This window comes from Cryptomeria japonica, chromosome 1 (assembly GCF_030272615.1).
Source record: "Cryptomeria japonica chromosome 1, Sugi_1.0, whole genome shotgun sequence".
NCBI lineage: Eukaryota > Viridiplantae > Streptophyta > Pinopsida > Cupressales > Cupressaceae > Cryptomeria > Cryptomeria japonica.
In genome coordinates this window covers 73,654,545-73,798,723 of record NC_081405.1, presented here as the reverse complement: position 1 = coordinate 73,798,723, position 144,179 = coordinate 73,654,545, and the positions used below count along the sequence as shown (strand labels likewise).

At 36.5% G+C, this 144,179-nt stretch overlaps 1 protein-coding gene across 1 annotated transcript; it reads left to right on the top strand.

Moving 5' to 3' along the window:
• The first annotated feature begins 36,466 nt into the window (after window positions 1-36,466).
• Window positions 36,467-120,063, top strand: LOC131041877 (ATP-dependent zinc metalloprotease FTSH 3, mitochondrial). Its single transcript, XM_057975102.2, has 9 exons — window positions 36,467-36,596; window positions 36,711-36,832; window positions 38,363-38,678; window positions 40,015-40,092; window positions 50,994-51,133; window positions 66,160-66,624; window positions 106,816-107,580; window positions 118,937-119,164; window positions 119,284-120,063. Exons 2-9 carry the CDS (start codon window positions 36,776-36,778, stop codon window positions 119,743-119,745), a joined length of 2,511 nt encoding a protein of 836 aa, XP_057831085.2. The 5' UTR covers window positions 36,467-36,596; window positions 36,711-36,775; the 3' UTR covers window positions 119,746-120,063.
• The last annotated feature ends 24,116 nt before the right edge of the window (window positions 120,064-144,179 follow it).

Sequence of the window (144,179 nt, the reverse complement as noted above, 5' to 3'; positions counted from 1 at the left end):
AGGTTCCAGAATATTCTTGATAATACCATTGTTTGGTTGAATCTGCATAGTGTTCAGTTGAAGCCTTTCCAAATCAGATCCGAGAATGACACTACAAGGCTTGTAGGAAAGACTTCAGAATTAAGGACCAAGAACAGACAAGATCATATGGCTTATAAAGGTCCCAAATTCAACTTTACAGTTGGAAAGGGTGAGAATCAAGGCGAGTCTTCAACTCAAGGTGAGACTCAAGAAAGTCAAGAAGCTCAAATTCATGATGAAGAAGATGAAGACAATGAAGGCAAGTAGGAAGAAGAATGTGAACCTAAAAAGGAACAGGAACAAGATGAAGAAGAATTTGATGAGGAGGGATTACCTGAAATTCCAAGTACTTCCCAACCTCAAGAGATGCAAGAAGGTATTCCTCCTGCATCATGTGATGTCACAAGTACTACTTCAGTCTTAGTTACTGATATTATTCCTTTACGTTCCACTATTTCATTTTCATCATAAGTTCCTAAAATTCATGTTATTCCTTCCACTTCCGCAAGTGAATCTACCCTTGATACACCTCATGACAACCTTGATACTGTTTTCCTTACCAATTTGTCTGAGGTTACTTCTTCCATGTTGGAAGATTTTGATACATTTATGTCAGAAACCCAAGTTCCTCCTAAGGTTTCTATTGCTCCAAATCCACCTATCATCGTTACCTCAACTCCACCCATTGTTACTACAAGTGTTGACTACTGGAATGGATGATGATGCACCTTTGCCATCCTGGCTAGTATCCAACACTCCTAAGAGAAAGAAACAAGCCATCTCTCTAGATGACTTTATTTCAGTCAGTTGGTGCATATTAAGCTCAAGGTTACAAAGAAGGCCAACAGATTAAGAATAGATCACGTAGACACCTAAAATTATTTTATCTAATTAAATAAATATTTTTATTTATTTAATTATTTTATCCTAAGTCTTCTATCAATTAAATATATTATTATTTGTTTAATTAATTAATTAGTCCTCTTCTAAGTCTCTCCTCATTTAAATAAATAATTTTATTTATTTAAATAATCATTTTCCTAAATTAAATAAATATTTTGTTTATTTAATTGATCCCACTTCCTCTATTAATTAAATAAATCTTTATTTATTTAATTAATTCATTAGCTTTTTCTACCCATGACACATGTCATTCATCTCTTAATTCTTCTCTTACCTACCCCCTTTATCATTTAATTATTTCCTCTACCTACCCTTTATTCCTAGCCAACCATTTATCTTTACACGTCTTAATCTCATTCCTCCATTTCCTAAAGTGTCTTCTATATAAGAGGATATTTCCTTCATTATCAACCCTATTTGTCTAATCCCGCAATCAATCTTATGCAATCAAGCCTTCTTGTGATCAAGCTATCAACCACAATTTGTTCTTTGTTGAGCTCTTGTGCACACATAAAATCTAAGAGCAAATATATCAAACAAGATCAATGGAGATAGGAAGAAATGGAGATTGAAACCCTACTAGACATGTGAATGGTATATTCGATTTATTTTGTTTATTTGCATGGTCTTAGGTATCTTCATTTGTGTATGGTGGATTGTTTTCATTGTTAGGCTAGGATTTTGTGGTTGGATCTTTGTTAGTCTTTCAATATTGTTGTTTTTACTATCCATTTTCACCATATACATTTCAGCACGCCAGGTGGGACTCTTGTCCCTTTTATTTTGACATCTTGTTTGCAGATTTTGTTTTTTTAAAAGTTGCAGGTTTGACATTGCGACGATTCTGCGTTTTTTAGCATCTACGACGAATCTGACCGTGTCTGTGTTTTATTTTCACATTTGCGATTCCTATTTTTGCGTTTTTTATTTTTTGTTGTTTTTGCAGATTTGTCATTCTAAAATTGTGGTTGCATCTTATCAAGTTTTTGTTCTCTTTTCACATCTAAGTTGCATATTGTTGCGGTTTTTTTTTGCAGGTTTATTGCTTAGTTTTGTTGTTGCGGGTTACTGGATTCGCGTATGTGAGTTGTATTGTTGCATATGTGTCCAGAAATTGCATCTGTGCAGGTTTCTATCGCGTTTGTGTTTTGTTGTTTGTTTTGCAGGTCTCAGATCTGGAAACTGTGTCTTTGTTTTGTCTTTTTGCATCTGTGATTTGTCTTTGTGTTTGCATCTAGTATAGCTACGTCTACGTTTTTAGTTTTGCATTTTCGCTTTCATTTAGGGTTTTCATATTTGGTTTTTAGGGCTAACCTCTTTTGATCTGACTAACGAAGTGGTGTAGCTGTTTAAAAAGGAGAAAAATGTCTTGTCAAAGGCCCCTATTTCACAAAGTCTTTCGGATCTTAAAATTTACCTAACTTGTGTGCTTGCAGAAGGGATATCATTTCAAAACTACTAACAAATTTGGTGCAGGACCTTTGGCAAAGATTTGATTTTGAAATTTCTTTCTTTGTCTTCTTTAGTTTAGCAAACACTTCATTTTGGGCTCTAAAATTAACACGTGTCTTTTGTGTTTTGAGCAATAGGCTCTTTGTGTTTTATCTTTTAGAGGGCCTGCCTCGCGAGTAGCCCATAAAGCCAAGTGATAGGGAACGACCCAAGTGGTAACGAGCTAAAGCCAAGCTCTTCCAAGCCACTATAAATAAAAGTGTTTGTGACGAAAATTTCAAGCAACAGGTGTTACATGCTGCTATAACGGCATTATGTCTCCCCATAAACACTATAGAGTGCAACCTCTATATAGGTTGGGAGGCCTTCCATTTAATAGAGCATAACACGTTGTTGATTATAGCCACTCAAACGGATGCCCTTACTAGACACCATTTTGTGTTAGAAGCCAAAAACCTTATAGTTGTTGGTGCAGGAGGTCGAACCTCCAAAGTGGCTCACATTCTTACGGTTCTTTGTAGAGACGCAAAGTTCACTGTGGGGAGTTTTCATGGGGATTTGTGCTTGGCTTCCCCGGAGAAGTGAGTACCGAGGGTGGAGCCAGTGGGGTCAAGCATATAAGTATCCACTCGGAATTGTGTAGCCTCGAGGTAACCCCCCAAGTGAGATTCAACAACTATTGTCCCAGCCAGCCCTAGGATTTGTGCTTAAATGATCAAAACACTCAAACATTTTCAAGTAAAACAAAGAAACATTGTGTCTACCATGTTTTCAAGTGTATGCAAAAACATTTCACATTATACTTCACATTTGGAAACATTTTTGATCCCTTGGACAAAAACACTTTCAAACATTGAGTTTTCACTGTTACTGTGTCCTCTTGCCACGAAAAGAGTCAAAACATAGAGATTTGGTCACATTAAACAACTTCACAATTGGACAGAATTGCACAAAATATCAGAAAATGCGTCTGTGACTGTTAAAACCACGCATGTGTTGAGAAATTGCGCATGTGCAATACAGAATTGCATCTATGCCCTACAACAAGAAATTGTCACATTTTTTTTATAAATTACGTCCCTATTAGTTCAAACCACATTTGGGATCATAAACCACATTTGTGCATAGCAGAATTGCGTCTTTGACTTTCAAGCTAAAATTGTCATTATCACCAAAAAACTGTGTATGTGCTTACTATAACTGCATCTGGGATCAGAAATCACGTTTGGGTTGGTTAAAACTGTGTCTGTGTTCACAGTTGAAAGATTACTGAAAATTCTTGAGAACAAAAGGGACTTAAGTTTTCAGATTCAAAGAGCTTTTAAGGCTGCTTCCTATAGGGCTTCATTTTTCAGTCAACCTATCTTGGTCACATATAGTCAATCATTTTCTTCTATTTGCATTGCCTTCGTACATATTTTCCACATTTGAGTCAAAAGGTTACTTTGCTTGTCCTCACCAAAATTTGAAAACATACTACAACACAACACTAGGTGATTCCCGTATCAAGATCTATCATCTTAGGGTCTCATTTGATCTTCTTGAGTCAAGGTCAACTTACCTCATCATGAGATCCATCATCTCTTTGGAAGCCACACCTTACTCTCACACATACATACTTTGGTATTACACTCTTGGACATTGCAAGTTTACCCTAGATTCATCTACAATTCATACACCTCTTGGTCTTCCATAGTCTTTGCATTTTCATCTTACCTTTCATTTTGGTCAAGACTTTAGTCTATGGTTGAATCTCATTCCCAAAGGCCTAGACGGGAAATTGAAAAATCTTTAAGGTCTTTAAACATGAGTACCTATGAGTTTGATGGAGATGAATTTTACAATCCATTTGACAACCGCAGTAATACACCAGACAATGATAACAATGACAACAACAATGGAAATGATAATGTATCCGTGGATTTTGCATAAGTTGAGGAAACTATCATGGATCCCCATTTTAATAAATTGGTTCAATAAATCATGAAGAGTGATAGACAATATTTCCTACAAGTCATGGCACAAAATGGAACAAGATTACCCTGTGATTTTGATATGTCACGGATTTTGGAGGATGATACAAACCAAATAAATCAAGTTAATACAAGACAAAGGAGGCTTGATAATGGTGGTAATAGAAGAGAGTGTCTCGTTCTCGAGTCACCTTCCTCCCTATTTCAAAAACATCAAATTTCAAACACATACACTCATTCTCATGTCAGTTATGATAGAACCTCTCATGAACAACCCCGCAGTCATGCTTTCCCATGGAGAAGAACTACCACCACACATGTTCATGATGATATTCAGGATCATAACAATGCATACAATTACACTTAAGTGAATATTCAAAATCATGACATGAGGAGACCCCATGTCATATTTGGGCGAAATACTCAAGATCACTCTTATGATACCTGCCATCTTCATGGTCATGACATGTATCGACCTAGACCTAGTGCTCCTCGTTACAACACCATACCAAGTGGTCCATATGAAAACTACAACTATGTCCCTCCTCCATATGAACACATCTGTGATCAATACCATCCATATATGCATTATATCCCTCCTCCTCCTCCCGGTGGCTCAGGCAAGGGACTAGCTCAAAGAGAAAAGACACCACCCAAGAATGACTTGCAACAACAGATTAAGGACTTACAAAAGCAAATGGGAGACATGAATACACCAAAGCAACAATACACAATGAAAGATATATGTCCTTACCCATTTGATAGAAGCATTCCAATGCCTCCATCCCCTCCACATTTTGTGACACCAAAGTTTGATAAGTACAAAGGCAAAGGGGATCCTAACACACACAAAAGACAATTTTTCACAACTTGCATTGAGGTAGCACGAGAAGAAACATACTTGATGAGATTGTTTCCACAAATCTTAGGCAAACAAGCAATGGAATGGCTCTCCCAACTTCCACTGGTAATTAAGTCATGGAGTGATCTAGTCGAGGCTTTCATACAACATTTCATATACAACATTGAAACAGATGTGTCAGTGGCTACCTTGTGCATACTAGGCAAAAAAAGGGGAATCCTTCTCTTCATTTTTACAATGATGGAGAGGTCTTGCTAGTCGATGCTCTTGTGATATACCACAAAAATAGATGGTAGAAATGTTCACTCAAAATGTCAACAAGAATATTAGATATGAGCTAAGAAAATCTTGTTTGTCTACCTTCAAGGAGGTCATTGAGAAAGGAATGGTGACAGAGAAAGTCCTTATTGAACAAGGTATCATTAAGATATTCAAAAAAAACAAAGAGGAATCAAATGGGAAAGACAAACCCCGCTTTTGGAACAAGAATAAGAACACAATCAATGATGGGGTAGTAGATGCAAATGTTGTGAAACCTAAGATAACTTTCCCTAGTGCAAGCTCATCCAATACAAACGATCAAGTGAACAATCAAAGGCAATCAAAACCCTGAAGAAAGTACACTCAGTTGGGAGAAATGATTGAAACAACATTCAAGAAGTTAGTGGCAAACAAGCTCATAACACTACCAGATAATCCACCATATGAGCTGAAAGTAAAACCAAATTGGTGGAATGATGACGAATATTGTGAATATCACAAGAGTAAAGGGCATCTTACTAGTAATTGTCACAAATTGAAGAATATCATATAGGATCTCATTGATAGAGGCGACATAGAAGTTGATGGTCACACCTCCAATGAAGAGAATGCGATGTTTAAGGAACCATTTCCTAAACATGGCAAGGGAAAAGCAAAAACTATAGATAATCAAGCTAATTATACTAAAATGCCCTGTAATTATGATTCCACTATTAACCACATTTCAATGGATAATCATGTTTCTGCCATCATCGTAAAGGACAAAACTCCCAAAGGATCTACCCAAAGGAGTAAGGTTGTTTTAAAAAGCATTGGACCATCTTCCTCATCTTCTAAAGACAAAACCTCTGAATGTAATGTCACAAACCATCAAGGTAAAGTCACCTTGCAAGGCATTCCATCCAAGACCACAACTTCATCATCCACCAAGAATGAGTATGACCTTTTAGATTAGTTAGGGAAGACACCCCCCCTCGTTTTCATCCTTGAGATTTTATGCATATCCCCTTCACATAAGGCTATCCTTGATAAAGTATTAAGAGAAACTTATGTACCCATTGATCTGAACGTTGACCAGTTTCAAGCCATGGTGGGATACCTTTCTGTTCTGCATAGCCTCACATTCATAGAAGCCGATGATGCATCTATAACCCAACCTCATAATGCACCTCTACATATTGAAGCCTTTCTCCATAAAAACCAAATAAAACGAGTCTTAATAGATGGAGGAGTAGTCTGGACGTGTGTACATTGAATACTATTAAGCAATTGGGATATTCTAAAAAGGTTGTGAATTCTACACATACAATCACCATTAAGGCATATGATGACAAAGAGCGCTCATCCAAGGGCACAATCACCTTACCTCTTAGAGTTGGGACAATTACGAAGGATGTGGTATGTCAAGTCTTTGATTTAGAGCTCACATACAATATACTCTTGGGACACCCATGGATTCATGAAATGAGAGTTATGCCTTCTACATATCATCAATGTATTAAGTTTCCACACAATGGAGTTGAAGTTACCATTAATGGTGATCTAAATCCGTTCATAAATTGCAACAACCTGTGATCAAAATTGGAAAAAATAATACCAATCAACAGAGAAGCAATTCCATCATTCGCATATGTCGATTCGGAACCACTAAAACCTTCAACATCAAAATAGGGCGAGCTTAAAGGGAAATACCAGGATAAAGGCATGGGCGAGTATACTCTAAATCAAACTATGTACCTAAGACAAGTAATGGATTCTCCAAAAGAATATGGACAACTATATCCTTCTAAAAGGGTATATATCATTACACTAAAATGGGATCCTACTATATTCCAAAAGTGGGGTGAGATGGAAAAAGAGGACTTATATAAAATGCTTTATAAAGAACCTGAAGAGGATACACAAGATCACATCAAGATACCATGTGAAAAGTATGGCAAAGGGTTCAAGATCTTGCAAAAATTTAGATACGATGGTAAGAGCCCTCTTGGCTTAAGAAAAGAAGGTATCACTCAACCTTTTTAACCAGAATTGACATTCAAGAATCAACGCTCCAAAGGACTTGGTTTCATACCTTTCAGGTTAGATACTCATAAATCTAAAGAAGCATTGCAAATCATAGACTCTAATGATCAACAAGAGAAATGCTATCTACCGATTCCAATGAATGGGAATGGGGTTCAAATAAATCATCTAGTGATTATGAGCTCACTGAAACATTTAGAGAACTAGGTGAACCCACAGAAGAAGAAGAAGAGTTCAATAGAAAATTTAGGGTCGGTCAAACTACTTCAGAGTCTACAACACAAAAAGAGGATAATAAAGGAAAAATTCTTGGGGATCCCAAGCAGTCTTTGTTTGTAGGTTCTAGGTCGAAATCATGAAGAGTGAGGACTCTCATTGTTGAATACGCTTCTAGTGATGCCAATTTGGATTCATTTACAATTGAGACAGACGAGGAGAGTGCTAACAATGACCTCGACAATTACCTTGATATACCTAAAGACAATTGTGTCTTCACCCTTACTCTCGCGGACTTTGAAAACATTGATGGCCTTCCCCTTGTTCACCCACAACTCATTGATTGGGACCACAAAGGACCTTTACAACTAGACACATTTGAGAATGATGATGCTTTCATAGACTACTTGGGCATACGAGATGATCTTCCGCTTGGGGACCATAAAGCAGGGTACACAATAGAACTCTATATTGTGGCATACTTCGGTGAGGGTGTTGGGCCTTCTAGTCACAAAAATATAAAAAATAAAAACAAATCATGGGTCTTATGGTGGAAACCACACTGTGGTGCTATTTGACTCTAAAAAGGTAAAAAGAAAGGATGTATCTGAGGGTGAAAACCTCTCTGAGGCACCTGAAGATGGAAGACTCGACATCATCCCAATGACATCATATGAGGAGAAATCATCCATGTTGGTGGAGGAAACTATCAAAACAAATATTGGCCCAGAAGAGATCCCGCATAACATATTCTTAGCACAGTCCCTGACAGAAAAAGAAAGGTCGAAGTTCATTAGTTTCTTCACATAACGAAAAATCAATTTTGCATGGTCATATGCGGATATGCCTAGACCCTCATATAGTAATGCATCATTTGACAGTTACACCAGGAGCAAAGCCAATGAAACAAAAATTAAGGAAAATGCATCCACAAGTGGCACTATTAGTAAAGGTAGAACTTGGGAAACTACTAGATGTTGGATTCATAAAACCAATTGAGTACCTCAAGTGGATCTCTAACTCTAAGCATGTCAGCAAGCCAGATCATGGCATCAAAATATGTACAAATTTCAAATACATCAATAAAGCTTGTCCTAAAGATGACTTTATGTTGCCAAATATTGACTTGATAGTGGATCTTACAGCTGGTCATGCAATGTTATCTTTGATGGATGGAATTTCGGGCTACAACCAGATAAAAATCGCACCTAAAGATCAACACAAATAGCATTTACTTGTCCTTGGGGAACTTTCTACTGGAATGTCATGCCCTTCAAACTAAAGAACGCAGGTGCCGCATACCAAAGAGCTATGACTACCATCTTCCATGATCTTATGCATGTTACCATGGAAGATTATGTTCACGACCTCCTAGGAAAATCAATAGAAAGAGAAACACGTTTGGATATCCTTTCAGTGGTCTTCAATCGACTAGAGAAATATGAAGGAAGATTAAATCCTAAGAAGTGTGTCTTTGTAGTAACCTCCGGGAAACTCCTTGGATACACTATCTCAAAGAGAGGAATTGAAGTCGATCCAACAAAAGTCGGAGCTATATTAGAAATGCCACCACCAAATAATATCAGTCAACTTTGGTCTTTACAGGGAAGACTCCAGTCTATATGAAGATTCATTGCTCAACTTACGGATAAATGTCATCTTTTTCAGTATTTACTCCACAAAAATATCAAATTCAAATGGGACGATAAATGTCAGCAGGAATTTCAAACACTCAAAGATTATCTCCTAAATCCACCAGTTTTGATGCCGCCAATTCCAGGAAAACCCCTATTACTATACATATCAGCTACACAAACAACATTGGGGGCACTCTTGGCACAACAGGATAATGAAGGCAAATAAAGAGCAGTATATTACAGATCGGTCACACTATGGTTGGCTATGAGATTAATTACACACTGATTGAGCGTGCATGTCTTGTTGTGGTTTTTGCCTCATAGGAATTACGACATTACATGCTAAGTCATAAAACCTTCTCAATAAGGCAACACTCGCTAGCAGATTAGCTAAATGGGTTATGATCCTAAGTGAATTCGACATCGGATATGTGGATAGAAAAGCAATTAAAGGACAAGCTATTGCAGATCAATTGGCAGATGCACCCATGGTTGATGATACTCCTATGACTTCAGAGTTTCCACATGAATCCATTTTGACGATGACACACACAAAGCCTTGGCAATTATACTTTGATGGTTCATACACACAGCATGATGCAGGAGTTGGCATCCTTTTTATCACACCTCAAGGTAATTACATTCCTAAATCCTATCAATTTTCATTTCCTTGCACTAATAACATAGCAGAATATGAGGGATTAACAATAGGTTTACGAACTACAGTTCAGTGGAAGATCCAAGAACTTCATGTTTTTGGGGACTCTGAACTTGTAATTCGTCAAGCAAATTATGACTACCAAACAAAAGACGAAAAATTATTGCCTTATAAGAAAATGGTAGATGATTTCAAACAATACTTCACAGAGATAATCTTTGAGCAGATTCCAAGGGAAAACAATCGAGCTGCAGACACCATGGCTACTATTGCTTCATTGATTGATCTACCGCAAAATGAAACCCACTATGAGTTCTTGGTGGAAAACCTTTTGGTCCCCTCGTATGATATCACTCCTGTCGAGATGATATGTGTTGTTGGTCCTAATTCCCCTTGGTACGGTGCCATTTTTACATACCTTCACAACAATACCCTTCCCCTTGACCTATCCAACAAGCAGCGTCGTACTTTCATCCACCAATCTCCTCGCTATGTCATTTTAGCCGATACCCTTTACCATCAAGGTCTAGATGGCACTCTTCTTAGATGTTTAGAGAGTGACGAAGCTCAGATTGTGTTACAAGAGGTTCATGAAGGTATATGTGGTGCCCACTCTAGTGGCCCGACCTTAGCCAAGAAACTTATCAGGACTGGATACTACTGGCCCACTATGAAAAAATATTCATATCAGTTTGTCAAGAAATGTAAGCAATGTCAAATTCATGGAGACCTCATTCATGCACTATCTCAAGAACTTCAATTGATCGTGACTCCTTGGCCCTTTTGTCAGTTGGGACTCGATCTCATAGGCAAGATTCACCCTCCCTCTTCCAATGGTCATTAATTCATTATCACTGCTACAAAATATTTCACAAAATGGATTGAAGTCATTCCACTCGCCCAAGTCGCTAGAAAATAGATTGCCACATTCATCCTTAACTATATTATCTGTCGTTACGATGTTCCTCTTTCAATTATCACACATAACGAACATCCCTTCAAGAACTAGGATATATGTGAACTTTGTGATCTCTTACATATTAACCACTGCTTCTCCACTCCATACTACCCCCAAGGTAATGGTCAAGTTGAGGTGTCTAATAAAACTATTCTCAAAATCCTTAAAAAGATAGTTGATGATGTTGGCCGAAATTGGCGCATCCAACTCAACCCCGCACTTTGGGCTTATGGCACAAGTGTTTGCACACCTACCAGAGCTACACCTTATTCACTTGTCTATGGTGTCGAATCTATCTTGCCTATTAAGGTCGAGTTACCATCCTTACAAATCTCTTTGTGCAATATAATTAGTGACGAAGACTACAAGGTCTCCCATTTACAAGAACTAGAACTATTGGATGAGCGACAACAAACTGCTTTTAATCATCTCAAGGTTTATCGATAGAGGATGAGTCGCAGCTACAATCACAAGGTAAAGCCTCACACATTTGAGGTGGGTGACTTAGTATTGAGAGAGAATCCTAAGAATCAGCAGGGCCAAGAAAAGAGAGGAAAATTTGAGCCCAATTGGCTTGGTCCTTATGTCATCACAACAGTATATGGATTAGGTGCATATCAGCTCTCAACACCAAATGGAGAACCTTTGGAAGGTCCTATCAACAACATGCACCTTTGCAGGTTTTACACATAACTTTTTAGAACATCTTAATATTAAAAAAAAAAAGTCAAAATGTATCTAAAATACAAAAATTGAAAAATAAAAAAAAGTAAAGAGAAATAAATCCATCCAACGGTGAAAACCACTTCGATGGTGCCTTGGGAAAGTACTATGGTGAAAATTGGGTTATTGACGCCATGTGTAGAGACATTGCTCCTCTCTCCTTCAGGATTCAATCTCATCCTTTCACTTTGTACACACTCACAACCTACGCCTCCATAATAAATTTACTCATTCTCATCATGGCTTGTTATTGATCTACCTAAGATTGGTTAGCCATTCATAATATGTTGGTATTTTGGATATGTTGATATATTTTTGTCATTGATGTCAACACCTATTAACACTTATCAACTCTGGCACTTGGAGAATTGGCAATGTTCACCGGCAAGCAAGTGACTTATGCACAGTCACCGGTATCTGATACACCGGTAGGACATATTGTTCATCGACACTTGGAATGATATGGAAAACACTTGGTTATGTTGAAGATATTGTTTGGACACTTTGTCTTGGAGATTTGTTCATTGGTATATTCGTGTTTGCATATTTGTTGTTACCGACAAATAGGTCCAGGATAAGCACCAGTAGGATTATCTATTCCAGATCAGCACGACACGCTATGGAGATTATTTTGTTGTTATTGTAAATGAATTGAGTCAACATCATGCATCGGATATTGTTTTATTTGTAATTAATTTTATTGTAATATCTTTTGTTGAGCCGACCTACTCAATTGGTCTTAGGCTTTGGTATATATGTAAGATCTTATTTGTAAGATCAATATGCGAAGGTGAAAAAGGATATTAATTCGGTATATGCGAATATAAGCAGAGCTATACATGCAGACATCATTTGAAGGTTGAAGGAAGGTTTCTGTGAAGACATATTAGAACTAAACCGGTACTGAATCCAGCATATGAAGATGCTATTTTGAGCAGTACATCATTATTGGATTTAACCATCCAATTGTAGTTGATGTGACTCCTATTTGTGTTTGAGCAGTGAGCTCTAGGCTCTTGGCCTTTCGGCATGTGTAGACCACATTTGTATACACATACTATCTGCAGTAGTATCATCTGATTGTGGGTAAGGTTTCCCACCGTGGTTTTTCCCCTTACAGGGTTTCAATGTACAAATATTGGTGTTATGTGTTCTGGATGTTATTGTCTTTCTGTTTCATGCATTAATCTTTACCGGTACTGCAATTAACCGATAAACTGTCTACCGACATAAAGTTTGGTTTATCGATATTAAGCATTAAGGTTGGTTAAGTAGTTTTTGGTTTGAATTTATTTGACAACTGTTTCACCCCTCCCCCCCCCTCCCTCTCAGTTGTCTCTGGGACCTAACATAATAAACCTTCATTTTCTCCCTTTCCTTCCATAATAAATCAGGTCCAATCTACAATTGAGGCAAATTCTAAATCTAGTGATGAAAGTGGTACCCTGAGCATCGCATGTTTTAAGGAGCGTCATCTTTTCGTTCCTCCTTTTCGTGCACAATCCACAATAAGAAGTCACTTGCACCACCAATCTACAATAAAGTATTAGTTTCATGGATTCAGTCAGTTTCAGATGAGACACAAGCAGCAGTGGGCTTTCAATAAATCAAATCTTTCAGCAGACTTTGGCAACAACATGGTTTTCAACATTATCCGTCCTTTATCAAGATAACAACATTGTGACCAAATCAAACATGTTAACATATGTGGCAAGAAACACAAATAACTTGAGGATTTCATTGTGTTGGTGTCAAGTCTTGGTTTTCTTTTGATTTTATCTTTTAAGGTGACATGTCTTTTAGCTTTTCCGGGATGTTTCTGACTAGAGATTATATCTCTAGGATGTCTTTGACTAGAAAGGCGAGTATGGGATATGTTTACCTATTATTTTGTTGTATGTGGATTATCTCTTAGTAATGCTATGACTTGTCCAAGGATATGAGGACACTGTGAGTCTAGTGTGAATTGGGGCATTCCTTGTTTGCGATTGTCTGATCTCCATGCAAATGGGTACAATGACTTTCTGGATCGAACCTGTAGTCACATAAATCTGTCCAATTTAATTAAATGAATATTTGATATTTATTTGATTAAAAATCCACTAGCCATCAATTAATTAAATTAATATTTAATTAATCTTCAAACATTCTCTTATTAATTAAATAAACTATTCAATTTATTTTAATTAATTCATTAAACCAAAATCACAAATCAATTAAATGAATAAATTCTATTTATTTCATTTATTCCCTTTTCCTCTTTTAAATAAATTAAATAAAACATTTATTTAAATCATTAAATCCCCCCCCACTTGCATTCTCCTAAAAATGCAACTTGCACCTATTTGTTGAGATAAATGAATTTTATTTCAATAAAAATCCTATTTTCTCTCACCCACCAAACCCACTTGCAATCCTAATCCCCTTCTAGATTCTTCTAACCCCTTCCTAATCAACATAATCCATCCCCTAAATATTGTCACATTCCTAAGCAACTTGGAGTCACTTCTCAAAGACTTCAAAGTCTTTGAAAAACATTTAATGCTTTGTGTGTTCAACAATTTAACCTCTAAAGTCTTCCAAACCACTAATGGCTCTTACATGACCATTTATGGTTAACCCCTAACTCAACCCTCATGTGACCCATGTGTCTTCTCAAGCATTTATTGCTTTGACCATGGTTATCCCTCTAACTCTTGCACGAGAGTTTATCCATTGGATAAAAGCATTATTCTTTGAATAAAGAATTTATTCACTCAACCCAACCTTGACCTTAACTCCCAAGTTAACTCTCAGGTCATGTCAAGCATTTAATACTTCTTCCCTCTCCTCTCAACCTATCTCACATTGACACTTGTCATCCTGGGATTGGGTTGAAAGTCCTCACATGGATTGAATACCATTCAATCCCGACCCTTGTTGAGATTACTCAATCTCAACCATCCATTGCTCCATTTTTCCTATAAATAGAGCCCATTTCTTCATAATCCAAATCTTGAAAACTTGTATGCATTTAATCTATACTCAATTTTAGAGAGCATTTTAGCATAAAATCACTTCAATATTGTCATTTTGGACTAAAATAAATCTTAGTTCATTTCATAGCATCTCATATTTAGCTTATTTTTACACTTGCATAGCATAAGTTTAAAAGCATTTTCAATCTTGAATCTCCATAAGACATCCATAGTGCAAAAAGCTGTTGAGAGCTACACTAATTTGGAACTTGGAGAGGAGAGGAACAAGGGAGAAGGAGCTAAGAGCATGGTAGAAGGCATTTGGAGATGCCTTGTTGTATTTGCTTTCATAGTTAAATATTTCGTCATGTTTTTAGTGTCTCTTTTGTTATGCCTACTTAGACTTGTTTTTGGTTGATTAACACTAACGTTTGTCTTTGTTTCTTGTGTTTTTGTGTGTTATACGACCACATTTTTTAGTCTAACATTGTCTCATTTTGCAGAGCATCAGAACTTATATCTCGATTTTCATAACCTATGTGCCATAATAAAGCTCAATGATGATAAAGCACAAGAAGCTATTTCACTTCCATATCTTCTATCTTCCACCTCCCTTTTCTTTTTGACCTCCATTGTCCTTCCCTAGTCCATGTAGCCCACTATCGCATGACTGAGTATAATGACACACCAAAAAAATCTACATTTCATGTAGTTTGCACCTACATTGTCACATGTTAGCATATCTCATTTCATGCATACATATATCATAATCACATCACATCCTGCACACACCATTGATTAGTATATCATATACACATCATACATTCTCATAATGTAAATAATCATAGCATGTTAATTATCATACATTCATCTACATTTAGTACATTCACATTTGCATCAAAGAAAAATAGAAAAGAATAAAAACATATTGCATATCATCATGTACATATTTTGCATCCATATCATAAACATCATAAGCATCATAGAATCATTATAAGAACATGCATACATAAACTGCATCATCGTCAACATATAGAAACACCACAAAGGAACACATGCATATAGCTATCGCAAGGACGAGTCATCTCATATATATATATCAAAAAACAATATTGTGTCATGATACAATGATGTCAATATCATATAAGGCTACAAAATCACCCGAAGGTGTCTACATCATCATATAAAATTTGATACAAAAAATGGATCTAAGAGAGTTATGATAAACTCCCTCCCTCAGAGCTAGCTGGCCTCAAAGGAATCAGAGCTCTCGAAGTCCCTGCTCCAGGATCACCTCCTTTGTCTCCTCCTCCTGGTGGTGCCGGTGGACCCATAACTCTACCACTAGATGTCTATCGTCTGTCTCTCCCTCTAGTGGTAGTAGTCCTAGAAGCTCTCCTAAAGCTCATATCCCTCAGTTCTGGAGGAACAACTGCGTGGTACAGATCTCTCCAATAGGTTATCTCCTCTCCTACCCGTAGGACATATGCGTATCCAGCCATTGCGTCCTCAGTTGCTCTCTTGCCTGCCCTCAATGCCTCCTCAACCTTAGTGGTCCTCAGGATGGCCTGATCCCTCTCCCTCTGCATCTCTGCTAATTCCTACCTCAATCGAGTCATGTCTCTCTCGAGATCCTCAATCTCATCGATCTGTCTTGCTGTAATCTCTCGCAACACTAGTAGCTCATCCTCCTCATCACCACCCTAGGCACCCTCCTCCTATCTAGCCTGTCTTTGTACCTGTCCATGTGCATCCCTCCCTGACACTTGTCCCTGTACCTGTCTGTTGAAATGTGGCGACTGATCAACAAAGTACTGTACACTCAGCACGTATCCCTCCCTGACACTTGTCCCTGTACCTGTTTGTTGAAAAAAAATATATCATTTTTTCGTTGATGAAAACCGACATTGTAATAAAACCCTAAAAGGCCGACTTTGTTTGTTGCCCTAAAAATGCATGTTATAAGCGGTTGGGATGCTTAAGGCATTGTAAGGTTGATGTACTATTTTTGTTGGATAATAAGAAATATTGGACGACTGTGTATGGTGGACGTAACCCATTCTGGGTGAACCACGTTAAATCTCTGTGTTATCTGTGTCCTGTTTTATTTCTTTATCTTTTGTATTTAAATCTGCATATAATTATTAGTTCATATTTGCTTCGGATTTGCTTGAAACCCTAACACTGTCCACCAACATGTAGCACCTGTCCTCCTCTACCCCTCGGTGGTCTCGGTGGTCTCCCTACCTGTGGATCCCATCTCTCCTCAACCCTCTCTCTGGCATCCCTCTCTCTATAATCTCTCTATCCACCCTTGTCCCTCACCACCCTCCTTGCTACTCCTCTCCTCAGTCTCCCTCCACCCCTATCCTTCTGCCACAGGCTCATCTGGATCTGTCAACCTCGGTATCGGATGTGCTGCAAAATAAGTATCATACTCTGCATCCATACCTCTATCAACTACATCCCTTAGTAGATGCCAAGGCATCAGAACCATCTCCTCAAATTGTGTCACTGCAACATCATAGGAAAAAATTGACCCCGAGTGAGTCTGCTCCCACACTGTCCATGAAAACTCTCCTGATCCCCGAGGCATCCTCTACTGCTGCCCAAACTGGCTGCATACCTTGTCAATCAAATGCCTGTCAAGTATATAAGGCATCCGCTCGATCAGATACCTGCTCCTGAAAACATAAGGTAGCTTTGTGGCATCCTCCTCCCAATCCTCACAGTCAAGATAGGGTCTCCATATGACACTATCTATGTCATCTATAACCTGACTCCAATAGTCCACCTTCGCAATCTGTGGCTGGGAAGTGATCATACTGTACAAGTATGTGTAGGACTATCCATGCCCTCTCCCTCCGAAGTGCACTGGCCTCGTCACTACAACGTGCTCATATGACCACACCTGTAGTAGAGTCACCCCACAACCTAACCCGCAACCACCGAGATACACAAACTGGTGCAGCTCATGATACAAATGTACTAATACACATAGACCCCATGCATACCTCATGTATTATGTCACTAATATCTCTAGAGTCCTCCCCAACCAACAGCCATACCCCATGTCACCCTATTTGGACAAAGGTGTTAGACACAATGCACCACTGAGAAGGGGGTGAATCAGTGGTTCTTCAAACTTTTCTTATTAACTATCCTATGTGAGCATGTCGATTAACACATTTGGCTGAATGCAAACTTACCGGTTAGAGAGGAGACTAAACACAAATGCATTCATGCAGAGGGACATCACATAACATCAGGATGTATGAGGAAAACCCAAGATGGGAAAAACCTCGGTGAGCAATGCTGCTAGAGTCTACTACTCCAATCCAGACTCACAATAAAAACTTTGTTACAATGTTTAGGGCACCAACCCAAGGAGCTACAACCCCTTATTTAGGGCACCAACCCCTAACTTGTTTATGGGCTACAACCCAAAGGAGCTACAACCCTTGCACCAAGCTACAACTCAGTGTTCACAATAAAACATCAATTACAAAAGTAGTTGTCTTGTTACAAGTGAATCTTGTAACCATTTCATTATACCTTACTTTGCGAGTGAGATACCTTTTCTGCTACACCGACTCACTCTTTTGCTGCTCTCATCCGCTGCTTTGCTAGCCGATAAACTCTACCGATTCACCTCTCTTTTGTTCTACTCTTACTAAATCTCCTCCTTACGGCTCTTCTCTTCACCGGTACTACACTCTACCGGATCAATATTTGCCTACTCTGCAGCTTCCTTCACCTCTGCTCTGCCGGTATGGACACTACCGATTCTTCTCTTCTACTGGTTGAACACTTCAACCAGGTTCTTCCTCGCACTTACTCTCTTCTCAGATACTCATTGAGCACTTGGTTGATTTGCTCTCACATGCAGAAGTATTATACTTCACAGCAACACAATATATTTCTATTCAACAACAACACTAACAATGTCTTTTGCCCGCATATTTATAGCCTGGTTTTCTTGCCAAAAGCTAATTCAAAATCTAGGCAGTTAGGGTTTCCTCATCATCCTCAAGGCAAACCAAATCCAATCAGATCTTTGCCCGATCTGATATCCCTGATAGTCAACTGTACAACTCCGCCATTAACACACCTTCTTGGTCATGCCTTCTATCTTTGGCAATTTGTTTCCAGTATGTCGGCACATCTTAGTCAATCGCCATAAATGGCTCAGTTGTTTCCTTCGCTAGCTCTGATCTACACAATCAATCTGTCCTGGATCTCGAGCCGCACACCTCTACAACTCTACCTTGACCTTTGCAGTCACCATTGATGTTGGACCAATCACAACTACCTCTTTGACACTAGACATCATCGTCCTCTGCACATTCACCACCTCACCTCTGCATGGCATCACAGTCGGTATCCTCCTCATCACACTACTCTGTCGATTTATCTTGGTCACCAACCACACACATAAACGGTACACCCATACTGGTTTACTAACCCTATTAGCAGCAAGCACCTTGTCGGTTATCCTTTGTCTGCACTACACCGCTCTACCGGTGTCTCACACTCTACCGGTTACCTCACCATGTCTGCATTGTGCCGAACTGCTGGAGGAACACTCAAACCGGTCATCAGACATGCCAATCCAAAACATGCACATTCTTAACACGTAGGAGTCTTCTGCACCTGCACCTTGTCCATATTACCGGTGGACTTTCATACTGGTAACCACTCTTGATGACACCATGTCATCAACCTTCAACAAACTCCATCTTTATCAGGTGAGAACCTTATCTTACTTGTCTCTTCTCTGATGTTCCACCGATTGACATAACATGTCAACTATCACCAATGCAGAATCTGGTAAATGTGTCTGTCAGTGGGCAACATACTTTCCTTCAGTATCCCATGTATATTCCTGCAGACACACCAACATTCTTCTCCATCAAACTGGTTCTACTCTCATCTAGTTTATCAAGATGACAAACACACCATCTCAACTACTCATTCTTCCTTCACTGTCCTAGCAACACACCTTGCTTATTCGGTGTGTATTTCTGATCTCATACTCTGGAGGCTTCCTCATCTTCCACTTGTACAACCGGTCTCTGCATACAATCACCTGCCTATCTCAGGGAATCATTTTGTCGGTACAAGTGTGACTATACTAAGGGGATGATACATCATCCACATGACATATGTCATCCGGCACACAGAGGGAACATACTTTGTCAACCTATCACCTAGCCTGGGAAAGCTTCTTCATCCGATGGGAGATCTGCTAGTAATCCTTACGCTAGCAATCTGGTGGACTGCTCATACTTCAACTTCTCCTCCGGTGTTGATGTGAACCAAACAGTATTCTACCACTTCAGCATAACCAATGCTCATCATATAATCTCTTCATCCCGGTTGTATGCAACACCATATCAATCAGCCCTTTTTTAGAGTGGTCACATTACTGCACATCAATCATACCGGTACATGCTGGTTCTTCCTTCTGCATGAAGATGGTCACCGATGATAACACATCAACTCTTCTCCCATACCGGTCCATCTTCTAATTTGGTTGTCATCAGACTCTAATGCCAACAACCTCTTGTTCACTAGTTGACATCATTGTCAGTGATATCGGTAACATCCTATACCGGTTGACATCAATGACAATACAATGCCAACAAAAGGTAACCACTAATCACTCCTCCAACTACTATCGGTAGTCTACGTCCAGTAGCTAGCATGGCATCCCATTTGACGTGACCTGATCTCATCTCCAGCTCTAGGTCTCCAAAGACTCCTCTCTGTGCATCCATGTCTCCCTCTCGGTCATATGGCACTAACTTGTCGTGGATCTGTATCCTCAGAATCCTGTAAACATCCTCTAAAGTGACTGACATCTCGCCAGTTGGCAAATGAAACAAACAGGTCTAAGAGTATCATCTCTATGCTAGAGCAGTTTGTAATTCAATGTTCGCCTGAAGCTCACGCAGATACATGATATGTCTTAATCCCATACCCTCGATAGTTGTCTGCTCCTCAAAGGTCAACTTTGGTCACAACCTCTGTGTCATAGAGAATCTCTTTCGCGACCCTATCTGGGGCAAGTACTCCTGCATCCAAGTAAACCAATCATACCAATCTTAGTGGTACTCATGTCTATCACATAGTGTTGATCCTATCCTAGTGCTTATGTCTATCACATGGCGCTACATTCTAGTGTATATGTTCATCACATTGCAGTTGATCCTATTTTAGAGGTCCTGCTTGAGTGAATCCTCTCAGCAGCTTATCCAATTGACAACGTATGTTCATCACATAATTGTCAATTCTAGCCTATCTCTCAGTTTTTCTCTCTGCGACACCTGCTTGAGTGAATCCTCTTAGCAACTTATCCAATCGATAGCGTATGTTCATCACAGAACTGCCAACTTGTGCCCATTTAGACACAAATGCATTTTTACAACGTAGACGTGGGTTTTTATCAACCCAAATGTGCTTTCTTGCCCTAGATGTGCCTTAACATCATAGACATGCCACTATCCTACATAAACGTGCCTTTGTGACACAGACGTGCCTTTCGCACATAGACGTGTCCTTAGTGAACATAGACATGATTACATTCATAAACGCGACCATACCTAACCTAAATGCAACTATCCTACCTAGATGTGCCTGACACTGACCTAGATGTGTTTCTAGTGCAAACACTGATTTTCCATTTTTCTTTATCTACCCTAAATGCATTAATGATAACAACAAATGCATAATTGTACAAAGTGGCTTTGAGGTACTTACAGGCTCACCCATGTCGTCTGGTCTTTGATATCGCCAGACTTGATCGAATCTATGAACTCTATCCATCGTCGTTGACTGCTCTAACTACTCTAAGCTCTTTCTCTGCATTGTGATCTCTTAGGTGTGTGGATGCAAATGAGGATGTTTTCAAACATTTTTAGATTTTCTTCCTTTTGAGTCAGTCTTCTTCCTGCATGACCTTGTCACCCTATCTTGTCAGTCCTTTCTAGCCTTTCTTTCTTATCGAGAGATTGTTTGCGATCTTTTCAAACATTTTCATCCAATCTCTCGAGGGGGCATATCATTCCCATCTTGGGGCAACTTTGTATCAATTTATCTTCTTTGAGCCAACACGACAAGTTGCATTGTCTCAAAGAGGGGCAAAATGTAGACACCTAATATTGTCCCATCTAACTAAATAAATATTTTTATTTATTTAATTATTTTATCCTAAGTCTTCTATTAATTAAATAAATTCTTATTTATTTAATTAATTCATTAATCCTCTTCTATGTCTTTCCTCATTTAAATAAATACTTTTATTTATTTAAATAATCCTTTTCCTAAATTAAATAAATAATTTATTTATTTAATTGATCCCACTTTCTCTATTAATTAAATAAATATTTTATTTATTTAATTGATCCCACTTCCTCTATTAATTAAATAAATATTTATTTTTTTAATTAATTCACTAGCCTTTTCTACCCACGACACATGTCATTCATCTCTTAATTCTTCTCTTACCCACCCCCTTTGTCATTTAATTATTTCCTCTACTTACCCTTTAATCCTGGCCGACCATTTATCTTTACACCTCTTAATCTTATTCCCCCATTTCCTTAAGTGTCTTCTATACAAGAGGATATTTTCTTCATTATCAACCCTAATCGTTTAATCCCCTAATCGATCTTATGCAATCAAGACTTCTTGCGATCAAGTTATCAACCACACTTCGTTCTTTGTTGAGCTCTTGTGCACACATAAAATCTAAGAGCAAATATATCAAACAAGATCAATGGAGATAGGAAGAAATGGAGAATAAAACCCTACTAGACATGTGAATGGTATATCTGATTTATTTTGTTTATTTGCATGGTCTTAGGTATCTTCATTTGTGTATGGTGGATTGTTTTCATTGTTAGGCTAGGGTTTTGTGGTTGGATATTTATTAGTCTTTAAATATTGTTGCTTTCACTATCCATTTTCATCGTATACAGATCAATCAAAGAACAAGTATGTGGATATGGCAATTCCTCCTCCAGACATAGATTTAGATAAAGTGAAGTCTACAAATTATGTCATCGATAGAATTGACTTGGGTAAATAAACACATGAAGGTGTAGTTGAGGATGCTCAAACTTCTTTCCAACATCTTGTGGCAATGTTTAATGAATAGAAGGTAAAGAAAGATAAGTTAAAGAAACAAGTTGATCAGCTCACAAAGGTCTTGATCAAAATTACCAAATCATCAGAGGTGTTTGAGCTTGTCACTTCTTTAGTGGATGAGCAAATCATTAAATAAGCTGAACAAATCAATTCTCGTGGGAGAACAGTTAGTGAATGGATGGACAAATTATTGAGATAAGGAATTCATATTCTATATTCAGCAGTTACTCTTGTGAACAACTTGGAGCAAGTAAAAATTGAAATTGATAAAACTTTGGATTTGTTTTCAAAGGAATAGGAAACATATTAGAAGGACTTCGACTCTTGGTTGAAGTTGGAGGATTTCCAATTAGATGTTTTGGTTGATAATGGAGTGCTCCCTTCAAGGGATATATACATTGAGAAAAGAGAAATATTGGAACACCAAATAAACACAATAGAGGTGCTTATCAAAGATTTGAGGAAAGCATAGAGGGAATGCAATTATAAAGAGAAAGACATCATCGAGAAGATATCAGCTCTTTCTTGCACTTTCCTCATGAGAACCTAAAACCCCTTCATGAGGATGCTATTGTCAAAGAATTCGGTGTGTTAATTGGTGAAGAGGTCGACAAACAAGCTTTCTCATTATCCTCAATTGATAAGTTGATAGATATCCAAGTAAATCTTGATGATCTAGCCTCTCTTCTTAAAAGTATAAGAAATACTACATGAGCCTCGGAGATTCTATCACTCGGGTCAAGGTCATCACAAGTCATACTAAAGGACCTGATTAGGAACAATGAAAGTAGTTCTACAAAAGTTCAAGGAGTTTATGAAGCAGGATCGAAATGGAGTGTCTGGCGACACTTATAATTTTCATAGTTTAGAATTTGTAGATGCATTTTTTAATAAGACTTTCACACTTCAAGTGTCATTTTGTATTTACATTTTTGCACTTAGGCAATGCACGAGTCCAAAGTAAAATTGGACTCTACTTTGATTTAGTCATAGTTTTTCCTATATTTTCTCAACGCACCTCTCTTATATATATATATATATGAGGTTTCTTATTGTAATTGTCATCTAGAATCTTTAATCTATATGCCAAAACTTTGTCGAAGTAAAGCACAAAAAGTGAAACTTTGTGTTCCTATTGTGATTTTACAAATTTGATCAAATAAGAAGAAAGATTTGGCATCCAATCTTTGTGTTGGATTCATTTCTGGTTTATGGTGAGAGTGTTCTTATGTCATTGTTATTTTTCTTAAGTAAATGTGTTGTGGTGGAAATATTGTTAAAGAGTAGAAGCAATTGTTGGCTTGTGAACTTTGTGTCATATTTCAGCTATTGTTAAGAGAATTAGGAATTGGTGAGTATAATATCATTTTGAAGACTTTGAGATTCATATTGGCATTTTCAAGATAAAGTATGCTAAAATATAGTAAGATAATACTTTGAAGACTTTGTGCTTTATTGTGTTAACTTGGAAAAAGGAATATTAATTTGGAGACTTTGAGCTTCATTTTATTATTTGGAAAAACATTGTTAGAAGTTGTAACAGGATATCAGGATAAAGACTTTTTTCTTTACCTTGGATATCTAATTTGAATACCGTGGGTTACAGAAGTATTTGTACAAAGGTTGATATGATAGCAGTGAATTTTAACTTTGAGCTTAAGCACTATTTCCCGCCCCAGGGAAGCAACGAAGGACTTTGGGCCTTTGTAGAAACTTTGCTTCTTTACTTATCCATATTTTAATCATTCTTGCATTTTGAGTTAATTTTTAGCATTGAAATTGTAAGAATCATCGCTCCTCTATATTGTAAATGCTTTCCTAAAGAAAGAGGAGAGAATAACATCTATTCTAAAAAAGAGGACAAGACGATGCATCACCCAAGCTTAGATTAGAAATTGAAAGTTGTATCTTATTTTAGTAAAGTAGAGTAGTAAGTTAAAGGAGGAGCCTCCCCATAGAAGAATAGGAGAGATTCAATCTCAAGTGTTGTGGCTAAAACTACAATTTTGTAAATTCACCTAGTTTACAAAATTTTCAACCAACACATTGGATGTTGGCACAATCTTATTAGGATGGGTGGATTATGCAAAGGAATGGATTAGATGGTCTTGATGTGGGATATGTGGAGTAAGGGATGAGGTGTTGAAAAGTGTTTGGATGGGATAATGGAAGGTGAGTGTGTCAGGGGATGTTGTCAAGACCAACATTGACACATGTGATAGGTTTTGAATTATTGGAGGAGAAATTGATGGAGGATATGGATACGATGAATGACTTAGGATATGGATTTTTGGGACATAGGAACCCAAAATTAATTTATGGGATGAGGGAGAGGGATGTTTATATTGTTAATTAGAAACTTTGGATGACATGTTGGATTTTTATTTTGGATGTGTTGCTTCTTTCTACTTTAGGATTCACGTGACTTTAATTTTTACATTAGTGGGCCTTTGTGGCGTTTGGAATGCATTGCATTTTTGGATCAAATGTTGCTTTGTTTGAGCATGTCTTTATGAGGAAACACAATGATCTTTATATTTTGGTGGATGTATGTCTTAGCACATTTTTTATTTGGCTTCTGAATTTCTTCTCATATCAATAGTATGGGTATGAGAAGATGAAGGATGTAGAGGGATTATGAATCAAGTGATGGAAGTAGGATGTTAGATAAGATGCATGGGTGTGTGCCTTTTTTGTGCTTGAATTGGAATTAAAGGAGTAGGATGTTTATGATGAATGAAGGGATGAGTAGGGTAAGATGAAGGATGTAATTTTGTGATACAAGGGCCCAAAATGGATGTAGTAGGCAGAGGATATATCATGGTGGATTTAGGGATATAGGAACCTTAATTAGATTTAGAGGATGGAGGAGGAATAGGGATATAGGGACCCAAAGTTTATTTCCTCCAGATAGATTAGATTTTGATTTTCAACAAGATTAGAAAAACTTCATTATTTCAAGTGTGCATTTTGATTTAAGTAAGGGTGATCAACTGAATGAATAGTTTTATTTAACTTGGCTTAAGTTAATATAACAATAGAATCGATAGTTAATCCATAGGTTAGTTTAAACATTAGTTTTAAGAGTCGTTTCAAGAAACTACGATCCAAGAATTCTAAAAAGAAAAACCAATTGAATAAACCACCCCAAACAATTTTCTTACCACAGATAGCCTTGGACACACCCCATATCAATAATTAAAGTAAATGATGCAGAAATTGTGACATGCAGTGAACCTGTCCATCAAAATGTAGTTAGAGATTTGTTGAAGATTACCAAGCCTAAAAACACATTAGGTAAGGAATGCCAGATGGGAAAATAGACAAAGAAAAGATTCAAGAACAAGGAGTTTTTTACTCCAAAATCTCTGGAGCTGATATATACTGATGTATGTGGACCTACCAGGAGAAGGGCACTTATTGGTAAAAGGTACTTCACATGTGATGGTAGGCACTCTTTACTCCATACTGTACATTTTAAGCTAATGAGTCATATTTGTCATGATAGATTAGTCAATGTGCCAAACTACTTCCATCATATGTTGACAACCATGGCCATTGAGTACAAAAAGAATATGAAACCCTCTTCCTTGTCTCATCATTATTTAATTGTTCTAATGATGAAAAGAAGCTTGTCCTCCCAATTTTGAAATGTTAGCTGGAAAGAGTTTAAAGAATGAGATGATATTTGTAATAGGATTTTAAGACATGATTCGGAAAATATAAATGATATGACTGAAAAGTCTAGAACATTTGAGAGGGAAGAAGAATAAACAAGAGGGGTAGAAGAAACTAAAACCCTCATAGGAGAAACATCAAGAGTTAATAATGGTAACATAACATCTTCTTTCTCACCTACCCAAAACCCTAGAAAGTCCAAGAGGAAGGAATCGGAACATGAAATTCATAGTAACAGTGAACCAACAACTTCACCCATAGCATCAGTGAAAACACTTGTAGCCTTTAGAAAATCCCCCACTTCATCCTTAAAAAAAATTCCTAGACCTTCCACCTCACTAGCAAATAAGAAAAGAAAGTAATTTACCTCCTCTACGACATCGAAATGTAAGAAGAAAAAGAATGAAGTAAGGACTGAAAAGTAGGTGTCAAAGAGGTAGAGAGTTGTAGATGAAGCTAGGAGGATATCAAAAAGAGAGTCTAAAAAGGGGAAATTTAAAGAAAATTTTGAAAACCCAAAAGTTGAGAGGCAATCTTAGCATAAGAAGCCAAAAGAAAAAGGATCTCATGAGTCATAGAGACCGAAGAGATGTTTTGATTGTCTCTCAAAAAAAGGAGATTTCATCTAAAACAGAACCTCCCACACAAGATATTGTACACATTGACATTGACTCAGAAAGGGAGTACTTGTTTAAGGATCATGAGACTGCTAATGAGGATACCAGATGAGGAATCCATTGGAGAAAAGGTATAAGGAGAGAAAGAATGGTATGATTTTGATAATGGGATTGATGATGGAATCCCCTTTGATATAAGGAAAAATACCACCAAGACACTAAGCCCAAAACAACAGGGGATAATACCCCCAATGGAGGATTATGGTGACAATACTGAGTTTGATGTAAGGTTTGATATATCTATTGGTCCTAAATACACCCTAGAAGGAAAGAAAAAGAGTGATGAGATGCAGATGCAAGCAACTCTTAAAAGGATAAATTATTTGGAGCAATAGTTAGCAATTCCCAAAGAGAGGTAGATGGGATTAAAAGGAAGAGTGAGAGAGTTGGAAACACAATTGACTCTCTAGCAACAAGAAGGAGTAGGATTGGATAAGTTAGCTAGTCTGGCTATTGTATAACTACAAAATAAAGGATATCCTATTGTAAAGGAGAAAAATACATGAGTAACACTCACTGCACCCACTCTTGGTATTATCCTATGGGAAACACACATGAAATTTGAGTGGCGCAAGAGTTAGTGGAAGAAGGAAAAGTAAGCACTTGAGGCTGAATATGAGGTAGAATTGGGAGAGAAAGACAAAGAGGTCAATAAATTGACTATCAACCTAGAAAAGATGGCTAATTTGGCTAATCAACTTAGAAGTTATCGACCCCCTACTAGGTCTATGCCTTGTATTTATCAAAGAAATTATTGTGCTTCCAAATTAGCCAACTGCTTAGCAACGCACCCATCTTTATCATTTTACCGAGGTCATTCCCTATTGCCTACTCTAAAGCAAACCCAAACACACAAGACCAAATATGTGAATTATACTTACACAATCTAGCAGCTCCCTACGACACTACTTGGAATCCCTTACTTTATGTAGGGTATGTGCAATTAAAAGCATTGAAATGTTGCTTAAGGAATGAGTAGAAGCAAGGGGAACTATATTACCTCTATTAATAAAGAGAAAAGTCAAATCCATTAATGATCAAAATTGGGTGTCATGAGCCAAAAAAATTATAGTTGAATGGTTTAGGATGACCAAAACGCTAGAGGTTGTAATGAAAATCCATGAATGCAAGGAACAAGACTATCATAGGTTTAGAATTCTTATACAAGAGATAGCAAAGGAAAAGTCCCTATCACATTGTCAACATAGGTGGTCAGAGTTGTCCCAATAACTCAAACAAAGAGAACCACATTCTCTTCATAATTTGATTGCCTTGGAGTCGAAAGAATGCAAATATATGAAGGCCTTAGAGTATACAAAAATATCCTGGATTCCACTTAGATTTCATCCTCCTCTTCTTTACTACCAAGTACCCCATTGGACAGGAAGACAAATGTTTGATGTGACAAAGGAAAGGGACTGTTGGGAGTGGATCACATAAGATAAAGCCTTGTACTTACAAAAACTTTTAGGAGTTATAAAGTTCATAGGTTATATGCTAAATGTCCTAGGATTTAATCTTAAGAACTGGTTTTCTCGAGGACAAGTGAAGGGAAAAGTTGGGGGGTGTGATGAGTCTTGAGATTGTCCTGGTTTTTACTTATTTCTTGCTACTTTTATCAAACTTATTAGACTTATTATATGTTTTAATTATCCTTTGAACCATATTATCACCTAGTTTATGGTATATACATGACATGTTAATATGAAATATGCTATGTGTTTTTATAATTGGAATATTGTCAATATATTGTAGATGATAATTTATGTGGATGAATGCTTGTTGTAAAGGACTAACATCCAACTTGAAGGAACTACGACTACCCTGCATCTTGTGAGGTTATTGTTCACCCACAGGCAAATGAGGTTCACTCTGTCAACTCATGTGGAACTGATCAAAGGTTACAAAAGGAGGCATGGTTGTGTTGAGTCTTTGATTGACTCTATCTACCCAACAAAGATGGATAATTTGTAGCATCACAGAGAATGATGAGGTTGTCCCTCATAAATTTAGTTTAATGCACTTATGCATGTTTCTAGTTTTGTGTTACTGCCCAATAAATGAGTCTGTTTCGGAATAAGAATCTTGTTAATGTAGTCGTTATTATAGTTTGGATGAGTCATCCTCAGTAGTAGGGAGGAATGGCACATGTTTAGGACTAGTTGAAGAGCGTAAATGCTCCACTCTCTCATAGATTGTTTAAAAGGGAGAGTTTTGTTCAAGTTTAGTCTACTGTCATCACAATAGACAATTTCTTTTAATGAATTAATCGTTAATCAACATGATATTGTAAACCAGACTTTCAGAATCTTTGTGAATACCATTGATATTGTTGAAGTTATAAATAAGAATGGAAAATGATTATACAATGATTATACACTTTTGAGTTAGCATATTGTTGCTTTCTAGAGATTGCATTCCTCAAGATGACCACTTGAGTTAGTGCGACTCTCCTTTACTTTCTTTTAGTTAGATTAGTTTCATTTATTTATGCATTCATCAAATTACTATTACTTTCTTAACGATTGTTAGTTTACAAATTTTGTTAATGCAATCATTTAAATAGACTTTTGGTTCCAACTAAATTAATATAAGTGTTACCCACAGTCACTACTAAGTAATTCTTCAAGTAATTTGTAGGAACTGTTGTATAATATAATTTTCACTTGTTGCATTGTTATGCTTTCTTCATTAGTATTTCTTTCATGCAATGACAAAAGGCTTGAGAAACCTTTATTGAACATATAGTGCCAACATCATCCTAGAGTTATGTCCCTAATCAATAATTAGATGAGCCTCCACTGGGACATTCAATTACCCCATTGGGTACTCTGATTAGGTTTAATGCATGACATTCTACACCAACCATATGTATGTAGTTGAGACCAATCAACTTCCTTGAAGATGTTTGATTGCTTTGTTGAATTGGAGTGTGATGACTTGAAAATAGAAGATATGATATGTTCAAATGTGGGGGGAATGACATTTATACACTACTTCTAATGTTTCATGTTAAAATTTTGGAAAGGGACAAAATCAAGAAGCACTTTCCTGCTCAACGACTTTTTGATTGTTAGAGGTTCAAATTTGGGCTTGAAATGGCTGGAATATGGTGACTAACACCATAGCCATAATCATGGCATTTTGGGCTAATTTTGGGTTAGTGAGCATATGATTATATTGATCTTCCATATTTGACCATGGAACAAGTACAATAAGTCATGAATAAGAGGCATGAGGGAAAACCGCCAAAGAGCCCTAAATGAGTGTGAATTGTATGAGGATATAATTTAAAACACTTCATTTGGCCCCAACTTAGCAAGAGTACGACCTTATGCTTATACTCTTGGTAAAGTACATGATAACATCAAAAGACTTCCACCAAGACATCAAAGAGACAAGATAACACCAAACACGCAAGACTTAGGATTTTATTGGTCTAAAATATCAAGATAAAAGAAGCAACATGATCAACAAAGGTTACACACACGTGGAGCATGAAATAACAAATAAGGGATATGGAATTTAGGTCTAGTAAGGTTTTTTTACTAAGAGCCATAAGAGAAAAGACATGACTTCTAGGTCTAGTAAGGGTTGATAACTATGAGTTGTGCTAGTTGACTCTTACTAAAGATTACAAAGCAAAACATCCATTTGCTAGATAATTTGAAAAAAAAAGTGACTACAAAATGGGCACTATAGTGTACATAAAACACAAAGATTAAAAAATAAAACCTTTGTTTTCTATGTAATCCAAAAAATGCGACTACAAAATGGCTGTTGCGGTGTGCACCAAACATATCATGATGTGCGATTAAAGTGTACAAACCAAACTTGGGTTGTGTGCACTAAGTGTAACATATAGTGGAGTGTTTAACTCCATGTTAAAGCAATTAATTACATCTTACTGGGAGCAATTTATTTAAGGTATCAAACATATATCTAGAAACAAGCATGTCACAACAATGAAATGCCCCCAAACATTGGAAAATTGAAGGAGATGGTCACAAGACATGAAAAGAGCATATAAGGTATCCACTATTTGGGATCAATATGCATGTCAAATAAATTATGTATATCAAGTGTGATTGTTTTGAATTGACCTTGTCTCCCAAAGGCAATGGAACTATAAATACAATGAAAGGAGAGCACACAAGATGAACAACAAAAGTATTTTTTGTCAACACAGAAGCGACTGAAAAGATCTCAATGCTTTGCATCATCCCAAAGGAAACAACACAAAACTACACTAACAACATAACATGTATGCAACACATAGAATAATTATGATACACATAGAGGAATGTTATGATAGGGTTGGTCCCTTTGTAGCCTTGTGCCAATGAGGCAACAAGTGTCATCCAAAGAGAGATTAACAAACACAAACACAAGCCAAGCATCACAATATGGGGATCACATTACATGCAAGCAAACAAACAAAAAAATCTACCGCATGAGTGAGCTCATCTAGCAAATCATCGACCTCCTAATCTTGCTCAACATCATTTAGAGACGGTGGACAAAATTTCAAAGGAGTTACAACTAGTATAGTAGATGAAGCTATCTCTAATGCTAAACAAGGATCATGCTCTAATGATGGATCACTATGTGTGTCACTACAAGCTAGAGTTAAAGCTTCGAAAAAGATAAAAGATAGATCATCATTAGTATCCTCAATTGTCTCGAAATTATCATCAAAATTATAATGCAAATTAATCACAATATGAGATATAATGTGAGGAGGAGAAGAAAAAGCATCATTAGGCATCGAGAACTTCAACTTTTAATGAGGTTGGTTAAGGTAAATCTCCTCTCTAGGATTAAGAAAAGTCTAGGAAGACAAGATCAAATCAACATTCAACTACTTAGGAAAATAATCACTTTTGGAAGAAAGGTCATGAGCCTTGGCACAATGTCTTCATCGACATTCTCTCACATTACGATTGATTTGGTTGCAACTCAAAGTTTGTGTAGAAGAATATTGGGGATCACTCAATATTGATTCCTTTTCTTCTTTTGTTGTAGGAACGAAAGGAGGAACAAAAGGAATTGTTGGAGGTTGAGAGATAGAAAATGTTGGGCATTTTTCTCTTTGTGTTTTATAGGGATTTAGAGGTGGTACCACAACATATATAAGAGAAATGGTAGGAGTAGGAAGGAGTCCCAATCTAGGATGTGGAGTAGGATGAGTTTCTTCCATATCCTTAGATGACAAAAGGATTTTTAGGGAGAACAAACGAAGTGGACCCCAAAGGATTACCTAGGGAGATTCTATTGGCTTTGAACTTTTGGTAGGAAAGAAATAGGGTACCTTGACAAGGTTTATGAGGCTAAAAGTAGTCAAGGATAAAGTTTCTATGTTTAGTTAAGGGCTTAAAAAGACAACGATGTATAGTTATGAATTGCTCAGTGTGAGGAAAAATTAAGCACCTACAAATAGTAGAAGGAACTGCTTTCATGATTGTGAGCCAACGATGACCCAACTTCATAGAAATTGGTCTGAGGTAGGGATAATGGTAAAGGTAACATCTAAGCACTTAGAGGCAACTTCTATGGGAAGGGTGATGGTACCTATGATGGGACAAGTGAAACCATCATGTACCTTAATCAAGACTTTCAATTTATCATATGTGTCTTGGTGTAATTGTTGTGTGTAGAGATGTTCTTATGTAATAACATTCACCATACATACCGGATCAATAAGCATTCCTCTTGATAGTTTATATTTTATTTTTGTAGTAATGTATAAAGGACCGTCAAGTACATTTATGATATCACTTGAGGTAAAGGTGACATTAGGTTCATGCTTAGGCTCAGGTTTCTCTCGGTTAATCAAGTTCACAAAATTGCTGGCTTCATTAGATATATCATTAGTACCTATATAGCCATTATTGTTATACTCAACAACATTGGTAGAATGAGAAGGAAAAAGGATTGGTAAAAATTTGCAAGTTTTGATTAGGAGGTGTTATGGATTAATTCCCTCTATCATTCACACCATCCAACACTGTAGCATTAGAATCAACGAAGTCTTGAATTTCATGCTTTAGACACATACATTTCTTTGTGTCATGCCCAAGTTGATGATGGTATTGACAAAAAGGCTTTTGAGTCAAATGTTTAGAGGTATTTATATGATGGATAAGAGGATTCTTCATCAAATTTTTATTAATTAATTGAGGCATAATGTTATGCAATAACTTACGAAGGGATGCTAAGTTGTGAAAATTTAGAAGAAAAGTGAGCTACAAAAGGGGTTGTTGTGGTTGCAACTTGGGTATTAATATGGTTGGAAGATTTTTTGCTATTGATCTTAATGAATTTTTTACTTTGTTTTCTAAAGTATTGAAATGTTTAATGAGCATCTTTGGTCCTTCAACTGGAGTCAAGGATGAAGAGGCTTCATATTGAGTAACTTGAAGTTGATAATTGCGAAGTGTTGTACACAGTTATGTAAAAAAGATGTGAATTCACAAAATAAAAGCTTTTCTCTAATGTTTTTTTTTTGTAAATTATCATTAAAAATCATTTAAACATCAACATGAGGGATAAGATAAGTAATTCGTGTATACAAATGTTTTTATCTACCAATAAAATCGGTCACTTTTTCCTTACAACCTTGTTTGCAATATAATAAATCAGTCAAAGTATCTTGTGGCCGAATATTGTTTCGAAAACGTTGAATGAATGCATCTACAAATTACTAAACATTAACAATTGAATAACTAGGCAAGGAGCAAAACCATTCCAAAGATGTATCTTTTAAAGAACGAGGGAAGAGTTTTGCAAGGAGTTTGTCATCATAGAAGAAGTCATTACATAAAATGGAAAATCTTTTCACATGAGTGTGGGGGTCACCTTTTCCATGGTGTTTCTCCAATGAGGGATCTCAACGTGTTGTGGAAGTGTAGTGCGAAGGATCTCAATGGATAGTGGGCTACTTGCAGAATATGTAGGGATACTATCCAATTATTGTGTTATTTTGGCCAATTGTTGTTGTAAAGATGAAACATTTTTACAACAAATGGTTTATGGTAGCTTCATTGAATTAATTAGATTGGGGAAATTTTGATTGTGATGAAGGATTCAAAGGCGTGGCATGATGGGTAGGTGGAACATTATGGTAGGTGGGTGGAGGAGATGGTTGATGCATATTCTAAGAAACAAAATGGAGATTGGTTGTGTGTGGAAAATAAGCATGTTGATTAATTGGATTCCCCCCACTACTTACATGGATAATGTTACCATTTTGTGCAACTATAGCCACGATAGAAGATGTGTATGTAGGAACATTGTCTATAAATGTAGGTACGTGCATGGATATCTGAACTTGGGTTGGAGGAGTGGGATGTCCAACACTTCTGCACAACTAGCCAAATTCATAGTGTTATCATCCACTATGTGATCTATATCATGTTGAACGCCCATACCATGTTAATTATTGTGACTCAACTTCCTTAAACCTTCAATCAAGGGGATTGCCTCTCTAGCTAATTTCTCTTGAATCATAAATTGTTGAAGATCTTCTAATCGCTTGCACATATTCCCCAATTGTTTATTAGAAATTTGTGTTGAAGAGTCATCCTCATCATGAGAAGAATGGACGGAAGAATTCTGAACAATGTTAGGCAAGGTAGGTGCTAGATTAAGAGAAGAGGATTTACCCAAGCTCCTTGGTGGGAATAATTCAATACCCAACTCAGGCTCAACACTTTTAGTGTTTAAACCTTAGCAAGTCATGGGTCTATAAATTTTTATCATAGGGATATTGGATTTAGAATAATGGGTTATGAAACTCATACATGAGCACAAGATCCAACAAAACACAATTTCTCCTATGAAATAAAGAAGGAAGGCTAGAGGATAAGGAAAACGAATTGATTTGTGCTCTCAATGCCTTTTATACAATTGCGAATAAAAATGCAAGCAATTAACAAATGATATGCGATTATAGCAATGATACAAGGGATTAAACAATGCAATATAGTATTAAAATGATCATTTAACCACCTATTTAAGCAATATGAGCTAAAGAAAAGATGATTAAAGCACATAAAAGATGAATTTCAACAATTAATGTCTATAAATTTAAAAGTTTTATGCAATTAAACTTGCATCTGAACATTCAAATTGGGAATTATGCAAGCTATGTCGGGTCACCAAAATGAAAATGAGGGATTTTAGTGTTCAGTAGTCTAAACATGCAAACTATGAATCGTTTACAATCAATCTCAAATTCATTGGAGAACAACCAATTAGGCCCAACTTTAGTTCCTCAGGAGAGCTATGCATTGTGGTTGATTGTTCTCTTTTGAGATTGATATGATTGAATATGATGAAGACAAGAAATGATGCAAAAACTAGGTAAAATACTAGGAATTTGATAAGAATTTGCATAAATAGAAATATACAGAACTGAAATACAAAGTATGAGCTCAAATTTGGAAATGAGATGCAAGAAGGAACCTCTCACTAAATTATGGGCCTAAAAGTGTTGATCTATGGAGTGAGGCACCCTAGACCTGGGGTTGTCTTTATTAGCTTTAAGGTTTAGATTTTGGACTAGGATGCCCTTTAGATCGTTCTCCCGAATTTTTGGCAAAAAAATGTCGGTCATTAGAGTGATGCTCCTTAGGCCAAGAATTTTCACCTATTCAAAATCTAGAATTGTATGTCTTAATTTGCTCTCTGCCATTGGATCTGGAACCCGCAAATAGAAAAAAAAGGGAAAAGTGTTGTGGACAAAGTAGATTAGATGAAAGAGAAAACATTATGTTAGAAAATTCAATCCCACATGATCACAATCTTCAAACATTTATAGAGAGAAAATAAAATAAAAAAAGTGAAAATGTTGATAGCTTAGCTAGGACTCACTCACAAACTAGAATGTGGCCAATACCCAAAGAAGATTGGGTAGATAAAACATGCCATTTTTACATTTTGGATTTAGTGGAAATAAAATGGTACTAAATTATGGAATGTTTGCTTACAAGAATATTTTGATACAATATATTGATATCTTGGAAGTTGACTCCTTGATTACTCTCTAGAGAAGAGAGGCTGTTGCAAATGACAACCATATTAACCGAGATTTATAATAAAAAATCTAAAATAACAAAAATGAATGACTATCAATCATACATAGGTGAAATAACACCCATCCAAAGTGTTTATATCCCAAGACAAAATTATTTAATCTATAAATTAAATTAAAAAAATTGATATAAGTTAAATTGGACAAGCACTTTATTCTTGAATATGAAGTTTATAAGAATATTTGATTGATTAAATAAATATTTTAAAAGTTACTTCACTGTAGATTTAAAATAAGATAAGATGGGAAAAATTGGGAAACTCATAAACATTTTTAAAAAGAGGGAAGAAAGTACTGTTCAACGCCCACCCATCGGATTGCCAATAACTATGGGCCGTGACTAAGTCCTGGTAATGATTACAGATAACATCAATACTATCAAATTTGGTGGCGAAGACCTGCAATAATTCTTTTCTTGTTACGCAAGTATTTGACATCTCAAATTGTCCTCTCAAACTACTCAGGTGATGCTCTGTTTATTGAAAGAAGTAAGATCGAAGGGAAATCGATTGATTGATCAATCTGAATAATGTTTTCTCGTAAGCAATCGTCCGCTTTATTTAACTCACAGTCATGGCGACGACTGGTATGCGATTAAATTCTAAATTTTTCTGTTCTATATTTCTATACCTTTTACGCATATTTAGCTCAGGAAACTGAAAAAAAAAGCCCTAAAAATTGTCCATTATTTTCGCCTAAAACATAGGGTTTTATTTTATTAGTGTAGGCTCTTTGGCAAACCAGTAGTTTAAACATTCTTTTATTTTGATGCCAGTATCGTTAACATTGCACAAAATTTTTCTAGGTTATTCTGTCGTCTTTTGGTTCTTTTTAAAATGGAATCTCTCAGGTTAATTTTTTTGAAAGTAATGTTTTATTATGTTTTAGCACATAAACATCTTTGTGGGAAGAGTAGTAGCATGTTTTCCACGAAGAGTAAAATTTAGCGCAGTCAGAGTAATTTTTCAACAGAATAAGCGTTCAGGTAGCACATTGATAACTATGAGAGATGCATTTATGGTATGCTTTATTTGAAAAGTGAAATTTAGCCTATACTGGCTGATCTTTGTTGAAATCAACGTTTAGATCATGTTTAAGGATAAACCACAGCACGCCTTATTTCATTAGGGAAAATTAGTGTAGGCACAGTAATTTTTGAACGAAATTTGTAAAGAAAGAAGCTGCACTGACTCTAACTGAGGCCTGCTGTTTCTGAACAATTCTTGGTGTACCACAATGCTGTTGATGCTTCGTGGTCCCTTCTGGTATTGTCTATCTTACTCTAGTGGGTAGGATGAAAATATTTCTTCGTCTTCTCCTCATCCAGACATTGCATGATGGTTATGTTGGTCATATACAGAAGTTCTGCAGAAAGCGGTTGACTGATCAAAAGTCCAACCAGGGAGGGTCTCAGCAGAGCGTTTTGAAGAGGAGTCAGCCTTCTATGTATTCGTGGCCAAATTACCTGCAGATTATGTCAAGTTCTTTGTAGGGCAGTTAGTGGAATGACCATTAAGGGAGGGTATTAAAGTTATCTTGTAATGTTTCTATAATGGTCATTCAGTTAGTTAGTTTAGGGTCTTTCCTCTTCGTAATTAGTTCTTATTTAGAATGTTACTTTTGTGTTTCTATTCTTGATCATTGCTGTTATGGACAGATCCTCTTGTAATTATCTATTTAAGGGGCCTTCCTCTCCTTTGAAATTAATATACAATGAATTATCATATCAGAAACTTGTATATACATTTATATGTGCAAACATGATGAGTGGGGATATATTGCTAATATACTTTACATTTGTAAAATGTAGCATTGTTAAATTTATTTAAGGAGAAAAAACTCTTTTTTAATCGAAACAGCGAACACATTTCGTGATTGATATTTAGACAGCTCTGTTGCATGTTTGAAACATAAAGATCTTGTAAGAGCTGTTTACTTTTGGTTTTGAACAAGTGAAGGGATTATTGTATTTTTATACATTAATTCCTGTTTGATTTTGAGTGTCAATTACTTTTTTTGAGATTTAATTAGTCAAAACCTATATGAGGCTTCAGTATTCTAATTTACAGCTGTTTTTTAATTCTTATTATTCTTGGATTTGACTTTCCTTGTGCAGGGATATGCATTTAATACACTGAGCAGGTCGTTACTGGTGGAGAACACTAGACTGGCTGGTCAAGTTGTGAAAGAATCAGTCATCTATGTTGAAACCTTTGTTACAAAACACTCTTCATTGCAAAATACTTCTCAGGAAATTGGTTTGCTGAATTTTGCTCGGTGCAATCATACCCTTCCTGCTATTAGCTCGATCTACACAAGAAATTTATGCCACAGCAGCGGGCTTTACAAAAGCTCCATAGAAAATATATTTTTTCTAAAACAAAGACCCATTCTTCGCAGATTCTTCTCGAGCAAGTCTTCAGGGAAAAGAAGTAATGCTTTCTTTTAAACATTATAAATTTTCTTAAACATGTTTTCCAGTTAGATTAGTATTGAGATAAAGCTATTTGCATGGGTCAGGTGATTGCGTAAATTCAAAGTTTGGAGAGATAAAGAGCTTGTTGATGCTAAACTAAATTCCATTTGAGACAGATGGTCAATTTCTTCTCTCACTCTGCACAGATGTGAGAACCTTTAAATACAGTACACGCTATTCTGGATTGTTGCAACTACCTTAATACTGAGGGATGTTAGTATCCTGCAAGTTTCAGAACCATGATAGATTCAATTATAGAGCTAATGAGAAACATATTGCCAATCCTCTTACAAGATTGAGTCTCAGAGCTCCCTTAAATCACTTGGATGAAATTTTGATGGATGGCCAGATACGTCTCTTTAACTTCCTCATCATCATCCTGGCCAAGAAGAACATGTTTCTAGATAATGATTTTTTTTGTTATTGGCTGTTTTCCCCTTTTTTTCGCTTAGCACACCAACAACCATTATCCAATTTGCCTGTTGGTCTTGTTTCTCTCTCCTCTAAAATATGCATCAAACTTTTATCAAATCTGCCCATCGTAATTGATGGTAGGAGGTTCCTTCCTTCAGACAGTTGAAAAGCTAGTTGCACTTTTCTTGCTTTTAAATATGAAATTGGGCTTTTATTAGGAGCATCGAGCATGCCAGTGACACTCCTCTCCAATTGTTTGACTGAACAGTGAAGGGTAATACAGTGGTTGCAATTATTTACAGGACTGGGTTTTGGGACCAGGTACTTCAATTTCAAGAGACTTAATATTGTGGAATCAAAGGTGCATATGTGTGGTATTCTGATGGCTACAGAGATTCCCCTTTCTGGTTCCTGAGAAGGGATTGCCTTACAATTGTGAAGGATTGCTATGTGGTATTCCTTTCTTTTGGTACAAACCATCTTGTTTTCATCCAAAAGGTCTTGCAATTTGCAATTGTTATTTGTCTAATCAATGGCCATTAGGTTGTTTCTTAAAGCAGATATGTCCTTGATATCTTCATTCTTTAGCTTCATGTGAATATGGATTTTTTAGCCTTCAGATGAGAGCAATAAACTCAGCTTTGTTGCTGGTTGAGAAATCAATTCCTTCTGCATATGTGAGAATGATGCTCTTATTACAATCTAATGATCCCTTGACTGCCCCCTCATACTTAGGTTTATTTTAGTATCATTATGGAATCGGAGTATAATACAGGGATACAATGCAAGAGGATGAAATTTTCCTAAACTTCTGTGAATATGCTTGCTAGGCATTTTTGTGTGCTTTTATTTTGCATTAATGTTATTGTGTTCTGCAGGCTATGAAAATTTTCATCCAAAAGGAAAGAAGGAGATTCCAAAGGCACGAGAGGAGCAAAAAGTAGAGTCAAGAACTGGTATGTAATGGTAAAATAAAATGGTGCAATGCTTATGGGAGTTGTTTCTTTCCTTTCTTTATGGATTTTTTGTCTTGTGCTGTTGTAGTTTGTGTCCGCCCTTTCAGAAAAAAGTTTAGCAGTTGCTTAATGACTAGAAACATTCTTAACTACAAATTGAACAGACATTATATGCTCTTTTTTCTCAGTGCACCGTTTTTTGCTGTCAAGTTCTCTGTCTTGTGCAACATTTGCTGGTTGATGCTGTTATAACTTCTGAACTTGTTATCTGATGCTCTTTGCAGGTTCATTTTTTGCTTTAAGTTTCAAGTGTTCATTTGTTGCTTTCTCAACCATTTAATATATTATTATACATGCTTATGTCTTTGATTTCAGTTGATCATATAACTTGCCTGTTTAATTCATTTTGATCAAGTCAGTAAATTTGAGGCTACTCACATGTTTTTATGGACAAGTATAATAGCATTTGTGGATGCCACTGCTTCAAGAGCTTATGCAATGTCAAAAGTTGGTTCAACTTAGCAGCAAAAAAATCTTTTGGGGGAAAAATCGGCAAACTAGAAGTACAAGATCTTTCGAAAAAATTGGGAATTCAAATGGGAAAAAAATAGATTTGAAAAAAGCGTAAAAAATTAAAAAAGAGACAAACTACTTGTTTTCTAAAATCGAAAGCATTTTCCATAGCATAGAGATATAGAGAGAAAATAAAATAGAGAGTTTAGCTCATGAATTCTTCAAATGAAAAGTTTGTCTCAAATAGCAAAATGCAGTGTAGCATATGAGCTTTGCTAGTAAATGATTCTTTGGTAAGTTCTGTATGAAGTTGATAAATTTATTTCTAAGTTAACAATAAATTATTTCACTGAATGATATGCGAGTAAACTTCTAGTCTTGTATGATGTGAGTGGATGGTAAAATGCTACTAACAACCCTACATTCCAAATTATTACTAATATCAAAAGAATGTCTAATCATAGAGACTGCACTATTGTAACAAACTTTGAAACCCTTGAAAACTTAGTGAGACCTAAAACAACTACAATAAACATGTTTGCATCAAAAAGTGTTTTATCACTAAAAAACTTTCAAGTAGGAAATTCAAAGAATATATCATTCAAATAAATATCCAATCAATTGATAGAAGAGAAACCATTTCTCATAACACGCAGAGTCATAAGAATGAATTATGCATTTTCAAAGATTCAAGATACAAAACCAAGTTACATTCAAAAGCTTTGTTAATTAAACCAAACCTTCAAATTTAGTCAAAGCACTGACTCATATAAAGTAGAAGTAGAAGATAGACACAAAACACATTTTTGGATAGATATGCATAATATCAAAATAAACATTCAGAATCTCAATGGCCAAGATTTTGATTAACATTCGATGTAGATAAGAAGGCACAAAACTAAACTGTTTGTGGCAATGCATTGAGAATATTGACAGAAATGCTGGCATCTAAATATAGATGAAATTAAACCATGACAAAGTAGACACAAGATATGAAGTATGAACAGCATGCTAAAATATAACTTCGGAATATAGACCATTCACTTGTCATAAAAGTAAAATACTATCACTTTGGATGGAAGACCCACTAAAATAAAAAGATTAAACATTTTTTATTTTGGGTATTTAAATTGAAAGGTCCTTGTGATGTGCACATTGAAAATTTGATTTAACAAATTATTCACCTATTTGTATACACTAGTTGAATTTTGTGTAAATACTATTATATGGCATGAAATTATAGATTGTAAAATTACCTCCTTTTGATTCAAATGTACTGCCTCACGACTCCCTGCAAGTTTGCAATCAGTTGTGCTTTCTGTTGTTGTGTTTTTTAGGCACATGCGAACACAGAATAAAATACCATAGGTATCTTATCCTCTCTTGAACAAAATCTCTTGGATGTTGAAGATTAGCTTAAGGATCACCCAAGAAGACTCCAAGGTTCATATATGTAGGATCACTACGTGTGGATAAGTTTAGTTGGTCGTTGTGATTGCTGTTTCATCAAGGGGCATTTATGGTTCGAAAAGAGTGCATGAAGTGATTGGCAGATGGCATGCGATGGGATTTCCTCCTAAGACTACTAAATGATTATCAAAAAATGGCAAAAGATGAGGGTTTAGAGGAATTCTAAGCTATTCTAAAATGAATGGATGAAGAAATGACACAAGTGAAACTCAACGAGTTATAGCATCGCCATACATGAACAACTCCACCAAAACTAGTGCAATCTTCTAAGGATGTTCAAAGATTTTCAAATCACTACTAATCATAGACACCATTAATTGAATGCATATCGATGATCGAGCAATAATCAAACTTAAACAATTTTTAAGAGTTCCAGTTGACCGCACAAAGCTTGCTTACAATCAACAAGAAAGCTAGTGGTATGGATAACGAGTTTCACAATATCAAATGCAACATTCCATCATTTAATCTAAACACTAAAACTAACATAAAAGATTGACTTGAGATGACAAAAGAACCATTCAATAATCTTCAAGGATTGAGCAAAAACACCATAACTTCAATGTTTTATTGATCCAATAGCCAGATAACAACAATTCTTCAAATCTTTCTCTAGCCACTATTCTCTCTTCTATTCTCTTCTAGTCTATTACTATTGCTATCACTATTGCTATTAACATTACTATTAACCTTTTCAAATGAAATGAGTGGAGCTTATATAGGACTCCTGAATACAACGAAGGGCCGAGATCGAATGAAGATCAAGGGCCAAGATCTTGGCACCTAAACCCTAATTAGGGTTTAATACAAATGAAAACCCTGTCGAGATAATCATCATCATGAATCAACCAATAAGAAGACAACATGTGCACATGGAAATCGAGGAAACATCCTCCAATAGGGAAATGAAATACCAAGTGGAATCATAACAAACTTTCTTCTAAAATTTTGTTTCCTTTCTCCTCCTTGGCATATTCAATGAATCTGGACGTCATACTTTCAACTTCAAAAATTGGAATCTCAGGTAGATTCTTCATACGTTCTTCTAGGTGGATTACTTCATCGAAGGCTGCAAGAAGTGTTATCTCCCATCCATGGTCAAGTTCTTGTCTTATAAATAAGGAACATAGTGGCATGCATAAGATCTAACTGCTTTTCTGCGATCGGTCCACCACCTCCCTAAACAATAACTTTTATCTTGCCCTCCAGTTCATGAATGTCCACATCTGTTTCAATTTGTGCCCTTTTGTCAAGAATGATGCACATCACCTCAATTATCTTGTCATGAATAGGATGGACGGTATCTTCGACTTGACTACATCTGTTACTCACATCTTCAAAAAGGAGTTTCTTCATTTGAAGCAAGGTCGACCACTGTAACAGATTAGGAGTTGATTCTTTTCTAATTACCCCTTCTTGTGCCGGTATCTATCTAGGTGCTTTCCTTATTGCTTGCAATACTAGAATGGTGACGTCCTTAGCATGAGTGAAGGCATCAACTGTCACCATGAGGTTATGAACTATCTCAAGAACTCGAATGGCTCTACCAAGTATTTTCATCATATTTTTTACAAACTCATTAGCCATTGTGAAGGATTGCTGATCCATGCCTCTAGAAGTTGTGTTGAGTTCCTCATTTTCTCCATATGATCAACTGACTCTACGGGAAGCAAGGGAGGTGGTGTGGCTGCTGGACTTTGATGTGTCAATGGTTGCTGAAATTGTTGAACATAGTTCCTCCATGCATTCACCTCCTTTTCTAACCTTTTGTTCTTCTCTAATTCGGCCTTTAGTTTGTCATTGACCGCCTTCACTGAGTCGGTTGCTTCATCCATGGCTTGCTCAGAAGTGAGTGGACCTAAATCAAATGTTTGTTCTTCTTCTTCCTCTATTACCTCTTTGGCGAGTCTTTCTTTGAGCCATTCGGGGATAGAAGATTTTCCTTCTTTTACTTGCACTTCTTCGGGCAGTAGTTCATTCATGGGAGGGGAAGATACTTCATTATCGTCTCCTTGTTCTTCATCATCACAAATCTGGATATGAAGGGCTGGATTTGATAATTCTTGAGGCATTTTTCCTTTGCCTTGCCTATCATTCTTGTCATTTTGTATTGTAGACTCTATTGATTCATCTACTTCATGGATCATGCCTTCATCTATTCTTTGGTCTTTGCCTTGATTTTCTTTCTCGTGTCTAGAAAAAGCGGTAGGAGACTGATCGGAATTTGTCTATTGCTTCTTCTTGGATGCTTCTTTCTTTCCTTGTTCATTCTTCTTTTTTGATCCTTTGGAATGAGAGGTGTTTTCATTGACACTTGCCCTTTCTTCTTCTTCTGTCCTTGTCTCCAAATTGAATGTCATTGTCACATCTTGCTCTTTCAGTTTCTGATGTTGAATATCTACCCATCTTCGTGTCAAGTTAAAACTTGATTCATTAATTCCCTCATATCTGTGACTTCCTTTTTATCCCAATCAATCTTTATTTCTTTATCTTCCTTCTCATAGGTAGATTGGATATATCGACCACTATCTTGTGCTTGATCAGCCACTCTATAGATTTTGCATTTCTTGATGATATCAAGAGGCAGCCATGAGTGCATCATCTTCTTTATCTCGAAGTCATCTTGTGCGTTCATCCAAAAATCTTCTACTTGAGACACATGTCTATGCTTCCTTCCAGCCATTTCTTCTACATTACCATAGGGATCAAAGTTATCTCTAGAAGCAAATGGTGTAAACAAATAGAGAGATAACTCTGGCTCGACACTTTTAGCTATTTGAAGGGAAGGGCAAACTTCTATTGAATTCCCAAGTGAAATGGAATTAGTGATGACAACTCCATGTTTGTACCTCAAGGACTTGGTACATGCTAACAATTGTCTTGCCACTTCGAGAAATACTATCCTGTCTATGGGATAACGTGGCAACATATAAGGAGGAGAAGGACATCCTTGGATCCTTATATATGTGAATTTGGGAAATTGAATAAACCACACACCATATTGTTTGACAAGTTCTTGTGCCTCCAGAGACAATCTTTGATGGATCCCACCTTGTAGAGTCCTAGTGATGTGCATTGTGAAAGCACCATTGATTGCTCTATAGTGTTGTTTAGGTGGGTGGTGCGATATTTCATAAGAATCACAAACCCTTATCTCTCCGGACCCTCTTCCAACTCTACCTCTGTGTGGTAGCCCCGCATATTCATAACTCCTTGCTAGAGAATATATGACATATGAGCTCATGTGGAATGACTTGGTAGGAATCTACCTTCTCAATTGTACATCTAGGCAATTACTAATAATTCTTGCCCAATTAATCATTCCTTTCCCTTGAATAATTATTTGAATGAAAAAGAACATCCATTTTTCAAAACAAAAGGCTTGAGGAGCACCTATAACTCGACCAAGCAAGGTGATTAAATCCCTAAACTCCTCTTGAAGGTCAATTCAGTGTGGCCCATTAGGTATCTTGTTTAGATGGGGTCTACTCTTTTGCAACCAATCCCTATTGATGATTGATAGGCATGCATTAGGATCATCTTCATAAATCGATTTGGCTCCTTCTAAATTTCTATAGATCATGTCCCTCTGTTCTAGTAGATGGAAGGCTTCACTTATGGTCTTTTCTGATAGGTAGGCAAGAGCGGTTCCATCCTCGGCCACAATTGTCCTTGAATGTGAATCATAGTGCTTGGCGCATTCAATCATTAGTTCAAGACATCTAACTGCAGGAGGGAAGCCAGCTGCCTTGATGATGCTGCTCTCTATTATCCTCTTGGCTATAGGTGATGGTTTGCCAATGTATGGTGCCTCACGAAACTTCTTTACATTGAAGTTCCCAAGATTTGTATCTCCAATGTTGCTCCACCGAGACGTAATCTTGGTCTCCAAGTCATCGCTTTTCTGATCTTCTTTGATGAGGGCCTGCCTTGAGGATGATCCGCTTGTCTTGGGCGCTGCCATCGTTTACCTATGAGAGATGCTCAAGTTAGGGTCTTGACAAGGTAATAAAAATTAATAACTTTGAGCTTGCAAATCCTTAAATGAAGATGAAGTACTGATTTAAACCAGTCCTATATTCTAATGATTCTAATTGAATGTTTCATAAGACTGTCCTAACTTATGCATGCATCCTAACTTGAATGAATTATGATTTTCTGCCTTTAATCAGACCTGATTTTAGTCTTAAATGCAGTTCTTACCTCTGATTTTGATGTTTTCCTATCAATTAAATGACTGACACTACTAAATGAAATCACTGCAGGTCTGATGCCTAATACAAATCTGGGCTGTCCAAGGTGAGTTTGCTGTGTGATAGGCTCCCAGCTGAGTGCAATTCGCTTCCTCTTTGATCTTCAAATGACAAAATTCGCCTTCTCCAAAAGACTAACCCTGCAATCAATGATGAAATTTGCCCTTTATAACTGCTAATGTTTGATGAAGTTCGCTGTTGAGTTGAAGAGATTTGCTGACCTGGTGACAAAATTTGCTTTTGGAGAGAAATTATGTTTTGATTTGATGTTAAAATGATCATTCAACCTCTCTTATATATGCGACTTAGGGTAGAGATGTGTCTTTTGGGATGCAAGGCCGACTTGGTTTAATGCAAAAAAATATGTAAATTGTCTTCCTTGATGTTGGCCGACTTGATAGATCAGACTCTCCCTTCTTAGCAGTTCGAATTTTGAATAAGTTTGGGTGCCAAAAAATGCTTGTCTTGTTGAATTTTGCTTTAGGTCTCTTGCAAGGTACACATAATTCGCTCTAGGACCTTAAGGAGGAGAAGGCCGAGGTGATAATTTCGCTCTATGTCCTTTCCAAGGACAAGACCTATATCAAAAAATCGCTTGATGACCTTTGGGAGGTACACCATTTTCACATCAGTTCGCTTTATGTCCTTTGTAAGGACAAGGTCAAGGTAGGCATTTCGCTCTATGTCCTTTCCAAGGATAGGCCCTATATGACAATTTCGCTCTACGACCTTAAGAAGGACAAGACTCAAAATGAGGTTCACTCTCTGTCCTTTGCGAGGACAAGTCCTAAGACAAAACTTGCCCTCTGTCCTTTGGAAGGACAGGCCCTAAATCAAAAATTCGCTCTTTGTCCTTGACAAGGACATGGTCTATAATGCTGTTCACTCAATGTCCCTTGGAAGGACAGCTTCAAATGATAAAGTTTACTCTTGGACAATGGCAAGGTACGCTCATAATTCTAAACAAAGTTTGCTTCAAGACTTCTCCAAGATACATATTCAAGTTCTCTCTGGACCCTCAGCAAGGACAAGGCATGGTGATATTTTCGCTCCACGTCCTTTGGAAGGACAAGACCTATATGACAATTTTTGCTCGAAGACCTTTCTAAGGACAACTTCAAAATGGAATTCGCTCTATGTCCCTTGGAAGGACAGGCCCTATAACAAAACTCGCTTTATGCTCTCTCTAAGGACAAGGTCTAAAAGATTCGTTCCAAGTTGAGGCAAGGTACATGGTTAAGTGAAAAAGTTTGCTCAATGTCCTTTGGAAGGACAAGGTCAAGATAGGTATTTCGCTCCAAGACCTTGGTAAGGACAAGACTTACTAGTTCACCTTAGGATCTTTACAAGGACAAACTCACCACTTCCTTTTACCTCATCGATTTGAGCCTTAAGTTTTCCAATTTCTTCACATGAAAGCATCATCAATTCGGCCCCTAAGAACACCTATATAGGAAATCCACTTTGCGACCTTCGGAAGGACGGGACCTAAAACAAAATCTCGCTCTAGGACGGGTCAAGGCATTTTTGCAAATTTCGCTCCAATGACGGTTTTTGATGAAAACTTTGTTCTCAAATTGGGGCAAGGTAGGCAACCTTATGAATGACTCATCTTTATCTCTTTCACTTAACTTTGCTTAGCTTATTGAATCGTGAGTCCTTCATCTACGAATCAATTCTTTGCAACGCTTGATAATCTAATCTACTCCACTCACTAGAAAAGAGCATAGAGAGAGAGACTGCTCCTAGAGAGGGCAAAACCTTAAAAAAAGGGGGGTCCCCATCTTGATGGGGCGATGTGTGATGTGGTCACAACACTTTCTATGTGCATCTTGGTGAGCTCCCATTTGTTGACATGCCCCAAAAATATCATGCGATTGCATTATTCATAAAATATTTCACCATTTCGTAGGTTTCAAGGGTTAAGTTGGCAGGAGATTTATTACGGTTTTAGACACAATTTAAATGCGAAAAAATTGTTGAAAATTGCAATCAATATTTTTTTAAAAAGACAGGTTTTTTTAGGGGATAAATCATCCATGAGACTGGTTTGCAAAAAATGGGGATTTTTTGGGGTAAAAGATGGTCCACGGGACTGATTCGCAAAAAAACGGGTATAATTGGGTTTTTTGCTTCTATGGTTCAAAGGCATTCAACCTGGTACAAACATAATATTAAAGAATGAGGACTTTCTTAGTTTTTAATTCAGTACTTTGTATTATGGGGGTTTGGCTGAATTGTTTCTGGAATGTGTTTAGTGTTTCCTTGGGTGGAGTGCTTGTTACGGACTTGCAGTTTTGACTTTTTCTTAGGATGAATTCGACAGTCACAGAGAAGCTCTAGTGTAGGGTAGGGACATGGACCATTTCCACATTCCCGTGCTAATGTCTTCTGCTGACTATAATTATATATAATATAGCCAACCTTTACTCATCTACCTGTGTAATCTGATTTGAATATGTAACCCTACCCTGTATCAGTATCAGTACCATCACAGCTCCAGGTGACTATAGAATGAAATGATATACTGTTAGAACATAGTGGTGTTTGTTAATCAGAACTTTATGTACTGTATTCTGCTTGTGGAAGCTAGACCATATTGTTCTTGTGTGTTTGCAGTTCATGGCAAATTCATTTTTGATGATACAATAAATCCAGAGTTTGCATTTTGAGGAACAGTTACAAACCCATATGATATTTGGGAATTTAGAAGTTTGTTTTTGAGGAATCATACTTGATAAAGAAAATGAAATTGTCCTGGAAGAACAAGGGATTTGTCTGGATTGCTCTGTCTAATACTTTATGATACCAGGGTTTGAGTTTTTGCTAAAGATAAACGTCTTACAAATATGTTTATTGTCTGTTTCAGTAAAGTAGCTGTTACTCTCCATTTTCAGGTACAAATTTTCTTTAAGAAAATGTCTGGCTATACAAATTGAAAATTTGCTGTCATTCAGATCAATGTCCTATATAACATATGAGTGCTTTGGAGTCTTGGACCCTTGCTCAAATATGGTGAATAACCTTTCCTTTGTAGTGTGAAGTAGTGTGCAGTGTGCACCTTGAATTTAGTCCACATGGTCATGAATGAAAGGTAGAGGATGCATTCCTTTTGTTGTGATCTTCTTGAGAGCATGTTAGTCAATGTAGAGAGTCATCTGGGGCTGTATGATATATCTAGAAATGTAAATAGTCGTCTGATGGAGGATTCCTAAACAAATCAAGAGATAGTGGCCATAGGATAATGCCTAGGGCTAAAGGTGGGCAAAGTGGGATGGTTCCAAGCTAATTAACCGGATTCTTCTAGTTTAGCTCAGGTCCTGGTACTGGTACAGTTTGGGTTCTTCCTAGGTACGGCTTGGGTTCTTCCTGGGTTCTCTATGGGTTCTTTTCACAGAGAACCAGGCATCCAGAAAGTACCAAAGGGCCGTACCCAAGCATAGTTTCATAAACTAAAACCTCAGTTTCACTCCCACAACTTTGTGACAGCATTTTTTATCAGATTATGCCAGCAAGCAAGCAATTAAATATCATTTCAGTTGCATTTGCGAGCTATACATATGAACACAGAGTTAATAAACTTTATATCAGCAATACTGAGATTGATTTCAGTTGATTTACATTATGCATACGTGGCAGCTGTTTTCTTAGGTTTTGTGAAATCACTTTCCTTGTGTTGTTAATGATTTGGCATTTTGTCAAATGTTTGAAAAATGAAATTGAACCAGCTTCTGCACTTGACACAGCTAGTGGTAGTGGCAATCCAATTGATTGTGGTTCAAATGAAATTGAAACAAATGTTGATATTGACCTTGACTCTTCTGATGAAGCACATGATATTGAAATCAATTATAATTTGAATTTTCATTGTGTAATGACATTTTGAAACTTGAGTATTTTCATTTTTGCATTTTATGAATGAGGTATCAAAATATTGTATTTTTTGATATTTATTGGCAATTATGGATTTATAAGTATCACTCTTCTTGTAGTTATACAATGATATAGTCTATAATGTTTGAACATACATATATATGTATGTATGTACGGACGTACCTGTACCCGTACCAGTACCTAGGGATTTTTTTTTTTTTTTCGCCGTACTCGCGAATCCATACTTGTATCTGTATCCATACCCATACCCGAATTGGTAACTTAGAACTTCCAAGAAGTGGTAGGTCAAAGAAAGCTTACTTAGAAGGTCAAGCAGAGTCTCTTTGATTGAGACTTCCAAGTGTAACACAAAGATAATTACAAAATAAAGTGATACGTGATTTTAAATTCTTCAGTCACATTCAAGTGCCTAAACCGAGATCGTTGACATGGATCTCTACATGACTACTAACTTATCCTGTATTACACACATATCTATTAGTATTATCTATACAGAATGCTAGATTACTTTCCCTTGTAGTAACCAAATTAATATTCTCAAAATAGAAATCAGGAATGGGAATTCCATTTACAACTTTTCCCATGATAATTTAGTAATATATGCTTTACAAAATCTTAATATGCTTTGAATAATATTCAAGGATGCAAAATGTAATGCCTCAATTCAAATTCTGGGAAATGGTATGGTGTATGTACTTTTTGTGAAATCTTTTCATGAATTTAACAAAGAAGCTGTTGTTTTATTTAACAATGTTAATGTTGCTGCTGCAGAAAACTCAAAACATGAAGAACCTAAAACGTTTTTTCAATATAAAGCACCTGCGAATCAACTTCAGAATTATTTGTATTTAATAGTGGGCATTGCTGCAGTTTCTGCGTATATGAATTTCAATGGTCGTGATCAGCAAGAGGTAACAATGTGAATTGTCATTTATTTGTATTTTATATCTTGACTGGCATTATGATAAAGCTGTAAACTCATAACAGTCGGTTTGATTTCATACATTCTGTTTTGAGCCTTTCAGACTTATGTTAATTTTTTGAGATATTGCATGGACATTTCAATTTCTGTTTTGTTACCTTGCAAAACATGATTTGGTTTTTATACTATCTTATAGCTTTTGCACTGAATGTATATACTATATACTACATTAAAATTGTCTTTGAAATCGTTATCATAGTTGCTTTGCCAGATATGCTATTTTAAATTTTAAGTGTGGTTGAATTTTGGAATTGATGTGCAGCCTTGAATTACTTATTTAAATTTTCAATTCTCAAATAGCCTATGGCTATAAAGTTTCTGGCTGATTAGTCATAATTCTCAGGGAGCTTAATGTACCAGTGAAGTTCAAACATTGCTGTGAATGTTTTCCTGTTATAAATCTCTTGCTTTGTTCCACAGTGCTGGATACTTGGTGTCAAAGTTGAGACAGCTGGATCTCCATTTTCACTTATCAAGATTTCAAGCAGATTTACAACTATCTTTTGCAATCTGTCCCAGAATATTACCATTTTTACAAGTTGTTTAACTGGCATGGACATTTGTTTCTGCAATCTGGTGCACTGTGCAGATGGCTTCTATGGGAGCCACAATAGTCATAATCAGCTGGACATTTTGGCATGAGTAAGAAGTTGAACATGCATTGCGATATAGAGATGCACATCAAATCATGATATTCCATGCAACATTGCAAGCCTGCAAATTGAAACTTGATATGCACAATCCATTGGCGGCACCTGTGAGTCCTTGGAAATATATCAGCGTGGACTATCTAACTTGTCTTCTTACAACAAGACGTGTGAATGACAGTGTCTATGTTGTCAATCAGTTATGGAAGATGGTCATCATGGAGCTTGCTTGAATACCATTGGCACATTTAATAACTGAACTTTTCTTTACTCGTGTATGATTGTTAGAAAATACATTAGGGAAGCAGGGTAATGCCTTTTACAGTTGATTCGTTGATTTAATTCTGCAATTTGTGGAGCTTGTAAGAATACCATTTGTACATTTAAGTTAACCAAACTTTTCTTCACTCATGTCTGATTGCTTGAAGATAAATTAGGGAAGCAGGGTAATGCCTTTTACTGTTGATTCAGTTATTTAAGTCTGCAGTTAGAACCTCCTGCATCCATAACTTAATGGCCAAAGCTTCTGTTTCTAGGTCCTTATGCTGTTAAAGTTCATTTAATAGTGAAATTCCAAAGAATGATTGGTGCAGAAAAAAGGGATAGTTGGATGTGGATGTTGGAATTATAACTCCCAGTTTACTGCTTCACACGAGGAGAAAATCACATTTGCAATGCTGATGAGGTTCCCAATCCCATTGTTAAAAGTTAGGGCTTTTGTATAAAAAAATACTAGAATATTTCTGACAGTAGTGACCAATAAAATTTGAAGTGCATTGTATGTGCAGGAAAGATAGCAGTGACATATTTTCATATGCAAGAAAGATGGAGCAATTAAACTACTACAATCATAGGTAATTAGCAATGACTAAATAGAAGCAACACGAATCTTTCATTGCTGGTTGGTTTGCAACCTTATCTTTTCAACAACTTTTCCAACAGCTAACATCCAACGAACAGCTGCTCTACCAAAATGACACTGTCAATGGATGAAATTGAAGGAGCCAAAATGCTACCAATTTAATTAACTGCTTATATTTTCTCCACCAGCCAAAACTTGAGTTACTGCTTGCAGCAGGCTTCTACAAACCTACCTGACAAAAAAATTTATGCAGCTAACTTCACAATGCTTGGAAGAGGTAAACCATAGTAAACCATAGCATCTCCTTACTCAGTTACCTTTTCCAAACATACACCTCTAATTCATTACTTCCTCACTTTCAATAGATATGTGGGACATCCTTTGACTTCTTGTTGATTTGTAAGGATCTGGGAAAAGATGATACATCAGCAGATGGAGTCATTTGAAATTTTTTAGGCAGTAGAACCACATCCTAGGAACCAAAAGTATGAAACCACGGTTTTGATAGGGGGTAGTGTTGATGTGTTTTTCATGCACATGCGAACACATAATAAAATACCCAAAAGTATCTTATCCTCTCTTGAACAAAGGTAGTCAAATGCTGAAGATTCACATAAGGATCACTTGAGACAACTCCAAGGTTCATGCATGTCGGGTCACGACGTGTGGATAAGCTCAATGGTTTGATGTGATTATGCTGGAATCACAAGGGGACTTATGTTGAATTGTTGAATGCTTGAATCGCTGGAACTTAGATTCTAACTATTTGATTGGAGAATAAAGAAAGAGCAAAAGGTATGGGGTTTAGGGAGTCTATTCTAATCCTAAGAATGCATGAGAAGAATGAATGATTCGATGGAATCCTACTGGGCGAGGTCTCACCATCAAACTGAACAATTTGACACAATCTTAGTGCAATCTTCTAAGGTGCAATTCAAAGATGTTCAAATCATTATCATCAAACATTGATTACCATTCAAGTTAATACATAAACGATGGATATTTAACGATTTGGAAGTTAAGCTCATATCATTCCAGTTGACCACGCAAGACACACTTACAATCAACAAGAGGCTAGTGGTATGGACTAAATGGATTCCACGCAAATGAATTCAACAATTTCCTCCATTCAATCTAATCAACATGGAAGTAAATGAGAAATAGAAACCATGTAGCGTGTTGAAATAACATATTTCACCATATCTTCAATGAAAAGAGTACTTCCATTTACAAGCTTCAACAACAATTCCTCCTTCTCCTAATCTATTCTAACTGCTTGCTATCTAATATCTATCAACTATTCACTATTGACTCTTAGCTATCTATTCTATTTCCTATTTACTATTAACCCTTACAAATGAAGAGCTTAAGCTTTATAGAGAGAGCTCATTACAATGAGTGGCCAGGATCAAACCCCATCAACGGCCAGGATTTTACAATGAAACCCTAATTAGGGTTTGTTACAACAAACTTTATTTTGGCCAATGAAATAATTACAATGCTTTGACAAATGTCCTCTTTAGAATACTCGACCAATAGATAGTGGGGGTAGGTGCATTGGAGTTTGTGCCCCCTTGGGTGAGCTTGGTTCATTGAATCAAGACATGCTGATGCAAGACCTCCTTTAATTGGTGTAGTAGTGATTGGGATGCCACCACAACTTGCTTGTAGACTTGATTCATCATCATGAATGAGTATTGAGTAATATCTCTTGATACTCAACATTATCGAGTTTGTTGAATGTGATGATGATGAGAAGCGAACTTTGATTAACACTTCTGAAACTATGTGCTTCCTTGATCATGTTTGATGTAGGCTGTATGATGACCTTGATTGATCTTCCTTGCTCATGATACACTTGGTGGGATTAGACTCAATGTACTGGCTTTGATTCTTGGATTCCCGAAGGGAATTCAAGATTGTAAAACATTCTTTCATCATGTAAGTTATCTTTCTTTTTGACTAATGCCTTGACCTTGATTTCATGACTCATCCTTTGTTACCTGCAAAATAAGCAAGATAGTATTAAACACATATGGATAGGTTTCACAAACCTACAATTTGGTATACCCTCAAAACGATGATGAGATGGTGATTATATCTTTCATTTCTATATCTGATTTTGAAGTGCTCAACGGTCCGAGTCACATGTTTGGAGATCTCATTCCACCTTTTATATTCAAATGTAGGGTTGATTACACAGAGATTCTGATCTGAAAATGCCTTTAAAATTAGAATAATGATCTTCAAACTGATTCCATTCTCCTTGTCACTGTGTGTTTGATCAATGAAATGATCAAATCTTTTTTCCAAAATTGCTGTTATATTAAAATTATCCTCTTGCAGATGAGTGTTTGATCAATGAAATGATCAACGTTTAAAATCTCTACTTGTAGAGAACTTTGCCTTCAAAATTGTGATTTTCAGAGGTGCAGATTTGAATATCAAATTGATTTCTCCCTCCTTACAAATGTGTAATGATCAGATTCATTTTGCTAATGAAACAAATTCGCCCTTCTCGATTGTAAATCTGAATGTTGTCTTGAAGTTGATGTCTTCTTCACAATCGCTGATGTAGAAGGGGTTTGCCTTTCTTGAAAATCAGAAAATCCTCCTTATGTAGTTCGCTGTCTTCTTGAATTGCAGAGCTGCTTGTAATTGATTGCTTTAATTGATGCTTAAGAATGAAGATCACCACCCTCTTATATAGGTGTTGGGGTTTAGGGGTGTGTCCCCTCATCTCAAATCTCTTAGGCCGACTTGCACTCCTTTTTTAAAAAAAATTTAAATTTGTTTTTGTGCTAAGCGCTCTCCACTATGAAGGCCGACTTTGCATTTTGTTGCTCATAATATTGTTTTTTTGATCTTTATAACTTTGGCGGCTTTTTAGGGTAGCATTGCAAGTTCAAGGCGGACATTTTGATGACCATTGCAACTAATGCCTTGGGTGGAATTTCATGGGGTCATTGCAAGCATTGATCAAGGCGAAAATTTAAGGGGTCATTGCAACTAAGCCCTTGAGGCGGCTTTTGAAGTGACCATTGCAAGTTAAGATCTTGGCGGAAATTTAGGACACCATTGCAACTTTTGACTTCATCGGCTTTTGATAAGACCATTGCAAGCTAATACCTTGGGCAATATTTTTAGTGACCTTTGCAATTCAACTCCCTTGTCGACATTTTACACCACCTTTGCATTTGAACATTTTGGCGGCTTTTGGAGTGACCATTGCAATTCCTCATGAGGGCGGCTTTCTAGGGGGTCATTGCAACTTTTGACCTTAGCGGCTATTTAGAAGACCATTGTATGCTAAGATGAAGTCGGCAATTTCAGGGACCTTTTGCAATCAAACACCAAGTCGAAATTTTTGAATAGCATTGTAAGTTTATCTTAAGTCGGAATTCTAGCCCTCCTTTGCAACATTTGCTATTGGTGACTTTTTGGAGGATCATTGCCACTTGATTACCTTGGTGGAAATTTGAATCCCCATTGCAACTTATGCTTCAAGTTGGAATTTTAACTCCTCTTTGCAAGTGTTGATTTTGGTGACAATTCTAAAGACCTTTGCCTTTCTTTCCTTTGGGTGGCAATTTGAAGGACCTTTGCATGTTGATCATCATGGAGGCATTTGACAACACCCTTGCAACATTTGTTTGAGGCGATCATTTTGAGACACCTTTGCAACTTCATCTCAAGGCGGCATTTTAGGAGGTCATTGCAACTCAACCATCAAGTCAGAATTTTAAAGAAGCATTGCAACTCTCTATACTTGGCAGCATTTCATGACCCCATTGCAAGTTTTGCTCTTAAGCGACCTTTTGAATGAGTATTGCAACTCTTCACCTAGGCGGAAATTTGAAAGGGCATTGCAGGATTTGCTTTTGGCGGATATCTGGGTGACCATTGCAACTTAATCAAGATGGCAGATTTTGCACTCACCTTTGCAATTCATCTTCTAGGCGGCAAATTGAGGTATCATTGCAAGTTGAACATCAAGTTGGATTTCAGAGGCACCTTTGCAAGTCAATCACTTGATCAACCAATCTTAACTAGCTTTGCAATTCACTTCCTTTGTCGACCAATCGGGTGACCTTTGCAACTTGTCATCAAGGCGGATTTTGGAGACACCTTTGTAGTTGAAGACCTTTGCAGTGCAAAGCTTGAGTGGTGAAATTGACTTGCTTTACAATTTGAGACTTGATCGGCCAAATTAGATATCTTTACAATACAAAATTGAAATTGTTAAGCTTAACATTTATCAAGATCGATCTTTTGAGTAAACTCATGCATTTGTTAGGTTTCACATCAAAACCCTAGTTCATGCCATCTCGAACCCCTAGTGCCCTCTTAACTTGCAAATTGACAACCTTCAACAACATTAACTACCTTGACAAGGTTGACAACACAACCTCAATCCCGACTTGACAAGACATATTCATTCCTCATAGGCAAGGGCTAATAGCTACAAAAGTCACCAAGCTAAGATGACCTAACTAAACACCTAAGCCTAAGCAAAAAGTGGGGGGTCCCCATTTCCAATGGGGCGATGTGTGAAAATGTCACAACAGGTAGTTACTAGATTGCTGATCTGGATGAAGAGGAGGTTTTGTCATAATTACAGAAACAAGAATGTGAAGTGAACAATTTGATGTTTGTTCTTCCAATTCCCTCTCTAGAGTGTGGTAGGGACTTTCCAAAGGAGGTTGGGTTGGAGTATGAGAGGCATTCCATAGTGAATCTATCGTCAGTTGGGACGAACAATCTACAAAATTGCAAAGCACATGCTGAAAGAGTGAATGCAATACATTAAAATGAAATTCCAGGCAGAATACACGATTTGAGAATGCTATAGTATTTGAAGCTAGAGAGTGGTAGGAAGATAGGAAATGTATGGAGTGATTTTCTCACACTTATAATTGTTTTCATTCCAAGGAAATGCTTGGAAGATGTGCAATTGCTACTTCGAATTGGTTTTCCTCTACTTGAGGTTTCTAGGATAAAAATCTATGTTTCTCTATGCTTGTGTTTATTTTTGGTTATGCTTTGTATATTCTAAATCTAGAATTTTGAATAATTCCACCATCATTTGAATAGAAATTCAAGTAGCATGGCATCAGTAATTCTCAAGCATAGTTTTGTACTTTGTGTAGTCTATTAATGATCGATTGGTATTTGAGCAGCAAATTTTTCAAGGATTTTGGTGACGGAGATGAGTGAGTATAACCATTTTTTCAGATCTTTGACAAGGTGTACAAGAATTATTGGTCACACAATTCAACCATGACAAAATCACTCAAAAAGAAGCTTGAGGATCCCCAAACATCTAATGCAAAGCTGCAAGAAGAGAATAGAGCTCTCTGGAAGGAATTGCACCACTTTGAAAAGAGATTTGAAAAGTTTCAAGCTAGCAAAGAGAACCAAGGAGAATTCTACATTGAATCCTTTACCAAGTACAATAAAACTTGATAAGGATAATTAGTGCCAAAGTTCCAACATGGAGTAGAGAAGAGAGGAACCTACAAAGGGAAGAGGACTAGCCTTTAGTCCAAAAGAGAAAACACCAAATGAGGTATACAAAACAGGAACTCATCAAAATGTTTTCTTTCTCTTCTTTCAAGTTATTATATATGATAAATCCATTGGCAAGTTTGAAAAGTATAACAGGGGTATAGGCTACAATTTGTTAACATGGATGTGCTATGACAGAAGAGGACTTGGCAAGGAAGGCCAAGAAATACCCCAATCTGTTATAGTTGATGACATACCTCAAGATGAGGGACTTGGATATGGGAGCACAGAGATTGGTGAATGCTCAAAGGAGTCTACAGCACATACCAAGCAAAGATAGTTTGAGGAAGCAAAATATACCACTAAAATTATGTTTTCTGAAGTGTCAATATGCCTTTTGGTTGTCTCTTAAGTATGAGCAGCAATCAGAGGTAGTAGAGAAGAGCAAGATTCTACCTCAAGAGAGCAAAAAAGAGCCTTCAAAGACAGCTACCTTTAGCTAAGGGAGGATAAAAAATACAAAGAAGAAATTGGGAGAAGGCATGGCACCTACTTCACCACTAGCTGGGTCTAGGAAAGAGGCATGCATGTGGAAAATCAAAGATGGTATACCAAAGGTAAAAAAGTATCCATCTTTTGTTTAAATTGCAAGAAGGAATGACATATTGCATAAGAATGTAGGTCACTACTTGTACTAGTTGTGGGAGAAGTGAACATTGCAAGATAATTTGCAAGGCAAATACAACTATGGAGCTTGAGTTCCATAGCAAGGATGAAAAGAGAAGAAACCACACTCCAAGCTAAAGGGAAAAGAAAGGTCAAGAGTCTAAGACACTCCAAGGAGATAAAAAGCCCATTGATTTGACTTTGTGTACAAGAATGAAATGCATTGGGATGGAAAGTGTTGGATACTCCATCTAGAGCTTCTTTAAAAACATGAAAAGTGCAAGAATGAGCCACCAAGAAAAAAGGGAGAGGAACGCATCATAAAAAACAAGAATCAAAGAAATAATAGCTTTCACAAGAAGCTTCACCACCATTCATTTACTTGATTTTGAAAAGGGAAAGGGTGAGTTACGTACATCTGAATGGGCATGTGAGTAGCACTTAAGCACTTCTTGTGAATCTAGCTGTGTTCAAGATGTATTAGATAATGGGTCAACTGCTGTTTTAACATTTTGTTCATTGATAATTGGTGCTTACATACACTTCTTTTGCACAGAAAGGGAGGATAGGTGGGGATTGCATGAAGTTATTTGAACCTAACCCATATGATTAAGCCAAAGGAAAGTTTGAATGAGAATTTGACATGAAGGTGGAGTTTGAGGTCTTGATAGAAAACAAGACTTTGATGTTGCTCAAAATACCCCAAGGGAAGGAGCTTGATGTTTGTAAATGAGTTTACAAGGTAAAATTGAAATCAAATGTTTCTTTGTACAAGTACAAAGATCAGCTTGGCATTGAGGGATGTGGATAGTAGGAAGGGCTAGACAATGAAGATGCTTTTGCCCCACTACATATATGGTAACCTTTTAGTTGATTATCTCCATTGCAACTTGGTTTTTATGGATGGCATATCAAATGGATGTTAAAAGTGCCTTCCTTGCTGAAGACTTGGTGAAGGAGGTCCATATAATTCAATTGCAAGGATTCCTAGTTATTGCTAAGAACATTTGATTTGTAGATTGATCGAGTCCTTGTATGGGCTTAAGCAATATTCTGGAGCTTGATATATCACGATTTATCAGCATCTTAGAGATTTAGGATTTAGAAGATCCTAATCTCTATATCAAAAACAATTGTGATGACATGGTTGTTCTGATTGACTATGTCAATGATTTTGCCATTATTGGTAGCAGGGCCAATGTTATATAAAAAGAAAAATCTGATATTTGTTTTATTTTTTCAATATAACAGATTTAAGTCTTCTATATTATTTTCTAGGTGTAGAATTTTTGCAACTCCATTGTGCTGTCTTTGTATCACAAATTAAGTAGTATGCCAAAATACTTATGGAAAAATTAAGGATCAATGACTGTAGTCTAATATCTACACCTATTAAAGGAGATTGAAGCAATTGTTTGGATCACTGAGGATTTGGAAATAATGTAGTGAGCAAGGAAATTTTAGATAGATGGATAGAAAGTAGAGGGCAGCCATTGCTGCAACCACTAGGTGTACTTCCAAGTAGTTAAATAAGGTACCAAGGGTGTTGCCACTACCACTCAGTCTAGTTTTCCCCTCATAGGAATTTGAGAGAGTTTTTTAGATTTTCCATTTTACAAGTTGAAATTTTGTTTATGCTGACAATCTTGCTACTTGTTAATAAACTTCATTTGATTCAAGCAATTAGAAGTAGAAATAATTTTTTGATTACTAAATTCTAAAAAGTAGAAGATTTTATAGATGAATTTGTCCTGGTAAAGAATTACTGAAGCCATTGCAAATATATGGGCATGTTAGTTCAAAGTGTTGGACATTTCATAATAAACTACATCCTAAGAATAAAAATAAAGAAAAAGAAAAGGAGGATTCAAAGAAATCTATGCTAACAATCTAAAAATAGGGAATTGAAATAGAAGATATTTCAAATGTGATCTGTAGCTACCAACACTGAAGGAAGAGATGAATAAACTTTTCATTTTGAAATTGCAAGTAATGAGATCCAGGGTCAATGAATTGGTAGATCCCGATTCATACTGCAATCTAATTTGAGAAAATATGGTTGAGAAGCTTGGTCTGAAAATTGATGAGGACCCTTATTGATCCAAAATATAGGGTTAATGCATTGGTAAATCCTGGTCCATAGTGCAATATAATTTCAGAAAATGTGGTTTAGAAACTTCGTCTGAAAATTGATGAGCACCCTCATCCATACCCATTGCAATGAATGGAAAAGGGTGTAGAAATATAGGTAACAAAACCATGCAAGTTGTCAAAGTGGTTGTGGTTAGTTGGTAGGACCACTTGGATTCCACGTTGGAGACCAAGAATCAATTCTCCCCAAGGACATCTTAGTGCTGAAAGGATGTGCTGGAGTGATATTCTTGCTCCAATGATAGTTTGCAGTAGGCTCAAGATGATGAGGGAGGGAAGCAAGGAGGAATATGAGTGGTTGCCTTGTATGAGTGGATAGTGTTGATGATTTATAGCTTCGGTTGGAGTAGTCTCATAAAATCATATAATTAATGCTGATTATAGTTGATATGAATATATACATATTAATATATGTAATAATAATAAGTGTTCTTACTATTATTATAGATATGAATATTTATATATACATAATTTACATTAATCATATTGTATATACCAAATTGAATATGAGCACTGTATCTATACAAGTATCGATTATATTGATCAAATGAAATGATCAATATAAATCGATTCTCCACATTTATAGTTCAATATCATTTATCGCTGTGTATATCGACAATAGTCGATCTCCTTCCAAAAACGATTATGAGAATCGTTACTTGCAAATAACAGTGATAAACAACGATTATGAGAATCATTATCTATTGTTATCTGATAACCAACGATTATGAGAATCGTTATCTATTGTTAACCGATAACAAACGATTAGGAGAATCGTTGTCTATTAGCAAACCGATAACAAACGATTAGGAGAATCGTTGTCTTGCAAATCAGATTATTACTTTCGGTATGTTAAGAGGCATCTCAATGAAGAGACATGTCTCCATGTACGTGGAGGCATGTCTATTCATCGACATGTCTCCATGTACGTAGAGGCATGTCTGTCCATTGACATGCCTATACCGTAAGGTATATATTATGATGGAGTTCGATTCTAATATGTAAGTACAGTAATCGAAAGTGGAAGCCTTTAGATATCGATCTCCTTCATTTAGCAGTCTTGCAAATACGTTATGCATTAAGTTGTGTTCCCTTCACATAAGCAGCAACCTGCACTCAAGAGCTCATTGTCATATAGTTTAGTGTGAACCAAGTATTAGAAAAATAAAAACTACTCACATATCTAATCTGATCCAAACTTTAACAGATAGAAGAAAAAAGCATTCAAGCTATAGGAGCAAAAGGTGGAGAATTCTGAAATGGATGCCTTATAGACGAAGAATGGAGGCGAGATGAAGGTGAGGTGTTCAAGCCACAAGAGCATAGGAGTACTAGTAGTTTGAAATGAACTATAATGGTATCTCTAACTAGTAGAGTATTAGTTAAATGGTATCCCCACAAATGAATTGTATGGATTTGGGTCTTGTGAACAAACCCTCACAATTCAAGAGCAAGGTCCCCTATAGAACCCCCTCTAATTGATCTTAAAAACAAAGCAGTGCAAGTTCAAATTTGGAATAAATGCACTGTATATAGGCGAGGTTGTTTTAATGTTATTTCTCTTAATGTTTTTGTGATAGTTCTCGGAAGTCCTTATTGATATGACAAGGATGCAATTTTCATGAGAATGGCTAACAAGTACAAGTTGTTTTAGGATGGAATAAAAAACATAGGCAAAGGACACTAAAGCAAGGTAAAAGTAAGCATGGTAAGTTCTAATCAAGCAATGAAACTAATTCAAGAAACCAACCAATTCTGTATATTTTTGTTCAAAGACTAAAAAGGTGATGGATTGGGATTTTCTACTATGACCAACTCAAAGGCATGGAAGAAGTGTTTTGGGAACGAAAGGGATTGCCATTGACAAGGGAGGTGGAATGTGAGATTCAACTCCTAGTAGAATTTCCTTGATGAAACATTGCTTCATTATAACAATCTCTACTAGAGAGCGTTGTGATCTAGAAATAACTTTAGGAGTTTTGATTGAACAAGGGGTCATATGCCCAAATGCTTCACCTATACTAATAGTATGAAAGAAGAATGGTTCTTAGAGGATGTGTTTTGACTAGAAGGCTCGAAATAGGATCACCGTAAAACATGGATAATCCTTTTCCAAGGATAGATATTATGTTAGACCAATTTAGGCATATTAAATATTTTGCTAAATTGGATCTTAAATTAAGCTATTGTCAGGTGCATATGAAGAAGAAGATACTTGGAAGATTGCATTGAAAACTAAGCAGGAATTGTATGAACAGTCGGTAATTGGTACTTCCTTTTGGTCTTAAGTAATGCACCAATAATTTCTATGATATTAATAAATGACATGTTAAAAGACTTTATAGGTAGTTGTGTAAATGTCCATCTAGATGATATCCTAATTTTCAATGCTACTTGGGAAAATCTTATGTACATTAAAGGGTCTTGCAAATGCCAAAAGAGAAACAATTGCTATGTAACATGAGAAGTGTAAATTTGGAAAGAAATCTTAGTCTATTTGGGGCATGTCGTAGGAGAAGAGTAATTAGTAATAGATCCCTCAAAGGTTGAAGTGATTTCAAATTTGCCTACACCTAAGAGTGCTATTGAGACTAGGAGTTGGCTGCACAATACATGAAGATTTATTATCTTGTTTTTTCCTTTATATGCCCTCTTTTGCATCAAATTCTAGCCAAGGGAAGGGACTAATTAAAGTTCAAGCTAGTCATGCTCTTGTGCTTGCTCTCCTGATTTGCAAGAGCCTTTTGAAATATATTTGATGCTAGTGAAATATGCTATGGGTGCTATCTCGCTTGAAGGTGTTAAACCTGTTTGTTATCATTGTTAGATTTTTACTTCAATAGTTAGAGGATATTTGGTTTATGATAAAGAATTGTTTGCGCTAGTTCAATCCATTTAAAAATTGAGAAATTACTTGTTTGGTAAAGAAATTACACTGCTCATTGATCATCGGTCTCTACAATATTTACAAGCACAAAATAAATTACAACAAATCAATACGAGTGAATGGAATTCTTACAACAATTTCATTGGTGATCAAATTCAAAAGGGGTAGTAGTAATGTAGTGGCAAATTTGTTATCTATACCACCCGTTTCAGCTATAACAATGGTTACATATATGGAACCTTTAACAAAAGAGGCTTATTTAGACATATGAAAATGATGTAGACTTTGGGGGGTACAAAGAACTTAAAACTCATTTGGAAAGTTATGTGTTTTGGCCCAAAATGTAGAAGGAAGTAGCAAGGTTTGTTAGAGGTTGTGAATTGTGTTGCACTAGCAAATCTAAGACAAGGAAAGAAGGAATGTCTATGCCTCTTCCACTCCCCACAAAGCAATGGGAAAGCATTTCTGTGGACTTTGTAGGAGGATTGCCTATGACTAGACATGGGCATGATTTTTAGTTGTAGTAGTTAATAGAGTCAGTAAAATGTGTATTGGAACACCTTGCAAAAAGACTATCATATGTAACAGAAGTTGTTGATATGTTCTTTTCTTGTGTATGGATGCACTTTGGGCTTTCTACCATCATAATTTCAGATAGAAATCCAAGATTTATTGCAAAAATTTTGTCTACTTTGTGGAGTATGATGGATACAAGTCTCAAAAAGAGTACTGCTTTTTACCCACAAACAAATGGTGAGATAGAGGGTGTCAAAAGGACCTTGGTGCAACTCGTTAAGGGGGTACAACAGTAAATGTCCGAAAACTTGGCTTGAGTCAATTCCCTACATTTAACAGTCAATAGTAATGCAATTCATTCATTCACAAATCAATAATTATTTGAGGCATGCTTGGGGTGTTTGCCTTCAAGTCCACTTGATGTAGCTTTTGAAGAACAAGTAGGATTAGATAATGAGGTGGCTAAAGCTTAAAAATTGGTTGAGAAGATTAGACAAATCTAACTCAAAGTTAAAGAACAATTGGAAGGAACACAGAACTTGTATAAACAAAAACATGACCAGCATTGAAAGGAATATAAACTAAAGGTAGGAGGCAAAGTTTTGCTTTACTTGGATGAAGAAGGATTGCAAGGACAGACTAAGAAATTAAGACATTAAGGTATGGGCACTTCACTATTTTGGAGGCTATGGTTCAAAATGCTTTCAAACTTAATCTTCCTCCATTCATGAAGATGAATTCAGTCTTAAATTATGATTACTTGTAGCTTTATGACATCTTTGTTAAATGAAAAGGATCAAGTGCTATCCTCTTTAGAAGACATGGGTGTGGAAGGAAAAACCATAATCATAGGGGACATGGTAGTAGAAAAGAAAACAAATGAAACTATGAATGGAGTCCAAGAAACATGGAAAGTAGGATTCAAAGATCAGACGACTAGTCAAGCTAAATGGTTTTATTGGGAGGGTGGAGGAACTTTTTTCCACTTGGTATCTCATTAATCTTTCATGGGATCAAAATCTCCCTAAGAAGGTGGGGTGTGATCTGGAAGGATTGATGAATAAAACCTGAATGGTAAGATACTTTCAGAGGGAATTTGCTAAATATTAAGCTACCTATCCATCTTCATTGCTATTTAAATTATGAACATGGAAATGACTGGCTGATGTTGTATTTAAGAGATTGAGTTAAAGTGTTACTACTGTTTTATGAACTGCATACTTTAGCTGTTCTTATTGGATTTTTAATTGCGTGCACATGCTCTGGATTACATGCAAGCATGAGTAGAGCATGGTCTTAGATCTTTCACTTTGAACATATTACTAAAAAGATTGGATGGTTTACGTACCTATTGGCCTTGTTACATAGAGGACACTTATTAAATATGTATACTGAGATGGTGTTTTTTTCGCTGAATTGTTTTTGTTTTAGTTAATTCTGTAAGCCTGTGCATCCTTTTGTGTCTCTTGTGCAATATTATTTATAACTGAAAAGTTTAACAAGGAGACAATGCAGATATTTAGTGTGTTTGTAAGCTATTACTAAAATAATATGCTGATTGCAGAAAGTACTGTGTAGAGATGATATATTTTTAGAACACAATAAGTTGAATTTCCATTAAGACACATTCCATTGTTGTATTATGGGCTGAAAGTGCTGTTTGTATCCATCGTAAGTCTATACATAATGTTCTGACCTGTTTTTCACCTCTTATGCAGATTAGCTTTCAAGAGTTTAAGAATAAGCTGTTGGAACCTGGTTTGGTAGATCGCATTGAAGTTTCTCACAGATCTGTGGCAAAGATATATGTTAAGAATTCACCTCATCCTATTTCTCAAGAAGACAACACTAGTGAAATTCGTCCTGATGTCAGCAGAGGCAACATTAGTCATTACAAATATTATTTTGAAATTGGAAGTGTTGAGTCATTTGAGCGCAAGTTGACAGAAGCTCAGGAAGATTTAGGAGTTGATCCACATAATTATGTTCCAGTAATATATGTTTCAGAACTCTCCTGGCTGCAGGAAATCCTGTCATTAGTTCCCACAGCTCTTGTGATTGGGACACTTGTTTATTTAAATCGCAGAAGTGGATTTGGTGTAGGTGGAGGTGGAGGTTCACGTAGCATATTCAGTGTTGGGAAAGCTCATGTGACGAAACTAGATAAGAATTCAAAGGACAAGGTTTTTATCCAAAAACTCTGCCATGGATGAAGATGCAATTGCTGTCAGTATCGTTTGGTTTCATGTTAAATTCCTTTGTTTTTGCTGTTTAGGTTCATATATGGGTCCAAGATTTTGCAACAATGCATGAATTGACATTTGTACTTATTTTTAAACTTCTTCATTTGTTTCCTATTGATTGTTTGCAGTTTATGAGTATAGTTCTCTGGAATTCTGCAACTGTGAGCATTTATTGTATTTCTTTATTATTAGAACTTGATAGAGATCATGGTAATATACCGAGGAATAATTATTGTTTGAAAAGGGGGATTTGCAAGGGGATGTTCTGGTCATTATCCTGGACATGGTTGTTTTTTCTTACAGGCATGTTGCTTTCTTTGAATGAACAAACACTCTGATTGTTGTCATGCTTTACAAACTTATTTCAAAGTGGATTTTACATATCTGTCAGTTACCAGAAGATTTATCATATTCATTGCGCATTGAATTATTTTGTCAAGTACTGGTACTAGCACTGCCTTGATTTTTTATTTCTGAGTCATTTTAGGATAATGAAGTTGGGTTTGTTTCATTACCCGCACATAAAGAATAAGGGCTGATTTACAATAGAGATGTGTTTCTTTTCAGATGGTATTCCCTGCATACTATTATAATGTAGGGTTATACACCCTACATAATTAGAACAATGCAGGGGAATGATTTGTTCTCTTATTTTGGCATGATATTTCTCTTCCTCAACAATGTCAATCAGATCCTCTATCTTGATAGTGATATATGACAAGTGTTCCCTAGGGATGTGTCTCCAGGGCCTAGACACCCATAGTGGATGTTCAGGACATTATGGGGCTAGGGACAGTCCCCAGGATACTCTACCCCCTGACCCCCCAAAATGGGCTCCCTGGGATGTCAGGGCATTGTCTCCTCATGCCCGTAACTTTAAACAACACAAAAATGTTTCCAGATGTTGTTACTGAGGTCAAGTCTTCTCAGGTGGAGTATAGAGGAGAGTGAAGAATCTAGATACCTTTCCAGATTTAGTGAAACTAAATTGATAGTGCTTATCTGCTGGAATATTCACTTGTGATTTCAGTCCCATTCTCACAGGAACTGGGAAGATTCATTCCATATTATGTGATTTTTTACCAAGGTTATTCTTGTTCAACATGAACAGTTTTTCTTCCTCACAAAATCCAGTTGAACCAAAATGCATTCACAAACAAAGTGGTAGACATCAACTCCCTGGCATTCATTCTGCTTTGTAAAAGCAAGAACATAGACAAGAGGGCAGCACTGATTAGAAGCAAATAATAAAATACAACCACTAATGAAAAACAAATTCTTGATCTCATCTTATTGGTGGTGGTCAAAGATTTATTCAAATGGCAACCAGGAGGTGCTCAGAAGAAAAGATTATTTATCGAGTGCATTTCATATTTACATTGACTCACACACAGCTACATAGTTGCTCCCTTTCAATTATAGAGAAGTTTTCAAGAGTTAAATGCTCTTTGTGGGATCATGTTTAAATTTTTAGTAGATATATTTAAATTTCTAATGTTCACTAAAAATGTTCAGCTTGTATTTCTTTGTTAAATTATTTATATTTTAAAAAGTTAAAAATAAATTTACCTATACCATTCTATTTTCTGCCCTGCTGCCTCCTCAAAATCCAAGTTTTGTAGCCATTCCCAAAACCATGTCCTATCATATCTAAAACTCAGAGAAACACTATATACCACACAAGTGAGTAATAAAGTCATCTTGACACTTGAGACAAGTCAGTAATAAAAAATGTAATGGTAAGGAATGAGTGGGCACTTTCTTCAAGAAAGAGGCATCACTTCTTTTGAATCTTAGCCGAACTCGTCTGCATCACCCAGTTGTACTCAACATATATGAAATGCAATTTATGTAAATGTTATTCAATTCTCAATTCAAAATGCAAGTTATATTCTAGGTTATCTTTACTTCTATCTATGTATTATCTATTTAATATGATAAGTCTGATTATCTTCTTTTATATTGCAGGTGAGAGGAGCATTTATTGATTTCGATGTCCTTCTCACAAATGCCGATTGTTATGTATATGCAAGCAGGGAGGATCAAGCAATGCCTTGACTGGTCATGTCTTTTAGACATGACTGATCAAGACATTACTTGATCGCACCCTTTGACTCATTGTTACAATTACCAATCAGTGTTTACTTAATTAACAGCCCGATACCAATCGGTGTATACTTTACTTGCTACCCGATACCAATTGGTTTACACTTAACTTGCTACCCGATACCAATCGGTGTACACTTAACTAATCATCCGATACCAATCGGTGTATGCTTAATTTGGCACCCGATAACAATCGGTGTATACTAGTTAATCCCGATAACCATTATTGTTCACTGTTTAATATATCAACCGATATAAATCGGAATACATGGGTTAGCCCGATAATAATCGGTGATCACAGTTATAATGCAAACCGAATTTAATCGGTATTCTATGCTATGATATGCTTATCGATAGTTTAAGCATTTGATCGAACTAAGTAGATTGAACATATACAAATGAAGAATGATCATCAAATGAAGGAACAATAGCTTGAAGTTTTTCATCATAGTTTATTAATAGGATAAATGATTGAATGAGAGACTTCATTTATCTCTCATTCAATCATTTATCTTACCGAAGCTATAATGCATTAACAATTTAAATATAATTCCACAAAGTAACACAATTTGCTATCCATTCTAATAGATTCAATATGGCTATCACATCTCAGAAGATATTAGCTAAAGATGCTCAACATCCCTTGTGACCATTGTTTTTTTAAGATCTCAATTGCCATTGCTACCATCTCTCATGGGAATTAGCTTAGAATCTGCTACCATGTCTTGCAGGACAATTGGCTTATATTCTAACACCATCCCTTCAGGATTGTCCTCTTGTCTTCGGAATATAATGAGAAATTGCCAATCAATTATAACAGATTGTCTAACTTGGGATATCCATGATGGGTGGACTGCTTTATTTTGGGAAGATTCTTGCGGAGGATATCCATGTTTTGATATGATGGCTGTTTTAGCTTGGACAAAGAGGACTCTCAAAAAAATTTGGGGCCCCAATGTTAGAGATTATTAAATTGCATATTTTTGTTATGGGATTATTGAGTCGCAATTTCCCTCCATTCCTTAGATAAAGTGCAAAGATAATGCAAGGAGGCCGACCTTAATTGAAGGACATAAAATTCCCTCCAAAAGTCAATTCTAAAATGCAAAAGTCTGCAAAAGTCTATGTGAAGGAGCCGACTTGAAATGGAGGTGATTTGGATGTTGAAAAACACAATAAAATGCATGACCTAGCCGACCCTTGTCAAGAGGAAGCAATTGTTATGTCGAGCGCCTATATATGCAAGATGAGAGAATCATTTTCACATCACTCAAAACAATTTAACAGCAGAATAAAGAGCGTATTAGATCAGAAGTCAGTGAATAAGGACCAGATAAGGGTGAACTACAGCAGATATTGTTAAAGTTTGGATCAGATTAGATATGTGAGTAGTTTTTATTTTTTCTAATACTTGGTTCACACTAAACTATATGACAATGAACTCTTGAGTGCAGGTTGCTGCTTATGTGAAGGGAACACAACTTAGTGCATAACGTATTTGCAAGACTGCTAAATGAAGGAGATCGATATCTAAAGGCTTGCACTTTCGATTATTGTACTTACCTATTAGAATCAAACTCCATCATAATATATACCTTACGGTATAGGCATGTCGATGGACAGACATGCCTCTATGTACTGTTGACGTGTCTGAATTCGCATTGCTGCAAACTCCATACGGCCAACGCAGAATAGAATAGCCGACTGATTATCCTACTCTCTCTTGAGATAAGGAAGTCTCTAATGCTGTTTTCTAAGTTTGATCAAAGGAGACTACCTCAAGGTTTCTTTTGTCAGGTCTTGACTGCGGGATCTCTCAGTGGCTTGATGTGTTTATGCTGGAAACACAAGGGGGCTTACGTTTGATTGGTAATTCCATATACGAATTCCCAGGGACCTCTTTTGGTTTTCTTTCTTTTCAGGTGATGTTGGTTAATTTGAAGCTGATTTAGCAAGACTGCAGATTTCTAAAAAAGGGGGATAAAATTGGGAGGAAAGAAAGGAAGGGTAGGGAGAAAGAGAACGGTAAATGTTAACTAGGACAACAGATTTACCCAAGCAGACAGACACCTCCGGGAAACCAAATTAAGCATCATCAGTCATTCAGACACAATGTTTGCATAAACTCAGTGCAATCTTCAAAGGAGAAACCAGATTTTCATATTATCAAATACAATATTAGAACTTCTACATTCATGAGATGTGTACTTTTGATAATCGAACTGAATCATAAAATAGCCCAGATTAACCATGCAGAAAGGAAAAAAGCGATCAGCTATCCTCTAATGGTATGGACTGTGAAGATTCTATCAGATGCTTGGTAAGAACTGCTGTGTAAAATGAACAGACATAATTTAAAAGCTTTCTAATTTAAATGAAGAAGGAGACCATGCACTCACAAGGAAATTTGAAGGTAATTTCAATCCATTGTATTAATTCCTGCAAAATTTCTTCAGAGCTTTCGCAACAATTCAAGAACTTCCTCCTAAATGAGGGAAAACCAGTCCCCTTAAATAGGTTTCCAAAAATGGATGAACGGCCAAGATCTAATCTAAACTAGTGGCCCAGATTCATCCTTACAAAAAGAGGGACCCACACTCATAAATAGGGGGATAAATATCTACAACTACCCCAAAAGGAGCAATAACTACCAAAGGATAATTACAACTTTTGAAATAATCCAAAAAAGGGAGGTGCACCAAAAAACTTTACAATATGTTGACCAAAAGTCAACTGTCACCTTTTTGGGACAAAAGTGCACTTTTTAAGACTTGGAGGGAAAAAGGCATTTTTGAGAAACTACTTTCTCTATCCTGGTTTCACATTCCTTTTGCAGAAACTGGTCTTCGCCATGCAAGTATTCTCGCCATAAATCATGACCTGCTGCTCGTTCCTCGCGGACATATTCCTGAAACTTGATGCATAATTGGAAGAGGGGATTAAAAGGCGGCATGGGAGGGTGGCGAATTTTGTATTGCATGCCTTCGACATACTGGTCCACGTGCCTTAAACCGTCCTTCCAGCTGGAGCGATTACGCTCGAAGCATAATATGTCTGAATGGAACTGACCAGCAAAACTCAAGTCTTCAATGGAATAAGAAACCTTATCTGCTCCCAATCTTTCCTCCCAATCCGGCCGGATTACACTGTCGGACAGGTCATTTATCCACCCCGAAACCATTGATCGGAGGATGGTCTTGCCTAGTTCTTGCATGCTCCCCAGAATTGCCTCACATGCGTCATTTTCTTTGTCAATAATTTCCTGGGCGTCGTTCTTCATGGTGACGGTCCAATACCATTCCTTGAGAACACTGATGCTATGGGGATTCAAGATGTCAGGCAGTGTGGGAATTTGTGTATGAGTCCAGAAAAGAGCTCTTAGGAGGGGAAGGGTAGAGGCCGCTACTTCATGCATGTGAAGGGATTCTCTCTTTACTTCCAACAGCCTGACTAGAGTGAGCTCTCGATGGAGAGCCATTTCCTTTACTTCTTTGAGGATCTGTTCTCCCCTTTTCTTGACGTCTTGCACCCATTCCTTAACGGCCTTTGCGGTATCCCGGATTCCTTCGAATTCAGTTGTGGTCCTCTGTGCCAATGCCATTGGGGGAATATGGGATTCAGAGGGGTTGTGTAGTGGCCGTAGGAGCTTATCGATGTATCCCTCGGCTTGTTCAGCACGGGCCCGATACATGTCCTTTTCAGCCGTGATTTCCTCGAGCTGTCTGAGTATGTTCTGCACTGAGTCCTTAAATTCCTCCTTTTCTTGCTCTTTTGTAGCTCGTCCGATGGGGATAGTCGTAATGCTATAATCTGCTAGGGTTATTTGATCTGCTGGCTTGTTTACGGGCGGGGTAGCAATATGAAGAGTGCGGTTCCTTTGCCCATCCTTGGTTATCTTAGAGTATGTTCTCGGTTTCTTCTTCCCTTTTGCTTTTGCTTGATCCATTCGTGAGAAGATGTCCTCTAGATCGATGGGCGCCTTGGTGGCGGCCCTGCGCTGAGCTCTGGCGATCAGCCACTCTTGAGGCACTGTCTGGGTTGAGGATAGGGTTAAGTTAGCACCTTGTGCTCCCATGCTTCCAACTGGCTGATCACAAATTAATAGCTGTCCTGCCATCGGAGGGGTGGAAGAAGGAGGAAGCTCTTTGTTTGCATCTGAGTTCTCCCCTATCTCACTGAATAATTGTCTGACATCTTCCTGTGATGGTGGCTCCTTGGTTCCCTCGAGCTCATGGATCTCGTTTGTTCTTTATTCCCCTTCGACAGTTGAGTCGTCCTTGGCTGCATGGAGGAGTAGTAATTCATGGCGGCTCTGCTGGGTAGGTTCATGCACTTCGATCCCCTGGGTGGATGGGATTTCTCCTTCCTCTATCTGGTCACCCGGCTTAGTCGGATTGGGGCCCTTTTGCTCGGTGTCCGGCATATCTGGAGCAGGAGGATCATTGGCTTGGAATGCCTCTATGTCGCTCTGGGAAGGCGGAGCAGGTATGCAATCCAAATCTATGGCGTCGTCGGATGAACTGGGGTCCTTTGAAGATGAAGTGGTCTCTGGCCTTCTTATGGGAATCTTCTCCCTTCTTGTTCTTTTGGACGTCCGAGTCCCTCTACAAGCCTTAGTTTTCTTCCTTTTCTCTGGTTTTTCAGCTGATGTCCTTTCATCTTCGGAAGACTGAGAGTCGAAATTGCCCATCAGATGGTAAGTAAACTGGACCCCTTCATGGACTAGCCTCTCGATCTGGTGTTGTAACCATTGATCTGTGTATCTTGCCGGGGCTGCCATGACTGCTTCGAAATCCGTGATTGGGTCTTGAGACCAATCAACGCCTGGCAAGAGATGCCTTACTGCTTCGAATTCCCGGACTTGGAGACAGTTCCCCGAGTCTGTGAGCTGATCCGGGACCCGACGGTACTCAAAGAGTCGCATTTGCTGCACACTCAATCTAGAATATTCCCGTCGCCTGACTTCGTAGTCATCGGAGCAATTTTTCTAGTAATCTTCAATTGACTCCTTTGCTCTGTAGCGCCTACCGTAAGCTCTCTTTGCCAAATTGTCATGATCAAAACATTTTCTTGGGAAATGTTCCTGTAGGCCATAAGAGGCTAGCTCTGCAAGGGACTCTTCTGCTAGGGTGGGAGTTCTCAATTGGACATCATGGTTGCCTATGATCATTGGAAATGCGAATCCAGCCTGCTTGCTTTCTCGTAATAATATGCCGGCAGGGCGTGAATGTCTTGCCACCTCCATGAGGACTACTTTATCGGTTGGGTACCGCGGAAGTCGAAGGGGGGCACCTTCAAAGCCAGCAATTCGGATGTAGGAGAATCTTGGGAACTGGATAAACCAGGCCCCATACCTCTGCACCAAAATGGTAGCTTGCTCTGAGAGCCTTATGTGTAACCCTCCTTGCATTAGCCTGACTAGGCGCATTGTGAAGGCGTCGTTGACACGTTCGTACTGTCCAACCGCGTAAGCCGGGCTGCTCTTTTCCCTTTGAGCTATATCCTGGTAGTGCAGCTGCGGGTAGCAATCATAAACTTTTACCTGACCAGGCCCATTCCCGATCTCACCTTTCATTATTAATCCTGGCAGTGGCTGGTTCTTTGCGAACATATAGACCAAATAGGAGGTCATGGTGAAATACTTCTTTGTCTCAAGCTCAATCAGCTGAGCGTGGATGTTATCACTTATGATCTGGGCCCAGTCAAACTTAGACTTTCCGGCAAAGACCTGTTCTGTAAAATAGAACATCCATTCTTCAAAGTAGTTGGACTTAGGAAGTCCCATGACTCGGCTAAGTAAGGTGACCATATCGCTATGTTCATTATGAAAGTCACTTCTGGGGGTCTTTTTCACAATCCTGGTGCTTGAAGGCCTTTTCTCTTTGAACCATTCTTCGTTAATCAATGCCCTGCATCGGGCTGGGTTCATATCATACGCCCCCTGTGCCTCGTCCATTGTTGTAGCTATGGGATTATTTGGAAAGGGGATATCAAATGCATCACCGATAGCCTCAGGGGAGAAGTCGGCAATAGTGATATCTTCCAGAAGCACTAATCTGGACTTTGGCTCATAATGCCGAGCAGCTTCCACTACTAATTCATAGTTCTGGATTGCTGGAGGAAAACCTGCTGCTTGGGCGATGCCACTTTCTAGCATTTGCCTAGGCCTGCCATATGCATTGGGTGAGAAGACCCGATCCCTGAAATCCTGAATATCAATATGGCCAAGGTCGGTGTCACCAATGTTGTCCCAGATGCTCTGGACCTTTGACTCTCTTAACCCTCCTCTCTGAGACTGATACTTCATTCTTTCAACTTTCCGTGGGACGTCTGATTTGGATGCTCGTGAGGTTTCTGCTGCAGCGGGTGTTCTTGATGATTCTGCCGTTGATTTAGGCATTTATCCTGCACAGCCAGACATGGATTACAAGGTGATACGAGAATGACGATGCGGGTTAGATAATAACAGAAGTGTTTCAACAGACCGAGATTCGTTTAAATATCATTCTGGGCTAACAATCTGATTAACTTCAACAACATCATATTCCTGAAGATTTATGACTAAGCGTTCTCACTTTTGAATTTTTTGATTAATTTTAACAAAGGCAAAACATGAGAATTTTGAAAAGAGATGCAGTTTTCGGCCAAACTTCGGGAATGAGTCCTAAATTTTGGATGCTCGAATGATGGAGATGCAGACTCTAAGCATTTCAAATTTTGCGTATTTGCCTATTTGATCCACACATTTTAAATGACCGTACGCGATAAGGCGTACTTACCTGATCAGAGCGAATGATGGGTGATTGCTCGACCTTGCGGCGGGGCGAGCGGATGATCCTGCAAAATTTGAATCCCAACGGTTATCCTTCCTGTTTAAATTTTCGCAGTTTGGAAGATGAAAGAGGATTTGTCAATTTCACATGGTTCTGTGCCTAGCAACCTGAATTTTAAATGGTTGATGGGAGGATGATGCAGTGTCTTACCTCCTTATTTTCGGATTTAAGAGTTCCTTTCGAATTTTGAATTGGAGGTTTTCGAATCTAACCTTCGCGGGTGTGCTCGTCCTGACCTCCGCGTTACACACTGTGTCTTCTGCGTTTAATGTTTTGCTTGCTTTTTGGACTTCGTTTTTACTTTCACCTTGGAATTTCGGATGCTTAGGGTCCGAAAACGCTGCTTGCCCGACCTTGTTGAAGCTCGAACGCAGGGGCTCGAAGTGCGTTTTGTAATGTTGTTTTAAAAGCTTATACTGTCTTTGTTATTCGGACGCGGGGGTCCGAAGTGCGTCTCGATGTTGCTTTTGAAACACCACACTTTCCTTTTCGGAGCTTAGGGTCCGAAGAATGTTATTTGATATGTTTTAAAACTTACACTTCGCCCTTTTCATTCGGACGCGGGGGTCCGAAGTGTTGCATGCGCTGCGTTTTTAAAACCTTAGTTCGCCCTTTTCATTCGGAGCTTAGGGCCCGAAGTATGCATTTCGATGCTGGAGAAATGCCTTTAAAAACTTACTTCGCCCTTGGTCATTCGGACGCGGGGGTCCGAAGTGCGTCTCGATGTTGTTTTTGAAACACCACACTTTCCTTTTCGGAGCTTAGGGCCCGAAGAATGTTATTTGATGTGTTTTAAAACTTACACTTCGCCCTTTTCATTCGGACGCGGGGGTCCGAAAACGCTGTTTATGTTGCTTTAAAAAAACTTTAACTTTGTCTCTTTTCGGAGCCTAGGGTCCGAAGACGCTGTTTGATATGTTTTTTAAAACTTCAACTTCGCCCTTTTCGGAGCTTAGGGTCCGAAGTATGCATGATATGCGTTTTTTTAAAACTTACTTCGCCCTTTTCGGAGCTTAGGGTCCGAAGTATGCATGATATGCGTTTTTTTAAAACTTACTTCGCCCTTTTCGGAGCTTAGGGTCCGAAGTATGCATGATATGCGTTTTTTTAAAACTTACTTCGCCCTTTTCGGAGCTTAGGGTCCGAAGTATGCATGATATGCGTTTTTTTAAAACTTACTTCGCCCTTGGTCGATATTCGGACGCGGGGGTCCGAAACGTTGTTTTTTGATGTTGCTTTAAAAAAACTTTAACTTTGTCTCTTTTCGGAGCCTAGGGTTCGGAATGCGATTGCCACCTTATGCTTTCAAATTTTGAATTTTCACCTTCGGACGCTTACATCCAAAAGGGGGGGAGCGCACAACGTTTTAAACTTAACAGCTCAACTTGACTTTCGCCAAGTTCGGACCTGGAGTCCGAAAAAAAAAAATGCTTGCATTGCGTTAGGCTTTGGAATTTTGGAACAAACTTTCGGCATTTACGCCCGAAAGCCAGATCAGTCAAGAGGACTCATTGGTTCATTACTCCAACGTCGATCAGCTTACGAACTGATCACAAACTCGCTCGAGGAGACACGAGAAACTCTGTTTCGATTCTCGGGACGACGATCAAAAAACTCAAAACTGGAAAGGGGGGGGGGGGGACCCTGTCGGCGACAGGGGGCGTGTGCAACGCACAACATGTACGTGGAGACATGTCGATGAATAGACATGCCTCCACGTATGTGGAAACATGTCTCTTCATTGAGATGCCTTTTAACATACCGAAAGTAATAATCCAATTTGCAAGACAACTATTCTCCTAATCATTTGTTATCGTTTTAACAATAGACAACGATTCTCCTAATCGTTTGTTATTGGTTAACAATAGATAACAATTCTCATAATCGTTGGTTATCAGTTAGATAACGATACTCATAATCATTGGTTATCACTGTTATCTGCAAGTACGATTCTCATAATCGTTTTTGGAAGGCGATCGACTATTGTCGATATACACAACGATAAATGACATCGAACTATAAATGTGGAGAATCGATTTTTATTGATCATTTCATTTGATCAATATAATCGATACTTATATAGATATGGTGCTCATATTCGATTTGGTATAAACAATATGATTAATGTAAATTATGTATATATAAATATTCATATATATAATAATAATAAGAACACTTATTATTATTACATATATTAATATGTATATATTCATATCAACTATAATCAGCATTACTTATATGATTTTGTGAGACTACTCTGACCGAAGTTATAAATCATCAACACTCCCTCTTAGCTAGGGAGGAGGATCACAAGGTACTCATAGAAGAACTACACATAGTGTAGTAGATATGATTAAATGATATCAAGAGCAATGGTCTACAAGTATCAACAGTTATGATACTCACCAGAACTCAACATATCCATTATGGTATGTGCACTAGCATCAACCATATGATGCCTACCATAGGGACGTTTATATTTGATGATGAGATGCTCTTCGCCTGTTATTAACAAGTCATGAACATAAAGGATAAGATTAACATATTTCCATTTAATACCTTGAAGTAAAGGTTCGGATCTGCATCATTCTTTGAGAAGCCAAGTCCTGATAGATAGTGATCTATCCTTTCATACCAGGCCCGAGGAGCCTGTTTGAGCCCATATAAGGCTTTCTTCAATTTGCAAACATGAGAATGTTGTCCATGCACTACAAATCCTTCAGGTTGTTCCAGATAGACTTCCTCTTCTATTACATCGTTTAGAAATGTAGTTTTTACATCCATTTGATGGATTTTCCATCCTTTTGATGCAGCAATAGCAATCACAGCTTTGACAGAAGTGTATCGGGCAATAGGGGCAAATGTTTCTTCATAATCAATTCACTCTTTTTGAGAGAAACCTCTGGCGACAAACCTTGCTTTGTATTTTTCAATACTTCCATCTGCAGCATGTTTGATTTTGAAAAGCCACTTAGAAGACACTATTGATTTGTTCTTAGGCCTAGGCACAATGCTCCAGACATCATTCTTGAGAATAGACTTATACTCTTCTGTCATGGCTTCTTTCCAGGCTTGATGTTGGAAGGCTTCCTCAACAGTAGAAGGCTCTGAATTTATGATTTCACTCATTAGAGCAATATAGCTGGAGAATCTATTAGGTCTTTTACTTTCCCTGAAAGTTACTTTTGGAGCTGCATAATTTTCAGCCTCCTCAATCATCTTCTTGGCCCATAGTGGTCTTTTCTTAGTTACATTAGTGTCCCTAGGTTCAACCATATAGTCCATAGGTTCAATGTGATTGCTGCCTTCAATTGATTCGTGAGTCTCACTCGGAATCTCGGAGGAGTGATCCTTTTCATTGTATTGAGGGGATTCATCATCTGTTTCATTAACATCCTTAGATCTTTTGAATGCAACATCCTCTTCAAATATTACATCCCTACTTAGTTCAATTTGTTTTTGACCTGGAATATAGACCCTATAGGCTTTAGAAGTTTCACTATACCCAACAAAGATTCCCTTTTTCCCAGAGGGTTCTAATTTAGATCTTTTCTCCTTAGGGATGTGAATGTAAATAGGACAGCCAAAAATTCTTAAGTGACCTATGTTGGGTTTGATTCCTGTGAATGCTTCTTCAGGAGTTTTGTTATCAAGAAAGGAATGTGAACATCTGTTTTGGATATACACAGCAGCACTAGAGGCTTCAACCGAGAATGAGGTATGAAGGTTTTGGTCATGCATCATGGCTTTGGCTGCTTCTACTACAGTTTTGTTTTTCCTTTTTGCTACCCCATTTTGTTGAGGGTTGTAAGGAACAGTGAACTCCCTCTTAATCCCAACATTATTACAAAATTTTTTAAAGTTTTCAGAGATGTATTCCCTCCCATTATCTGATCTAAGGGTCTTTATACTTTTACTTGATATATTTTCTACTAAAGCCTTGAATTCCTTAAACCTTTTAAGGACTTCATCAGACTCTTCACACTTTAGAAAATATATCCATGTCTTCCTAGAATAATCATCTACAAAAATAACATAATACAAAAATCCTCCTAAGGAGGGTACTGACATAGATCCACATAAATCAGAATGAACAATTTCTAATACATTTTTGGATTTACTTTCACTATTATGAAATGTGCCCTTGGTATTTTTCCCTAAGGCACACCCTTTGTAGATTCCTTCATGTTCTTGAGTTAGCTTAGGTATCCCTGTCACCTAAGTCACCAGGTTCAAATTCGAATTCGAAGTTCGACAACTTTGAAATTCGAATGAAGTTCGATGAGGGAAAAATTCGAAATGTATAAAATTCAAATTAAATTCGCCATATGTAATTTTTAAATTGTTTTAATAAATATATGTAATATATCTATAAAATTGCCTAAATAGTTTAACATTGATAAATAGATTTGAAATCGTTACAAAAAGATGACATTTATAAAATATAAACCATATGAAACATATGCTAGGGCACGAACGACAGGCAAAAATTGCAGTCTAACTTCTCTTGCAGGCTGCGACTACTTCTCCTGCAGGCCGCGACTCACGACAGACTAAAGATGTGTTTAAAAAATATTAACAGAAGAAGAAGGCCAAAAATTTATAAAGAAAAAAAAAAAAGAATTTTTTTTTTTGAAGTTCAGCAAATTTCGAACTTCAAGGACGAAATTCGGCCAAACTTGGTGACTTAGCCTGTCACCATTTTTTGTATAGAGGGTAGAGCACGAAAATGAAGATGCCCTAATTCACAAGTGTTAGAAGATTCATGAATAAGTGCTTGTGAAGGAGAGATGCAAAGTTTGTACAGGCACCCATGTCGAACTCCAATGGTGTGTGCCTTCTTGATGTTTGAGTTCTTAGGCCAGGCTAAGACTTTTCCATCCATGAAGGTGATTCTATATCCTTTGTCTTCAAGAGTTGATATGGAAATTAGGTTGTGTTTGATGCTTGACACAAATAGTACACCTGTTAATTGAAGGGCAATGCTTGATTTTAGTTGAATGGTACACGTTCCAATCCCATTGATTGGGTAGTTTGAATCATCCCCAATTGTGACTTCCTCATCAGATTTTTCTATCATAGTGTCTAAGTGCTCTTTGAATCCTGTTATATGCCGAGATGCCCCACTGTCTATTACCTAGGTGTTAAGGTTGGCTGATACTTGATTGGATAGAGCTGAGTAGAATACAAGTCTTTCAGAGTTTGTGTTGGTCTCACTGACTTCAGCAATCGAGGCTTGAGGCTTAGGTCTGTCAGGACACTTTACAACAATGTGACCATATTTATCACATCTAAAGCATTGTACTTTAGATAGGTCCCTCATTCCTTTTGAATGATTGCTTCCTAGTTGAGTCCTTACCTCTCCTCTTCTTGGAGTTCCTCTTTCCTCTTTTGTGAGACTGAGAGTTTAGGGCTTGCATCTCTTCATTTTGGGAGTTAAGTCTAGTCTCTCTAGTGATCAATCTGGATTCTTCTTGTATATAATCAGTCTTCAACCGATCAAATTTGGGTAGTTTGGATCAAGCACTAATTCCTTGAATAAATGATTCCCAAGAAGTAGGAAGTCCGTTGAGTGCCAACATAGTCAACTCCTTGCTATCGAATGTGTGACCAATAGCAGATAATTGGTTTCTTAGCTCCATTATCCTCATGAAATATGAAGTGATAGTTTCACTTTGGTTCATTTTGATGTGGTGTAGTTGCTGTTTTAGAGCAAGAACCCTGCTAGTGTTATTCATCTCAAACATGTTCTCTATTGTTGAAAACATTAGATAAGCATCATCTAATTTTGAGATAATAGGAACAATATGATCTTTTACTCCATCCACCAATAGTTTCATAGCTTTATTATTATTTCTTGTCCATAGGAGTTTTTTCGTCTTCTTCATCGGGCATGGGTAGGGCCTTTTCTACAAGAGTGTTTAATTCATGTTCCTTTAATGCGAGCATCATTCTAAACTTCCAAGATACAAAATTTGCAGCTCCTTCAAGTCGGTCCTTAGGTCTAACTCCATTCACCATTTTGTCGAATATAGAATTCTAGAACTTTTAATGGAGATTGGTTGTTTCCCTTTTACAAATCTGATTGGATTTTTTCTTCAAACTAGCTTTGATACCATGTTAAAGTTTGGATCAGATTAGATATGTGAGTAGTTTTTATTTTTTCTAATACTTGGTTCACACTAAACTATATGACAATGAACTCTTGAGTGCAGGTTACTGCTTATGTGAAGGGAACACAACTTAATGGATAACGTATTTGCAAGACTGCTAAATGAAGGAGATCGATATCTAAAGGCTTGCACTTTCGATTACTATACTTACCTATTAGAATCGAACTCCATCATAATATATACCTTACGGTATAAGCATGTCAATGGACAAATATGCCTCTACGTACGTGGAGACATGTCGATGAATAGACATGCCTTCACGTACGTGGAGACATGTCTCTTCATTGAGATGCCTCTTAACATACCGAAAGTAATAATCTGATTTGCAAGACAACGATTCTCCTAATCGTTTGTTATCGGTTTAACAATAGACAACGATTCTCCTAATCGTTTGTTATCAGTTAACAATAGATAACGATTCTCATAATCGTTGGTTATCAGTTAGATAACGATTCTCATAATTGTTGGTTATCACTGTTATCTGCAAGTAACGATTCTCATAATCGTTTTTGGAAGCAGATCGACTATTGTCGATATACACAGCGATAAATGATATTGAACTATAAATGTGGAGAATCAATTTATATTGATCATTTCATTTGATCAATATAATCGATACTTATATAGATACGGTGCTCATATTCGATTTGGTATAAACAATATGATTAATGTAAATTATGTATATATAAATATTCATATATATAATAATAATAACACATTATTATTACATATATTAATATGTATATATTCATATCAACTATAATCAGCATTACTTATATGATTTTATGAGACTACTCCGACCGAAGCTATAAATCATCAACAGATATAGGTGAAGTTTATCAAGGATCAGATCTTGAGCAAAAGGAAAATGAGCGAATTTTTTCACTAATTGAGTATTTCTAGATTTTAAAGCCATAGGAAGCATTATTGCCCAGAAATTTCCAAGTCAAGGGTGTTATTTCCAGATTGTTGGAGGTAAATCAATATTTATTGAAGATAAGTTTTTTCGAAAATTTTATTCACAAGGTGAAGACAAAGGTTTTGGAAGGGTTTGTGAATCATTTTATTACATAATGGATTGTAGGTTGATGATGACATCTTGAAACTCCAAATCAGTTTGTTGCTTTAAGATACAATTTGTTTCACAATTTTTCTTTGTCGAATGATTGTCATTAAATTTACTTTAAATTCTTCAAGATGAATTAGGAGTGCAAGATTTTGAACTTTCATTTTCTTATCATGATCTTCTTGCATTTTCGCTTAGAATATTTTGAGATTGACCTAGGGATCTATTCACAATTGTAATTCAAAGTTCTTTCTTTTCAGGGGTAGATGTCAGGTGCTAAGTTTGGAGGTATGTCAAGGCAAGCCCAAATGAAGAATAATTTCGAAGGGATGCTTCCAGATTCAAAGATCATTTCATGATGGATACAATCCGTCAAAGATAGCTATTTAGATGATGTAGAACGAGATTGTAAAAGCTATTGGTTTTCCGTCTGCAGTACAATGTAGTGAGTTGATGGTGGAATGCGTTAAGCATTATGATCCAGAGGAAAGACATGTAGAGGAGGCTATTGCAGAAGCATTTGATATTCCGGTGTACAATTCTGCAATTTACAAGGCAAAAGAAACATTGAAGATATAGAATGATGGACTTGACGCTTGTGCAAAAATCATCAATAGTACTTGGTTGTTGAAACCAAGACATCATTATTCCAAGATGCCTAAGAGACTTCATAGGTTTGATTTCAAGGAGGAATTTAGAGATCTTGTCACCTTGTTGAATAGAGTCATGGGATGCCTCGAGCTTCTAGTTTCAAGCCGTGGATGTTTTACTATATTGAAGAAATATCATTCGTAGTGAAGATCAATTGGGCTAAGATTATTAGTGACAATCGAGCTGACCAATTGAGGAAGTTAGAACGTTCCCAATCTTTTTATATGAGTTCATATATTGTCTATATGTTAGCAAGGAGCTATAGATATTGAGGATTAACATGCAAGGAGCTAGTTGGGAATGGTGAAAGACAAATCTAAGCATATGAGTGTTATCCTCAATTACACCTTCACAATATTGCTCATTTTAGTAGGGTTAATGATGCCTTCTCAACGTTCATTGTTAGAATCCGACAAGGAGGCACCCATAAGAGATTGCCACAAGAAGCCAAGGAGTTAGTGTAAAAGTATGGTTTATGGTTTATTCAGTTTCCCAGTTCACTTACATTAGATTGCAAGGATTTTCATCCCATCTTTATAGGCTTCCCAAGTATCTAATAGACAAGATGATATTGTTAGAATTTACAAGGTAGTTGTCCATTTATGATAAGATTCAGAAGAACAAGCACAAGGCTGGGGTAACCTTTCTAATCACTCTTGGAAATTCAATTGAAATGTGTCATTCAATTCAGGCAACTGAGAAATTACATGAGGAGTTGCAATTTTACTCCCTTGTGACCTACACATGAAGAATGAACTTTGATCTTTATTACAATATTAGGAGAATTAGTAGAAAATAGAGACACAAGGTACACCTTGAAGATCATTGGGCAAATGCAATGGATGATTTTGAAATCAAAAAGAGAATGTGTTCTAGACTATCAATAAAGATGATTAGAATTTGTCAACCATTCTCTGTGCGGGATCAATTTGAAGATGATGGAAGTTATGTTCAATATCACTTTAAAAGAAAAGGGTAAACCTCTTCCCTCACCTAATTGGACTGAAGCTGAATCTACAGATCTTAATGTTTTAATGAGACCAGTCATGGCAAATACAAGAAGATGGATGGATCAACAAGTTAGTAAGTTGAAAGAACATAATATCCCTTTAACTCATGATTTGATGGGAGGTTTGGAATCACAATCTTCGGATGATGAAATGACCGAAGGACAACAAGAAATCAAGATTGAGGAAGATAGGAGTGGACAAGAAGGTAAAAGTCACAAGAAAGGGAAGAACACATCCAAAAATTCACAAGTCAAGAAGACAAAAAGAAAAGAAGTTCCTAGTGAAGAACCAAAACATGAAAGGCATAAGTCAAGTATGACAAACTCATCAGCTAGTACTTCTTCAGTGTAGGAAGTTGCTTTCTCCATGGACAAGAATGTAACATCCATCGTTGAGAATGAGCCACAAAAGGAGGTTGGATTGGGTCCAAGTATTCGATATGGTCAAAGTGTAAACGAATCCTTGGAGTCTATTCGACAAAGGAACCAAGAGAGAAATTCTTCTCAAGACATGGAAGTCTTCTTGATGACCAGTCTATGAAACCAGGCACAATGATTGAGGAAGCCATTGGGGATATAGACATGGGTTTTTTGGATGAGGGGCTCAATGATGGAATAATATCAACACTTTGAGGATTCCAAGAACAAGAAGAGTTAGATGAAGATGTAGAGAAGTCAACAGCTCCTGAATGGTTGAGGAATCGAATGAAGAAGAAATCTATAGTATAAAATGATCCAACTAATGTCTTAGAGGATTTTCTAGGTTGGATAGGTAAACCCATAGAAAAGAAGAAAGCAAAGAAATACTCCAAGATTACAAAGAAAAGTTCCGGATCTTGTACAATGCATGATGTAGTTCCAAAGGTTGATAAAGCAAAATATGATATTACTCTAGAAGAATATGAAGTTATGACAGTTGATTTGGGACCAACAACAAAAGAATAGGAGGTTGAAGAATTAGAGGATTCTGTGAAGGCAATCAAGGAGAGATTGAGAAAGGAAGAAGGAAAGAAGGATCAACTAAAAGCAAAAGTAAAGAAATTGAAAGATTACATATAACACTAGATGAATCCAATTCAACAAGTTGAGGGAACATCTATACGTCTTGCAATACTTTCAAATGAATCAATCGAGGACTTGGAAGGGATGAAGTTGATAGCTCAAAAAGCAAAAGGATGGATTGGAAGTGTTTTGAATAGAGTAAATGAGTTCATGGAGGAACTGGTACAAATACATGAGAAAGCTGTAAATCTCTTGTATAGAATGCGAGTTGCAGTTGCATTGTGTGCAGAATTTCATGTTGTTCAAGAAAAGACCATTCCACGTTTGCATTTGTGAATGCATGTTCCCAAGCAAACTTTAGTGGATGGAAATGTGATAGAGGCAAATCAAGCATTTGACTTGCATCATTGGTATTGTGCATTAATTTTGAGGAAACAAATCCTTGAGAAGGCAAAGGATGATTGTGCTCAACTAAGGAAAATGGTCAAAGATATCCAAGATAGGGTCCTCATTTTTGTGGAAGTAATGCTTGGACAAGTGGTGAATGCTAATGAAGATATGAATGTGGATGACCCAAAGGACAAAATGAAGAGTATCTTTTTCAAGACTACAAGTTCCATTTTGAAAAATTATTTGGAAGATACTGCTGCATTCATGGTCTTCATGAATAGTTTTCAAGAACAAGGACCAGAGTGGTAAAAGACTGTTGCAACATATACAACTGATTTGGCATACATTGAATACAAGGTGGAGGCTATGCCAAGTCCACTAGTGGATGAACTTGAACTCGAAAATACTTTTGCAACATATACAACTCATTTGGCAGACATTGGATACAAGGTGGACGCTATGCCAAGTCCACCAATGGATGAACTCGAAATCATCATGTCTAGGTTCGGTGAATTTGTTGTCGAAGAAAAGGGAAATGGACGCATAATCCTAGAAGATGATTTGTTACAAGTGGACGTATAGAACACATTGGATGAAACATTTGAATATTTTTTCTTATTTGCCTTTGCTCCTGGCAAATTGTGCCATTGAGGATATCTTATTTTTCACTGGTCAAAAGTTGTAAAAAGGTGGCACTTAGGGTGGTAGGTATACCTACCCCCATTAAGGGTTTCATCGTTTAATCGTGGCCATTGATTAGGATCAATCTAGGCCCTTGGTGTGTAACAAGAAGTCTATATAAGGATTGCCTTGTTCATTTGTAAGGGGGATTTTGTGAAATTGTTGCCAAAATAAATACAAACTGATTGAAGCTTGGTGAGAACTTGTGTTGTATTGAATGTTAGCATGGTTTCCACTTCTCAATATTTAGTTAAAGTTCATTGATTTTAATGTTGAAATGTGAAGATATTTGATTAATTCCTTGGTTCATACCAATTGTAGTTTGTTGATTGCAAATTACTTTGTATGGTTAGTTTGAACCTTATTTTAGCAATAGTTCGATTGTGGGTGTTCATTTGGATTGGGCCAACATTGGGTATTTGGATGGATGTTTAGAATATGAAAATCTCTTGCTACCTTTGAAGATTGCACTCTTTCTATGGCATTGTGAGCTATCTTTGGTCAAGTAGTAAGTAGTTCCATAAGGAATTCTTTTTATCTAAAACTTTATCCATTATATCATTGTCCTAAGGAATAGATTAGATTTCTAAACCCTTTCTCTCTTTTACATTTTATTTGAAATCATTCTTAAGATAAGTTTGAAAAGAATCAATCATTAATGCAAAATCTGATGTCATTAAAGGTCTTGAGGTCAAGAATTTTCTTAAGTTTTCCTTAGGAAAGAATTGATAAAATCTTGAACAATAGGAACCGTGGGGTGATCAGATAAGATCATATATTTAGCATTCGAGGTTTCCTTGTTCAAGAGAGGATAGAATACTTAATGCATTTTATTCAGTTTTGGAGAGTGTCACAAAATACCCGTTGACAGAACCTCCATTGGATAGTCCATAAAGGACTACCTCCTTCCCATCAGATTTGAATTCAACTTCATAGTTTGATAATTTTGTGTGTATTTGCCAAGTGAGTGCAACCATTGCACTACCTAAAACAAATCCGTCTCACCAATGCCAATCACATAGAAGTCATCTCGAATCTTATGCGTACCTAGAGTCAAATACATTTGTTGGATCCTTTGATTGCATGTAATGGTAAACCCATCAACTACTGTAACATTAAACCCCTCAAAATCTTTTATTTTCAAACCCAACTTAGTCACGAAATCCTCATTAATGAAGTTGTGGTTGCTCCACTATTAATCAAATTTATTACCTTTGGACCTTGTAGGACTCCTATAACTTAGAGAGGGTGATATCTAGATGCTCTTGAAAGTGCTGCAATTGTGCCTATTGAAGCATCTCCTCTTCCCTTCTCCTCATGCTCAACCTCATCCACCACAATTTTAGTCTTGAACTCCTCAATCTTTGAATCCTCATCAAACTCTATCTCGACATAATGTACTTGTCCCTTTACCAAGCATCTATGTCTTGGCTCCCATGGTACTCTAGATGTGAAACACAACTTCCTCCTTCGAAGCTCATATTTAGACTCCTTTATCTTGCTTGGTGATGCAGAGGTCTTGTGCCTAGCTTTCCAATTCACCCTTACTCACCCCAACTCCTCAACTCACCCTTCTGCTCAAGCTCCTCCAAGGTAACTTGTTAGAGTACACTCCTTAGACCTCCAAGGCCTAAACTCTATTGGCTTGCCTCCTAGGTATAGCCTCTTGAGGTTTCTTGTTGGTTCTGACCCAAATCTCTGATTTTGAGATGGTCTCCTACTAGGTTCCCAAAGCTCCAACTAGGCTCCAAAGACCTCCACTAAGGATCTTCACTCTAATAGCATGTTTAAAGGTTGTGGTTATGTTGTGCAGGTATGTTCAAGGTCATTTTATGCATTGACAAGGTCTGCACCTTCCTCCCAAGCCCTAGGCTTTCAACTTGCTTCTACTAGCTGCTATTAGGCCTAATTGACTAGCCCTTCTTTGACTGTTTTTTGGTCTTTTTCCCCAAACTTTCCTAACAACCCCCAAATATTTTTACATATTCAGATACCCATTTGGAAGTTAAACAAGATCACTCAGTTTCCCATCTGGGTTTGTCGTACAACTAGGGTTACTGAAAAAGAGCTATTTTCAAGGGGTTTAGGGCTTCCAGGCAGTTTTGGAATATGTGCTTCAAACTCTTCACCAGTCACAATCACCAACCCAAACAAACTTGGATTATTTTAGTATACTCATAGACCTTTCCAAAACACTATTGGTTGCTAGGGTGTCACTTCTCGATGGCACTGAAAGTGAGCAATCTCTGCTGCCCCCCACACACTAGCTACAAGCTTGTGTGTTATTCATCTCACCCATTCTCCTCCTTGTGGCCTGCAAAAACACAAAACACCTACTCTAAAACTATTTACAAAGCCTACCCAAGGCATCCACTAGATTGCAACTTGTGCCATTCGTGGATGCTCAGGTAAAATGCATTTTTACAATCAAAACCCCAAGTTTCAAGGGTTTGTGAGCAACTTTTACAAAAACAGGGATAACTTTTGATCTAAGGCACTTCAAACCTTCATATTATACTTGTTGGAAAGATAAAACAAATTCCTAACTTCCTCTGCTATTATGAGCACCGTACCAGACCGTATAGGTCGTACAAAAGCAGAAAATCAAAGCAAAAACAGTCCAAACGTGAGGAAAAGCATAGGAAACCCTTGGCAAATGAATTGAATGCAAACCAAAAGTTGATTAACTTGTTATTGGAGATACTTAGAAGGTTTTATACACCATTTAAAGTTGGTTCCAACCAACTTCCAACGCCATTTCCTTCATGGACAACTTTTGCCTAAAAATGCAAAAGTTGTCATGACCAATTTTTGACAACTTTTACCTATGAGTGCAAAAACACACTCCAAGGCTCTCAAGGCCTAAAACATCACTCAAATGGCATCCCACAATGGATTTAAATCATTTCGAAACATTCTAGCAAGTTTCCAGGCATCCACCTGGTACAAACCAAAAATTGACATTTTGACAACATTTCAGGATAATGACAATTTTGGATCCTGAGCACAACAAAAGTGTGGACAACCAAACTATGGCTTTAAAAAGCATCATAGGATTTCTTCCACCTTATTACAACATAAAATAACTTGAAATCACACAAAAACTCTAAAATGCAAGAAAAGACAACTTTGAGCTAGGTGCTCTGCACCATACTCCCCTGGGGCAAGGAACTCAAGTCCCTTGAGTTATCAGGTCTGTTAGTTGCACTCCATGATGATTTATGTCAGCTTCTGACATCCACATAGCCTCTGAATCAGGTAGACTTGCCCACTTCACAAGATAATGTTTGTAGATGCCCTTTCTTGTCTTCTTGATCACCTTGGTATCCAAGATGCTTTCCAACTGAACCGGTTGACTAACTGGTAAATCCTTCACCCAATCCTCTTCAGATTGCAATGTGGTATCCATCTGAGAGGTCTGAGATTCTCCTTTATATGGATACAAGTCACAAATATTGAAAATAGGAGATGTGGCCAAAGAAGGAGGTAGTTCAACCTCATAGGCATTTTGGCCAAACTTATGCACAATCTTGAGTGTCCCAATCTTCTTCATCATCAACTTGGTTGGCTGTCCTTTTGGAAGTCTTTCCTTTTTGAGATAAGCGAAAACTAAGTCTCCAACCTTAAATTGCAAGTTCCTTCTTGATTGATCAGCTTGTTCCTTATATTTTTCTGATTTTTGTTGCAAGGACTGGCGTACTTTGTCATGAATTTCCTTAATAGCTTCAACAAAACTCTCTCCTTGAGCACTCTTGTGGGTCATTGTACTGATATCACTAAGTTCTAAGACACCTCTAGGATGCGTTCCATAAGCAATTTCAAAAGGACTTTTACCTGTGCTCCGGTTGACTGAATCATTGTATGCATATTCTGCTTGGCTGATCACCAAGTCCCAAGTTTGACCATGCTGCTTAGTGAGACACCGTAGGAGATTACCCAAGGACCTATTGACCACCTCAGTTTGACCATCTGATTGTGGATGGTAGGCAGATGAACATGAGAGTCTAGTACCCAACTTCTTCCATAAGGTTCTCCAGAAGTGCTTCAAAAACTTGACATCCCTATCACTCACAATGCTAACTGGAAGTCCATGGATTCTTACTATTTCTTTGAAGAAAAGACCTGCAATATAGGTGGTATCATTGGTACTCTTACAAGGGATGAAGTGAGCCATTTTGCTGAACTTATCTACCACCACATAAACACTATCAAATCCTCTCGGTGTTCTTGGTAAACCCAACACAAAGTCCATGCTCAAACATTCCCAAGGCCTTTGTGGTATGACTAAGGGCTGATATAAACCTGCATTACTTGCTGATCCTTTTGCTCTCTGACATATGACACATTGTTCAACAAATCTCCTTACTTCTGATTGCAACTTGGGCCAATAGTAGAACCGACTAACCTGCTCCATTGTTTTATCATTGCCAAAATGACCTCGTAGACCCCCTTGATGTTTCTCTTGAATGATGTTTTGTCTCATAGAGCATTGGGGTATACAAAGGAGATGTCCTTTAAACAACAAACCTTCCTGTATCATATACTCTGAGTAGGAAACATGAGAAGTGTTAAAAAAATTAGAACATGTAGCATATATATCAGCAAAATCTTTGTCTTCTTTCTAGAGGTCTCTCAACTCCTCCAACCCCACACTGTGCAATTTAACCTCTTGTATGGTCATGACTCTCCTACTGAGTGCATCAACAACTTTATTTGAGGTGCCCTTCTTATGCTTGATAGTGAAGGTATAAGATTGTAGGTATTCTACCCACTTGAGGTGCTTCTGATTCAACTTCTCTTGTCCATTGAGAAAACTAAGGGTATGGTTGTTAGTAAGACCACAAACTCTTTGGGCAACAAGTAATGACACTACTTTTTCAAGGCTTGCACCATGGCATACAACTCCAAGTCATACACAAAGTACTTTTGTTTTGCTTCATTGAACTTTTCAGAGAAAAAGGCTATGGGAAGACCCTCTTGACTCAAAACAGCCCCTATTGCTCTTTGACTAGAATCACACTCAACTGTAAATAACTGATTGAAATCAGGTAACCTAAGGGTAGGTAACTCAGCTATCTTCTTTTTCAACAAGTCAAATCCCTTTTGGGCCTCCTCTGTCCACCTAAACTGACACTTAACTCCCCCTTTGATAGTATTGAGCACAGGAGCACACACATGACTGAAGTTTCTTACAAATTTCCTATAAAAGGATACTAACCCATGAAAGCTCCTAACATCACTGATATTATTAGGTGTAGGCCAACTAAGGATTGACTCAACCTTACTAGGATCCATTTTTAGACAACCTTGTGAAATGACAAAACCAAGATATACAAGTTCAGTCTTGAGAAACTCACACTTTTCAAGGTTGATTTTGAGTTGTGCCTTTTTCAGCTTCTTCAAGACCATCTCCACATCCTTGAGATGTTCTTCTTTGGACTTGCTAAAGATTAGAATGTCATCAAGATATACAATCACAAATTTACCTATGAACTCAACCAAGACTTCATTCATGAGCCTTTGAAAGGTGCTAGGTGCATTGGTAAGGCCAAATGGCATGACCAACCACTCATAGAGGCCAACATTGGTCTTAAAGGCTGTCTTCGATTCATCCCCTGGTCTGATTCTTATCTTATGATAACCTGATTTTAAATCCACCTTTGTGAAGTAGCTTGCACCCCCAAGATTGTCCAACAGGTCTTCTATCCTTAGCATAGGGAACCGGTACCTTATAGTGATCTTATTGATTGCTCTGAAATTTGTACACATTCTCCATTTTCCCCCTTTTTTTGGGTGCTAAGACAACAGGTATAGCACACAGACTCAAACTCTTTTTGATGAATCCTTTGTCCAAGAGCTCCTGCACTTGTTTGGCAATTTCTTCATTTTGACTAGGTGTCATTTTGTAGGCAGCCTTGTTAAGCAAACTTGCCCTTGGAATCAGGTCTATTTGGTGATTTACATCCCTCATAGGTGGCAAAGAATCAGGTAGATCTTCTTCTATTACTTCTGCATATTGTTTGAGTAGACCCTTCACCTCTTGTGGCACTTCTTCCATTGGATCTGCCTTACCTTCTTAACTAGGTTTGAGCACAATAGCATACCCGTGATCTCCTTCTTGTTTCATCACCTTAAGAAACTTTTTCCCACTCATCACCATCACACTTGATCCCACTTGTTTTTCCTCTTTTGGATTAGGTAATGGATCCATTTGATACCTCTTACCATTCTTGATAATGACATAGCTATTCTTCTCTCCATCATGCTGAGCCTTTATATCAAATTGCCATGGAGGTCCCAACAACAAATGGCAAGCATCCATAGGCAATATATCACATAAAATCTTGTCCTTATACTCACCAATCTCATAGTCTACCCATGCTTGCTCATCAACTAAGACATGTTGGCCCCAGTTGAGCCATGACACGTTGTAGGGAGTGAGATCTGGCAGCCTCTTTAACTTGAGTTTATCCACCATTTTAGCTGAAACTATATTCTCAGTTGAACCTGAGTCTACAATCACTTTGCAAATCTTGCCTTGAGACTTACAAGTTGTTCTAAACAAACTCTTCCTTTGTGGTGGCTCTTGAGCTTGAGGAATCTCCAACAAAGACCTTCTTAGCATTAGACTTTCACCATCTGTCATTGGGCTTGCCTTGGTGAGAGGGAAAGACACACTTTGATTGTCTTCTTCCTGCACTAATTGTGTTCTTCTCTCACCCATTTATGAGTGTGAAGAGCTGGTTGCTTTCTCCGGACACCTTCCCATTGTGTGGCCAACTTGATTACAATATTAACATCTACCAGTGAAAACTGAATGTCCTCTTCCTGAGCTTCCAAATCTGCCCCTAGAATTGTTTCTTCCTCTAAAGGATCCTCTTAATTGCCCCCTTGAAGAGTCTCCACCACCTTCTTGCCTTGAGTTTTCGTCATTCCTTGATGTTTGCTGTCCTCTACTAAAAGTGCCCCTTCCTCTAAAGGATCTGCCACCTCTAAACTTTTGGTTTTGTTCACCACTCTTGGTTTTGTCTTCTGCCCTTAATGCTAACTGAAAACACTCATGAACGGTATCAGGAGTAAGGATACTGATTTCATCTTGTATATTTTGTCTCAATCCATTCATTTATCTAGCCAATTTCTCCACCTCATTCTCATGCTTCTTAGCTCTGAGGCTTAGTTTATGGAATTCCTCCATGTAAGCATTGACATCTAGCTCCCTTTGTTTCAGATTTTGCAGTCTCTTATGAATTTGAACTTCATAATCTCCTAGAAGGAATTGTGCCTTAAGTCTGATCTTCATACTCTCCCATGAAGTTATCTTCTTTTTGCCTTCTTGTATCCTTTCTTCTTGCATCATATTCCACCAAACCAATGCTGATCCTCTCATTCTTGATTTGGCCACATTAACTCTTTTCTCTTCTGCTACCTCTTTGTAATCAAAATGATTATTGAGAGCTTCTATCCAATCTAACAACTTTTCTCCATTGAGATTTCCTCCATATGTGGGTAATCCATCCAGATTGTCCTTAGACATGGATTTGACTGCATCTAGGAATAACTTTTGGTCTTGAGGCATAGTTATTGCTGCTGGTTCCTCTCCATCTTCCACTTCTTCATCAGTCTCATCACCCCAGTCTGTCTTAACCTTTCCCTTCTTCTTTGCCTCTCTGGTTCCTCTGCTTCTTTCTGTATCCTTCAATCCTTCTATCATCTCTGCCACCATCTACTAGATGGCTTTTGAAGTCATTGCCTTTGGAGGCATTGAACTTGCTTCTGATTCTTCACAATCTGACATACACCAAATCTTTCAAAGAATGGCTCTGATACCACTCTGATGCAGAGGTCTTGTGCCTAGCTCTCCAATTCACCCTTACTCACCCCAACTCCTCAACTCACCTTTTTGCTCAAGCTCCTCCAAGGTAACTTGTTAGGGTACACTCCTTAGATCTCCAAGGCCTAAACTCTATTGGCTTGCCTCCTAGGTATAGCCTCTTGAGGTTTCTTGTTGGTTCTGACCCAAATCTCTGATTTTGAGATGGTCTCCTACTAGGTTCCCAAAGCTCCAACTAGGCTCCAAAGACCTCCACCAAGGATCTTCACTCTAACAGCATGTTTAAAGGTTGTGGTTATGTTGTGCAGTTATGTCCAAGGTCATTTTATGCATTGACAAGGTCTGCACCTTCCTCCCAAGCTCTAGGCTTTTAACTTGCTTCTACTGGTTGCTATTAGGCCTAATTGACTAGCCCTTCTTTGACTGTTTTTTGGTCTTTTTCCCCAAACTTTCCTAACAACCCCCAAATATTTTTACATATTCAGATACCCATTTGGAAGTTAAACAAGATCACTTAGTTTCCCATCTGGGTTTGTCGTACAACTAGGGTTACTGAAAAAGAGCTATTTTAAAGGGGTTTAGGGCTTCCAAGCAGTTTTGGAAGATGTGCTCCAAACTCTTCACTAGTCACAATCACCAACCCAAACAAACTTGGATTCTTTTAGTACACTCGTAGACCTTTCCAAAACACTATGGGTTGTTGGGGTGTCACTTCTCCATGGCACTGAAAGTGAGCAATCTCTGCTGCTCCCCACACACTAGCTACAAGCTTGTGTGTTATTCATCTCACCCATTCTCCTCCTTGTGGCCTGCAAAAACACAAAACACCTACTCTAAAACTATTTGCAAAGCCTACCCAAGCCATCCATTGGATTGCAACTTGTGCCATTCGTGGATGCTCAGGTAAAATGCATTTTTACAATCAAAACCCCAAGTTTCAAGGGTTTGTGAGCAACTTTTACAAAAACAGTGATAACTTTTGATCCAAGGCACTTCAAACCTTCATATTATACTTGTTGGAAAGATAAAACAAATTCCTAACTTCCTCTGCTATTATGAGCACCGTACCAGACCGTACAGGTCGTACAAAAGCAGAAAATCAAAGCAAAAATAGTCCAAACGTGAGGAAAAGCATAGAAAACCCTTGGCAAATGAATTGAATGCAAACCAAAAGTTGATTAACCTGTTATTGGAGATGCTTAGAAGGTTTTATACACCATTTAAAGTTGGTTCCAACCAACTTCCAGCACCATTTCCTTCATGGACAACTTTTGCCTAAAAATGCAAAAGTTGTCATGACCAATTTTTGACAACTTTTACCTATGAGTGCAAAAACACACTCCAAGGCTCTCAAGGCCTAAAACATCACTCAAATGGCATCCCAAGTGGATTTAAACCATTTCCAAACATTCTAGCAAGTTTCCAGGCATCCACTTGCTACAAACCAAAAATTGACATTTTGACAACATTTCAGGATAATGACAATTTTGGATCCTGAGCACAACAAAAGTGTGGACAACCAAACTATGGTTTCAAAAAGCATCATAGGATTTTTTCCACCTTATTACAACATAAAATAACTTGAAATCACACAAAAACTCTAAAATGCAAGAAAAGACAACTTTGAGCTAGGTGCTTTGCACCACTTGATTTAGGAGGTAATGCTTTGGGTTGTACAACATCTTTGTGGAAAGGTATCCTATGCTGTCTTGATGGTGCATTCCTAGAATAGGACTTGTGGCATCCTCCAAACTCAAGGCCCTCGGAATAGCATTCTCCATAGATGTAAGCTCATAAGCCCTAACCAATGCTTGAACTGATTTTGACAGTCCCTCAATAAACAAGAACATGCACCTTTTCTCGGTAATATTTGGCACCATGATTGAAACTCACTGAAATTTTGCTATATAATCCTTCATGGAACCATGTTGTCACCAGTGTGTCAACTCTTTGAAGTGCACCTTAGGATCCTTCCTACTAAACCTATCTATGAGCCTTTGTGTGAAATCAGCATATGTCACCACACCACTATGTCCTTGTGTGATTAGCCCATGATGCCAATAGTTATGTGCTGTACCATCCATCACTTCATCTTCTGTCATAGGGCTAAGTGAAAAATACGTGTCTAGTTTTTGGGCCCAAAGTTCATGCAGTGACATTTTCCTAGCATTGTGGATTGTATGAATGGGATCTGAGTCATCTGACATCTAATATGAGGATCAAGCCTTGAATGTTCATCTATGCAGGCTTTAAAATCATTTCTGTAGGATTCAGCTCTTCCTCTTCTTGTGTGAACTCAACTCTAGGCAAGAATGGGGCTGTGTGGACCTGGGAACTCTGCTGTGATGATTTTCAGACCTGTTCTGATTTGAGTTGTTGCCTTCCACTCCATCATTATGTGTGGATTTAATGGAACTGTTGGAATTATTTATTTTCTGCAGCATTTGGAGGGGTATTTGTGTTGTTTGTTCTTGCTGTCTTGCCATTTTTGTTTTGCTTTTGTGCCTTTGTTGTTGTACCTGCATGAAAGCTCTCCATTCACATATTTTCACCTCTGCCTCCTATTCCACACCCTTATTGTTGTGACTCAGCTTAAGTTTCTTCCTTTTTCTCTCCAAGGCCCGCTATAAAACTTAGAGATTGTAATTAATTAACATCAAATATTATGATCATAGATAATCCCTATAGAATACAAAATATCCTAAATGCATTTGGACCCATTTCATAGTTATTCCCAAGAGCTAACCATATTATGAAATTCGATGGGAAAGCATGATAGGGCGTTGGGAGCCTGCCCTCCTCAATCAAGTCCAAGGGCACATAATGAGCCTCTGAGTCATTTCTCGGGAGCCTGTCCTCAATCAAGCCCAAGGGCACGGAATGAGCCTCTGAGTCATTCGGCGCCTTGGCCCCGGGTATTGGCACATCCATCTTGGGTTTGGTGTACTTGATGAGGGAACCGGTACTGCTGCATCTCCCTATCAAACCTTTCACATTGATTCCAAATATGATTGCTGATGGAAATCAGATAAATAATTTCTAATCTTATATTTTTTGTTAGGACGATGGGAGATTATCTTCCTCAACCAAGCCCAAGGGCACGGAATGAGCTTCCAAAGTCATCTAGCCTCTTTTTCCACAAGTATGGCAGGACCTCCAGGCCTTGCAACTTAGGGTGGCATGCTTGATGAGGGATGACCGGTACTGCTGCATCTTCCTAACAGATTTATATTGAGATAAATAAATAAATACAATAATACTTGCATAACTGTAATATTCCTTAATATTATATATTGATGTTTATTTATTTCTGAACTCTTTCCAAATCCAAACTTGGTGATTGGATTTCACTTGATTGATGGATTGTTGTTGAATGATTGATATTTGTATCAATGAATGATTGATTGAATGGATTCCTTTGATTGTATGATTTGAGTTATTGGTGAGTGATGATTAAGTGATTGTTGATTAGATGATTGATGAGTGATGATGTAATGAATGCTGGTTTGATATATTGCTGAATGATGATTGAATGAATGCTTATTGATAGAATGATTTGCTGATTGATTGTTTGCTTGATTTTGTAATGGATGATTGCTTTTGTGGATTTGTGAGTGATGATTGATAAATTATCCTTGAATGTTTGGAATGGTTTCTCCTTTATACTTGATTGCTGAAAGGGCCACCACCTTTCATGATAATTGAGTCACCACCCTCCATTGCTGCTTTTTGAGAATAATAAATCATTTTCCAAATGGATCTCCCTTGGATGTCCTCGTTAAATGAAACCTTCCCCCCTTCATATTTTCCAATGTGAGGAAGGAGTCCCACCCCTTCATCATGTTGGTCCTTTGTCATGTTCCCTCCTTAATCGTTATATATATGGATATATATATACTAAATGAAGCAATTATTATTATTAATTAATACTTACCAACGAATGATTATTTAAAATTTATTAAATATTACTATATTTATTAATATTTATTACTAAAAATATATAATAAATATTCAAATAACAATATTTAACTGCCTCTCAAATCATTCTATGCATAGCCTGCAATCATAGTAGGCTCAGGCAAACAATACTTACTGGGAGGAGGCTCTAATGTGGCATACATATCCTTAGAACCGTCAGCAAGTCATATATCATATCCCCACCCTGACTCCCCTAAAAAGGTACCATTGTCTACAAGAGAAAATTGTCTTGGAACAAGACTTACAATATTCTGGAAGTCAAATCGAACCAAGCACCAGTCTGACTTTACATAAATACAAAGAACGGGACATTACACAACGATTCCTAAAGAGAAAGGGAACAGCAATTTGTCATTTCCTATCGACTTCCTTAACCTCATAATGCAGCGATCAAATGAGAAGCAATGACTTAATGCCGACTATAGCGACTCTTTTAAGACTCTGGAGAGCAGCGACTTAAAAGATAATAGAACAACGATAATATACATTAATACACAGAAATTAAAGAAGACTCAGATTAGGGGGAGTAGTGATCTTATTGTATCCAGCGATTAAGGTGATCTCTTAGCAAGCGATTACAAAGATTAAAGTTTACAAGTAATTAGTATAAGCAACATATTAGTTACATAAATAAATATATATGCAATGTTAGCGATTAAGATAAATACACAGGACTGCGATCTATTTAGCAATCAATAGAAGCAATCTGACTTTGCAAACCAAGTGGTGCGACTCATTAAGAGGAAGAGTTTATTAAGTTGCAAGGAAGAGATATGACCAGTTTTAAGGTGGTGACTCATCCTCCTCCTTTGAGGTCTATATAAGGAAGATATTCAAACAAGACTTAGAGGAGGGGATAGATAGAAATAGTCAGAAAGATTGTCCAGAGCAGATCAGAACTGTTATTAAGTTACAGGTAGTAACATCCTTGTTCTGAGTGGTATGCATAGGGGATGTGTTTAATAAGTATGCTTAATATATGCAGACCGATAATGTTTGTATGCAGAATTTAATAATAATACTAACATAGACTGCAATATGTATAATACTAATACTTAATTTCATAACAGTGGCAGACCAGATCAGTTATGCATCAGATCTGTCTGCCCTTTACCAGGCACTAAATATATTAATAACTGATGTTTTAAGCAGTGGTAGTATCAATAATGTATATAATAGGTAATTAGCAAATACATCAATAATTGGTTATATTATTGATTTAATTAATTTATTTATGTGTATGTATTCAAATCAGAATAACTGTATATCTATATCTATATCTATATATATATAATGTCTTAATCAGACAAATAACAATACTAGATTGTAAATCAGAAAGAGCCCATAAGATAAAAGACGGTAAGGAGGATATGTTTATATGTATGATCCTTGTTACTACTGTCAACTTGGGAAAGGAGATGTTTTCATGTTGGGGACATCACAATTGGTTGACACTTGCATTAAGAATTATGGATGTATGATAGATGAACAATTTATTTATTAATAGTTAATTGGTTGGGCAGTGAAATATCATTGATTGGATTCAGGTTAAGGTGGAAATGTCTCCTACTATATTTAGTTTGAGTCATAAGTATATTGAAATAGATTGATTATGGTTAAAATATGTCTAAGCCTAGTAGGGGATATTACACCCTTTGCAAGTGTCACATCATTTCACAATTAATACCCTTTGAAAGAGTACAACTCTTCATCATTTCTGCCCTTTAAAAGAGTCAACCTATCACAATTACCACCCTTTGAAAGAGTCACAACCTTCCACAATCACCACCCTTTGAAAGAGTACAACTCTTCATCATTTCTTCCCTTCAAAAGAGTGAACCTTTCACAATTACCACCCTTTGAAAGAGTCACAACCTTTCACAATCACCGCCCTTTGAAAGAGCACAACCCTTCACAATTTTTGCCTTTTGAAGGAGTCACTCATATTTTCATCCCATTCCTTTTTTTTTTCCATCAACTCTTTGTTGATTCACATGCTCCATCCTTTCTTCTTTTCTCCCTATCCCCTTTCTAATGAACTCTACTCCCTTTGATATGTCACGTTTGATGGAGTCGCAACTCTTCATTTCGTGCCTTTTGACCATTCATTAAACTTAATTAAATTTTAGTTATATTATATTATTTTTATTATTTTATATTTTAATTTTATTATTATTTTAATTATTAAATCCTATTTCAAAAAGGGGACATTAGAAAGATTTACCCACCAGGCTGGGAGGACTGCCTGCTCTGATACCACTGAAATGACCCTTAGGGTTAATAAATTACATAACCAGTATCAGATCTAGGGTTTTAAGCGAGACAACAACATTAGCTTAGTAACAATAGCATCTATGGCATGATCCTAGGGTTTTGAAATGTTATTCTACTCAAATCTGACAAAGTAAACTCAAAATATAAATCTGACTAAAAGCATTTTAGAATATGAATCTGCACACCGTACTGTCAAAAGTACAAAGTAAACTAGTTGATTTTCACTTTCAGAACACAATAGAAGCAACCACTCATGAATACCAAATTTTATTGACAAATGTGATATAAAAATTGCTTCAGTATAAGTCTGAGTAGGAGTGTACAGAATTTAACTGCTGATGAGAGCCTGCAACAAAGGATGGTATAATCCTTAGCCAGGTCAGATTGGATTCCCAAGAATTTTGATCTGAGAGTCCAAGATTGAGGCATGAAACTCTCAATGTATCACCTATTGAGCCACAGATATCCATGTGGAAGGGGTGTGGTCAGGTGCCTCCTACTTTTTTCTGTGCTTAGAACCAAGGTCATAAGCCAGCATCCAAGATACTGTATAAACCCTGATCAAATGTTATTGGATAGCAGCTTCAGACTTCTATCTGGACTCCTTTTGCTAACATTGGCTTAATGGTCCCCCAACTCTGGGTGTGAAGAACCTGCAGTGGTACTCAGATTGGAATGTGTGCCTGGTAACCAATATGGATTGATCATGCCTAAGGGTTCTTATCTTGCGCAGTTGTAACTTTCAGTTCAGAATTCACCACCTGGAGTTCTCTCCTCAAATTTGAAACAAATCAATTCCTAAGTCAGCTCAGCTTGCACGCTTGGGATGAATACACCAAGGATAGGATTTGGGGGTTTGTCCAAATCTGTGTAAAAGTAGTTGACAGGAGATTTTGTCCCAGCAACAATGTTTGCAAACAGCAGTTGGATAATGCATGAAAAATTCCGCTACAAATGACAAATCTCATTCCTTTGTACGTGATTGTAGTCCAAGGTGATCAAGTTGGCCAGTTGCCCAAAGAGATTGTTGGCACCAAAATTCAAATATTATTATTTCTATTACAATGATTAATAGAATTATTGCTATATAATTATATTATTATAATATGTTTAAAAGCACTCTTATTAATTAAAATAAAATAATACTGTATTGTAGGGGTGTTGGGGACATGACAAAGTGTGCGAGTCTTCCAGGGATACAATAAAATAATAGATTACTAGTTTTGGTGATGATTGCCATTCAGGGTCAGCTGACCAATAGATATATAATTAACGAGGTGATTGCATATATGTAACTAAGAGAAAGGGTACTGACCTATTCTTTTGGGTGTATCATCTCCTATGTTGTGTCACTAAGTGTGACAATGAGGGAAAGAGTGGTGGTCAGACTCAAAGTTCTCTAGGTTCTCTTTAGGTCACATATATGATTCCTTCCCAACTTCACATCATCTTATCAACCTTGCATGTTTTTCTTCAATTTCTATTTATTGTCTTAGCTATTATTGACAAGTTGACTACCATTGATCTTGTCAAGCGGGTTTGACCATGGCCAATTCTACCATAATAAATCTTACATACCCTATATATATGAAACCATTTAGTGGGCCTAAGGCACCCAAGAATCACACACTGGTTTTCTCTATGCATTGCTCTCTCTGCCCTTCTCTCACTTTTCCCTAGCTGGAGACCTCTAAAGGACAAGCCTTTTTGATAGCACTGACAAGTTAGCTGCTATAGCATCTTGCTAGGAATGCCTTTCACACATAAGAAATTCACTTGAATACATGCTTCAACATATCTCTTCTAGCAATCCCCCTGGATTTTGGTCAATTTGGCCCTCTAGGTGGAGATTGATACATTGGGGGTCGCCCCATTTCTCTTTGTTGCACATGTTTGAAGGGACATGAGGGAATACTTGGCTCATGCTTCAATTAATCAGGTAGGCTGCTCATGACTTTCTTTGTCAATACTGCACTTTACATTCTAGTTATATAGTTGGATTTATATTTTAGGGTTCATTAGATGTACCTGTTATCACAAAAGCTTGCACCCTTGCTGAGCTATCAATTCAGCAACCTTGTGAAACATGGAAACAACCCCAAAGTGTGGGACCTTGCGCAAGGGGGTTGAATCTCCGGAGAAGGCCAGCTTCCTTCTCTGTCTAGGTGCAGGTGTTGAACCAACTCAACACTTCAAAGCTAATTCCTAAGCCTACCCTAACAACATGCAGAGGAAAAGAGAAGAGAGAAATTGCTTGAAACAAGAGAGGTGATGCACCAAGAAGAGATAGTTCCTCTCCCTACCTAAATGACACAAGTAATTAACTGAAACACCTTGAAAATGCACAACTTTCACTTATATGAGTGACCCCAATGCATAGATGAAGGTTAGAATCCACTGAATGCCAAGAGGGGAGAAGGATTCCCACAAGTCACACTCAGAAAACCAGTTAACACAACATATACGAAGAGAAAGAGCCACAACATGCACCTATGATGAAGGTAAGAAAGCATACACAACATACATAGATTGAAAGAAGGCAAGAATAGTGTTCTTCAATTTAACAGCCTTATATAAAAAAATGGGTTACAATGGTGATCATGACCCCTGCATGTCAGTCTGGAAGTGCAGGGAAGTGCATGCACCTGACTTGTACATGCAAGCAACCTAGCCATACCTCCAAAGGCAATTCTCAGGAGGATAGATTGACTGACCTTCCAAAGTTAGGCATGACATAAGTCACCAAGCATGGCCCCGTACCTCCCTTGATGGAAATCCTGCCAAAAACATTAAATGCACCCTTGTGGCTCCACAAAAAAAGTGCATAAGTCACCAAACTGTCGGAGCATTTAAAGCCTTAAGTGTCGATCACACCATCCAGAAGTGTTGCAAGTCGGAAGTAGTTTGGAAAACTTCGGAGACTGGGGTCGCCGTAGTTGGGGAACTTTGGGGACCGAGGTCTCCGTAGTTGGGGAACTTCAGAGACCGGGGTCTCCGTAGTTGGACAAGGAACTTCGGAACCTGGGGGTTCCGGAGTTGGGGAACTTCGGGGACCGGGGTCTCCGAAGTTGGACAAGGAACTTCGGAACCTGGGGGTTTTGGAGTTCCGGGGTTGAAGACTAAGGAACTTTAGAACCTGGGGGTTCCGAAGTTCCAGGGTTGAAGACTAAGGAACTTCAGAACCTGGGGGTTCCGGAGTTGGGGAACTTCGGGGACCAGGGTCTCCGAAGTTGGACAAGGAACTTCGGAACCTGGGGGTTCCGAAGTTCCGGGGTTGAAGACTAAGGAACTTTAGAACCCCCAGGTTCCGGAGTTCCGGGGTTGAAGACTTCGGAACTTGGGGAACTTCGGAGACCGGGGTCTTCGTAGTTGGACAAGGAACTTCGGAACTTGGGGGTTCCGGAGTTCCGGGGTAGAGAATAGAAGAAAAGCTAAGGGAAGGAAGGGAACTTCGAAAACTTGGAGTTCCAGAGCAGGAAAGAAAGAATCTAAGGCAAAGAAACTCGGAACCTCGGGGGTATCTAGTTTTGGGCTAGAGAAAGAGAGGGCCAAGGAACTTCCGACAAGACAACACTTCAAACCATGATTTCACTGCTTTTCTCCTTGATCAACTGGGCAGTGCTGGTCCATGGAACATATCTCTGATCGATTCTCACTGATGGACCGAGGGTGTCATAAAATGACAACAGTACCTATATGAAGTGATTTCTAGTCTGACATCACACAGAATGATCTAGTCCTATCTTACATGGGGATGTGTCCCCTGTCCCAGTTTCTCCCATTCCCGTCCCCTAGCCATTTTCAGGACACCAAGGGAACATCCCCTTGCAGCAAAATCCACAGGAAACGCCGGGAAGCATCCCTAGGCGTTTGCAGACGTCTTGCCGTCCTTGGGACAGCTGGGGGATGTTGGAAACGTTCCTGGCTCGCCGTCCCTTGTGCTTGGGAACGCTTCCAGGCGTGAAAACAAATTAAAAAATAGTATAATAGCAATTAATCATGGCAGCAGTATAATAGCGATTAATCATGACAGCAATATAATGGCAGTATGAGTATATTCTATAAGATAACAACAGCTATAAAATTTCTGATTACAATTTCATTGTTTAAAATTTAAAGGCTGTAATTACAAGTTCCCTGATGTATTCACCTTAAAATAGAAAGTTCATTACACAACTTGCATAGTTTCATGAAATCAAACGTTAAAAAGCTCAGAACTGTCATTGCATGCTCTGTAGCATGTTTGAAAATGACTTGTTTTCACGCTGATATTGACTTATCAGTCAGGTATAGCACTCAGCAGCATAGGAAACTTCTGTTTGACACTTACTTATAGCATAGATCAACAACTAAACCACCCAGCAACTCTAGGGAGCCTTCAAAAACATCAGGTCCAATAAAAAACTGTCATATAGTTTCAGTCACTTATGGACAGTTTCAGACTCGTCTAGACATCAACCCCGTTCATTCAAACATTCCTAGACTGTCACCCAACTCCTTATACCAACCCAGCATGCAAGTAATAAGCATTATGGCTCTGATTTTTCAGTTTTAAAGATGCTGTTACATACTAACAGAACTTTCTGAGAGATGGTAGGTCTGATTTTTTATTAAATCATGTAGTAAACTTCTGATATATATATATATATATATTAAAATTTGTATACTGCTGTTCCCTAAAAATGGCCCTCTAGCGGATGTCCTGGAAACATGTCCCCTGCTGTCCTCCCATCCCCGTTCCCGAAATGCCATGGAACATAGATGTAGTCAGCTCATTGTTGCTGCAAAACATGGAACTCAAATCAACCAGGGGAGAGAAGATGGGGGGGTTTGACTGAATTCTGGTTGGATTTGACATGTTGATGTCGTTGATGTTAGTAATTTTAAAATAAGTGTAAATATGATTCAAGTGAAATAATCATGATCGTGCGAATTGATGCTATAAAAATGAATTAGGTAATTTCTGTTGTGAGATGCTCCATTACTTTGAAGATGAAATTAATGGCTTCTTCCAAGGTCTATTCCATGATGTAACCAAAATTTTCTCATCAGTTAATGCAATTCATCTTTTTACTCAAGTTAGGTTCTGCTATTAGGAACCACAATCAATTTCATGGCTATCTCATAGAGTGAAGGCCTATTCATCTATTAAACGATATATAAAAGGGGCATATTAACTATTTTTTACTTTCTGAAGTATGTTTTTCCTATAAAACATGAATTGGTTTTAGTACATTTCATCTGTCTTTTAAGGTAGGCCATGCCCCTAAGAAGTATTATCCATTTCAGAAAAGAATGTCTGAAGATGTCACAGTATCAATTTCAACTATATCGCTGTCTGAAATCTTAAAGCACTTTTTTGTTACGAGACACATAATAAATCACAATCCATTTCATCTTTTTTACTCAAGTTAGGTCCTGCTACTAGGAACTACAATCCATTTCATGGCTATCTCATAAAGTGAAGGCCTATTCATCTATTATTTGATATACAAATGGTACATATTAACTATTTTTAACTTTTTGAATTATTGTTTTTCTACAAAATATGATTTTAGTTTTAGTGCATCTCATTTTTCCAGTAAGGTAGAGTTAGATCATGCTACTGGGAACTGGGAAGTATTATCCATTTCAGAAAAGCATGTCTGAAGATGTCAAACTATATCAATATCAAGAATGACTATGATGCATGCCATTCCAACCAGTACATAGCTTTACAGAGATCTGTTAAAAAAATAATACTATTATTTGGCAGTATTAATAAATGAAAACCATGACAAATATCTCTTTTCGGTTGGACTACTGATGTATTTGATTTCATTTCTTTGTCCTTATTTTTCATTTCCTTTTGCTTATTCACTGTATTTTGTAATTGGTAAGATAGAATTGTTTATTCTGTTGTTTATAGGACATTTCCTCATAATGATATGATGCTGCCTAGTGTTTTTCTGAATACTAACTCGAGCAATATCAATTTGCAAAGGGAATTTTCCATTGAGCTTAATTGGTTTTCTATATCACAATGCTTTTCTACAGTTGCTTAGTTCTTCAATGTTGTTTTAAATACAGCATGAACAATCAGATTGTGTATCATTTGCATGTTTTCTCTAATCAAATCCTGTTGTATATGGCTTCAGACACTGTTCAAAGACGTTGCTGGATGTGATGAAGCTAAGCAAGAGATAATGGAATTTGTTCACTTCCTGAAGAATCCGAAGAAATACCAAGATGTAGGTGCGAAGATTCCTAAAGGGGCACTCTTAGTGGGCCCTCCTGGTACGGGTAAAACACTTCTTGCAAAAGCTGTGGCCGGGGAATCTGCAGTTCCTTTTCTTTCCATATGTGGCTCCGACTTCATGGAAATGTTTGTTGGTGTTGGACCTTCTAGGGTAAGAGATTTATTCTCTCAAGCAAGACAGTCTGCACCAAGCATTATCTTCATTGATGAAATTGATGCTATAGGCCGTGCAAGAGGTCGTAGTGGGCTTGGATCAAATGATGAAAGAGAGAGCACACTTAATCAGTTACTTGTAGAGATGGATGGATTTGGAACAACTGCAGGGGTAGTAGTCCTTGCAGGTACCAACCGGCCTGATATACTTGATAAAGCATTGCTTAGACCTGGCAGATTTGATCGTCAAATTTCAATTGAAAAACCTGATATAAAGGGCAGGGCACAGATATTTTCATTATACTTAAAAAAGCTAAAGATTGATCAAGAACCCATCTTCTATTCTGAGCGTTTGGCTGCTTTAACTCCGGGATTTGCTGGAGCTGATATTGCAAATATTTGTAATGAAGCGGCTCTTATTGCTGCAAGGCATGATGAGAAACAAATATCTATGGAACACTTTGAAGCTGCTATTGATCGAGTTATTGGTGGATTGGAGAAAAAAAATAAGGTATTCAACTCTCTCATTTCCTTCCAAATATACATGCCATCATTTATTTCCATGATTTCAGTTTGGTAGCTTTGTACTTACAGTAAGTTTCCAAACATTTTAATATATTTAAATAATTTTAAACACACAGAGCCATACATTTCCATGCACATACTTAACCATGCATAGGATCAGGTGTGGTAATAACACAAATGTTTGCCTGATTGTAGTTAATAACTTTATACTTATTTATGTGTTTTAAAACATGCTAGCATATATCTTTTAGGTTTTTTAAATTTTTATCAAAGCCCTGTAAGATTAAAATAAGATCCACAAGATTTCAAAGCAAACATCAACCTAAATTTGCCAGTTGATCTTAAGCATTAAAGCAAAGAGGATGTTTGATTTAGATTAAATAATAGTCACATGGATTTTATATGCCATGAATACACCTTATTGCTAGTGATAGTGACAAAAGCTAATCTTGGGTTCTCTATTAAATGTGAACAGAAGGTCTCATGTCGTGTCTTTTGGCACTAATGGTTGAACGAGAAATGTGGATCTTGATGATTCAACCCAATGTTAATACCCAAGTAATCCAAAAAATTGGACCAAGGGGTCATTAGGGTTCCTTTTGATCAAAGAGAACCAGAAAATGCATTAAGGATCTGAATTCTTTAGAATACAGGGCACTGTGGATTGTAATGAAGTCAGGAGTGTATTTGGTGTGGTATAGGATATCCTTGTATATCTCCAAAACAAAGTTGCAGACCTCAAAATGACCTAGGAAACTTGTTTTTTTGCAAAATTGCCAGTTTGTACAAGTGGTGAAAGCATAATCTCCCCAGTGAAGTTGCCATATACTACAACAAACTCCTATTGATCATGGTGAATGCTACTGTACTGTGATGACTGCAGTATCTATTGCAACAAATGAGTGATTACCTCAGCAAACGTGCATTGTGGTATGGGAAATCTCCAAAACAAAGTTGCAGACCACAAAATGACCTAGGAAACTTGTTATAGCAAAACTGCTAGTTTGTACAAGTGTTGCAAGCATAATCACCCCAGTGAGGTTGCCATATACTACAAACTCCTATAGACGATGGTGAATGCTACCATACTATGGTGACTGCAACATCTATCACAACAGATGAGTAATTACCTCGGCAAATGTGCTCTCACCCCCTGGTAGAAATTACCCATACTATGTTCATTATTCTCCTATCTCATATTCATGTCTCTTTTTGCTTGCCCTATTTTCATCATCTTTCTGGTTTTAATAGAATCTTTTGCTTTTTATTTCATTTATTGTCTGACGTTGGATGTATTAGAATAATATCTTTCTCTTTGTGTTATTAATGGTCATTTAAGTTGTTTCTAATTTTGCCTCTAGTTAACGATTGTTTCTTTTAGAAACATCGTCTTTGTAACTCTATTTAAAGGAGCTTTGTCTCCTTGATTAATTGAACATCGATTCTTTGAAATCCATATGCTTTTGCATCTGTATTATGGTATCAGAGCTTGGGTCATTTTTGAAATAATTTTTCAATTAAAAATTTGTTCGTCATGAATTTTTAACAGTTTTTTTGAAAAATTTATTTGTTTATTCGAAATTGCTAATTTGGCAGTTCGTTTTGGCTGCAACTACTAGGGTTTTCTCGCTATTTTCTGCTCTCTCCCGCGACCCGTCTCTCTTGCATTTTGCGCAACCACGCGACGCATTTTTTCCCGCCTGCAGATTTTTTTCTTCCATTTTTGGATGGAAATCTGCATTTTCGGCTAGGGTTTTGACCCTCTAGATTTAGTCGAATTTTTTTTTCTGAGCACAGATTCGTGGTGGGTTTTTCGAGATCTCAATTGGGTCGTCGTCAGAATTTTCTGGGTGCCTCGATTTTCGAGCCAGCGGATCCAGATTCTGACAGCAGATTCCTTTTGGGTTTTTCGCAAGGATTTTTGGGTTGTCTTCGGATTTTTCTGGGTCAGCCGGATTTTTTTTCTTGAAATTCGTGCCAGCAATACTTCATTTTTTGAAGTCTGTACCTGCATCTGCCCTTGTTTCTGTAGTGGGATTCAAATTTTTTGAATTTTGTGCCAGCGCCTCTTCTCGGTTTTTTCGTTTTCCGTGCATTGGGAAACGTACAAGATGGCATCATTGGCCAACTTGATGTTGGAAAGCAGTCAGGTTTTGTGCACTTAGCATCTTCTCAGTACCTCGTTTTTCGTGCCTCAAAAAGCGTGAAGATGGCTTATGGGCATCGATGTTTGTTTCGGTTTTTAATATTTTTTTAACTAAAAAAATTCTAATGGGTTTTAATATTTTTTTCCCTTGAAAAATTCTGTGGGTTTTAATAATTTTGTCCTAAAAAATTATCTGTGGGTTTTTAAATATTTTTTGTCCCTGTAAAAAAAAAAAGTAAAAAATCATGAGGGTTTATGATTTTTTCCTCAAAAATTGTACTTTGCTGCAGTCTGTTTTTAGTCACACTTGGAGTTGTGCGAACATCTGCACTAGTCTCTTATTTGCAGTCTATTTTCGGGCATTTTGCTCATCTGCAATAGTTTGGAGGGTTTGCCGATTTTTTCCTCAAAATCGTGACAGATGTTCTTGGTGTGTCTTTGGTTACAGGGAGGGATAGTTCTCCAACATCAGGTTGGACGGTTGGTGTTGTTTTGGGTATCTCCAGAAGTTCTGCAGTTTCTGGGAGGGTTGGTGGCAGACTCATCTCAAGTGGCAGAGTTAGTTGCAGGCTCTTGTCTTCTGTTGTAGCGTGTTCTGAGAAGAAGGGGGCAACCTTCTCTGTTATTTCTCTTGGTAGTTAGAACGATGACCATTAAGGGAGGGTATTCGAATAATATCTTTCTCTTTGTGTTATTAATGGTCATTTAAGTTGTTTCTAATTTCGCCTCTAGTTAATGATTGTTTCTTTTAGAAACATCGTCTTTGTAACTCTATTTAAAGGAGTTTTGTCTCCTTGATTAATTGAACAACATCGATTCTTTGAAATACATATGCTTTTGCATCTGTATTAGGATGTTCTTCCTTTTTAATGAGCTTGGCCATCTTGTTCTCTCTTTCTTTGCCCTATTTTCACCATCTTCCTGTTTTTATAGAATCCTTGCTTTATAGTTTCATTTTTCATCTAACCATGAAATTTTGGTTCATTTTCTTTGTCTTAGTTGAATTTGTCAACTTGTCCTCTGTTCACTAAATGTCCATTATTCTCTGGTGTAATATTTCATATCTTCTCCTTTGATCTGTTTCTATAGGATCTTTTGCTTTTAAGTTTCCACCAATATCCTTATCCAAAATGAGCATTCAATCTATACTTCAACTAGTAATTCTTTTATCTATCTTCTACCATTTAATCTTCTTTTCCTCACTGTTAGCCTTCAATTCTACCAGATTGTAGATCCTCATTTCTGGTGTTATTCAATTTACATCCATCCATAAAATTATTTTACCTTGGCCTGTTTCCTTCATTTCTTGGTTGAAGCATTTGAGTCTTGCTTATTCTCATTATCTTCCTTTGCCTTCCCTAAAGTTTGTTGTCTCTCCAACTTTGTCCACTATGTAGATGTCTATTGCCGTTTGTTAATTTCTTATGAAGCACATCTTTGTAAATAAGTTAAGTTAAACATTGGTGACTTCATAGTTCGCAAACTCTGCGAGTAGTCTCCGAGTTGCGAGTATTCTCTATTTTTTTTGCTGGGTGAGTTTTCATAAGTTTAACTCTCGCGTTTTTTATAGATGCAATAAAACATGGGTAAAAATGTTGATGCAGGTAAAATGCTGGTTAGAATGCATTTTTCACATGTTTTTTCTATAAAACCATGCATTTTCTCTTTCAAGATGTCAATTTTTAATTTTATACATTTTGTAATTGAATTTTACAAAAAAATATGTTTCTTTAAGAGATTTTAGTTTTTAGTACTTTCTAAGTTGCTGAGCTTTTGCTGAGTTTTTCTTGAGTATTTACCGAGTTGAAAATTTAGGGCTTGCCGAGTACTCTCGAAGTTCGATTCTGCGAACTATGGGTGACTTGTTTCATAAACCTTGGTTATAATTTATTGGTATGCAAATTCTGCAAAAGACTTAAATAATTCAAGTGGCAACTTTGAGGGTCAAATTAAGAGTCCTTTGGAATGGAATCAGATTGAAAAAGGCACCTGAGTCCAAAAGTGCAGAGCTTTTTTCATACATTCAAAAGCTTGATAATATGCATTTCAAATTGATTTTTCCTCATCATAAATTTCTTGTAGAAGATCAACTTCATCCTTGTTTGGGTGAGCCCTTAGACTACTGATAGTGGGGTCCATTATAGTCTATTTTTTATCTCAGCATCTGAGTATAACAATTTAGAAGGGCTTAGGGCAAAGATATGATTTTCTAAAAGGTCATATATTAACATGGATTCATATAAGCCTGTCTGATATGTCCTGTTGGACACTGTTTCAACGTTCCTACATCCTTTGTGATGGTGTTTATTTGGTTTTTGGAGCTTCCATTGTTCATTTTTGGTCCTTTGTGACCTCTAGCCCTCGAAGCCTTTTATAGGTGTTGATCTTTATGCCAATAGGTGTAACTAGCAGCAAGGGGTGGATTGTAATTATTTCTGTTCACAAAAGCCCCTCAACTTAAGTTTGATGGCCATCTAGTATTTACACAACAAATTGATATTTAGATATCAAATCTAATATATATGTCTTTTAACAGAATAATTAATAATTACATAATTAAAAATAACTCATGTTTAATTAATAACTACTTTATAGTTGAAGTAATAGTTGGTATGAGTTTTCCATAATCCATGAAGTAAATGCGTGCAACCTTCTGGTTTAAACTGTGCATATTTTTTTGTTCTATGTTTCAGATCACACTTAGTGAGCCATCATCATGAAGAGGAAAAATATACAGAGTTTAAACTAGAAGCTTGCACAAAAAAATATACAAAAAATAAAACCAAAAGTTTCAATTTTTCATCTTCCCGATGATGTTGGCAGTTTGTTGTCATTGATATCAACCCTCAGCTTGTGTGTGTGGACATTAATGACATATTGATGCTTTATGTTGTTGTTGTCATATGATACTATTTGTATATGCTGAGATGTTGCTGATGTCCAAAATGTGCAGAAATGTTGATGGTGTAGTTGATAAAGTCTATTATGATGCAGTTTGTGCAATTGTTAGCTGGATTACCTAACAGTGTTGATTAGATATACTGTTCTTGGTCAGATGTCTATCTCGATTGGATGTTGATGTCTTACCATGAATTAAGGTGATGATATGAGATAATTGCTCTTGTATGTTGATACTTGTGAAAGTAATGATACTGATGCTCATAATTGACAACATAGATGATATCATGTTGAGAAGAGGATCAAAGATATTAAGATGAGGATTAGAAGCTTGATGATGAAGTGATGTTTTCCGGAGGATCTTGTGCATACTACAAGCTGTTGTAGTATCTTCTTTGTTACTCCGGAGTGAAGCAAATGTTGTTTTGGTTTTAGGAAGTTGATCAAGAGTGAAATTGCAGAAGAAACATGTTAAGGATGGTTCGTAAGAATGCTCCACATTCCTCCGCATTTGCAGATAAGAGCTTGCGGTTATGGAGATAACGTCTATGTTTTGTGAACGTTACACTCCTAACTTTTTAGGTCCTTTGTGTTGCAGCTGATGTTCCTGACAAATGCAGTTTTTTGGCAGTTTGGTTGTTTGTCAGGATTGTTTAGAAGAATGTTCTGCATTGATGTTTCTGTTGTTGCGGCTTGGGTGACATGCTTATGATGTTTGTGTCGTGTCTCAGTTAATATTTCAAGTGTTGATGTGCTCTGGAAGTATGCTTATGGTGATTGTGTTTCCTGGCAGTGCAGTTGTGAAGTGCTCTCTATCAGTTTGGTTTTATTAGCCTGCTTTGGCTTAACAGTGAGAAAAAAGTATTTGGGAATGATGTTGGATGTTCAAAGAACATCCCTATGTGGTCCGCTTGTCAGTGATTAATTGCTTTGGTGTTGCAATGTGTCTAGAGTTGGCTTTTAGGGTTGTTTGTGGTTATTTGGCTGATAAGGTTTGTTCTCTTTCTTGCGACATGTTCCTAATTGTCTGTGCCAACTTTGGAAGATGACTTAAGTTGTACTTAGGTCCCACTTTGCTGTGTGGTGTTCTGCATTGAATAGTTTCATGTTGAAAACGTGTTTTTGGGCCAATTGGTGAAGTGCTACATGTTTTATCTACACGCTACCATGTTCTTGGCTTTGGAGGATGTGTGCCAACATGTGTGATGTTTGGGACCACTTTGGGCATTGTGTTATGATGTTTTAGGTCCTCTCTATCTCTTGGATAGGACCACTTTCACCACAGTTATGTTTTTGTGGCCGACTTGTTGGGATCACTCGTTGGCCCCTATTCAGGGCAACCTAATTGTTGTTTTGTGATGATCTGGATGATATATATATAGAAGATCAAATTAGTGTGGATAGTGGGGATTGTGGATGATGCAAATCTGAGTTAGCAGATGTGTGTGGTGAGAGTATGAGAGCAGAATTGCCAAATGGTTGCTTGAGGCAATGTGTCAAGAACAACTACATTCAAGGGAGATTGTTGGATGCTGTAATGTTGAAGGCTTAAACTTTGTAATTCAATATTTCATGCATCTTGCCTTGAGGCAACGAGTCTCAGTTTGCAAGTCCTTTGTATCTTGCCCTGAGGAAGTGATCCTCAACTTGCAAGTCCTTTCGGGAGCAGTGAGCCCTAAAACAAATATTGTAATACTTGTTCATATAGTGTGAGTTAACTCTCACTGTGGTTTTTTCCTTCTTGGGTTTTCCACATAAATCTGATGTTTTCTTGTGGATGTGTATTCATTGCTGCTGATGAGTTTAAGGTTTTAAGTTGGAATTGAATTGTTTAATAAATTTTTAAGATCTGTTTAAGACTGATTCAGCCCCGCTCCTGTCCCAGCCCCCCTCTCTGTCTTGGGGTGTATTCAACAAATGACGGATCATTGAGTGTGATCCGAAACGTTGAACCAAAAAATATACATAGTTTTAACCAGAAGCTTGCACACAATTCTATAAATATTATATTATATTGATATCTCTTGGTGTCTTTTAGATAGATATATTTAAGATGGCTATAATTATTTATTTGGCGCATGCTTGTTATTGTTTTCATTTGAATTCATAGGCTTATAGAGCAACAAAAATAAAAACAATAAACAATAAGAGGAATCAAGACACCATTGAAAACTTGAAACCCTCTCTCCTCCCATAGTTCTCATGAATATAGTTGTGACTATTGACAAAAGTTACTAACATAGACTGATGCAAATCCAGCTCTAACGTGTCTCAGCAGAAATTGGTCCCATTTTTTCTCTGAATCATTCTGATGGACTTTGTTGAGCTTTATTTTATTTTCTTGGTCACTTAGGTCTGAGTCTAGGACCTATACAGCCTTTGAGCAATTGTGCCAATCCTTGAGCACTTTCATTCCTCTTTTAATGAGTTTTTTGTATTGATAGTTGCCTAAACAATAGAATTAAAATTTAAAAATAAACAAGAAAGAAAGAAATATTACATTTTATGCTCTGCTTCTCTGTGTGCTTATTGGCACAAAAAATAAAGAATAAAAGAACCAAGATAAAAAATTGAATCTCTCACTCAACGCTTATTTTCATGAATGAAAATGTGCTTATTGACTATGTGCCCATCAGGATTAAAATAATAAAACATATTGACATCTTGATGAACATGAGATCAATAATCAGTCTGAATGTTTCTTTAAGGATTATCTTATCAATCAGAGGGCACCAAATTGCGATGACCCTCACAACAATTTTCTCAAATTTCACACCTTACACAAATAACCTCAGATATTGTAGGGTTCAGAATGTGTTGTTTATTATTTCTAGAATTACAGGTTGCAAGTGTATTGTATTTCTTTTGTTTGATGCAATCAATAGAAGCTTAGTAATAACATAATAAACCGTAATGATGTCAATTAACTGCAATAGAATCAGAAATTGTGCAAAGCCTGACCTCTTTATTGGTGCACAGAATACAGTGAAAGTTTTCTTGATAGCGATAATATTTAACGTTGTTAGTCGCTAATATTATTGTGCATTAGCAGTGACAGCTAACAGACTTTCTTTGCATACCCAGCTCATGAATCGGTTATTCTGCTGAGTTCCTCCTCACACTGAGTATGTATTAACCATTTCTCACCAGACAATAATTCCATCACTTCTGATAGTGTGAATGGCATATGGGTGCACAATAATGTTCTTCAAAATATTAACCACTTCTCACCAGACAATAATGTCATTTGTGCTGATTATTGCTAGCATCCAGTCTAGCATCCGGGGACTCTCCACAACTCTCCAGACTCCCAAGTCCTATCTGTTAATGTTATAGCAGCAGGAGATATCTTTCCCCTGACTGCTATATTAGTTATTATAATTACTTTATTAATTCCTAGTTAACTCTATTATTATTTCTACAACTGCATGTTAGCATCACTTTGTTTACCTAATTGCTGTCTTACAAAATACGATTTCTTCATATGTTAACCGGTTGTTAAGTATTCTCAATTTCATGCGATTAAGTTAATATTCTTATCGGGTTGCTAAGTGGATCGCAACCTCTTGTCTATGATCGTGTTCTTTCCGAACTGAAAGTCATGTCATTTCATTGACATTGACTTGTATTTATATATCCCTTGATCGGGGTTATTGAAGGAGAAATATATTGGTGCGTAGATAATTGCGATACACATAAAATTACATCTGTGCGAATTCTAGACTGCTGTGCGTGAAGACCTCTGCGCTTATATGCTACGTGAAGACCTCTGTGGTTATATGCTGCAATTAGGGTGATTAGTCTGCCAGGCGTGATCAGGTAAAGGCTGCGATAGAATTATATATGCTGTGTGCAATATATATATATATCCTGCGATACATATATATACTGAGTGCAATATATATACTGCAATATACATATTGTGAGAGCAAGAATAAATAATCAATTTATTTATTGAAGATATTTAGCACATAAGAAATTAATTGATAACTTCAAGATGTTGATATATATATTCAGATACTTCTGTTATAATTCTGAATTAAAAGAGTAATATCACAGATATTGCTCTGTATCTCTGCAGTGTTAATTCTGATCCATAAAATTAACACTATCTCTAGCCGAGTCCACTTGCCATTGACTCCCAAGGCGAGTCCGGAAGAGTTCTAGGGAGTACTTGTCCGAGTCTCCCCCCGAGACTCTCCAAGTCCCAGACTCAGACTACCGAGTTTTGGGCATGGACTCTCGGGTCCACTTGGGTGCCACTAGGGAGGTAAAAAAAACTATTAAAAAAGTGACTTTTCCTTCACTTTTATTGTGTCCAATCTTGACCAAAACAGGTCTGAACACCAAAATAGGAAAGGAGGGGAGATGAGGAGCATTTGAGATCCAAAAAGACACTGTTGAAGAAACAATTCATCATCATTTTTATTACTGTAGCACCTTTTAGTTCGACACCTGACAAATTGAGTTACATTAGAAGGGGAAAGAGGAAGATGTAGATTGTATTTGTTTGTTTTTCTCATTTTGATAAATTTATGATGCTATTATACATTTGAAAGTTTGAAACTATGAATATGAATTATGAAATTTCAAATATTGAGTATTTGAAGATCATGTGACGTATAATGTTTGAATTATGAGAAATTGATAGTCAAATCAAGCTTTCATGTTCTCTAAATGAATGAATTTCTTTTTTTTATGGTAAAACTACTATTTTCTTTTGTGTCAATTCCTAGCTGAGTTTTTTCCCAAGTCTGTGTCGAGTCCAGAGTCCGAGTCCTATTTTGGGCTGTCGAGTCTGTGCTGAGTCCGAGTTTTCAAACTCTGGTCAGAAGCACCAAATGCTAGTACAAGAGTGACATTCATGTGATGGTAACAAAGAACAGGATAGTACCATGTGTCACATTTTAATTTATCTGCTGTGGGTAACTTCTTGACCATGTTGATGGGCTTGCAATCAAGACTCAGCCAATGAATGTTCTTCTGATGGTTATATTTTTCAATCAGAAGGACTGGATGCTAGCAACTTCAGATTGACTGGATCTTATGATAGTAACCAAATGGAGACCATGAGTCTCTAGGTAGTTCACCTACTTCCAATACCAGCCACTAGCAAGGATACATCCTAGAACGTGCCCCACAATTTTCCTGTTTGTTAATGTCATTTGTCATTGGTAGAGGTGTCACCTACTTTGACCGACCATCTTTGTATTTACAAGGATGTAAGATGATTTGTGTTCCGTAGAGGTTTTGGCTGAATATCTCTCTTGGCAGGTCTATTGATTGGTTTTCTCTACTCACCTTGGTTAATGTAATGTTGCTAGATTTTCTCTATTTGTATTTGTGTGAAACCTTTAGTTTTTTTTTTCATTAAGAAAGGTTCTTCCATATAGTTAATAAATGTCCTAGCAAAAAGCTTCAAAGCATGAAATTCAATTAATTCTTACTCAAGTGTATTTGTTTTCTAGAACAAGAGAGATACTCAGCTTAAGATTATAACATGATTGTGCTTAACCTAATTCTAGAGATGACTGTTGGTGCCTTCTTGTTTTCTGAAGCATTACACTGTTATTAAATTAATTATGTCAGGAATCTGTGAATCTCTTGAGAAGAATTTTTTCTTAGTTTAGACGTGAGAAATAATAATTTGAGTTTTTCAGCAAGTGTTTAAAATTGCAATTCTTGGCTGTCTAGTAACTTCTTTGTTTAAACTTACAATTTTTAAAAGAATAGGAAGATTCCCCTAAGCTGCTCTGTTCCAAGAAATTTAAGCTTCCAGCTATCATCCATTTCACAATACAATTTTCCCTTATTAGGACAACCATTTGCATTTTCAAATCTACATTCACATTGTATGTTTTGTAAGGGAGTTATTGCCCACTAGTGCAAAAAATTTCTGGATCTAGCATGACATTCCACCGTCCACATGCCCTGCTTATTTTTTTCTTCTTTTGCAGTACTAATTTATTTGATGATTTAAAAAATTACTTGCCCATGATTGTGTCAGTCCAAATCCTGTAACCAAAACCTAAGGAAGATAATTGAAGCAGATAAACATTGGACCATTCATAGCCTAAGGTCAAATTTGACCTCCTTTTATTTCAATTGTATTCTCCATATATTTTCTAAGGTGAAACTTATCATACGGTCCAAACATTCTGACCAACACATCAAGTAACTCTGTTGTTGCATAATTGTTATAAAATTACCTTTGCCCATTTAAATTTGAACTGTATGATGAGAAAAATTAGCATGCTGGAATTTGTCCATTGTTTGACATTTCTGCTGTCTGTTTCAGGTTATCAGCAAGGAAGAAAGAAGAACTGTTGCCTACCATGAGGCTGGACATGCTGTTGCTGGATGGTTCCTTGAGCATGCAGAACCCCTTCTGAAGGTTTCTATTGTTCCCCGAGGCAGTGCAGCTCTAGGTTTTGCACAATACGTACCCAATGAGAATCTACTATATACAAAAGAACAATTATTTGACATGACATGCATGACCCTTGGAGGAAGAGCAGCTGAGCAAGTAAGAGATCAATTTGAGAACTTGAATCCAGAATTCAATATAATTACCTACTTGCCTCTATGCTGATCAACGTTTTGAAGGCTTACTATTCAATCTGTTTTCCTGTGCTGTTTTAATAGGTTCTGCTGGGAAAAATATCAACTGGAGCTCAAAATGATCTGGAGAAGGTAACCAAAATGACCTATGCTCAAGTTGCAGTGTATGGATTCAGTGACAAAGTTGGTCTCCTCTCTTTTCCTCCAAAAGAAGATGGCTTTGAGGCCTCAAAACCATATGGTAATCATACTGCAGAACTTATTGATCGGGAAGTCCGGGAATTGGTTGAAAAGGCTCACAAGCATACAATTGCATTGGTTGAAAAACATCGAGTAGGCGTTGAGCAGCTAGCCAAAGCACTTCTTGAGAGAGAAGTTTTGCATCAGGAAGACCTGGTTCAGATTCTAGGGGAACGCCCTTTTGTTCCTGTGGAGCGTACTAACTATGATATTTTTAAGAAAGGTTTTGAGCTTGAAGATAAAATTGAAGATACAGTGGGCCCAACATCCCCAACAGTTCCAGAGGGTACACCTGCTCTTGCCTAGGATGGAGGTGTTCTAAGAATTGCTCGTCCACCTTAGATGTATTTATTGTACCTCACACCTGTAAAGTTATTTATAAGGGATTGTTTTGGGTTCCCATTGCCAGGCCATGTCTGGTAGCACTGAAATCTTAATCCTCATGAAAATAGCCTACTTTGTAAGCATAGAATATGGGAGTTGAGACTGAAGGGCACACCAGATAAAACCAAGAAGATGCATCTTGTAAAAGAAAAACAATAATTGAACCGGAAAAGAACAAAAATATCGTCTGGTATTTTGGGTTTATATTAATATTTTAAATGATTTGATTTTTTTAAGTCACCATCACTTGCCATTTGTTAACTTTATAACGAGAAACTGAAACGGAATCAGAACATAACTAAAGGATATTTTTTTCAACGTTAATGAGATAAATATGTGCAAAGTATTGAGTTAAACCCCTAAATTAAGTTTTAATATTTATATTTGACAAGTTTCTTGTTAGCAAATCGCTTATCTATGTTTGGTTTCGGTCAATTTATCCGAACATCCAAAGCATAATAATGTAAGTTCTGATGAGTTCACATAATATATAATGTGGTTACAGTGGATGGAGCATATATAAACAATAAATCCAACCTTCCAGGAATGAGCTTGATAAAGTCACGAATCTGCTTAAAAGTAAACTGATCTGTGCAAGCCAAATTTTAGGTTAAACAATTGAATAAAGAAAGCTAGACTGTCGTTTGTTTGAACTTTTTGCTATAGCAAGCCCTAGATGACATTTAAGCAAAACAATTATGAGCAATTATTCAAGCTGATGTCTGATTTGCATTGATTAGCTCTTTATTCATCGAATTTGTTTTTTTTGTCATTCCACAAAGAAGTTGAGAGATCAGAACTCACAAAATGCAACTATTAATTGACAAATTTTTATAGAGCTAGGAAGCAAAGAATAACTAGCTAGCAAATTCAAGACAGGTAAATAAGCAGTTGAAGTGAAGACGAGTACCTAGTCACGCAGGATCAAGGGTGAAAATAAGCAAATACTATATCAATGCTTACAAACAGTCTCCGGATCGACGAAGTGAAAGAGGTAAACCAACAAATAAAATAATTCAAAAAAATTCAATGAAGATTAAGATAGGCAACAGGCAGCAGCAACACCATTTGGAGAGTTGTTGAACAAGATTGAGTTAAAATAACATAATAATAAATGGATCAAAATACTATAGTAAAAAATTGATTTAAAATAACAGAACTAAAATAAAAGTCCACAACATGCAAGATTGCATTGCATTTCGGGATTAAGACATCTACTGAATGTTGTGGAAGGGAAGGAAAAAGAAAAAAGAATTAGCAAATTGCATTTGTTTGTTAAACACAACCCATGGGATAACCATTAGAGTTGATAAGAATTTTTCTAAATTTATATTAGAGTTGTTAAGAATGTTTGGGTACGTTTTGATTGTTATATTTTATCTAAATTCATATTACAGTTGTTAAGAATCTTTGAATATGTTTTGGTTGCTATACTGCATCTAAATTCATATTAGAGTCGTTAAGAACCTTTGGGTATGTACTGATTACTATACTCCGTCTAAATTCATATTACAATCATTAAGAATCTTTGAGTATGTTTTGACTGTAAATTCATATTACAATCAGTAAGAATCTTTGAGTAGGTTTTGGCTGCTATGTTGCATCTAAATTCATATTACAATCATTAAGAATCTTTGAGTATGTTTTATTTGCTATGTTGGATCTAAATTCATATTAGAATTGTTAAGAATCTTTGAGTATGTTTTGATTGCTATACTCCATCTAAATTCATATTACAGTCATTAATAAACCTTTGAATATGTTTTGATTGCTATACTGCAATTAAATTCATAGTAGAATTGTTAAGAACCTTTGAACATGTTTTGATTGTTATATTGCATATAAATTCATGACAGCGAGGGAAATTGTTTCCAAAGATGTGAACCATTTCCATCACTTTAAACATAGATAATGTTCTTTTAGAGATTATTGGTGATGGCAAATGAAACAATCTGCAAAATAGGCTTGCACTATAATAATGTGCGTTACATCAGATATCCAATGTTAATGAACATTCATCGAAGCATAATGGAAGGGGTTTGTGTAAGATATTATTCTGCCAAACATTTATGCAAAATGTTGAGGTAAGTATAACATATGAACTATTTGAGAGAAAGCCTCGAGAGATGTGGTCTCATGGCGCACCATGATTGCAAAGTATGTAAAAGACGGGAGTCTTTTTTAATGCGGTTTCCTAAATTTTAAAATGAATACATTTGGTAATTCCAATGTGCTAAAATTTAGACATTGGGTTAGATCTATGTTGAATGGGATTGGTCCTGTGCATTGTAGAAATAAGCCACGACAAAGAGATGGTTTCAAGATAGGGATCGAATATATGTTGAAATGAACTCTGTAATTGACAAGACATAAATTAGTAGCAAGGAACTAGAGAAATTCAATGTGGAAAGATGCCATGTATTATAACATTGAATTTTCATATGTGAACATACAAGATCTCATGCATAGATTTAATGGTTACAACATAATGCATGGATGGAAACTGTCGAATAAAAAAATGGGTTTTGTGATATAATTGACAATTAATGCTTGACTTTTACTCTGAATTTCTCTCAAGAATGTGGAGCTATGAAAAATTGTATATTTTTAAGTGCGAGAAAGTGTTGATGGTACAAGCCAACAATGTAATGAAGATATCCAACTTTTCTCAAAGGGACTCTAAGGTAGTGCGGGTAACATGTAATGGCAAAGTGTTTTCAAAGACAAATGCATGATAGCAATGAAGGATGTCTAATTGATGTAATGAGAGTATATGTTCTAGAATGAAAGGTGAATGACTATTTTTTTATGTCAATGATAAAGATATCAACTTATGGGTATTTTGCAACACTTATCCTTTTCATTCTTATGGAGAGGTTCATAGTTGTCTTTTCCTTTCAAATGGAAAGATATATATTTTGTGTTTTCAAATGACTTGATGATAAGATGGTTATAAGTACAAATGGAATTGGTTAAGATGGAGAATTACCTTAGCATAACCTATAGCTGAGAAATAAGTTTTAAGTTGTCTTTTTTTAAAAGTGACCTATGTCACTCATTGTAATTGAAGTTAGAAAATGGACCTTGTTTCCAAAAGAATAATGTAAATCCTGATCAAATGAGACTATTGTATTTCGAAAAGATAGCTAGGTAGTAGTTATAAAATGGTTACTAGTTAGTTACTAGGTGGTTGTCAAAGAGAAGCCCATAAACACAAGGCTCTTGTTATTGTGAAGTAGAGGTTTTTATGAAGGGGAGACTTTTAGAACTTTTCAAAGAGATTGCATCAAAAATTTGGCTTGACATTTAGTACTCAAGGGTTTTTGGACTTGTATATTTTCAAAAAGATAATAAATAATACATTTGGTTCATATGTATTTAATGTGTTTTTGAATTATTATTATTGTGTTTTCATATGTTGAATTGGTAATCCCTATGTGTATTTTTGGAATCCATTGGTTTCCAAATCAAATGATATATGCAATTGATGAAACACTATCACACCTTGCTATCTTGTTTTGAATGTGTTGAGGTAACTTGTTTCCTCATATTTTAGAATTTGTTTTCCTTCTTTCATCATTATTGTATATCAAAATATATTTTGTGATAAAACCTCCATTATAGTTTGTCATCTATTATGAAATCTTAATTGTTTTGTGTCTACCATTGAGATTTATATTTTAGTTGTCTTTTCTCCTTTCTTACTTGCAAATTAAAAGTAAACAAATATTATAAAAAACTCCTCCATGATAAAAAACAAAAAACGAAAAAGAAAGAGAAGAAGCAGCTCACCTCTTATACACCTCTTATAGAATGCAAATTCAATGCATATTATACACCATTTTTTAAAGGGTGATAGAACCAGAATATATATCTTTTTGGCTGCAAACACAAAGTATATTACTCATCACAAATCAATTGGACAAAGATACAAACGACTTTTATCAAGTCGCTAAAAAATAGTAATGATGGCAGAAACAAATATCTCCTGTTGAAAGGATGAGTTTGTCAAGAGTTGGTATTGATTGAAAACTCCATCAAAGAATAAAGAACAAATCGCCATAAAATATGACCATTCTACTTTCTACTGTTACTATCTCATGCTCTTTTCTTGGGTAAGAACTTAGTTGAATGCCCAATCAAAATTCAAGAAGCATAAGAGAAATCGAAAAAATGCTAAGTCAATTTTCTTTGCTCGACATAACGCATTCAGAATAGTTATATAAAAGATATAGTCAAGATGCCTCACGTCTCTACTTTTTTGAAAAGATGGAGAATCAATATCTTCTTGCTTTTTTAAGAGGTCTATGTTTGTCTACATTAAAACATGGAGAATCTAATATCTCTTTCTTCTTTTGAGAGGTCTTTTGTTTGTTGATATTTTTGAAAACATGTAGACTAATATCTTTTTGTTTGTTAATAGTGAAGAAAAATGTATAATCTAAATATTTCTTTATTTCCTAAGAGGTCCTGGCTTGTTTATTTTGTTTGAAAATATGTAAAGTCTAATATCTTCTTGTTCTTAATGAATGAAGAGGTCTCTACTTTTCTTTTCAAAATAAGCTATAATAGTCCTATTTAATATTGTTGATAAACTAGTATATTTTTATTTTAAAAATATGTGTAAAATATGTCGAGAGATATCTTATAATAGAAGAGAATCATCTGTAAAATAAATGTTCTTCTAAATTACTAAAACATCAAGAATACAAATCTATTAAAGTCTTGCATGCAAAAAGCTTGAATCTAGTTGGAGACAAGTGGCAAGGGTTCTATTTTATTTGGAGTAATAAAATAACACCTCCACAAAAGTTGAAACATGGAATATTTCATGCATTTACTCATCATTTGCATGTCAAATTGTTTCAAAAATGGATTTTTGTTTACAGACATTTTGATGTCATTGTAGATGCCTCTCAGCATAACAATTACAGTTGTGTCTCTAAGAAACATGAAGGTAGACTGAACATGACTGGAACGCTTTTGTTCAGGCTCCTTCTCTACGGCCCCTAGTTGTGGCTTGCGGTTTAGCTAGTAGTGCCTGCGATGCTGAGGGTCCACATAAGGCATTAACAACAGACAACATTAGATGATGGTTGTCTCTCCTCTGCGCAACAGTCACTTCTCTCCCGCTCAGATTTTGAATGCTTCTGTCTATTGTGGCTTGCGGTTTGGCAGGTGGTGCCTGCGCTGTTGAGGCTATTGTTGCCCCTGCAACTGGTTTTGGGGGAGCTATTGCTGTCGAGGGTTTGGCTGGAAAATCCTCTATTGCTGTGGATGACCCTTTTGTTTTCAGGGCTAGTGCTGTTGGTGCCAAGATCCCTATTGCTAGTGATCTTGTTCATCCCAAACCCCCTCCATTTACTTCTGGTTGTAGCTTTGCCCGCGTGGCCAGAGCTGCTGCTCATCCCCACAAGCCATATCATTCTCTTCCCTATGCCAAGACTTCCCCTGTTGGGGTTTGTGGCTAGGAGGTTGTGGAAAATGTTGAGTTTTATCAACGCAGTGCTTTGGTTTGCAGATTTTCTGGGTTTTGGCCTTCTCTTCTAGACCTTCATTGCTAGGTGAGTGACTCATGGAAACCTTCAGCTTGATGGCTTTGATATTTTTCCTTTTGCTAAAGGTTTTTTCATTGCTTCTTTTAATTCTACTCTTGATCGAGATTTGGTTTTGGGGAAGTTGTGGGCTTGGGGAGATCACTCTCTTTCTATTAAGCCCTAGACAACTTCCTTCAACACCCTTACCGAACCTCTTACTGTACGTCTGGTTTGGGTTCGCCTCCCTAATCTTCCCCTCCATTTCTAGGAGCATTCTTATTTTAAGGCCATCGGTAACTCCGTTGGTAATCTCTGCCCCTCCCTAGGGATGTGGTTCTGATGGTTGGGGATAGGCCTTGGACTCAATCTATAGATTATGAGGGCCTCCCCTTTCGCTGTCGAAGATGCTTCTCAACGGGTCACTTAGCTTAGGATTGTTCTCTCTCACACCGCAGAGGTGCTGCAACTTGGTGGAAGGATGTCATTGAAGATCATTTGACGATTTATGCTTCTGAGACTACTTTTGTTGACTCCTCCCTCAAGGATGTTGTCTCCTCCCGAGATGAGGTTCCCCTTACTACTAATGAAGCCTTTGTTGATGTTGTGGACTCTTCTGCTCCTTTGGCTCCATCTTCTGTTGCTTCTGCTCCTCTGCCTCATTCTTCTCTTGGTGATTATGCTCTTGTTGTTGTTTCACAACAACAATCTGTTGTTGTTCTACAGTAGTAGTTTGGCAGTGTTTCTGCGCCCCCCCGCCCCCGCCTGATTTTTCTTTGAATGTTCCTGATGACAGTGTTGCCTGGATGGTTGTTTGTCGCAGGCGGAAGGGAAAATCTGCCTCCCTTTCCCAACCCCCCCTTTTGTCAAGTTTTGGGTGTTTCTCCCCACTCTTGAGTTGGGGTGGGTTGTTGCAGGTTTGATATGTGTTTGGTTGTTTGACTTGTTAGTTTGGGGTTTGTACCCCTGCTTGGTCTGTTGCCACCTTTGGGTTGTTTCAAAATTTTGATAGTATTTGGCTATGTAAAGGGTCAGTGCCCTAGTTAACGCTGTTTTTTTAATAAAAAACATGAAGTAGACTTGGATGCCCACTTTGATGGTAGGCAAATTATTTATCCTCACATGTATTTATAGTAGAACTTGAGTTCAAAGTTACATGCGATAATATATTGAAAATGAGATGAAGATTGGGATGTGCAAGACGTTATATGAGCATATTTTATTGTGGGATCTTATGACATATTTGGCCAATTTTTCATAGAGTGCGTGATTGGGATCTTGGTCAATTTGATTACCATGACACAATCTATGATGCTTATAATTCAAGATGTCGACATAAGATACATACAAGGAATTACATACTATTTAGGATATGTTGACTGTTTTAGTGAGGTGTGAGATATACCATGGGGATTTAGAGGCCTTTTTTAGAGTCTTATTAATAAGTTATTTTTAAAAAGGAAATTCTATTCTCTTAGAATGATGGAAGTTGATCTAGTTGCAAAACATTTAAATGAGATTAATTTAATATTAATTCAATCGAAGTCTATTGATGCGAACGTAGATAAAGAGGATAAGTGTATCTTTTTGTTAGGTTCATTACTTGAATCTTATTATAATCTAACCCTTTCTATCTTTGGTTTGGCATATTTTATAGTGTGTGGAATTGGCCACTTATTTTGGAATCACTTTCATGGTATCTTATAAGTTCATCTCTCTTATATGGTGCCTTGAGATGGTAGTGTGATAAGACTGGTTTGTAGGTTATTGAGCACTACTATGTTGTTAGAGTTTAGAGGGATAAATTGATGTATTGTAACCTATTTTATCATTAATATAGGCTTGGGTCTCTTTGGGTGTGGACTTTTTTCTCAAAGGGGTTTCTGCACATAAATATTTTAATTATGGTTTGTATCTACTTTAAAGTTGATTTTTATTTCTATTTATAATCTATCATTTGTTATTGAAATTGGTTGTATTTATATCAAAATATCACATTGTATAGAAACACCTTGTTTTGACACTCGATATCACAGTCATAATTGGTTAGATGGAGAAACATCTATTTTAGTGTTTGATTGAGCTTTTTTGTTATAGTAAGAGTGTGTTGTTTTATTGTAGTTTTATTCTAGGTGATAGATATCATAGCTACTTTATCTTAGTTGGAGATAATAAAAGTTCATGGCACAATACAACTATGTTTATTTGATTCTATTTCAATGAATGTTTCTAACAAAATTACTACATATAAGTTATGGAATAAAATATGAGAGATGTATCAAAAAAAGAGTCTCATTAATAAGTTATTATAAAAAGGAAATTTTATTCTCTTAGAATTATGGAAATGGATTCAGTTGCAAAACATTTAAATGGGTTTAATTTAATATTGATTCAAATGAGTTTAACTTAATATTGATTCAGTTGAATTCTATTGATGTGAAGATAGATAAAGAGGATAAGTGTATCTTTTTGTTATGTTCAATGCTTGAATCTTTGGATAATCTAACCCTTTCTATCTTTCGTTCTTTGTTAAATGATTTAAAGTTGGATGTCCTTAATGCCACCTTGCTTATAGAGGTCCAAATGAGGAGAGAGTTTTCAAATGGATCTAAAGATGTATTACATGTAGAGATAGATCTAAAGGTAGGGGCAAGGAGAAGCATAAATATGGTATAGAAAAAAATAAGGATAAATCTAAGACCAAGGGAAGTTTGAAGACACAATAAGTTTAGGTTGAAGTGTTGGAAATATGGAAAATGGGGAAATCTGAAGGAAAAGAAAAAAGGGTAAGAAGAAAAATATTGGTGATTTCTCTATGGATAAATCCTCTAATGATGAAGGTGTTGATGTTTTTAATATTTTTGTTAGTGTGACTTTTGATAACTCTCAGTTGATAGATTAAAATGCATCTTACCACATGCCTCCTCACACAAAATGGTTTACAAAAATTAATTTTCAATGACATAAGGGTTAAAACCCTCATAGATGTATTGTACATCTCTAGTCTAGCTAGGAACTTGATTTTGTACATCTCTAGTAGATACATAAACAATCTATCTACTCTCGAAAACCAATATGAGAAGTGGAAAATGACTTGACATGTCAATTTCAAACCGTACAAAATGTTTAGTGTATTGAAATAATCACAGTACCATGAATATATATTTTATATTTGTGAATTTATGGATGACAGTGAATTTAAATAGCTTGCTTTAATTTGACTAATTTGAATAATCATTTCTTTGGGAGTAAAAACACCGATTGATCTCACTTATTAAAAAAAATTGCTTGTAAAACTGTTCATCCATGAGACAATGTTGGGTGCAAGCAAGTATAGGGGAAAGGACCCAGTAGTTGAGCATGTACCAATTGTTGTGAGGGTTGTTGATACCTTTTGTTCCAAAAATTGAACAAATAAAATCTATTGTTTGAAACAAAAAATATCAATTTTTGTTAGGAAATGTATCAATAGTTGTTAAGAAATGTACTAGTATTGTAAAAAGTAACCAATCAGGTGATGCCATATTAGCTGCACAACTATTGGGGTCTCTTTTGCATGCCTATTGGTCTCACTTTTTTTTGGGGCTATTTTGGACACCTTGGCAAAAAGCATGTTGATGTGGCATCATATTTGATGATGTAGCCCCGAAACCTTAGTTATAAGCAGGGGACTTGCCAAGTAAGCTGCTGTAAAAAAATCGGAGTGATTTGAAATTTCCAAGTAGGATTTTGAGAAGTGCGAAGTTATGGTGCACAACTACTGGGTCCTTTCCCCTATTCACTATTTTATTTCCATCTTTATGGAATGAATTCAACATCTCATTATTATATACTATATTTAATATTTATTAATTATATTGGTATAATATTAAATATTATTTTTCTTTAATTTTTACATATCAAAAAATATTAATTTTTTTTTTATATTTTATTTATTTATTTATTATATATAATATATTTTAAAATTATATTTTGTTATTATATATTATATAATAATCATAATAAATTTGTACAACTTAAGTTGGTCTAGTGGTGGAGAATTTGTGCTCTTGAAAGAGAGGTCGCAAGTTCAAATCTCACAAGGGGATAGGGTATGTACTCCTTATCGGCTTTGGCCCATTACCTATCAAAAAAAAATAAATCATAATAAACTCAATTTATTATTGTATACTATTTTGATATAATATTTATTAATAATTTATTTCATATTTCATATTATATTTTTAATGCATTTATTTGTGTTTTATAAATAGATTTATATTTATTATTATTATATATTATGTTTATAATATATATTATTAAATAAAAAATAATATAATATATAATATTATTTTTTTGGTATTGAAGATGATTTGAACTCAACATCATTTAAGTGCTACAATATCAAATTTTTCATTACACAAATGTCCCTATATAGTTAAATTATATTTGATTGCGCATTATATGGAATAACCTTACACACCTGATTACTTTGTCATTTCACTAGCCCTTCGAAGGAAAATGAGTGTTATTATTATTGCAAATGATTACGGTGATACCTACCTCACAAGGTGATTATTTAAAGATCGCAAGTGTTATAATAATAATAAACAAATGAATTTCTTTGCAAATAGCAACTAGCAATTACTAATTACCATATGGTAGTCCACTATATTTAGTAAAAAAAACAATAACATCAACAAAAAACTTAGTGTAAGAATCTTCTCTCTTTATCTTCCCATATATATCTCTCTCCCTCCTCTTTCTCTCTCTTTCTATCTATCTCTCCCTCTTTCTCTCTCCCTATTTCCATCTTTGTTAGTATATCTCTACTTCTATTTGTTTATTCTCTCTATGTCTATCTCTCTATCTCTCTCTTCCTCTCCCCATCTATATCTCCTTATATCTCTATCTCTTTATCACTCTATCTCATCATCCATATCTCTCCATCTCCATCTATTATCTCTCAAACTCTTCCTCTCCATCTTTCTTCTTCCATCTCTCTCTCTCTCTCTCTCTCTCTCTCTCTCTCTCTCTCTCTCTCTCTCTCTCTCTCTCTCTCTCTCTCTCTCTCTTTGTATATATATATATATATATATATATATATATCTCAAAATATCTCTACTTCTCTCTATTTATTTCTCTCTATGTCTCTCTCCCCCTCCCTTTCTCTCGATATCCCCTAAATATCTCACTCTATCTCACTCTCTACCTCTTCCTCTATTTCTCTCTATCTCCCTATTTATCTCCATCTAAATCTCTCCCTCCACCACTCTATCTCTCTATTAACCTCTCTCACTTTTCCTCTCTCCCTTCTCAGTTGATTTGAGGCTTTTTTTCATTGAGACAAACACTGCACAAATAATATCATTTTCTAAATTGCCTACCAATTGACTTCATGTACTACATAAATTTATGCAAAAAATAGACCTAATTTTCTCCTAATTGACTTTCCACACCTCTTCAACGTACCCATTGCACACCAAGGTGCAATTGCTAGTTATTTGATTAATCGAACTCTTAGTTCTACTCTAGTTGAAAAAACACCCTACAAGCACATGGATAGGTAAAAGCCCACTAGTTCCACATTTTAGAGTTTTTGGCAATGAGGAATATGTTCATTTTTATAAAGAAAAATAATTTAACCTTGATTTTAAGGCTTACAAGAGTGTTTTTGTGGGTTATAGTGAGAACATTAAGAGTTATAAGTTTTGGGTTTTTGTAGCATTGAAAATGTTACATTCTAAGCATGTTAGTTTTAGAGAACTTAATAAATAAGAAGATCCACAAATAGAACAATAAAAGTACAAAAAAATGAAGAAGAAGAAGAAGAAGATCCAAATTTGACTTTTGGTGAGGAGCAATAGGAGCCTCTTGTTACACCTCTTAGAGGTCCATGAGATAACACAATCCAATTGAAAGGTATGTGATCTTTCTTGTTACACTTATGCATTTTCTTTATTTGTATTGGCAATGGACCCAGATTTATGAAGGAGGTTTTATTTTCATTTGAGCATAAGCCTTGGCTAGAGACCATGAAAGACAAAATAAAGGCTTAGGATAAATGTGACACATGGGATCTAGTTGAGTTTGCCCATGGAGGAAATTCAATGGATCTAAATAGGTATTTAAGAAAAATTCAAAGCATATGGTAAGTTGGAGTCATACAATGTCGAGTTAGTGGCAAAAGATTATTCTCATGTTGAGGGAGTAGATTTCAATGAGATTTTTTTCTCATGTGGCTAAACTAACCTAGATATTAGATTTTTATTTTATCTATTACTATTATTTTCAATTTAAAGGTAAAGCAAATGGATGCAAAACAACTTTTCTATATATCTTGATGAAGAAATACTAGTGAAATAACTTGAAAATTTTGTGGTGAAGTGACATGAACATCTGGTTTGTAGTTTAAAGTGCTCTTTATATGATTTGAAGAAATAACTCAGAATTTGTTATAAAAAATTTGATGATTTTGCATTGGATTGACTTTATTAGAAAGAAGTGTATTTAATCAGTGTTTTTATTTTAAATTAATTGATGATTGATTACTAATCACTATTTTATATGTTGATAGTATGTTATTTATTGAAAATTATTAGGGAATTTAAGTGTGAGTTAAACTAGTACTTTTAATATGAAAGATTTAGGGTCTATAAAATACAAATTAAGTACAAAAATATGTAGTGATTGGGTAAGCAAAAAATTATGGTTAGATCAAAAGAAATGTGTCGACACTATTTTACAACACTTTTCCATGCAAGATTATAGACAAGTTAATATTCCTCTCTCAATTAGTGATGAGGTCATTGTAGCACTTTCAATGACTAACCATTTAATTCTTATTGTAGTGCCCCTCCTCGATTCATCTTGCCTTTTTGTACATCAATAGACCATATTGATATAACTTAGTCTAATTTATGATGATTTAATGATATCATACTATGTACTAACCCTATTTCATGATTATATTGGATATGATGATGATTGTGATAGTGCTTGGTTGTTGTGTATGTCTTCTATTGTGTTTGTGATATAGACGATGTCATACCACTCATTCATTAGCACGATATGACATTGTGATTCCCCTTCACTTGTCTGCCTATTTCATGATATATGTTATGGTATATGTTGTTGTATGTGTATTGGTGGTGGCAGGTTCGCAGGTACTAGACATTGACTCCACCTGGCGTCACATGTATGAGTGTGTCTTCAATCCAATGGCAAGTTGATCAGAGATGACATGAAATCCCATTCTACACTCTAGGTTTAAGTTGGTACCATGTCAGTCTTGGTTTTGTGGTATTTTATGTTACCCTATGATGGGTTGTCTCGAGGAGTTGTGATTGCGATTATTGGTTAATTAAATTATTAATTAATGAATTGGCTTATATAGTTTATTAATAACAAATTAAAAAACTAGACAACCATTGGTATTTAAATATAATTGTGTAATTAATTATTGAGGGTTATTATTTATTAATATTATTTTGTGGATCATAATATTTGGCTTTTATAATTGTCCAAGGGGTTGAGCTTAACTGGTTAAAACACTGGGTTCTCACTGTGGAGACCCAAGTTCAATTCCCAATAGGGACATTTGAAGTGGAATTCTAAGTTGTGACTCTTGGCCTTCCATAGGATGGGGAAGGTCTTGGGGTCAATCTAATCAAACAAAATAATAATAATAATTCAAAGATATGCAATGGGGATGGGGCCCCCTATTGTGTCCCCACTGGTTCATAGCTCCAGTCAAAAGCTATTCAGGCTTCGGCCAATTACCGATAAAAAAAAAAATATATATTTGGCATTTATAATTATGCATGAAAGATTGTTTATTTATTTATTATATTTTATATGTATGTGACAGATAGTAATGGTATTGAGTTTAAATTATATTGGTTGGAGTATTTTTATATCTATCCGTACATTTAATTATTTGTTTATTGTGTATTTATTTATTATTGACTTATCTATTTATTGGTTATTTATTTGTTTATTATTTATTTATTTATTTACTTACCCCTTGTTATGATTGACTTTTTTGGGAGTTGTGTTTGTGAGATAATATTATTTATTGTTTATTTATTTATTTATATTATTTTTGTGCTTTAACATTTATTGGGATTTTTTTTTTTATTAGTTCTTTCTATTTTATTTATTGGTTAATGGGTTTATTTATTATTTATTATTGTTTATTCTTCCTACCCATTATTTATTTATTATTTATCTTACCTACTCTCTCTCATTAATGGCTATGAGGTGGGAGATTAAAATAATATTATTTTATATTATTGTTGTTTTAATTTTTAAGATGGTTGATAAGAAACACATTATTTTGATTGGGCCTTTGATTTATTGGGTTTATTTTACTGAGCCTTTATATTTTATTTATTGGTTATTATTATTTAATTTCCATTTCTCCATTTGGTTTAATTATTTATCGATTATTTAATTGTTTACCCTACCTACCCTATTTTATAATTGGTTGAGATATTCGGATAAGTTAAGTGATATTATTTTATATTTTTCTTACCTCGAATTTGGGTAGGGGTTGGTATGAAATATTATATTTCTAATTATTTTTTATTGGCGGACATGTTCCATGGATTTTGAATGGAAATCTATGTATTTGGTTTTTTGAGATCGTCATGGTGTGGGCTTGGCTGGAGAAATTTTGCATTGTTTGAAGGTTTTGGGATTTTGGAGCTTGGAATTGGAATTGCGCTTCATCAATTGTTGTATTCCCATAACTTCTAATACTAGGTTGGAGATCTTCTTCTTTTGTTATTGAAATGGACTGTTTGTAAAAGATTGTCTACAGGGATAAGAAATTGATGTTACTATTAAATTAATTATATGGTTTAATAATATATTATGGGGACTATTGTGTTTTGTGATTATCTTTTCTAGAAATGTTTGTTGTGAATTTTTTATGGATTGCTAGTGTTGTTTTGGTTAATTCAATTTAATTCATGTTGTGACTTATTTATGCCTCATTTTTGTTAAGTCCAACCTTGTCTTAAGTGTTTAATTTATTTTTCAGACTTGGTCGAATGTTTTTGGGCCGTTTTGAGACCTTTTTGTGCTCTATCTTATTTGTGATATTATATTACTTGTCTGCGCTAGTCTGCGTTGTATATGAGTTGCCTTGTCTGGTATTTGCACTATTTAAATTAGTATATGTGCCACAGAGTCTTGTGTATGCACTGCAGAAGTTTGTGAATGCATTGTAATGTTGTTCGTATGTGCTAAATTGTTAAACAAAAGCACTATTTTTATTGGCATAAGCGTTGCACTGTTTTTATATGTTCTGAGACAGTCTGCGTAGGCACTAGACTGTTGTGTTTGATGTTTTGATTCATCTTAAATTTCTATTCTTTTGGTTTTGCTAGTCCAGAGGTTGGGTTTCCTGATGTTGTTCCGAGAATGATTTATTGATTTGAGATGATTAAATGCACCAATGGATTGAGCAAGATGGGAAATGCCTTGTTGTTATTCTTCGGGCTCATATTGGATGCTTTTGATAATGATATTCTTGATATTTGATAATTCATGGTTGCCTTTGTAAGGTTTTGGTTTTGGCATATGTTGTTCATGTTCTTGGAGATTATTATTTGATGTATAACCTTGGTTATCCGGTTATGATGTATTGAGAGCCCATGTTTTGTGTGATGTGCATTATTGTCACCCTAAGGTCTAGGTGCATGCTAGGGTGAGTGGGATTCCAAGTGAGTGGCTAGGGTCATGGTGAGTAGACAACCAGGTTACCCGGGGTCTAGACCGCTAGAATATCTCATTGGGTGTTTATCTTGTAATCAAATGATAATTTAAATTAATTGATTCTAGGAAGGTTGGATATTAGTAATTCACCATAATAAGATAAGAAATGGTTTTGCGGCCTCAACGCATGTCCCTGGGGTATTTACAGTGATCCGGGAATGGTTGAGAAGACCTTGGTGATCTAGGTAAGCTAATCTCCCTTACTCCTTTAAGGTTGAGATGGCTCCACATGGGCATTATGGATGCTGGGACGGTTACCATTATGATTGCATGCGATGACACTCTTTCCCTACATGTAGGTCCTAGAGGTCTTATGATTCTTGAGCCTTGATTTAGCCATGTGATGTGTGGAGTGTTATCCTTTGGTTGTTAGGTCTCAACCTAGATCTAGAGTGTGTGTGGGATCTTGTGTCATCTCCTAGCACGAGGGGTGGTTCCTTTAGTTCCACATGGTCGGGTGGTTTGATACCTTCTTCCATTGGGATGTTCTTCATTAGATGCTCTTACGTGGATGTGGATTTCTTATCTCTTTAGCTTATGGATGGGTATTTGTAGTAGATTGATGTATGATTCATATGGTATATGCACTTATAGAGTTCATGAGATAATGGTATTGGTAGTTGAGAGCTATGCTCCTTGATGTAAATGGATAATGTGTTTATGTGCAATGGTAGATGATATATTATGTGAACATATTAATGTATCATGAGGTAACTTGATAATGCTCATTAATGGAATTGTTTCTATGGATATGTATTTAGTGTTATGTGAATGTCTATGATGATTAAGGAAATGAATTAGTAATATGGTACTTAGTATTGGAAATGGAATAATGATGCCAGGACATTGAATAAGTTATTGTGATTAGGAACGTTTGGAATTGGTGATTTAAAATGAATCTAAGGGGGTTATTGCCATTTGCATTATTAGGAATGGAATCATGATAGATATTCTAGAAAAGAATCTTATCTATGCATGAAAAGTGATAATGATAGGTGAGTTAAAATGCATTGGATTGTGAAAGTAAATGATATTATGCTTGTGATGAAATGTTCTTGATGAGGTTATGTTTTATGGATGGATTAGGTAATGGCTTTGAGATACCCCAGGGGAGATTAATTATAGAGTTGTATTTATTTCCGCTTGCATATAGTACTTTGGTGAATGTGTTCATGATGGTTAATTGTTTACCTTGTTAATGAATGTTAAATGCATATGAGTAGTTAGTTGTATATGTTGCGTCAGTAGATGTTTAAAATTGTTTTTATCTCTACTTGCATATTAGATGGTTAGTTTCTCTAGGGTTTTTTTGCGGGCATTACATTTATCAATCAAGGTGGTGTACAAGGGTGGTTTGTAATAAGGTCTTGAATTTCAATGGTAGAAAAATTTTCATTATTGAATCTAACATGTCCTAAGGTTTGATAAACTTGAAATAAATAATACTCTACTGATGTATTGAAACTAAGCACGCTAGGTTGCTAGAAATCAAATGTACTAAAATTAAACACACAATTAAAAAATTAGAGTAGGTTGCTTGCTTGAAATGAAAAATAGAATTTGCACAAAAATTGAAAATATGAAAAAGCCTGTTATATTTTTTTCTCTTTTGGATAAGCAATTGTAGGTCTTTAAATAAGAATGTGATAATAAAAATTGATCTATGAATATGAAAATGAAGTAAATTGGGTATAGAAATAATAAGATGTAATCTTTTAATCCTTGGGTGATATCAATTTGACTTCTTCTTTCTCATAGATGAAGACCTTACAATACCAATGTTGTTATCGAAAATAAAAATTACTTTCTACATCTACTTTCAAACTAGACTTATGCTATGAAAAAATCATTTGCCTAGGTTTCACTTTCCTTGTTCTCAATGAATTTAAAAACATGATTGTTACTAGCTTAATATTGTTGATTCTTAACTCATGTAATACTTCTTTTATTCATTTACAATAATGCATAAAAGAGTGAACTCTAGTCTTGTGTTGAATATTTTGTCAATCCTAGATTAGGTTGTTGCTTAGATAGTCAAGCTAAAGTGCTTTAGCTTCTAAGGGACAAAATAAAGGTTTAACAATTTAGTCATTTTAGTTGAACTATTTGACTTCTTAAAATTAATAGAAAATAGAGCACACAAAAAGGCATATTAAAGTTAGATAATTGAGAGTCTTTTAATAGATGTGTTTGGATAGAATCATTGAGTTCAAGTCAAACTCTATAGAGCATGTCCAAAACTTTAGGGACAAGTGGTATGGGTTGTTATTCACTACTCTAAGTTGGTGGGGCCATGACGCTATACATTTTGAATTCAGTTAGTTAGGTCTAGAGATATTATGTTTAATTATGGAGTTGGTACTATTCATTCTCAAGATTATTATAACAATTCCAACATGTCGAAAGCTCAGAAATTGTTCTCCAACTCCAAATTTTGTTACTCTATTCAAGCCCTACATTTCTCACAATAAAATAGAAATACATGTAGAAAACAAGATTTGTACAACTATTTAGGCATGCTTACATAAAGAAGAAATAAGTAGATAAGTTATTTTAATAGAAAGTATGCAGTTTCCTTGAATAACTAATGAGACATTATTCTTGTCTCATCATATTGCCACGAGGTTATTCATGTCCTCATTAATATTACTATAGTTATATTCATCTTCTTGGTATGAAGAGTATGCTTTGGGTGTTGCATAGCCCTTGTGCTAGCTTGTCATTTCAGAAACTTCTACACTGACGTCTACCCTATTGAAGTCCAAATTGGAGAACAAATGATGAAGACAGTAAGAACCTCATTCCCATAAAATCATTGCTCTATTGTTGGGTACATGTGGTAACTGTTGGAGCTCTCTTGAGACTCTAGCTCAATTTGGTGGGAGATATTATCTCTCTTCAAATACTTTAAAAATATCTCCCACTGATTTATGGACAAGATTTGTGAGTAATAGATAAAAGATACTCCTTATGATTTTGAAAATATACGATGTTATTGAGTGAATTCTTGACATACTAGGATGCGACATGAAGCTTATACACAGTAGAGTATAAATCAATGAAAATCTCTTGCATCTTAGATACTCATGTCTCATCAAGAGACCACTAGTGGCTTATGCATAATTAGACTTGGCATGCCTTAAAGGTGAAACTAAACTCTTTAGTTGCATGTCCCAATGTACACATTGAGCATATATTATCCAAGCAAGAACCTGGGTTGGTAAAATTCACACAATATGTCTTGTTGTTCAATTGTATTCTTGAAATATATATCTAAAAATAATTTGCCATCCTCAAAATCATAGGACGAGCTATAATAAATTCTCACATGCTTCCAATTCAAAAATTATTCTTAGGGAAAAAGTGCATATGTATCTATGATGGTCTACAAGACAAGAGGGATTCCCCTATGTCAAAATCAATCCTACCTTTTGCTATGCTTTAGCTCTCTTCTTCTCTAGATCCACCTTTTCTTTCTTAACTTCACAATTTCAACCTTAAGTTGACTGTTGTCCTCCTCAACATGCCCAAGGTCAAGATATATTTGAGTTAGTTGAGTCATGCCTTTAAAGAGGGTAAATTGAGAATGTGGAGAATATATTTGTGCTCCCTTGTGTGAGGTGGGGGAAGGTACATGTACTTTCTATGTAAGAAATAATGTTTTGGCATATTTCTTTGATGGTTACGCTCTTTCTTTATTTGTAGCCTACTAAAGATGAAGGAAAGTCTATTTATTCTCTTGTCATTTTAGAGCTACCTACTTCATGGTCATCTCTAGAGTTTTATCTCTTGAGGATAGATGAATTTTTGAGCTCCTTAAACTTCTCTAAGTGTTGTTGCAACAAATATTTTAGTTTTAAAATGGCTAGGACATGCTTAAGCTACTTTTTCTCTTCTGTAAAGGAGTTTTCTAATTCCTCGACTACCAAGGGTTATTATAATTATTTGTTTCCAAAAATGGTTGATCATCCTTCTCTCTCAAGATATATAGTGGTTCTTCTTCATCAAAATTCTCCTCTAAAGACTACTTACCCTCTTTTACAAAAAAAATCTTCATTTTCTAAAGTCAGTGTGGGGCTAGATGGACCTTCTTGAGAAAAATGGTTAATATGACCATCAAGAAAACTTACTAGAATTTTAATGACATTAACATCCACCTTCTCATCCTCATTTTGGAGAATTATTCTTCTATTCTTATGCTTGTTTTCTACTTGAGGAAGGTGTTGATATTTTCCCTACTAGAGATGGTGTAATGTAGCACTTTTCATCTTACTCTAGATCAACAATAATTGAATTTGGAAACATTCTATTTATAGCCAAGTTTGTCTTACCTATATTTAAATTTTTTTAGGTTAACTCATTTAGTAATATAGAGGATGTTGATGTTGATTATTTTATTGCCAGTTTTGTTGGTCTAACACTAGTGCTTTGAGCAATAGAATGTGCCAAAGTTATCTTTTTATTTGTCTTGGCCTTTTTGGGGTTTGACGAAAATGTACACTAAAATAAAATAGACTTTGAAGTGATGGTAGGATGAGTATTCTTCTTATTAATTTTAACTTTTCCCTACATTTTTTTCCCATTTGGTATGGCCATCAAGTTGTGTGAAAAACAGTGTCTAGTTATTAATTGAATCAACTCATGATGATGTAAATGGCTATTTGTCAACCTATACTCGCAATCCATTCTTTAGAGATAGTTATAAGAAAATATAGGAAGATTAAAAGGATACTCAAGCTTGGTTGCTTCCTACCTAAGGTGATTTAGTATCCTTATTCTAAACCTTGATACTAAAGTATTTTCCTATCACACATAAGTATTTCATTGCCCACAAAACTACATTTTCTCAAGACCAAGGAAGAATAAGTTTTTCCTCACACTTAGTAATTCCATTTCTTGTTATGTAATTGGGGATGGTTCATGATTAACCAAAAAAATCAATTAACACTTTATAAAAAATAAACAGATGAAAGATATCATTATCTACCTTAGGGAAACCATGTTAGTAGCAAGCAAGAAGGAAGACTAAGAGGGGGGGTGAATCAATCTTCACCAGAATATAAAAATTTAAGCACAATAATAGATCTACCGAATTACAATGGAGAATGCACATGCATTCAGGCACACTGCCTAGAGCTCACTGCTCAAAAGATATTTGCATGGAAGGCTACAACCCTCAGGGAAGTCTCACTGACTTACAGTAAGATTCATACTACAATCCGGAAGAAGTGAACTAAAAGAATAACATCTCCAAATGCTTGATTACAGTTCCAGTAAAGCACAACTGTCTTCTCTGCAACACCAATCTCACCTCAAACTCAACACCGAATGATAAATCACTTGTTCGCATACAAATATCTCTTTGATAATGCAAACACAATATCAACACAAAAACTACATCACTACATCACCTATATATACAATTCATCAACTTTGATAACAAGGTTGGCTAAAACCTAACCGTCAACTCATAATTACAAAATTACATCACATGATACAAAGATCAACCACCGGACCAATATAGTAATTTACATAACATAGCATGGTCCTAAATCAAATTCCCAAATGATTACATCCATCGAAAATCACACCAAGATCAATCGTAATATGCTACACCACCAGAAATACCGCATAACATGCAAATCAATACTGATTGATGAAAACCACCAAAAAATCACACAACGATCAATACGGATTGCCAAAAAAATAGGAGATGACTAGGGAACACCAGCAAGAATGTTAGAATCATCCGGAACAGCTGCACCAACACCATTTTCAAATCTTCATCAGTCAACGTCTAAAAGCTCAAGAACACAACCAATTAGCAACTGTCACGAAGAAAGATAACTCACAAAGAACCAAATCACGATCCATCTAAAATGAAGATACACAAGACCAACCAAAACAATATCCAAAAGTATCAGCACAAGATCTGATCACACCATAATATACTGGAGGAAATATCAACCTCTGCAAAACAATGATCAACAAAACCAACACTACAAACCGGATCAGAAAATCTTCCCAATCACACTGGAATAAATCATAGGAATATGTTGACATCAATGACAACAACATATCCTAGCAACAACAATGACCAGCCATGTCCAACAATCTCCCCGTTTGGCATTGATGGTAACATATGAATGTGAAAAATAGTCAATGCAAAGAAAGAAGATATCACCAGCAGACTCTCCCTTAAGATCAAGATAGATAAAGTAGTTTTTCACATGATCTTCTCCCCTAATGCCAAAGATATCAAATCAAACTTATTCTCCCCCAAAGCATAAACTTGAATCTCTCTCCCCCTAAAACACATACTACTCCAGCAGAGGAGCAACACCAAATCATCAATTTGGATAAAAGAATAAGGATCTAAAATCCATCGGATCGATGAAACTCAGTGCATCTAGTTCTCATCAGGAGGGGTGGATACCTCTAACTTGTCTCTCAAATAGACAAATGTATTTGCAGGCAAAGGCTTGGTGAAAATATCAGCTATTTGTTCCTTTGTAGATACATATTCCAGCTTCACCTTCTCCTCACTAACTTGCTCTCTGAAGTAATGATATTTGATTGACACATGTTTAGTCTTTTAATGTTGCATCAGATTCTTTGACATGTTTATAACACTCGAATTATCACAGTATATAACAGTAGGCTCATCATGAATAACTCTGATATCTTTCAACATTTGCCTCATCCAAACTACCTAAGTACAATTTCTAGCAACAACAATGTACTCAACTTCAACAGTAGATAAGGACACTGAATCTTGTTTCTTGCTAGCCCATGACACCAACTTCTTAGCTAAAAAGAATGCTCCATCGGTAGTACTCTTCCATTCATCTACATCACCAACCCAATCAACATCAGTGTAGGCACACAACATGAAATCATCATTCCTCGGGTACCATAAACCATAATCCATAGTTCCTTTCAGATATCTGAATATCCTCTTAACAACAATGACATGATTCTCTTTAGGATCAAATTGATATCTAGAAACCATGCATACAACATGCATAATGTCAAACCTAGTCTGAGTAAGATATAGCAGTCCACCAACCATGGATCTGTACAAACTCTAATTAGTTTTAGGAGATTCATCATTCTTGGACAATTTGCAACCAATCACCATAGAAGTTCCAACTGGTTTGGAATAATCTAATTGAAACTTATTCAACCATTCCTTCACATACTTAGTTTGAGATATGAATATATCTTTTCTTGTCTATGCAATCTGCAAACCTAAGAATAATTTCATCTCACCAATCATAGACATTTCAAATTATTTCTGCATATCACTGGCAAACTTCATGCTCAAGTGATCATCACCACCAAAGATAATATCATCAACAAAGACTTCAACAATCATAATGTTATCATTTTCAATCTTAAAGTACATATTACTATCAGCAACACCTTTACTAAATCCCAAGTTCAACAAGTATTTGTCTTATCTAGCATACCAGGTTCTAGGAGCTTGTTTCAATCCATAAAGAGCTTTCTGCAACTTAAATACCATGTCTCCATCATCTGAGAGTGAAAATCCATCAGGTTGTTCAATGTAAACTTCTTCTTCTAGATCACCATTCAAAAAGGCTGATTTCACATCCATCTCATAAACCTTGAAATATTTATAAGCAACATAAGCAAGCAACAGTCTAACAACTTCAAGTCTAGAAACTGGGCAAAAGTCTCCTCATAATCAATTCAGTCTAAAAAAACCTTTGCATACCCGTCTAGCTTTATTTCTAACAACTTCACCAACTTCATTCAATTTGTTTCTGAATACCCATTTAGTACCAATAACATTCTTATCCTTAGGTCTAGGCACAAGTTCCCAAGTATTAACATTTTCAATCCGATCTAGTTCTTCTTCCATAGCTCTCATCCAATTTTCATCTTTACAAGCTTCAACAACATCTTTAGGGTCAACTTTAGAAATAAAAAATACTTCTTCAACAACTAACCTTCTTCTAGTCATCACACCTTTATTCTTATCACCAATAATATGATTTTAAGAATGATTCAATCTTACATGCCTCGAAGTCTTCTGATTTTTCTGATTCTCAGGATCCTGAACATCTTCACCAGTAGCAACAACATCCAAATTAATAGTCTCTACCATATCATTCTGCTTAGGTTCTCCAGGCTGAACATGAGCTAGAACATCATGTCGACCATTATCATAATTGCATGCTCTGATCTCCTTCCCAAGGTTCTCATCCACTTTCACATTTGCACTCTCTACAATCTTTCTCAATCTCTTATTATAGCATTGGTAGGGTTTTCTCTTTGTTGAATATCCTAAGAAGATACCTTCAATAGCATCAAAATTTGCTATATCTTCGTCTCTTTTGATATGAACTCTATTGAATGTGTAAACAATAGTGCTAATGGCTTCTCTCCAATAAATCTTCAGATTCCTTCAATCAGCATAGTACTTGCAACATCCAAAACAATTTTGTTCTTCCTCTCAACAACTCCATTTTGCTGAGGGGTTCTAGGAGCAAATAATTGTCTTCTAATTCCATGCATCTCATAGAATGAATTGAACTCGCCGGAACAGAATTCTCCACCTCTATCAGATCTCAGACATTTCACCTTCAATCCAAACTCAATTTCCAACTTAGCTTTGAATATTTTGAATTTATCCAATGCTTTTGATTTCTCCTTCAAACATCATCCTAGAATAATCATCAATTTAGCAGCATAAAATATCTATAACCCTGCACACTGCTAACATTTGTAGGTCCACATAGGTCAGTATGTACAAGATCTAGCAGTCCTTCTACTGTATATTGTTTTCTTTTGAAAGAAATTCTTGTTTGCTTACCCAACTGACATTCCTTACATACTGGATTAACAAGCTTAACAATCTTAGGTAGATCTCTAATAGCATGTGTAGAAAATATCTTAATCATTGAATCAAAGTTCACATGACACATCCTCCTATTCCACAACCAACTGTCATCTATCTTAGCAATCAAACAAATTTTCTCACCAGCATTCAAATAAAAAATGTTACCTTCAGTCTTAGTCCCAAGTGCAATC

What these genes read in the sequence shown, in the direction of transcription:
- LOC131041877 (XM_057975102.2), top strand. Translation starts at nt 36,776, where the DNA reads ATGTTTTCTCGTAAGCAATCGTCCGCTTTATTTAACTCACAGTCATGG. An exon ending in CACAGTCATGGCGACGACTG is followed by an intron (nt 36,833 to 38,362) that starts GTATGCGATTAA and finishes TTCCTTGTGCAG; the next exon opens with GGATATGCATTTAATACACT. An exon ending in AAAAGTAGAGTCAAGAACTG is followed by an intron (nt 40,093 to 50,993) that starts GTATGTAATGGT and finishes TTGCTGCTGCAG; the next exon opens with AAAACTCAAAACATGAAGAA.